At 39.1% G+C, this 144,179-nt stretch overlaps 1 protein-coding gene across 1 annotated transcript; it reads right to left on the reverse strand.

Moving 5' to 3' along the window:
* Positions 1 to 58,250: 58,250 nt before the first annotated feature.
* LOC118781567 (inhibitory synaptic factor 1-like) lies at positions 58,251 to 91,338 on the reverse strand. The gene is made up of 2 exons (XM_036534531.1): positions 90,885 to 91,338; positions 58,251 to 59,060 (listed from the first exon to the last, which is right to left on the reverse strand). The coding sequence occupies exons 1-2, from the start codon at positions 91,026 to 91,028 to the stop codon at positions 58,260 to 58,262; spliced, it is 945 nt and encodes a 314-aa protein (XP_036390424.1). The 5' UTR covers positions 91,029 to 91,338; the 3' UTR covers positions 58,251 to 58,259.
* Between the last annotated feature and the right edge of the window lie 52,841 nt (positions 91,339 to 144,179).

Consider the following 144,179-nt stretch of genomic DNA (forward strand, 5'->3'; position numbering starts at 1 on the left):
CCATCTAGCACATCTAGTGCAATTATTTTTGTTTACAGTGCAAAAAAAAAAATGGCCCCAGTCTGAATCAGAGTTATTGAAAACATAACTCATGTGTAATTTAGAGTTCATTGCCCTCGCTCCCAAATGCAGATGAATTATTCCTCATATGTCGAGATCGGGGAAAGGAGGGGGGAAGTTCATGAAAAATGGCACAGACAAATTACCACGGAGCCATCAAACCTCAGAGCCATTTTCTTCAAGCGTTGACTGAATCTCTTGTTTTTGGTTGCAATTTCATTCTTTTTTTGCTTTTAGAAAGCACAGATTTATTCTTTCATGCCTTGAGGTAAAAAAAAAGCCACTGTGGAGGAAGCCACTAAAAGGATATAAAAAGCAGAATGCAAAAGATGCTTAGATCTTTAATCTGAGTTATTTTCAGTTATTGCTGTTACTTCCTCTCCACCCTCTGTCTCATTGTTTATTCTTTTTTATGTACAGTATATGTGTTTTTAAATGTATTTGTTTTGAGTTAGAGAGATGAGTAATGGTGAGGTGAAATGTGCTGTATGTCCTTTCACAATATGTTCCAATACTTTCCACCTGTTCTCTCAGAACCATGATGTATTTCTGGATTCAGCCATTCAATACCTAGCATGGATTCTTTGTTGCAAAGTCAAAGGCTAAAATACAGGATGTGGTACTGCACTGCTTAATATTTTTTCAGAAAGAGTGCACTGTGCTTATAAGAACCACATCTTTCCAGGATGACTTATTTGACTCAGAAATGCCAGTAGCTGAGTTCTACATACATGAGATACAATGACCTTGAAGTGTAATTGTATTTTATACAATCCTTTATTGAATGGTGGTGTCATGTTATTTATATTTTATTTATTTGAATTCTTCCCTACAAATGGTACTGTCTGAGCTATGCCATAGCACTACCAATGTTCATCATGAAATAAAAATATGAAATTAAAACATAAATTCATAGTTTGATTCACATCAGTAATCTCCATGATCTTGAAGTGTGAACTGTGCTGTCTTGCCTGTTAGCATTTGCTTTCATGATGTCACGCCTCCTTAGCTCTTCTTAGAGAGTGTAGACCATAGAATGCCCAGTTTCTCAGGTTTATTTCATTCATGGGTCTTAAGAGAGACTTCAGAAGGCAGCTCTTTAAATAATTGTTAATCTTTTTTTCCACTATGGCTTATTCCTGCCATATTGATAGGCATCCAAGCACTTAGCAAAACTTTTTTTTTAACAAATTATTTTACATGCTAGGCACTTCAGTCATTATGACAAGATCAAAGAAAGAGCATATTCAAATTCAATCTTTTTTTGTTAACGATGCATCATTGCACTCTGTTGATAACCATATTACATGTTGTATGTGAGCCCAAACTAATTGTTATGATCATAATTCTTACAAGAACTACACTAGTGAAAGAATGATTTTGTTCAAATATTTTTGATCACTGTATGCGGTTGATTCGTATGTCAGCATTTCTTACAAGTGGAGTGCAATGTATTTTGGATTTGGAAAGTTTTGATTCCTCTTTCGAAATGACTTTTGTCTGGGTTAGGACTTCTAACTTCTGATATCAACTGCACTGAAAGTAACCAACAAACAAAGGCCTAATGCGTGTTGAGCATGAATGTCCATATGTAAAAAAGCTTTTTCCCTTTTTGCACAGAGGAAACAAACAATAAAATGGTTTCTTGCATGTGTCTGCCAATATACTTATCTGTATGGATCAGATTATGGTCTCCTGACAGTTATTTGTCATTTCCACCTTTCATTAAGCAAGATTTCATCCCTGTTCCCATCTCGTGGGCTAAATGTTAATCTTCCATCTTGATTATCACATTCGCAGTTCATAATATCATCCGAGCCGCAATGTATCAGGAAAAAATGTGTGATTCTGTCTGTGGACAGAATAATAATTTCACATCAGAAGCACCTAGAAACACATTGCCCTTTCATTAAAAACATAATAAATGTCAATATTATTAAAATTCATCATCTGCACTGAGGCTCATTACAATAACTGGGATCATTTTCAGATCAAGTTCATTAATTAATTTATTGATTGATTCATAATTCCATTCATTCATTCATTCATTCATTCATTCATTCTTTCTTTCTTTAATGTGTACATTAGTGTATTTCCTTATTTAAAATGTATAAACCTGCAACTAGTTATATTGACAGCTAACTGTGCTATTGCAGTCTCTTTCTTAGAAACAGGATGAATCAAATGATGAACGTATGAAGAATATTGAGTTATCAACAGTATACCGAGCATCTTGCTAAAGTTCAACATTTGTTGTAAAGAACAATATAAACTCCTTTGAGTTCAACTGTATGATTTACTTTGCATACCTACACTGCACATTTTACCATCTTCAAGTACTTTAAAAGCTGTCACATGGGTAATATTCATCATGCCGCTGCATGTTGCACGGTGAAGAATGTTTTTGCGGTTAAGACCATTGGGATCTTTTAAAAAACCTTTAAATTGTAGCTGCAAGCTCATGTCCCTCAATTACCTCTTTTGGGGTGGCAGTGCAGCATAGTGGTAAGGAGCAGGACCCAGAAGTGCCTCAGTAAATAATCCAGCTGTGTAAATGGGTAACATGTAAAAAAACTGTAACCTATGTAAGTCACTCTGGATAAGAATGCTTGCTAAATGCCAATGTCATAAAGAATGTTTTTGTGGTTAAGACAATTAGCATCTTTTAAAACACCTTTAAATTGTAGCTACAAGATCATGTCCCTCAAGTGCTTCTCAAACCAGCGGCAGTCCATTGTCTTTCAGCAATGAACTTGATTTAATTCCAGAGGATCAAAGAGGAGTGATAGCACACCAGTAAATATGACCACTGTGAATGTGAACTTATGGCCTGAGGGACTGACACTGACATGGCTTTAAATTGGCTGATACATGAAGAATGAAGAGTGGTGGGTCACAGATGAAGTGTTGTTACAGTTAGCTGCCCTTTTAAAAATGTTTCTGCGTCTTTCTGTCACCAACCTAAACAGAGGGCTGGCCCTTAAGGCCAGAAACCATCAATGCACCCCATGCAGTTTTAACACATGACAACAAAAGCTAAAATAAGCAAAAAGACGGAATGTCTTTTTCCCTGGCTTTGGGAACAGAGCCATCAAAGACAAAACATGTCTTTTCTTAAAGGGCAGATGATATGACAAATTGGCTTATAGCTCATTAGTGGTGATTGCTACATTTCATACCGTAAAAGGCGTGAACTATTAGTAAGGAATAATCCACAAGCTGTGTTGTTTTTAAAGAAATCATGACAGGATGATGTGATGTGGCCCTGAGGCAGAGCCAAGTGTTAACCACCCCAGAGTGTTTTAATTTAATGTGGCAGCATGTCTTGGAGTGGGTTATTAAACTTAAACAATAGCCACATGTCATTGCCATAAAGACATACACAGTGAGTTGTTTTTGTGTTACAGAAAAAAGCATAATGTTGATGGTTTTACATATCCTCAGGATTTGCTAGCCCCAATCTGAAACACCTCACTTTTCATATTTGCACTAATTAAAAAAAAAAAACTTCAAAATGCATAATCTTGCTAAATTTGAACAAGATAAAGAACATGTTAACTACTGTTCAATGTTAACTGTACAGTTCTAGGTACCTAGAAGTGGCACACATATTCACATCCATTCATAGGAATAGCTAACAAGCTAGTGATATTTAATAAGTCAGTCCAGGCAAATTAATTTACAGGGTTGTAGGAACCGATCATTAAACATTATAATGTTTTTTTTTTTTTTTTTTGAGACCCGTGGGTGCATAAACATGGTCCATTTTCCACATGCATGTAAAATGCTTGTTGCTGATTATATTATGTAGATGTAGAAGAGTGGAAAGGAAGAGTGCCACTTGGGATCTCAATGTTTCATAGATTGATCATTTCCCTGCTTCTGCATGGGACATTCTTTCAACATTGATCATTCCAGAGCATATACAAAGGAAAGTATACAACAATACATAAGTGCATGTAATGTCACCACAGGAACAACAGTGTCAGAAAGCATCAGTGTACAGTACAGTGTTAGTAAACACTCCACATCCACACTCAATTACATGTGTTACACCCTGTTAGATATTTTTTGAAAGCAGTTTAACCCAGTTTCAAGGGTTAATTATTCAAGGGAACAACTACCACCATTCACCACTGCAACCTTCTGGCTTAAATTCGTTCTTCCAGGTTGCAGCCAATTTAAAATGAAAAGAAGGGTGCTATGCCTATTTAAGCTTACTATGTTCACTGTGTACAACTGTAAACAACACATGCTCACACTCTCCGATTTACACACTCCCTCATTCTCATATAAACCAATCATTAATCATTAATGTCATTTAGCACATGGTCTTATCCAGAGTAAGTTAGCCGGTGCATGTAATAAAGTGCATCGGTCTCTCTTTCTCCCTGTCACTCACTCACATACACACACATAGTTATTGTAATGACTTTTTCAATGACTGCTGGACTTTCAAACCCTGTTTGTATTTGCTATGTATTTCTATTGAAATATATCACTCTAACAAATAAATCACAAGTGCAGTGAGTTTAATTTGACATGTAATGCATTAGTCTCTTCCCCTTCTGTCTCTTGGCTGAGGAGTAAAAACTCAACAGAAATTAAACTTTTTAAGTGGCAGTGAACCAGTGAAACCCTTCAGAGAACAGAATTTCTTTCCTGGCCAGTCCTGTTATGGGTCATGATTTCTAATGCATTAAGAAAAGCTGCTAAATGAGACCTGGCTTTGCACTGCAAACCTTTACATGATCTTATTCATCCCTTTCTGCACCATCTATTTGGAGTTCAGTGGGAAAATCTTTTTTTTTTTTTATTTTGCATTTAGATTAATTTTCAGCTCCTACTGCTGTCTTTAAATATTTGATAATCTTTTCAAACAGTTGTGTCAGGCTCTTCCACATATGCATATGGTGTTTTTTCTTGCATATGTTTAGTCTTCCTGGAAAAAAAAAAAATCAGTTTACAGCCAAATCTTGTGGCATTTCAATATTTCACTCATGGTATATAACAAGCATATCTGTTGAAAATGAAAGCTATTCATGTACAGAACAAGTGCTCTTTTCATGGATATCACTGGGGTTGCTTTGGGAATGGCGCTAGTGACACTGCCAGTTGAACTCCCGCCAGGAGGGTTACTGTGGTGTGATTGAAGTTGATCACATTGCTTATCGATCAATTTACCCTTAGATAACAACTTTGATCAAGGGTTTTGGGGCTTATTAGACCCTCATATGTGATATTGTTTATGACCCTATGATCAAACCAGCAATACTGCTGGTAAAGGGAAGGACACACAATGATTTGTATTAGGTATGTAAGCAATAAGTTAAATCTAATAATGCTATGTAAATATAATGCAAAATTAATAATATGGACAATTATTCATAAATCATAATATTGGTATATTATATATTATACAGTATATGTACTATTGATTATTAGTATAGCATAGCATTATGACATATCACATATTTATATTACCATATTTGTGTTTATAGTTCATCTATCCTTCAGGTTCACAGTACCTTTTTTTAGGTTTTACAACAATTATAAAATATAAATTGAGAAACAATGATTTGCCATATCCACATCATTGTGGTTGCAGGTGATTAAGTTCATGTTATTATTTCATGCACAATATGCTGTTTAAATAAACAGTTTAATTGTTTGATTGTTTTACATTTTCCTCACTTTCTTGTGATCTTGTGACTATTTCTTGGCAATGATGGTAAAGGTAACTGTGGCTGATGATTCCATTTATGGATACAGGTGTCATACAGGCACAGAGTCTAATGCATATGGAATTGTGTCCCATGTCTTTATATCCCCTTGGGCCTAAACCCTTTTTCCATGAGTGGTCGTCTGTATGGCTTATGGCAAGATAATGATAAGGAGTAACCACTCAAAAGGCTGGATTTGGAAGTTCTAATGGAAACCTGGAGAACGAAAGCATTGCTATTTGTTATACTAGTTTTATGTTTAACATGTTTTTCGTCACAGGATACAGCAAGCAAGTGCTGGCTGTGTTAATGAATAAACCCAAGTGAATTATAATGTATAATATAATTAATAATGAATTATGACAATGAAAGAAAAAGAAGCACAACATTATGAATACCATTTCATTTTTATTTTTTTTAAATTAATTACTATCAAGATGTTTGGGTTTTTGAAATTATAGAGTTTATTTAAAATTTATCCCTCTCACATCACCTCCTTCACCTCCATTGACACCACTTTTTTCTCATGGCAGCTGAATCAACCTGCAGTCATGCCACACTACAGTACAATTCTATAACTGCTGACTCTCAGAGTTGCAAATCAATTTTTCATGTATGATGTTCTCCTGCTATGAACTCTGTCCTTTTACAAAGCCGTGCGATCAATCGTGCTTGGTGATGTTTGTGCTCGTGAATCCATAAAATGTTGAAAAACTTAATTGAAAGAAGAGAAGAGTTAATGAAGCAAGCACAATGACTTCCATCATTTGGAGTTGGGGAAAAGGATGCAAAATAATTTTAAAATGGAGAGTGCAGATGAAGAGAGCGCTCACAAACACTGGGCTTGCCTTGAGTCCAATTTTCAAAATTACATGCTGTAACTGGATTACACATAATGAACAGGTCGTTCACCTACTTATTTAATCACTTACTGCAGTGCTTTTATTATGTATGTGGCCAATTCCATTAGCTCATTATTCTGTGCTTTTCTTGTGCTTTTAATGTAACTTACGAGGGATGCCATTAACTTGCTGTTTGTACATTTCCCCTCCTACCCCAAATCTGCTCTGATAGTGGGCCTTCAATTTCAGGGTGTAATAATTAAAATATAATAATTGGTCCCTTCGAGGCTTTCAAATGAAGTCTCATCATGTGCTATATTCTGTTTATTTAAAAAAAAAAAAACGATCATGGGGTGTGTGCAGAGGAGAGGTCTTTTGTGCAATGTTTTTCTTCAATGCCAAATGCCTGTGCCTACACTTGTATTAGTAGTTCTGTGTGGTGGCAAGATCAGCATTATGGACCTATATAAAAATAGCCCCAGTGGTGATGTGTCAAATGCAAGGGGTGGACTGTACCCTTTTTATTTTAGTAATCTTAGTAATTTTTAGTAATTTTGTGCAATGACATTTTACTGATTTGTCACTGTATTTAAAGTACATTTTTTATGATATGTGGTCTTAATGGAACAACATTATGACTTACAGCACCAAAACCTGAAATATTTCCTTTTGTTTTAAGTGTCCAGTTTTCTTATGACTGGTTGGTGTGTAGTATTACATTTACATGACATTTTTGTCATTTAGCAGACACTCTTGTTCAGTGCAACTTACATAGGTTACAGTTATTACATGTTAGCAAACATTTTATACCGCTGGATATTTATTGAGGCAACTGTGGGTTAAGTACCTTGTCCAAGGGTACAACAGCAGTGCCCCAGTGGGGCATCGAACCAGCAACCTTTCAGTTACAAGTCCTACCCCTTACCACTATGCCACATTGCTGCCCACTGATTAACCAGTCAGTTGGTAAACAATTTGAAATTTTAAAGTATATCATATAATCACATGAGAAAACTAAATGAGCATTACTTTTAAACCATTACTTGGAGAAGAAGAATAAATTTAGCAAAGTAGCACTGCACAGAGTACAGCATATGGTAAAATGACTTTTCTGTCACTACTTAATGTCCGAAACCATCTGTTGAGATCTTTGGAGATTCCAGGGAGAGGCTGCAAGAAGCAGTGCTTGAAGCCACATCTCCCAGCATGCCTGCTGTTCTCAAGGGACCCTCAATCATAAAATGAACCTTCTGAGAACCTCAGGGAAATCAGCACACATGAATGAATTCTTGAAAAAAAAAAAAAAAACTTTTTAAGCCTACGCAGAAAAATAACTGCTCCCAGCACGCACGATTTCAGCATAGAACGTGCTTTAAATGTACATTTTAGTCATCCTTTCCCCACATGTTTAGCAGTGGAATGTGGTAGGAGCTGATTTATTGTGGTATAGACATAGTGCCATAGTGCTGTCCAGCATGGCCACTGTCACTCTTAGTACACTCCACCTGCATTGATAGACACTGACAGATACTGCAGAATGAATGTCTTCATTTGGGTGTTCTTTTCAGTCACGGGATACTGGCTGTTTTCAGTGTAGCATCTCCCCATCCTGCTACATCTGATCCTGGGTCAGCTGAATGGCACAGCAATCCCCTCTGAGTCACCACAAGTGTCACTGCCCTAGCACACCCTCTGCAACCTGCATTCTGACAGCCAGTCAAACGTTGACAACCACAGGGGTCTCGAATGGTGTAGTTGGCAAGGTGTTTGCATTGAAAGCAGGCTAAGCCACTCAGCCAATATTTGAAAGCAGTCATGTCATTTTGAGATAATGACCAAGATCCACCAGCAGTGAAACAAATTTGCTTTGTCACACAGAAAATAAGGATGTATAGCCTGGCCAGAGTTTCCTTTGCCACCTTTCTCAGACACCTTTCTGTGATTTGTCAGGTGCCTGGGAGTTACTTGGATGATGTCAGTTGAGTAATGCCTGCTGTATCCTACATTGAACGCCCACTCCACTGTAGCGTGTTGTGTGACTTGTACTGTGAAAAATATCTGTTGGCTATGTGCAAAGTATATCAGGGGACTGCATTCGTCTCACCTCAGTTCAGAGATTGTTGCTTTGGGATAAACCTAATGTATGACTGTTGAGTCCAACACATAGTAGTATATATGGAGAACTTTTTTAAAAAAAAATTATGAATATTAGTGATGAGTGGAGGTCATGTGACCTTGAGCATCCTGGGCTATTAATGGATGAGCACATTCCTCATGGGAACCATGGTGAGAGAGGAAGCCAGTGCAGGTATTATTTCTCTACAGATGCCTAATTAAGCTTGCAATATAATAAATCTAGTCTTTTCAATAAAATCTTGTCAGCAACATAGCATTATACTCTACAGTGTCCTTGCCTTTGCAGTTTGATGGCACAGAACAATTAAAGTTATAACTATAACCCAAGAAGAAGACAAAACAATTTAGCATTTGTAAGGGATTATCTATCTTATGTGGCTAGAATTCTCAACAAAGTGCAGCACTAATCTGCAATAAAGCAAAGAAATGGTAGAATGAAAGGCAAATGGAGAATGATGTACAGTTTTGTATTGTATTTGTTTTTAAGAAATTCCATTTAGTATTCAGTACTCTGTTCAGGAAAATGTTTCCACTGTGTAACATACTTATACAACTATTTATATATGTATGTAACAAAATGTAACATACTAATTTATTTTTTTTTATCAGATTCTGTTGAATGTACATTGTTTAGAATGATGTGGTTTTCTCATGTGCATAATTATGTGAGAAGGTGTTGATTTTCAAAAAAGATATATAGACAATATACAGGTTGTTCATAAAGTCCCAATCTTATTTTTGTTATAAGCAGAATTTGAAAGTTGTAGTACAGTGGTATTTGCTACTGGATGTGTTTATGCCAATGCATGAGTCATTCAGTCCTTTCATGGATGAAAAAGGCCAAAGGCAGCAAGGAGTAACACTTCTCTTTGAGATAAACTTCACATCAAGGTGTTTTTCTAACATTGCAATTGTTTTGACAGTATTCACACCCATCTCTCTAGGGGACATGGCTGCAGGCCAACCTCATAGCTATACTGCATCTTGCCACTTGTTTGGAAATTGATGGGATGGGGCTCTGCACAAGTGAAAAACACACATGTGTAAATGACTGTTTTTGGGGACTAGTTCTGATGAAAAAAAAGCATTAGTGTCTGGCAAAGTTCCCTGCAAGAGAACTGGAAAAGTACAGAAAAATGAAGGGCTTGGACGTGGTTCCATCCAGGTGCAGTTCTATAAAATCCATTTTCAGTGAAAGCATGAGGGAAGAGTGGAGATGGCCATCATGAGCAATCTGAGGGAAAAAAGTGGATGAGATCAATGAACAGACATATTTATACTCATTTTGGGCTTTAGTGATTAAGGTTGTTTAAGAAATGGGCGATAAAGGATACTACCGCTAACCAGGGAAATGTGTCATAAGGTAAGTGTGTGGAGTGTAGTTACAGCGGGTTGTTTCTATAGTTGATGTGATTGCTGCTGAGGCCAGTGACCGAGCACCTGTGACAACCATCAAGGTCACAAACCTGGTATAAATATTATATCCTGCTAATGCTAGCCTTGATCTCCGTTGTGCTTTTGAAGTGGATTCAAGGTCACTTTTAGAAAGCTGATTCACTAAATAAATGATGTTTTAATATTTTCAAAATGCAAGACAGACAACAGTGACAGGAAAGTCAACATCCTTATTTGCCAAACCAGGTTAAGGGACAAAATCACTGATTAATTTTATAAGAGTTGGTAATGCAGAACAGAGTGTGCTGCCTTTAATTGCATTCCTGGTGACTGAGTGTACTAGAAGACCTAATGCTGGCAGGAAAGCATTAGGCCAAATAGGTTATGTTAATTAACAGGAATCTTTATTACGCAGGCACAAATGGCTCCCTGTTGTGTCACAAATGATAAATATTTAATAATTCTATACAATAACCATAGTAATTCAAGCCTGTTGCAGGTGTAGAAAAAATTGATCATCCTAACCACAGTATTCTGTGTAACCTCTTGGTATTACAAATCCTCCGAGCCATTTCTTCTCATTTGCTAATGTATGTTTACGTGTTTATTTGTATTCACTTTTCAGTGATTCGGTTATTCCTTGTTAAGTATATTGCTTACTGGTCTGTTTAAAATGAAAGGCATGCTATGTAATTTTTTTGGCCTGCAACACCCATTGATGGTTTCTGTCAAAACAAGATCACAACCTTGAAATTTTGAGTCGGTGCCTTTTGTAGGCAAGCCTATTGTATAGTAAACACATAGGTGGGTATGTTTCCCTGAAGCACTATTGACGTTCCCATTGTGGAAGTACCTAGATGAACTCAAGTGGACAGGGCTACACGAATGACAAAGAGGTGAAGTGCGCTGTTATGTAAACACATTTGTCAAGTTGCTCTCCTCCCCTCTCCTTGCCACACTGTGGGAAATCCCAGTTCAATTTCCACCCTGACTGCTTTAACCAACATGAACGCCAGAGGGAGTGGGGATCAATAACCACAATCCACCATCATTATCGAGACGTGTATCCCCTCGGCTCAGCGGCCATTAAATAAAAGGGCTGTGCTCTTCCTGCCCATTGTTTCAGAGGGAGCTCCCGGTCAAATTATTTGGGGTCTGATTTACTGTTATTTAATACCATTCCACCTTAATTAATGAAATGGTTCATGAGCATTGAGCTTGGCATCATAGACGTCCATCTCAGAACGGAAAGTAAGCTATCGGTTAATTTCATGAAATCACCCTTTTCAAGTACCACTTTGTAATAGTGTAGCAGTAGCAGTGGACCACCTCAACTATGTGCGGTTCACCTCACATGGAAAGGATGTTAGTGATTTGGTTGAATTTCTATCCTTCAAGTGTCTTTCACAAACCACATTGTCTTTACATGCCAAAATGATAAATCACAGGGCCGGGGTGCTTCCAAGAACAGAGGAAACAGAATAAATTTGCCATTGCATTGGTATCAATACTGATACTGATAGGAAGACTTTGCCTATGTAAGTCGTTCTGGGTACCTAGGTAAGTCACTCTGGGTAAGAGAATCTGCTTAAATTACGTAATATAATGTAAAGTTTATACTGATTTGCAGCTGTGAGTAACATGCATATAGGCATGCTTATATTCTGAAAGAAGCTGTGGGTATCACAAGTTCTGTATCATATGTGTTAAAATTATGTGCTAATGGGCTTGTGAAACACGAGCCAACCAAATGCATACAGACGTGCATATGCTCAAAGATGAAATGAATGATTGGTAAATGTATAGCATGAGACATGAAGTGATGCAATGGTGCAGGTGAGATTTTCAATTTCCTTGCAACAGACAATAATACAGTGACAGCATCGATATTTGTGGAGCACAGCATTACAATGTTATATTTACAGCAGCAGGAGGTCTCTAACATAGCAAGAACAACTTTAAAAACGACACCAGTTATGCTTCACTTTTTATTTTTGTTTAGCCTCGAAGTATTCAGATTCGCTGGTTTTTTCATTGTTCTGATCAACACAAGACCATCCGGTCGGACACTGTGGCGGCTGTGTCTATAAATGGTTATAACCCACAGTGTTTTGGAGATTCAGACAAAAGGTCTTTTATGATCTGAATATGATGACATAGGCTATACAGACAGGACTGATGAATTGTGATAGGTGTCACTAGGGGTAGTGGAGGATTTATGATGATGTAATGTGGCAGGAAAATTGCTGTTGAGAAAAAACAGAAGGGCAAAATGACCAAGGCTGACCGTTTGTTGGTGGTATGACGTTGTGTCTGAATGCTGTGTGTTCTGATGAGGTCATATTGTAATGTCATATATGTTTGTGAGGTAGAAGACCTTAGCGTCATTGTTGTTACTTCTGTAAGAAACCCTTCAAAGAGCCTGAATCTTGGTTTGCTCTCTCTCTCTCTCTCTCTCTCTCTCTCTTTATATTTACATTTCAGCCCCTTCTGTGTCTAAATCCATTACTCCTTGCATTAGTGCAATTTATATCATTAGCAAATACAATTTAGTTTTAATGAAGTGATGTTGGCGACAAACTTGTCGCAACAAGGGTACCCTGAAGTGACTCAAAACTTATTACAACAGAGCTGCTCATTATCTCTGAGCAGAGTTATTGCGATGAGGCACATGTGAAACCCTCATAATATCTATGCACAGACGTTAAAGTGAGATGGTTAATACATTGCATAATAACCAGATTAGCAATATGTCACACTAAGCCTTTAGCAAAAGGCAGGGGAATAGGGAAGATTCTTGGCTCCCTCGGATATTAGTTTGATATTAATAGAAACCATGAAGCCAGATTTATCTAGTTTTTTTAGAAAAGATTTTTAAAGAAAAAATGAGCCAAGGAGTCTTATGCCTTGCCTTTCATTTACTTCCATTCACAGAAAACTGAAAATGATAATTCTGTACTTTACTCCTATATGAACATATTGTGAACATAGATGTGAAAATCATACATCACTCATTTCATATATTGTAACAAAGTTAAACTGTGTTTACATTAACACAGATTGTGCTACACCTCATAGTGGTACTTGTTTTTTCTTTTTTCTTGTCAGTTGAGGGCCAAGTGGAGGATGTATTTATTGCACTATTGTGGAATGGGAAACTGGGCTGTCCTTGTCTGCATTCAAAGCAAAAATGAAAACCAGAAGGAAGAAAGATCTTTATACTGTGATACTTCTAAAGGCTTTACAAATATGAAGCAAAGGTAGAGAATTAAGATTAATTTTATTATTTCAATATTATATTGATATTAAAGATGCCCCCATGTGTCTTCCTCAAAGGGAACTGGTAAAAGTGGAGGTGACCATTTAACTAGTTGTTTTACATGTGTGTGTCTACTGGACAGAGACAGAGAACTGAACTCAAAGAGCATGGTGACTAACCATACTGATTTCCTCAAATAAAAACATTTTAGATGAAAATTATTATTGTCAAAACTAAACTCAGATGCTACTTACACATGATTTCATTGCTGCCAACTTACGTTGAAGTACCCAGATCTTGAGCGTTGGAGCAGGAATCAGTAAAGATTAAAACACCCATGGAAAGTGTATGCAAAATAATGCAAACGAGCAGTGGGCATAATCACTTTGTCCCCTGCGGTTTCCATGTTTCCTTGTTCCATACCTAGCTTACATGGGAACAACTATAAATGCATGTTATTTTCTCATGAATGGTTTGTTTGTTTGTTAACTTGCAAACACTTCCTTCTCATGCTGTGTTAACAGCAGGTTGATAGAGGGACAGTTAAGAGCAGCTGACCTCTTTCTAATCCCACTGGAATGGATTTACAGTATATGGAGTGCGCTATCTATTTCCACTCAGATGCATTAGTGGAAACTAACTATAAATGATCATTTTGAACAGGTCATAACCATCAGGCTAAGGGATAAATAACCTTAATAAACTTAAATGTGCCCACTGGTAACAGTATAAAGGCAGTACCTTGTCAGGCTTACTTTGTTAAATATTTTTGTGCCACTGACATTAGAACTTTTCTTCAGTATGTATATGTCACATCCATCTACATGCACCACCTAAAACTGACAATAAACTGATCTCCCTGTCAGAGTTCCTTTTTCTCAAAAGCCAGAGGAAGTCTTCTTCTATGGGGATATTTTGTGGAATGGTTGAATTCAGATAATGACAGAAACATAAGAAGAAGAGTCCAAGCAAACCATAAATGCAGAATTGAGAGGCGGCTGGTGACAACCCTTGGAAATCAATGACATCACAGGTTCCTGCACCAATGTGCCACAGAAAAACTGAGGATGACTTTAAGCTAGACCTCTTCAAGTTACCAAAAAAAATGAATTCTATTTCATGTTTCCAGGTCCAAATGAGACTCTTTCACATTTTAAATATTTCTCTTTGCACTTATTTGTACACCTGCAAGAGGAGGGCCAGACACCTATTTCTGCTAGTGCTGTATTTCATTAGGGGATGAAACCTACAGCCATAGATGAAAAACTGAAGTCCGACCATGACTTAATTTCCATATTGACAGATGTTTGCTAGACCATTTGTGTAGAATGTGCCTTTAGTCATGCTTGCAAAAAATGTTTTTAAAAATGAAGCTGTAGAAACTGTCCTCTGCTACCAAAAACTGGTCCCTGATTTAACAGATTCAGAATTCCAAACAGAATTCCATATTTCTGCTCACATTGTTGTGCAATGTCTTCATTATAATGGAATATGATTGCATGAATAGAATGGAATGGAACTGGAATTGATTACAAAGGAAAATGACTTCATAAAGATTTTTAAAAGATTCTGTTTAAAAAAAAAACTGCATTTCCTGGCACATCATACCAAGGATACATCACAACACATTTATCCAAAGATTTGTTTGCCTTTAAAAGTTCATATAAAACCCTACTTATATTTGTTCCCTTTGACTGCCTTTCCTTTGTGTAGCAAAGTAATCAGAACCTCTGGTTGCCCTAGCATATTTATAGAGGCAAACATTGTTCATTTATCTTACTAATTTACAAACCAGCAGGGGGGAGGTGTGAGTGAAAAATGAAATCTCTGTGAATGGATTAGTCAGGTCATCCATTCTTATGCAAAGTTCATCTCAGACATGTACTGCAATGCCCTCAGTTGTGTTTAACATCGCTTTAATGTGAGTTTGTCCCTTGAAAATTAAATCCTAGATATATTAATTAAATGATGCTGTTTATAAGTAGGCAACATGAAATGCAGTGATTAGAACCCCTGGCAAACAGAGTTGTGGATTTGAATCCCAGGTGTGATTCTGTCTGACCCTTGAGCAAGGTGCTTTACCTCTGTAACTCTAATTGAATGAATGGCTCACAAGATGTACACTCGTAGTCAATAAATACACGAAGCAATTTTACTAACAGCTATGTGACAGTACATCAACAGATGCAGTTAACCTTTCCAGAGCACGTATGCATTTCTGCTTTCAGCACCTTTCAGTGCAGGTAAATGTGTGGCAAATGGGTTTTGTTTTGCTGCTGAAACAAAAGTTCACTCCGTTCTGGCAGAAGCCCAGAAATTTACTGCACCTGATGTTTCCTCACCAATACACAGTCCCTCTCTCAGGGCGCTCCCTGGAAGCAGCATGCTGTGTTTCCTGGCGTGAAAGCAATTCCCTGCTGAGTCCTCTTTCTGCCTTTATTTGCTGCTGTCTCTCCCTCTCCCTCAGACAAAACAATTCAAAACCTGCTTCATCGCAGCGCGTCTCTGTGGTCACTTTGAGTCGTTGTGGACCTTGGGGCCACAACACGTCTGCTTTCAAAGAGGGTAAACATTAGAATGAAGAGGCATGTTTTCAATTGCATGCCTTTGGAGCCAGTTTTTTTCCATTTGCATTGTTCTTTCAAATCGAAAATTCATTCAGCCATCCATGATGTCATGAAGTCCTGTGCATTCTGGCTCTAAGCTGGGTCAGAAACACTCCCTCTACAGGTCTTGCTGAAATTTTCAAGTCCAAAGATACAAAGTGAAGAAGCTCAATGAGCCCTTGAAGTTTGGTGTTAGTTGCACAGGAAAAGTACAATTTGAAATAGTTTAATAGGGCACACAGATATAGATACATCTGAGTTCAACACCACATATTTTATTTGGTACAAGTAATTGCAAGTTCAAAGTCTGCTTGGCTGTGAACAGGGCATGACTTTTCTTGGCAGACTGCTACTTTCTATAATTTGTAAGATTAAGGGTTATAATTTGTCAGATCTCACAGAAATTCTGTTGTGACCAAGTCTTCATCATTATCTAAAGTATACCGAGAACTGGAAAAGTACTGCCATTACCGGCTGCTGTTATGATGTCCAGAGCAGAACATGCCTTCTCTACAATTTTATCATTACAATTTCTTACTTACATGCCCTGCACATTCCATTAACTTTAGGTATATAATGAGTTCAAAAAGGGCATGTTTTTGTAAATATCTATCTCAGATAACTACATTAATTTAGAAAAATAATGATTGTGTCTAATGTCAATTTCTTCAAACGTGGATGGTGAGTTAGATGGGTGCTTTGGAAACTGTTAGGTATCAGAAGTATTCTAGGTATAACTAAGCTGATATGTAAGACGTCATAATGTTTGTTTTATGGCCCTCTAAGTGCTTCTATTGGTAAAATGTAAGTACTATAGCTGTCCTCTGTCATAGGCGGTTAGTGAGTCTATCTGTGAATGAGGAAGACTTTTATTTCTGGGCTGTTTTTCCACTCACATTCAGTAAAGCACATTTGAAACATTTCTGGTGGCAGTGTGGTCATGATTGGGGAGATAAGCCTTTTACATAAGGGTTAGTAACACCAAGGTTATAAATTCAGTTCCCAGATGAGGCGTTACTGTTATACCCTTGAGCAAGATACTTCATCTAGCTTTATTCAATGGGTGTTTTTTTTTAACCAAAACAACAAGCAAAAACTAGACCCCCCCCCCCCCCCCCCCAAAAAAAAAAAAAAAAATCAAACAAACAAAAAAAAAACAAAACAAAAACAAACAAAAAACAAAGTCTTCTCCAAGTGGCTTAGCAAATGCTTGGCTAAATGGCTTATTTCTGTAGACCTACCATTTGAAGGTTACAGCTGATGAATATCACCTCCACTCAAAGTCCCTGATTCAATAGGGTGTACAGCCAAATTTTCCATTCAAAGTAATGACAATGACGTAGGATATAGTGTTATACTGTAATAGGAATAGAAGTGTCTTTGGCTGTAGTTACATTCATAGCAAAACTTGAGATCATAACAAGACATACGGGCTGCAGTTTCCTGATCTCTATAGACTATTTTTGTGAGTCTAAGGATGCTGGGATCAGTGGAGGAAAAGAATAATTCAACTGCAAATTCACAAACAAGCCTCCCAAATCAATTACCCTGGTTCTAGTTCTCACTTCAAAGGGGAAAATGATTTTGCTTTTGTGAAGGGATGGACTGCAAGATGGAAATTCAAACATAGTCTTATATATTTTTTGGATTTTCTTTTCTGTTTTTCCACATTACAGACTCCCATCTGTCTCTTTAGTGTATTACCTCAAAAGGAGGTGCTGCAAATTCTCCCTATGAAATCATCACACATATTAGTTTACAGATTGAGGTTTTTCAGCCACGTTAACGTTATTGAATTATCCACTAGATGATGATTCAGGCTGACACTCAAATCAGAAATTTCACTCCGCGCTCACTTGTGCTAATTAATTGAATAAACAAACAAAACAAACTGAGTGGAAATAAGAGCAAACATGCAGGAGAATAAGTACATTTCTTGTACTTCTCAACCATAAACAGAAATGCATAAGGTGCCCATAAATCAAGGTCAATGTTTATTTTGGCTATTCAGAGGTACTTGCAATGAAATGAAAACAAATGGAATAACTTAGAGGTAGTACTTCTCTTCAACAGGTGCACAAACCTGTTGGATGTGCTGAACGCATAAGCAGACAGATCTGCATTTGCAAAAGGCTGTTTTGTGGTGGAAACAGCAGCCAATGAACATTATTTTCTTGGCAGCAGGAGAGGGAAATTATATAGATGTTCCAGATTTTTCCCAAACTATCTGACATAACAATGTTATTTGCATATGTCAACGCAGAGTGAAATATGCGTTAGCTTCCTGACTCTGTTTAATAAAATTCAGAACATTTGTGTAATAATCCTTACATATTGGAATTTTTGTTGCACATTGTTTCAAAATGTTTTAAAGTGGTATTACAGATTGTGTGCAAATACTTCAAATATGCTGCCGATAATTAGGGGCAGTGAGCAAAATACTTGATGACTTGATGACATAAAATAATACTATACACTTTTTAATTTGCCAGGCAATTTTATCCAGAGTGACACACTTTGAATAGGTACATAAGAACATATAATAAGAGCAAAATATCAACAATAAATACAGAAAACATCAAACCACATTAGATAAAGAATTATTACTATATGTCACACTGTGCTACAATGCTGGTATCATACTGAAAATGCTGAAAATAGTAATGACTGCATGCCTGAATAAGAAAGTTTTCTTTTTTTCATGAATCAAAGGAAAAAAATCTGTCAGTTATATATGGTAATTTCAGCTGTCATATAAACTGACAGCATGAGACTGCATGCATATGTGTGCTTGCATATGGCAGTGCATATGTGATTGTATGTTTGCATGTGTGTGTGTCTGTGTAAGAAAAAAAATATTAGAATGCAAGGTATATTTACATACACATCACAGGTGGGCCATATGAAGTTGGTTTATTTTTTGTAGGGGGGTGGAGTACAACTTCATTTTAAGTAATGTCTGACCCTCCTCCTGCAGGTGTACAACAACCTGCATCATGTATAAAACAAGTGATTTCATCTGGGGTCCGAAGAATTTTGAATTTTGACATGTGAAGACATCACAAGAGGTACTGATGCATATTTGAATTCCTCATACATAAACAAACATTGAACAAGGTGCCAGCATGATTTGTCTTTCATAAACAACCAGATATGTAGGCTGAGTTCACTAGGAAATTTTTAAAAATTTCAGAAACCAACACTGTGGTCAGCTCACAATCAACCAATCAATCAATCAATCACTCAGTTAATTAACAGTATTGCTTTGGTATAGCACCTGTCACTATTGAATTGGTACAGGGTGCTCTACAGTCCAAATATTCCCAAAGGGAATAATGATAAAAAAGTGTCCATCTTAACGTAGAATAAATCCATGCCTGTTTTTTTTTTACAACATCCCTCACTTTGTGTCTGTGTCTAAAGTGTGCTCCACAAGAATGAGATTGAAAGAGTTAAGGTTAGATGGACAGCAGTGTTCAGTAGCATTGACAAAGTTGTTCCACCTTTCTCCACTTCATTTGTAAAGAATTAGAGTTTTCTTATCCATTTTGTTTCCAGCTTGTTAATGACCTGTTGTGGAAGACAGGTGCTAATTATCTGCGCTGAGGTTGTTCTGTCATTGTATTTTAGTGTCTTATGTAATGCATGCATATAATATCTCATATTAAAGAAACATGTAAACATGATAGAACAAAACGATGTTGAGAAATGAATACTGATAGCAATTGCTTTAGAATTCCCCTTTTAATTAGCAGTCAAATTTATATTGATGCCCCATCAAAATCAATGCGGTTTGGGCTAAATTATTTCTCAAGTGTTCATTTGATTGATATTAATGACCTTATCCAGCTTTGCTAATTAAAGGATTAATAAATATAAAATTTGTACAGAGAGAGAAAGCAGTTGAGTGTAAAATCAGTTTGACAATGTGCTAGCGTAATTAAGGAGAACAGCTCTGTACACTCCAAGGTTGTAGACATGTAGGGGTTCTAGTATAACTCTGCTCTTCTTTATTCATGGAGAGAGACAGGATGGTCACTCCCTAGTGTTCATCATCTGCTTTTATTTGTCAGTCATAGAACTACTAAATATATGCATTGATTTTAAATACTATAATCTATCTTGAGACACAGCTAAAAGCTGTTTAAGTACCAGAAAGATTTCACAATTGATTGCAAGAGGCCATAAATGCATTGTTATAATAATAAATGTGGAATTGTAGAAAAATAATCAATCGTTACAATCAATACGTTAAACAAAATTACAGGGGGTTTTCAGGGAATCAAGATAGTAATGTTAAATTGTAGCATCCATTATATAATGGGGCAAAAATACTCATGATACTGTGCTCAAAATTGTAAGCTGCATACATTGACAAGGCTATTTGCTTAATCAGTTTGGCTACAAGAACTGAAGCTTTAGAAAACTTAAGAAAGTCGTGTCATATGTTAAAGTTTCCCATGCGAAAAATTGTTATTTGATTTAAAATCTATGTTCTGCATAACAAGAAGTTATTTTTAATATAGCATAGATAATAGGTCAATGCTCATCAGAAACAGAGGTGATGTTCATTTGACTTTGAATGCATCTGACTTAAATTTATCATCAGGCTTTCATCTTTGAGTTTACTTCATGGTGCAGCTGGTACACTGAAATTTTGTTGCTTTTCTTTGCCAAAATGGGTGGGACTGCAGGCTCACAGTAGCTCCTCAGTGATATGACAGGGACGTTCAGTCCATCTGTGGGTCTTTGGAGGGAAGAAATCCCCATCTGTGCCCAATAAGTGATCATATAAATTCAGTTGTTGAACAAGAGAGTCTGGAGCTTGCTCGCTATCTTGTTCGTAAAAATGGTAGAAACACTGCATTTGCATAACCACATGCTTTTTATGTGAGAAGCTCTGGAACAGCCGTGGAACGTCTGCAGGTAACAGGAAACAATACCTTTCTGAAGCAAATGATTCTGTGTCGTACATTATGGTTGCCAAGCTGCAAGCACTTCACCAATCTTATTTTTACATAAAGGCACACTTCTTTTGCACTGAGGATTGTATAGGCTTCAGATTCACTGTGCAACATTATGAGTAAAAGGCCAATGAAGTGGACTTTTTTTCTGTGTAGCATGTCCATTTTATGGCATGCATCCTTCCAAATAATGAACCTCTGAACTGTTACATCTTCTCTTCAAAGGAATAAATCCACATTTATTGGCTGAAGCTGGATGCACTTTCAAGATTCCAGAATGCATTAACCAAACTAAGCGTAGAACACCGAGTAAGAAGAAATGTATCCAGTGTAATTTGATGTTAGCAGCTGGGGCCATCCAAACAAACTCATTCAAATGATATTTAATGCAAAAGGTAAAAACAGTGGATAAAGCATTGGAGGCAGAAGACTGGAATTTTGCAGGAGGCAATTTTATGATATGTAATGCTGAAAAACATAGTTTTGCAGGAGGTAGTTTTGAACAAGGGTAAAAGGAAGGATAAAAGTCCTAAGGCAGATAATATACCATCACCTTTTTAACCCCTCCTGTATGTGCCTCATGTCTGTCATCTGTCACAGTGTACCTGCCGAATCAAAGAGGAACATAATGGAAAAACTCACCCCTCCCCCACCATTGTACTGTGTGAATCTGAGGGAAGGGAGACTTCTATTTGACATTGACGTACCTTTGTGTTATCATATGCAAATGCACCAGGATGAGGAAAAGAGCTGTTTGATGTGCAAATGGTAATTTTAAGTTATTGGGAATGAGTGCACACCGCATGCTTTTGCTGTTAATTGCCTTCCCCATGGAGCAAAAAAACTTTATTCGGGCAGTAAGAAATACAAACGGAGAGATAACACATTTTAGATTCACGGGACTACTGAAGGACCCACAAAGTGCTTTAGACATCTCTAAAATTGCATTAGCATTGGCAGAAAAGCATTTTAAGACACATTTCAAATCTTACACAATATCCCCTTGCTGAGTTGAGGCATTGTAGGCTTCCAGTAAAAGTGTATCTCTGACCTTGACTAATGGGGCCCCTGATTTTCACAGAAGTGGTGAAGTAGTGTGAAGCTTTGGAATTTAGTTGACTGGAAATAAATAATAATTCATATTTTAGCCTTTTCATATGATATGATACTAATCTTGTAGGCATAATTTTGAGAAAATCTTCATTACATTACATTTTTCACATTACTGGCATTTAGCAGACACTCTTATCCAGAGCGACTTACAGCAATTACAGTTTTTTTTTTTTTTTTTTTTTTTACAATGTTATCCATTTATACAGCTGGATATTTATTTAGGTAATTGTAGGTTAAATAAGTTGCCCAAGGGTACAGCAGCAGTGCCCCCGTGCGAATTGAACCAGCAACCTTTTGGTTATGAATCCTGCTCCTTAACCACTATGCTACACTGCCGCCTGTCTTCATAGAGTAATACCAATGCCAGCCAGACTTTCACCTTCACAGGTTTTCGGGGAAGAATGCTACATGTGCTGCATATGCTGCATGCATACATGTTTGGTATGTAGCAAGCACCTTCTGAATTCTTCAGCTTGTTATGAGATGATAAGTGGCTAGTTACCATCATGGTGGTATCGCAAATGGACTGGAAAAGGTCATTTGATTGGTGTAATAACAGAAATAGAAAATAAAAAATATAATCAAACTACATTTGGATTTTGTAACCTGCAATGATTTATTAGGTTTATGTTTTTGAAAATAGTTCATACATAACATAATATTTCATGAGGTGCCATATAACACCCTTTATGTAAAGTATGTTGAAAATATCATTTATTCAAGTCACTGTAACCAAAATACAAATCACATGATGTGGCAAGTGGTTGTATTGTAGGGCACTAACCCGTGTAAAAGATCTGACTACACCACCCTGGGAATTTCACCCAAGGAAATATTTACCTAAAATCAGTCCCATTAACCCAGAAGGCACTCAGGTTCGTATACTAATAAGCGGGAGACGTGGTTCCATCCATTAATGATCTTTTATTAACAATAGCCAAAAAAGTTACACAATCAGTTACACAATCCACACATAGATCACAGAGGGACAGGGATAATACTGAGAGCTGAGGCTTACCGGTGGAGAGGCAGGCTAGCTAGGGGAAGGGAGGTATCCCAAGGAAGAGCCACCCCAAATCACACGTGCCCACACATCCACACACAATGGTGAAGGGTCAAACCAACGATGTACAGGTGAAGACGGCACACAGGAAAGGGGGATACCACCACCAGAAGAAACCAGCCCGCCCCCCACTTTAGGCTCTCAGCTTCTGCAAGACAGGGAAAGAATACATACAATTAGTGGGGCAACACACCTAAACAGATAAACTAAACGTAACAACCAGAGCACCTTAACTACAGTTGATCAAATGCTGAAACAATAAACACTGGTTATCAGCAGCTATAGGAAAAGGCCTCCTGCTAGTGGTGCAACACAAAATAAAAAAAAGGAAACCAAATAGACTTGCGTAGACCAAGGGCTGAAACAATGACACTGGCTATCAGCAGCTGTAGTAAAATGGCCTCTTGCCAGAAATGAAATCAAATACAAAAAAAAGAAGATAACAAAAAAAAAAAACAAAGGCAACACTACACAGAATAATATCAATTGCATGAGATGGTCAAACAAGCAATTTACAAGTTAGGAGATAATTAAAAGGAATAAACCCCACTCGCAATGCACCTTCACATGCATGCAACTACAACAGACTCACAGGGGTAGCAAGCAACTAACACCACGAAGGGGAGACAATTTTAAACAAACACAGTCCGAGACACAAGCAGCTAAAAGCGAAGCCAGCTGCAGAAGAAGCTAGCTGTAGGCAAAGCAGCAGCGTTCTTGCAGCGGGAGCCACAGTAGCACTCGTAGTTCCCCAGTCGAGTTACTAGACACTAACCCCAGCCTACGGTCCCTGTAATACATGATAAAAACATCAGGTTTAAAAACAAGGTTGATAACAAAGAGATTAAAACTAGCACCATAATACGCTATATACCGATCAGGCGGCGTCTATTTGCTCAGGGAAGGGGAGAGCCTATTGCGCTAACTTGGCTACCTGTGGTTACCTATAACAAAACACTTGTTTACTACATGCAACATAAGATTACATCGCAAGGGAAATAGGTGCACATACCAGTAATGATCTGCAAAAAGGTAGCTTCCAGAGGAGAAGATCCACAATAAAAGGATCTGCGACCAAGGCGGAAATCAGGTAAACAGGAAACGGGGCGTGCACTTGACGTCAAACGTGAACTTAAACAAGTTACCTTTCCTTATATAGAGTACCCACGTATAATGATTGGCTGGTAATTGCGGAGTGGTTAAGAAAGCTGAGCAGTGCACCTGAATAGACCGAACAGGAATACAACACATCCATCCTGCTACAATGACAGACACATGTACCAGTCTTTGAACTTCCTTTATGCCTTTGAAAGTCCAAAGCAACCACTTTAAGGGCATGCAAAGTGTGGTACATATATACTGGTGTGTACTTCAAAGTATGGTTTGAAACCAGGTACACAACAAAATCATTGCAGGTATTGAATTTCTATATGAACATCAAGAGACAATTTGCTAAGGCAATGTTATTGTCACTGTGGTAATCTAAGCCTAAATGCATGGAGGGCAGGAAGCCTCAGACTTCCTTGCTCATCTTTCCCAAAAGCTTGTGCCATGGACTATGACTGACTGACTTAAAGCCCCTCTGCCTGACCAACCAGGAAAATGCCTTAAAGGGACAAGTGAGACAAATGAATTCTCAGTTGCTTGCAGTGTTCAAGCTGAATGCTCTGGCCAGTCCTTGTTTGAACCTCTGCTGTTTTGGGGGTAGAGAATGAGCTTCAGCTAGCACTGCAGTGTGTACAAATGGGGATTGTTTTTGCCTTCAGCTGAGCAGGATCTGAAAGCCTCAGTGACAGAGAGCTGCTTTAAGTTTCCAACAGTGTCTCTGTTCAGTGTTAACTGAGGTGCATGGCACTAGATCTAACAACATCCTTCTTTGCCTGTGCTACCAAAGTGATGCATCATCTGGTTGTTTCAGTGCAAAACTGAATGTAACCTTTTATTGTTTACTGATTATATAGGATTAAATATTTATATTATTTAGTATTTAGATGACTAGGCAGGAAGGGGACATAAATATGAATCATTAGTTTCATTAAGTAACATAAATTTCAGAGCTCTGTTTTTCAGTTCTCAGTTTTCAACTTTTCACACCACAAATATACTGGAAATATGTAGCATTTGGCCAAATATTTCATTTTCAAGAGGTCATAGTCAAAGCAGTCAGACACAAATCCCCACTGACGAGGTAAGCATGTGACAGGACTGGGAATGCAGAATATAGATAAACATGTCAATGCAAGTATGTCTCTAATAACTCTAATACTGATGCCAATGACATTACAAACCATACAACAGCAAGCAGATAGGAACACTTTTGAATAGCAGAGGAAATGTTTACTGGATGTAAAAGGCAGGGATACTACACTCTCCTCTTGCCTATATGCTGTACTGCTTAACCAATTTGGAAAAAAGCAACCATACATGATAGGGGACTAGATAGGGATAGACATAATTTATGTACACTAACAAGATTATTGAACCCAACTGCAAATGTAACAAAAATGCATTCTCGATAAGGATTGAAATGATGGAACAAACTGAAATTTGGAAGTATTTTGATGTCGCACAAGTTCTGTCCTTGGTCAGGACACATTTAATTTCATTTCAGGGCCAAGGTGCTCGCTATTTCGGCTGTAAATCAAGACACTAAAGGATATGAGGTCATCAATTCATATTATCCATCCATATATTAGGTTAAGAAGCTCAGAATATCAGAATAGGTTTTCTAAATGCTACAACAGGTGCTGGATTTAAACTTTCATTCTGAATACAACACCACAAGGACACATTCTGTTGCTACCGATCAATGGCTTTGTCTATTACATGTTCTAATTTTATGCACCTTCACATAAGTTCAGCCCCAGGTGAAATTTATCATTCTTAAGTGTGTCTTGAATGCTCTGTAAATGACAGACACAGATAAACTCAACCTGGCACATGAGCTTTCTCAGTGTTGCTGACTACTGCCTATGTGGGATGCTATTGCTGGACACTGTCAGTAAAAGACAAACAGCTCCTGTGTGTGTGTGTGTGTGTGCGCACGTGCATGTGTATGCGTGCGTGTGTGTGTGTGTGTTGTGTGTGTGTGTGTGTGTGTGTGTGTGTGTGTGTGCCTGCACACGTGTGTGTTGGAGTGAGCTGATAGAATTACAGGTTCTGGTGGAGAAGGCGTTTGAGACGCAGAGCACGGCAGTCCACATGATTAATGGAGGGGTTGTGCAATGGGTTTTTAATGTGATTAATTGAGCTCAGGACCTCATCTGCAATGTTGTGATGAAAATGGAGAGGAGAAAGGGATGGAGCTGTGTAGGGGATGTGGGGCAAGACAGTCTAATGAAGCAGACAAATGAGCAATTGTGGATAGTTTATTGTGTATACGCCTGCATGTGGGTAGCAGCGCCTGTGACAAGTGGATGAGGAGGCAGAGCAAAGGAAATGATATGAACACTACAGGGCTCATGTAAGGGTTTGTTCAAAAAAATTAATAATAAAGTCCTTTTTGGCCTCTTTTCAAGCTTCTGTTATTCAAGTGTTGCCTCATTAGAATACCTGCTATTTTACTGCCACAGGACGTGATGCAGGTACTACAGCCAAGGGTTCATTTACACACTACATATGCATTCACCAGGCCCATTTTTTTTTTGCTTTTACAGATGTTACATTTACTTATCCATGAAGGTATTCCGTTTATGGAGAAAATTGCATTTTAACACTCATTACAAGTTTTTGTGAGACCTGCCTCCAGCCAACTCCCTGTTCCACGTTCTGAGTCGCCTGAGTTTTAACCACACCTGCAGCAAATTCAACTTATCACCACTGGGGGATTTAAGGACTGCAGTTTCAGGCACCTGTTTGTGAGGTACTGAGCTTGCTCTACCGGACGCTATCATTGGTGTTTTCTACTCGTTACTCTGCTCCTGTTTTTTTGACCTGTTTGCCTGTCTTTTTGACCTTGCTCTTTGTCTTGAGATTTGGATTGTTTGCACGGATTCCTGTTTTGCTCTCCATGCTGTTTTGACCCTGGCTTGTGTTTTTTGATCTTCCCAAGGATATGGATTTGAATTTGTTGGACTTCTTTGCTAAAGTACCAGAGCTCTGCACTTGGGTCTTCTGACCCTTTCATTACAGTTTTGATGATGGACACACTAGATCAAAGTGATGGATCCTTGTCTATATGGTGAGAAGCTGATGAGTCAACATTTATCAATACTTGGTAGTCCCTAAATCCTCCTAGACAACAGTGCTTACAGTACTTAAATTGAAACTATGCCAATGGTGAATCTAAGAAGGGTAAAGGTGTTGCCTTTTAACAACACATCAGATATATCTTACACACTTAAGAGTTTGGGTCTGGAAGCAAATTCCTGATGACAGCAACACCTTTTTTTTCCACATCATTTCAGTTATGACTTGATTTCTTTCTTGAGTTATTCCTTATTTCTACAATACAATCAGTTGGGGTTTCAGAATGCTTAATAACCCAGTGGTGTTTCAAATGGCTTTCAAGCACATTATATTCCCAAAACCCCTGTTTATTCCTTGTTGGACATACAGTCAGATGAGTTTGTAAGTTGTTCTGCAGAAAGCAGTCATTTGCTTCTGTGCTGTTGTGGGGAGAAAGGCCATGAAATTCCCACTGTGTGAAACAAATGACTGAATTTCTCTTGACCAAGGAATTTTAAAAATGTCAAAGTAAAAGCAGTTTATAGTTCCTGAATGTGTCTTAAATGGCTCAAGTTGAATGGGACTTAAATGGATATTTATTTGTGACTCATTTGAATTACAGAAAGACAAAGCTTGGGGAAAAAAGTAAAAGAAAGAAAAAAGACTCATCCTCTCCAAACTACATCCTAATCAAAAGTGAAACACAGGTAGACTGCAAGAAGACATGATTCATTATGCATCAATGTTGCATAACACAAACCCTAAGAGGATTTACAGTTCAACTGCACAGTAATAATTTTGTAATATTTACTTTACTTGATGTATTATTTGCTGTGTTTACAACACTTGACTTCTGTCAAATTGCAGTAGTTGAAGTAATTTGACAATTTTATGAACAATGAGCTAAAAGAAGTTACCTGGTTTATAGATGGCAATACAAGGATGGGATCAACGTGGCTTTCACACCCAATACATGTATTGAAGAACATATACTTGTTGAAGAACCACTAAAAGTGCAAAGGTTTCAAAGTTAACTCATGTGTATTATGATGAGAGCCATTTTTCTGGTTAGTGACTCTCCAGCCACTCCCTTTTTTAACACAAATGTGTTGTTCTGGATTAAGTGAATAAAATTGTAATCAGTACTTAACCCCAGCTGAAATTAATTCAGCTTCAGAGAGGGCTTTGGGTCACTTGTGGAAGTCAGTGACACACAGCATTTTCTAACTGCTGTGTTTGTGACAAGGGTCTGTCATCTCCACTAAACATCTTCTCTCATGCATAATGGTGGTGCCTCAGTAGCGGCAAAGTAAAACCACAGATGGATTATATTCACTCAGAGAATTTACTCATTCCTTTAAGGAAAAAAAAAATCTTCTGGGACTTTACTTCTTCCCTTTGTGTTTCGTTCATGTCACGAGGAATGTCTACAGATTTTGCTTGTTTCATATTTTTGGCAGCACAAATGCTTTCTTTTATCAAAGCGTTTCTTGATGTAAGAAGTGTGTTTTTTTTTTTTTTTGCAGGTTGACTTTTACAGGTCAAAGTATGGCTTAGTAAAGCTTTCATAGCTGATACTTTAGAAAACTCCTGTAAGAATGAGTGCTTTTGTTGGTAGAACACTTGCAGCAATGAAAGATGGATTAAAAAAAAAACCCAAGCTAACAGAGCAAAGGTCACTATTTGAAAGGCTAACCAGCCACAACTGTCTCACTTAAGTCTGCACTTTCAGCCTTTTCCTTACACAAAAGCCCAATAATTCAATGTGCGTGTTTGGATAATAACATCTGTCCATTATGGGTTTGGCTCCTCAGGGTTCAGTCTCCAAATTGTTTGGTTGGTGTACTTTCAGGCTTACGGCATCTATATTCATCATCACTGAAAAGGCATAGTAATAGTAAGACATAGGAAAAATGCACAATTTGTTAATCTGATCATCAGAAATTTTCAAATTAAAACAGTTGTTCAGTAATATTTTTGGAAACCTATGAAGATGTCAAATGTTAATGTGTGTTTTAAATGAAAACTGACATGTGTTTTCTCACAATAAATCATTATCAATTGATTATAACTATTATCACTATTGATTAGCAAATATAAACACCAGCGAGCAAGTTAATCCAGTTGCTTTTGTTTTGCAAAATCCAAAGTTGAATAAAGATATTTTCTGTGTCGGTGCTTGCTAGACTGCTTGAAATGGAAAATGAGGAAATAAACATATGCAGAGTTGCAGACATCAGATGACTGTCATCTGGCCAGAAATGTATTACACTCCATTAGCAGTAGACATGTATGATGAGGCGGGAGCACAACGCAACAGAAAATGTAATATGCATTAAAAATCATAATTGTTCTACCGTTTGCCCATTTGCCCGTGTTGTGTCTGCTGCAATCATGTTAACGGGTGTTACACCTGTATTGGACATAACTCGATACTGAAACGACCATAGAATAAATGACTGGGAATGTTAAAGGGGTCCTGTTCATGATGGACAGGAGTCTTTTTTTATGTGGAAGAGGGGAAAAAAAAAGATTAAGGGATGAAAAATGTGAAATTACTGCAGATAGAATTGGACCTTCTGCCTCTGATCTTGGCAGTCAGCAACGGAATTTGGTATTGAAAACAGAGGCACCCAGCCAGTTCGCTTAATATTCCTTGAGTGAACACCATAACATTCTCTACATTGTTACATGGTAAGTATAACCAAAAAACATCAAGTATATACATTTTTCTGTACATCATGTTTTGGTAATGTGTGTACATATTGTGTAAAAGTGAAGGGTACTATTTATAATGCATCCTGAATATAAATAAAATGCACTTTAGTCACATGGATGTAAAAAAATGCAGGGTTCAGCATATTTCCTATTTCAGCAGTTTTTGTTTATTTAACATTCTCATTTTATCTGAATCAGTGGTCTTGTAAATTGCATTATAAATTGACAACTGCCACAGTAAAGCAATTACTGATACCTTTCTTAAATGAGCACAAAGAGCAACCCTGAGCTTCCACATGAAAAAGGAAGCCCATGGTCTTTGTGCAAGTTACACATGCAGACAGTATAATTCACCTCTAATATATTACAGGTTATACCAGGTTTTGTTATTACTGGTGAGGTTTCACTTACTGTAATAGAATCCTTACTCTGTGTTAGACAACCTGATGTTCTTTTAACTTAATGCCTTTTAAGTTGTGAGTTAGTCACACCAGTTCTTGTGTTTTCAAAAGCAAGAACTGAGAAGTCACAGCTTTTCTTCAGGAATTGCCAAAATTAGCAGGTGCACTGAACTATATCGTGACCATATTATTATTTTTGATTGTTCAGACTTGAATGGACATACATTTGTAGGAATTATTCATGACCTCCAGCAGTCCTCAAAACAGTTCTGTGTTTCAAAAGTGTTAACAGCCTTTAGTAATAATGATTTCTGCTTTGGAACTCACAGGGCTCGATCTAAGTTGAGTAAAGTTTTGAGCAAGGCCAATTAAAGGTGTTCATGAGAACAGAATATTCTAAGCGAATCATGAACATAACTATATTGTCTAACAATATCTTGCTAAAAAGGTGAGAATGATTTTGTTTGCTATGAACCTTGAAGGTTATCACTGTAAAATTAATGTCCCTTTTTTGACTGTAACCATGTCAATCTGACTTAAGCAAAGAAGCAGCAGTTTCTGCCAGCCAATTCATTCTTTAATAAAGGAAACTTGTCAACACAGTGTGACAGATTAAATTGTTGTTTTTTCTGACATTGTGAAGCTCAACATCAACAGTACAGCCTTACAACAATGGCAAACAGAATTGATCTAATGTAAAGATTTACTCATGGCATCATCAGTCATCATTCCCGGAAATGGATCAGCGCTTGTTGGTAATCATATATGTCAACACAGTAATAGCTTGTTTATAACTTACAGTGGATGTGTCTATTGAATGAATATATACTCTAATTTGATCCAATTTTGAGTCAATGGAAATTCAGTTCTCAGCTGGTTTTAGTTTGTGTAAATTCATGGGTCTAAGATTCTTAGACTGGATGTTTCTGATGTATCTCTATTCTGCTCATGAATATTGCTGTTTTGTTGTCTTCTGTATAAAGTTGCACTCCCTCATGTGAAAAAATTGATAAGAGAACAAAGCTTCTAATCTGATTTTTACCAAGAAGTGTACAATTAGAATTTTTTGCAGAACATCTACACAACATTAACCATGTTAGTGTTTCATTGTAAGATGCACAGGGTTGTGTCAGAAAATTACTTTAAGGCATATTGATAAAGGATCAACATACTGTACTGTACCAGGTATTGCACATGATTAAGTTAAATGGAGGATGACAGGAACAGTGTATCCCAGCCTCTGCTCAGGCACCAGGAACAATATTTCCTCAGAAAATCATTGCTAGTATCATGTATTTGCACAACAGGCACCCTTGTTCAGGACATCGTAAACTGTACATGCATACAACTGGATATTTACTAAAACAGCTCAGGTTAGATAGCTTGCTCAGGAGCACAAGAGCAATTCAACACCTGCAACCTGGAATTTAAACCTGCAAATTCCATTCCCCAAACATTACAGCACGCAGCTGCCTAGTTGTTAGGGGGGCAAGTTTGTTTAAAAGGCTGGTTTGGTTTGCCTGGCCACATTTGGAATGAGTTTCTGGTATTACTATTGAGTAATTTAGGGAGGGTTCAAATACGCTATACAGCTGAATGATAAATGATGCCAGCTCGTATATGAATCTTTAATTATTTTTATGAATATTCTAAGGCATCTCTTATGTATCTCTCTGTCTTGTATTAAGTAAAACTAAACATATTATAAATGTTCAGTTGAGGCTACTGAATATTAAATGCAAATATTATTATCATATTAAATATATATATTAAAATTTCAAGTATTGTTTTGTCTCTTATGTTGGAGCTGGTAAATAATAATAATTATATATAAAAAAAAAAACCTTTCATGTCCTGTGATATATACTGTAACTCTGGGTTCTCTGAAAGGTTTGTGAGCAGAGTTACAAAACCAGAGTTTTTCTTTTGGCTCCTGAAAACAGATCTGAAACCTATTCATTAAAAGGTGTCACATTTCCCAGGTTAAATTTGTGTTCACCTGCAGTGCATGTTTCTGACAGTTCTTCCCTCCAGTACCTCCCTGAGCAGGAGGAGGAGAGGTGAACTGTGTGTCGCTAAGCTCATTTGTGTTAATTATCACCTGATTAAGAGGTGGTAACGCTCTGATATTGCTGGGACTGAGAACTGAGGAGGTGTGCTTGCTTTTTGAGGCCAAGTCAAAAGTCTAATACTTCTGTCATGTCTCCTCTGCCAATGCTGAGATGGGTTTTCAAGCCTGTCATTCAAAAAGGGGGCTGTTTTTTTTTCTCTGATTGCTCAGGTGAAGGCTGCATTTCACATGGCTCACAGCGCTAGTTTAAGGTAGCTTCTTCCTGGTAAAAAGAACCCAGCTGCTTAATTTTGTAGCCTGTGTTCTGTTGACAGCTGAACTGCAGATTGCAGATTCCTGACTTTGCCATTTGGTAAATCATTGCTTAATTATGCCACACGCAATTAACCCCTCCAATCAACTGTGTCCTCCTGTCTAGTGAAAGGGTGATGTCAGAATTTGATGGGGTATTAAGGGGTCGTTCATGTGTGAAGAGCTCAGAGTTAGGATCGTTTTCGGACCGGCTTTCGCACAGACAGTGCTCCAGTCCTCTGGCCAGATGGAGGGTAAAGACGAGGTTAACTGGAGCTCTTAGGAATCATGTCAATATCGATTTTCATCATGGTTTGCAGATGCACAGCAGAGCCTTAGCGCTGTCCACTCGGTTTGTCTCAATGCTGCTGAATTAAAATGGTAATGCACAGTGAGTGAAACAGAACTGAGAAAGAAAACCCCATTGTCTGCATTGTTTGAATACACATTTTGGAACTCAACATAAAAATGCTGAATATTATAACAGCTCTTGCAGCGTGGTTGATCTGTAAAGCATTGCTTACCCCTTTCCAACACATATTCCTGGAAAGGGTTGACTGTCTACGTATGGACAAACACTGTCAGCATTACACATTTGCTGATAACTGCAGGAAAGTTGCCCTCCTCATATTCATCCTCATATTCCTTTCTTTTATACCCCTCTTTCTCTATTCCATTCACATAAAACACTGCACCTCCATAATGGTTCCACCTGTTCCCTCCTAATAAGAAAGCAATAAAGCCGGATTGTAAAGTGTCTTATAAATCTTTTGGGCTGCTAATATAAAGATGCCTTCAGGCAGTTTGGGCAGTTGCTTTTGATTGTGTAACATTAGGCATTAGTGTCGCCTGTCTCTTTCTGAAAATGTGCCATAAATCTATTGAGGAAGAGGATGCTTTATAACTATGGAATCGTTTTGACTTATCTCTCCGACCCTTGCAGGTGAAATTAACCTTTCCGCAGATGCAGGAGGTTTCAGTATTTTTAAAAAAAAAAAAAACATCAGATTCATGCTTACAGTTGTATGTGCTTTCTAGAATGACCCATCTCTCTCTTTCTTTATCCTTCCCTCTGTCTTTGAAGTGGTTGTTATGGCAATCGTGAGGGACACAGTTGTTTAGTATAGGTCATGCTTGGTAGAAGCATTTCCATGACAACAGTTTGCCGAAGGTTCTGACTCGGAAGGCAGGAGAAATGTCTGAAATCGCAACACCATTTCTGCATGAGAAGGCAAGAGAGGGAGCATGAATGAGAGAGAGAGAGAGGCAGAGAGAGGCAGAGAGAGAGAGGGAGAGAGAGAGAGAGAGGCAGAGAGAGGCAGAGAGAGAGAGAGAGAGAGAGAGAGAGAGAGAGAGAGAGAGAGAGAGGCAGAGAGAGACAGAGAGAGGGGAAGAGGAAGAGGTAGGGCAGCGTCTGTCTTTAAGTTTCCTCAGCAGTGGCACAGAATGTCTGCTTTATATTCAGAAACGTCCAAGTCAGGTAATACCATTGTGTCATTTTTGAGTCTAGTCTTGGCAGCACATACCCTTTCTGCAGGCGTCTGGCTGTACAGTGGCATTCCTTTATGCTGATGCCATGTTGCATTTTTAAGTCTGGTGATGAACCAGTTGATGAGACTGCTATAAATCTGGCCCATTTCAGCTTTGCTCAGCATTAGAGCCAATGACAAAATGAGTGAAAACCAGCCTAATTTTCAGGTTGCCAATTCTGCGAATTACAGCGTAATTAATGACAGGTGTTTAAGGCCATTGTATATTATTTGTTGTATTTACAATGTAAATTAGCATTAGCATTTGTTGTCTGACAGAATTTCCCCAAAGCAGGTCTGCTGTGCTGGACCAAACTAGTTTACATGCGCCACTACCATCACAACTAAGTGGCACCTATTACCATCAAATTGGACAAAGCCTATGGGAATTAAGATGATATAAATGCCAGCATAGGGCCAGAAAGGTACATTGTGCATTTATTTTTACCTTATTCATGCCCCAACGTTGTCAACAACATGCAAGTTCAACCACTAGCATTCATGTCATTCATTAAAAAAAGAACAGGTGTATGTTTCATACAACAAGCTCCAATCAATATACAGTGAAGGGTCATTTTGGACGGAGATATTAACAATCCATGTTCTAATGCAATCAGCGTCCGTGTGAACCTGTGATAGAGGCAAATCTGCAAATGTAACGAGGATAATTTTCCGTATGCTTAAGTGAGCATGGGGTTTTTATGGTTAAGTGTGCATGGATACAGTGATGGAGCAAGCATGTGGCACTCAGATAAAAGCTGGTTTGTTTCTGTGCAACAAGAGAGCTGATCATACAGCTGCTTATCAGCCCACTTTCTATCCTTGTAATTCGGGGAATTACAAAAGTCTGTCGGTACCCCATTATTTTTTCAGCCTCTGCGCTAATTCATGCACTCATGACACAGAGCAGAGGACAGAAGGTTCCAGTCCAGGGGGGTTAGAGCCCCTGGGCGTTTTTGTACGCAATTGACCATTGACAACTAATTGGAACACTAGATTCATCAACCTAGCCTCCTTTCCAAATAATGACTTCAGTCAATCAATTAGGAGGTGAGAGAGAGAGGAAATCCAGCAAACACTGTGGTCCTATGTTTTCTGTTTTAGAACAGATATCTCAGTTTAGCATGTCAGTGTAGCCTCTCAGGGTATGTTTAATGTTCTAGTCTGTAGGTATTTTCTTTGTAAAACCTCACACATAATCATCCTAATACTTTACCAAGTAAAAAAAATACTTTAGCAAATATTCTAAAAACATTGAATTGATTTCCCTGTCTGAACAGCCAAGCAGTCATCTCTTGGAGATTTGTTCACGTTGCAACATTTTTCATTACTACATCCTCCAGTGAAAAGTGATAATTTATGAAGCAGTAATCTCCTTACATATTTATCTGATGCCACAGAAGGGGGATGATGTCAGAGCTGATATTGTAGGCCTGTGGCATTACGTAAGGCCAACACTGTCTCTTTGTAGTCTGCCTTAGCCTCGATAAACAAAAATGAGAGAACATTTCTCTCTTGAAATAGATAAAAGCCAGAACTATTACAAATATGTACCTCCACTGTTCATCTGCAAAATTTGGGAAAATATCACCGAGCAAAGAAAACATGCTAAATTGTTTTTACATGAAGATTCTTGGAGGCAAAAATTATGATGCCATCTGTACTTAGAGAACTAGGAGCAGAGCACACAGAATGACATTGGATGCAAGACCAAGTAGGAGGAAAATAATGTGATCATTGTTTTAAATTCCTTTGTTCTACATGCAAATGCAAGTGGAAAGTGGAAGTGGAGGATTTACTCTCAGACTGGTTGTCTTGATTCTGTGAATGCTCATCTGTATTGTTTTTATGAAAATTATTATTATTATTATTATTATTATTATTATTATTAGTAGTAGTAGTAGTATTAATACTACTACTACTACTACTACTACTACTAATAATAATAATAATAAGCAGGCCTAAAAAAGACACAACATTAATTAAACTATGAAATAGAGATCAAGCACAAAAATTTCCCTGGCATTTTTATGTGTGCTCCCTCAATGAAGCAGAAAATTTAATCCTCGTTACATTAAGAGCCTCGCTGCTGATACTGTTCAATGTCTCTACATTCTTAGTGAAACACTAGTGAAACGATGATGTGGTCCCGTTTATAGGCCTTACAAGAGGTTATGAGGGAAGGTGCAAGGAAAGAGAGTTGAAACCCTCATAAAGGATGAAAAATAAAACATTTCAAAACTCAGAATTGTATTTCATATTTGTTTGATAGCACATTGGATATGATGTGTGCATATCCTGTTGATATCTTTCAATGATAGGAATAAAATGCACTGACATGTTATAGCATTAGTAAAATTATAAGATATTTTGTGTAATAGACTTGCTGTATAAATTAGCAATGCTATGTACAGTACATGCTACAGATATCCAATAGTGAAAAGTGGTGGGGAAAATTAGCTTCATATTAGCACACATTAAAAAAACAACTGCAAATTACAATAGATTTATAGTTTTAGACCTGGGGCACCTTTGATTTGATTTTATATGTCCTCAGGGTAAAATTAAATCAAACCACAGAACATCTACTAAATACTAAAATGTGAACCTGGTGCTACAATCAGTGGTTGTTTTACATTTTAGCAGGTAAAAAGTTGAAAAAATATAATCTTTGATGAGGTTTTGTAGGTACTGCAGAAATTCAGCAAAGGAACTGTAAGTTACTCTTCATCAATTCACTATAAACAGCCCAAAATATCTGTAGCTGTAAATGTTTTGTTCTCTGCCAATGGCATCACCCTGACACATTGCTGCTGTCACATATGGCTGTCTCAGATTACCTCACAGAAATTCAGTTTGGTTGTGTCCAAAATCACACACCAGCACTATGTTGTACACTTAGGAAGTATGACTTGCCGTCTAGTACGTTCACACATGAAGAGGGGATGGTGTAGTTTGTTTGTTTATAAGAACCTGGATGCCATACCATAAGCACTGAAAAAGGAAGGGAGCATTGGATGCTCATTATCCAGGAAGTTTCATGTACCATTTTCATGTCTCCTACCCCAGAATTCATTGCAAAATAAAAGGGGCAGAGCTTATGGTGGAGTTCAAAATGGAAGCTCTGATGGACAATTTGAACAATTGTCCATACTCAGCATACAAGCAGCTAGATAAGAAACAATAGTTTGTATTTATCAAAAATCATATTTGTTATTAGTAACATAGATCCTTTGACCTACAGGCCAACAACTTACCATACCAACTGTAGTATTTATTATGAGAGCAAAATACCACACCTAATTAGCTATCCTCTACTGTAGCTATGCTCAGAATTAGTTCATTTAGAATTCTGACTGAGAACTGAGTTCACAACTGATGCTTTCTGTGTGCATGCATACTTATTGATGCATCCTAAAATATGCATATACAGTATGTACCATGCAGCAGTATTCAGTATGTGTGGCTTTTGGGACACAGCCTCTGTCTCTGCCCTAAACTCCCTGACCTCTGTATCAATCTGTCCTGAAATCTGGGCTCTTGTTCTCCACAGCCTTACTCTGACAGATGGATAAGGTTTGCCTATTGACAGGCTAAGAGTGTGTAGAGTGAAGTCTGTGGTGGATCCTAGTGCTTACGTAAGCCTGCTACGAATAAGGATGTCACTCTCGTGGTTTGCTTAATCCTTGAGTGATAGTCCTGGGCTGTTTGTTCAACGTTCAAGCGTTCAATGTGGCAAGTAGTCAGAAATTGCAGAGTATGGTTTGAAGGTTTGTGGCTTCGAGCCACACTTGGACCATAACTTTTACAAGTTCAGCCTCACAACTCAAAATCAAAAAAGCAAGTAGCCCTTTCTGAAATAGTGCAGTGATGCTTTGTAGTGTGAATGCCACAGCATGCATGTGGGTATTTCAGATTTTTAGCTGGAGGTTTCTTAGCTCCCCAACACACACCAGTTTGTCGCAGGGGTTTCAAGACTTCCTGTACAAAAGTAGACAGAAAAGGTTTTCTGGGTGTTTTTTTTCCATCCATCATGCCATGTCTCTCAAATTTGAGAGACACGGCATGATGTTTAATTATTCAACATGCTCTTGTGGCATTTTCTCTGAGTTTATATCCAGCTGGGAAATAAGATTGAAACACGGCTCTTTCATCATGCCTCTGCATTGAATCCAAAAGCAAATGTTGTTGAATTTTTTTTTTATTTGTTCTTATCTGAAGATAAACAGATGGACAAACAGGAAAACAGGGTCATTACAAAATCGTAAAAGAGACGGAGAAAGTGAGAAGTACGAGAGTGCAGTTGACAGATGAATGGAAGAGGGAAGCTCCCAGAGGTTGATGGCAGTGGAGTCCCCTGCCACGCAATGCTGGAGAGAGGGTGGTGATGTTGGGATTATTACATTTAAATTTGCATTTACATTTATTCACTTGGCAGATGCTTTTATCCAAAGTGACTCACAAGTGAGGCAGGGTACAACACAAACGAAAAGCCATATAAGGAGTCAACAGTTTCAGAAGCACTGCATTTTAGAAGCACTGCGTGACCAAGTTTCAACTGTTGGCCAAGGTACAAGGTACAAGGTAGAAATACGAGTGCATGAAACCATTAGATTTGATTTTTTAAACAAAAGTAAAACAAAGTTTAAAACATGAGAAATTGCTTTAGATGGTAGTGTTTCAGGTGATCAGGTGAGTGCTGTGTCTTCAGATGTTTCTTGAATGTAGTGATACTGTTTGCATGTTTGGAGTCTAATGGGACACAGGTTTATGATATTGTACTGTTCCATACACTTAAAACAGAACCACACGTGCTCCAATTTCACTCCTGTGGGTATAAGTTTTTTTATTGCTGTTGATATTTGAATTTCTGCCCTCATTTCGTTCTAAGTATGTGCATATAAGCACATCTTAAACATGTTTCTGAGCTAAACTGAAATTGGCACGGCAGCAGTATATGCTTCAACAGCAGCAGAGATGTGCCAATTATAAGACTTTGAGTGAAATTATTTTTTGTTTCCCCATAGGCAGTACATCAGAACGACTCTTCCATCTTTTGACCCCTCTGAAATTCACTTTTGAGTGCAAGTGATCAGGCTCAGTAACCCTCTCAAGATTCTCAATGATCAAATGTCTCTTTCAAGATAACAACCATGTCACTGATCTGCGTACAAAATAGTTGCAAACGTTTTATTAAAAAACCTTCAAAGTCTAAAGCAATCATTTGATGAGTTGTGGAAACAGTTCAGAAAGTCAAATGATGACAAAGCTCTAGCTCCTGACCTCTCTACTACAGATTCAGATAATATGGACAATTTTGCACATTGTGTCTCAAAATGTAATTCTCAGTTGAAAGCAATCATAGGAGGATGACCTTAGAGAATTCAAAATTGGTTTAGCTGGAATTTGAGGACTCAAAAAGTCAAATAGGGACCAAACCATCTCTGATTAAAGCCTGTACTGGCAAAAGAATTGAACAATATTGGATTAAGTTGTGTGGCAACGCATGTGACTTCAGTAGGTGTGGTCCTCTCCCACTCGCTTGGACACAGTCATGCAACATATGTGAATATGTAAGCAGTGCAGGAATTAATCAAAGACTAGATAACCCCTTTGATAGCTATTGCCGTACAGTAATAGGATTTGGGACGAGATTTGGTACCAGGTGAATGGCACACAGTTTTCAGATTGTTAGTGTTATGCTCTGGGTCTTTTGAATTCTCCTGTTCACCCTTCACTCATATTCTTATATTCTCATTGCCTACATGCTTGATAAATTCTTGATACATTCGGTAAGCTGTTTGATGATATATCACTTGCACCCTTTACCGTGTGCCTCGTGTGTTTCACAATCCTGAAGACTACTGAAGGACTTTTGTTCTGACAGCACGGTTTATAAATTCTGATATTTTAAATTTAGGCTTTGATTTAAACGAGAAGTGTCATTGCAGATTCATATAATTATCACCCAGTACCTGGCGAGAATATATATCTCATGTGCGTTGTTGCCAGACAGAAGGGGGGGTGGGGGGTGGTGGAAGTGATCTCATGTGAAAGTCTAAATTAAATTCTTGGTAACCAGTTTCCTCTGGTGTGACATGTTTTCAGCAGGAGTGCCAGCAGCAGTTAGTGTTTTTCTTTCCAGTTTCAGGCCATGGGTAGCCTGTGTGGGGGAGTGCAGAGGCAGGGTCTAATGGGTTCATTTTTCTCTGCTGTTATTGGAACAAGGCCAGAAATAGACATCACTGGTAATTTCATTACAGTTTCAAGGCATGTTTATTCATTTCACTTTATTTATTTAATTATTCATCACATTTATTTATTAAATTTATGTATTTACTTTCATTACAGTGTTATGCCTTATCACTTTCTATGAGAACATAAAAAAGTGCACTTCCTGATGCAGTGTGTACTTTGCACTTGTTCTAATTAGCATTATGCAGCAGGAGACTAATGCACATTTGACTTGACATTGCTTATATAATTTACCATCTCAGCTTTTAATAAAACCCACTTTTCACACCTCATTTCCACAGAGTAAGAGATGTGCTTGGCTGGCTGCTGATCTGTGGCTGCAGGGTCAATTAACAAATTAAGGAATCAATTAAGCAGCAGTTAAATCAGGGTCCTGAAAGAGATGACACTGGAACTGAATGACATGAATTGAAATTGGATGGTAAAGGAAACAGTAGGAAACAGTAGATTGTGAGATTAAAACAAAAACTGAATCCAACGACTCCATGCAATGGAAGTCAAAAAAGTCTGTCTATGGCCCTTGTTGGTTCCAGGTCTCATGTTTATACAACCTCTCCCCTATACATGATACTTTATGAGTCCTCTCTCCATCATATTCATTACAGTTTCTGATACCTGTACATTTTATCAATCATGTCAGCTGAAGGCAAGTTAATTCCATTAGACTGGCTAAAACCAAGTGCCCTGCAGGGAGTATGTGAATCTGCAGAATCATCAGAACCCTGGATTTTGATATTCAATGACTGTTTTAATATATAAATGCATAGTTTATATACTACAACTTGACCACAGGGATTTTCAGTCCTAATCTGCTATACATGTGTGCTTAAGGGAGACTTGTATTTTGTACTGATTAAACATCTGAACAAAAGGCTCATATTTCATATCATTAGACATAATCAATACTGTCTTTGCAGAAGGCCAGTATCTGAATAATGCTACAATACATTCATCAAGAATAAAGGATGACAATTAAGGGATTATGAGCTATTAAGTAATATCTCTGACATTTATTTCAAGAAATGTATTTGGAGCAGTTGTAAAAGCCCTAATTGGTGCCATATCTCTGTCATTTATTTTAGGAAATGTATTTGGTGGCAAGTGTAAAAGCAAAGGCAAAATTAAGTGTGAAGTGTCAGTTTTAAAGGCTACAAAGGCTGCAGCCAAAATGTTATCTTACATTTCAAACAGGCTGGATAAGGAACAAGGAGTCCCCAAGTGTCCTATCAGGTTTGACATTACTGAAGCATTGGTCTCATCTCTGTGTATGTGTATTGACTGATGCAGTGAGGAAATCAACATTTATGCTGTTGCCGTTATTTTAAGATTCACCTGATATTAAGAGCACATAAATGACACAACCCCAGGGACAGAAATTACACTCATAGGCCAGAGGTGAGTGGTTTTTCGGCATAGCCGACTATCAACTTGGAGTTGCTAGTGTATTAGCAACTATTTTATTAACAGCTAACTAGTCCATTATATTCTTACAAAGCTATTTTGGTTAGCTTTGTAAGAAAAGAAAAATGAACTCACATTTTCTTGACATGACATTGATTCTTGTGAAGATGGATTTCTTACAGTGATAGATTTGCACAGTCTGAAAACAGGGTGCTTGTGAGATGAAGTTTCACAGTAATCAGTATCATGAATGAATATTAGTCCATCCAGCAGGGATGGCCCGATGGAAGTTCAAAATAAGTACTCAAACCTGGTTTTGTATCATAGAAATGACGAACACTTCTTAAGCAATTACTCTTTAAATATCGTTTGTTGGATTGTACCAGAAAAACAGCAGTTATGCAATTAAAAATATTTCCATGTAGTATGAAATGTAGCAGTTGTTATATCTAAATGTAAGATGGCAACAGCAGTGTCATGGAGAAGTGGCCGCACACTCAGGGAGGACAGGGTTTATCAGTGTGCAGCTACTTTACAGGCATAAGTATGAGGATGTTTGTTTGCACAGATATAAGTGGCTATCGTATATTTCATCTGCTCATTTTCTTAATGGATGTTTTTTTATGTAATTGGAATTGTGGGTGAAAAACATAAAAGCAGTACAAATAATTTATTAGAATTACTTTTAAAATGCTTCTTTTGCTGTCGCACAGAATGAGAACGCAGCTAGGCTGATTGAAATTGCTATGTAGCTGCCCAGTTGGCCAGTGCCAAAAATCTCTAATTTGCATCTCTGGACCCATAGCATGACTACAGACAAAAGCTACACAAGAGTTTATTATGGAATACTGCTGTGGAAAAATGCTATATTACAAAATGAACAAACCTGCTTAGGTAACATTTTAGTATTGTCCAAGTGATGCTTAGGGATGCTTAGGGAGACAGCATAGCCACAAATTAAAAATCTGCAGTGGTTTTTTGGTCATGACAGAATGCAATTCTTCATTAAAAAGCAAACAACCAAAGAATAAAAACAAGTAAGTCTGAAAAAAAAGAGACTTAAAAGCTTTATAATCAGATTAGTATGGATCTTGTGGTGTTATTTTCTGAGCAGTGCTAATTTTTACATACAAATTTCCTTCAGTGCGGTAATGATGGTGGCAGGGGGGTGGAGGGAATGGCAGTGCTTAATAATATTTACTCATGAAATGGAAAGTGGAGGATGCTTCCTTGTCACATAGCCAATAGAACCCCAGAGCTTGTCAAAAATAATTTATGCCTTCTGCGTCCTACTAGACAGAATCCAGTAAATTAGCTGCCCTGCTACCCCACCCTCATTGGTAATTGGTCTCTTTGTTTCAAGGACAAATTTAGCACTTTGCGACTCTATTGTGAGATGCCTCCTTTTTGTAAATGAATTCCATCTGTGTGTGCGCCCCAAAAGAAGAAAACAGCAAGGCAGCGTTTAATCAATTATGAATGCTTCGGCACCTTCGTCTCAACATCAGAGCTCCTGGCTCACTGGGAATGCGCTGTACTTAAGCCATGCTGATTTACTGCTCGGCGCCCACTGTACAGATGCTGAACATCGCATTACGCATCAGAGCATCTGATGAATGGGTCAGCTCTGGAGCTATAGGAAGATGTGTTCATATGGTTTATATGTACATATGTTTGTGTCTGTTTGGATATATGAAGTATATATTTCTTCTTTTTTTTTTGTTGCTGGGGCTGACATCACATGGAAAAATATTAATGCCGCTGCTTTACAGTAGAAGACCCCTCACCCCCCCCCCCCTACCCCCTCTGGTCCAAAAGATAAATCCGCATCTGGTCAAACAGATAAGATGGAAAAAAAGCATAGACAGATACATAATAACACATTATTAAAAAATCACCCTTCAGTAACCTTCCAGAGATACTATCTCTTATAATTTCAAAAAAGTGATTACAATTCAATCTTACTTCATTGCACTTTGTCATTGAGTGAACTCTTTGCATGTTATCTTTTAAAATTTATCACACATTCATAAGTTCTGCGGCTAGCAAAATTAACAGAAAATGCTACATACAATATTGACAAAATTAAAAACAAAGCATGTTGGCAGTTCTTGTCAATATGAGCTTTATGATGAGAGTAATGTAACTAAGATGTAATGTAAGATGTGATGTAAGTAATATGTAATGTAAGTAAGTATTGTTACAAGGTAGAATACTATTGCAATTAACCTTGGTGATTGCTGATCTCACTGAGCAGTTTTTGTCAAGAAAAAAAGGTGCCACTTGCATTTAATTTTGGGTAAAAACATATTGGGAATAAAAGTAATTATCAAATCTAGGAGATATTCAACTTTTTTAGTTAATCAAATCATTTTTTTAGTTTATTGAAGGCATATGCAAGCTATAATGATAATTAAACCACGTTTAATTTCCCTCTCAATAATCATTTGACATTCATGTCTCACTGAGCCCTACAGCCCGGGTTAAAAACCATACTGGAACCAGCTGCCCAGGGTTTCCTCATCTTGCAGCTCACTGTCCCTCTGTGATTTATGGGACACATGCACATTTCTCAGATGGCTTCAGTGGGACAGCACCTTTCCTTAAATTGTTGCCCTTTTTATTATTGTGTACTCTGATATTTGGAGTGTTAAAAAAATACATTGGCTGGATGTGAGTATATCAGAGGATTGCGTTCATCTGACTTCAGTGCACATGTACAGTGGTTGTTGTGGTGGCGTCAATGTAATATACAGTAAGCAGTTCCAACCAGTATCACATAAACTGGAAGAAGTACAAAACCATTCATGTCTAATTACAGCATGAATCTCTTTTTAGTTTTCTGAAAATGTGTAAGTATTTGAAATTGAACCCCACTATAAAAGTCTAGCAAGACATAATTAGCAAACACAGAAACACTTAAGAAAATCTTGTACAGAACAGTGCAGTACTTCCAGCTAAACCCAATTCTCATTTTCTTCAAGATCACTACACTCTGTCTTTACATGTTCCTGTCTATGTTTATTACCATTAGTACAGTATGTTTTGTACAGAACATGACATACAAAAGTTTGAATGATTCAACCATGTGGGCTTTGCTATATCTGTTGTTTGTTGTTGGTATGTGTCTGCAAATGCATCCGATTTCATGCTCTTACCACAAGTCAAGTTGCTTCTCATTTCCCTCCATGTCCAATGTTTACTCTCTTTCTCTTCTCCTACAGCTCTGTCATTACTTTTTTCTCGTAGCGGCTCTAAGGTAAACAGCTAGTTAGAAGTGGCTGCTGGCCCATAGTGTACATAGTGTACATTACAATAGTGTACTTTGCTGAATTGCCATTTTTTATTGGCTCTTGGCAGTCTTTTTCATTACATCAGCATGTGAAATCCAACACTTCATACGAATGTGTCACAAAGTTTCAGAGTAGCATGCAGAAGACCTGCAGGAATCTAGGAAGGATTATTTCCCAGGACTAAATTGGGGCAAAATACATTAAATGTGTCCCATGAAACTCCATGTCTTTGACACATGTTCACCATTAAAACCAGCCCAGCTGTTCACAGCTGTTTTAAAGTAGACTCACATACATGGTATATTCAAACAGTACTAAAGAAGTACTAAAGACTTCAGTTTAGTTTATGTAAAAAAAAAAACAAACAAAAAAAAAGTCTGAATAGATGGTAAAACTTTGTATGATTATCATTTGAATCAGTTGAATCAGTTGCACACTATGCAACAAATGCAATGTATTCAGTTGTACACTATTTATAGTAAATTATTTATGCTCATGCATCTTCTGTCAACAATTAAAATGTGTTGATGAAAATGTATTATTCTTTCAATGTCTTTATTCATTTGGATGCAGCTGGTGGAAAAAAAAAACGTGAAATGACATTCCAAATCCCAACGCGTTCCCTTTAAATTATACATGCTTCTCAACTGCTAAAGGGATTTAGGAACGTGATAACAAAGATAAGAGGGACCAATTAAGAAATTTTGTTACGTTAATTAAAGGCAAGAGGATTAACAACTCAAAAACTTGTAGAGCAATAGACAGGCAGCCGTGCAGATAATGTCTCAAAGCCGTTAATAACTATTCGTTTTGCTTGTGCCGTGATCTAACAGATCATCTTGGGACAAAAGATTTTTAATTGAAAAACCACATAAACAATTCAGAATTTTAGGCCAGTATATACACATTGTCGTTATACTTTTCTGGGACATTAACCCTGATTCTTTTTTTTCCCCCTCCTCCCTCTTTCCTGTATACTATTGCTTTACAGTGAAAGTGATAATCATAAAATGCCATTGTCTGGTGGTATCATCTACATGTAAGGCCATTGACCTAAAAGTGTGCCGGAAAATTGCATGAGGTTTTGCCATAAATATGACTTACCGTCCAGAGCATTTCCATGCCTCATTCTGTGCGGGGGAAGGGGCAGGGAATTATAATGTTTATTGTCTTCCCAAGAGCTACTTATCCTACATGTGAGGTACATGATCTAGCCATGATGATTATGAATGTGGGAGCATGTAGTGTGTCACATCAGTGACAGCATGGGAGCTATAAATACTGTGGATAAATAACACTCACACCAACTGAGTGGTGTATAATGACTCTGAATATTCTGCATGTGAACACAATGGCCCCCATTGTGCGTGCTACTGGCAGCTACTGGTCTGTTATTTTGGGGTGAGGTTTAGATGTTTGCAGTGTGCAAGTGGTGGATTATACCATTCCTCACGTGCACGAGCAAGGGGGGGTAAGAATGATATTATTAGACCAGTGAAGTGACTCCACCTGAAGGTGCTATTGTATTCCAATGGCAAAGAATAGCCAGGATGAAATGGGACACATTCAGGCTTTTCTCTGGATAGATCTGCCTCTGGGATCAGTTATCCATATCACTTGAACATGTTTACCATCTGGGAAAAAAGGAATCCTTGTGAAAATGCCTCAAGCAACCAAAGCACGACAATGACAGAATGTAATTGGGTCAAACATAAGATGAACCCCCACATGTGTCACAATGTAATATTATTTATATTCCATTGTTATTCTCCTTTGATTTATACCAAATATGAGTCTTTTGCATCTGCAAATTGGTCTGAATCACTCCAGCAGGTAATCCATTTCAGCCACATGACTATTCCTGTAGATCACCACATGCATTTGCAATTGTGCTACTTTTTGCAATGACTATTCTGTGACTATAGGAGGTTCTGTTCATGGAGTGTTACTCACCAATGCACCCCCTGTAACCTCTTCTCAATGTTTCTGTATTTTGTATCCAACACGGATGATCTCTGTTGACAGTGTCACTTTCCTGTACTATGTGTATGATGGTTACTAATCAAGAGGTTCATTTATTATTATTATTATTATTATTATTATTATGCATTATTATCTGCAATGTCTGTGACTTATGCTCACCTGTGTTCTTTGGTGGACTCCTTATTAAATAAATTGGTTTTGTGCAAAATCAAGGGTGGACATCAACATATTTATGTTTATGCCGAATGTACCAAATGTACCAAGCTTTGATGTGGTACAAAGGCAGCAGTGCTTTGGAGAGGTGCAGTTAGGCAATGGATTATTTCAATTGTCATGCAGATTGCTTATCAAAGTCAGTGCCTGAGTCAAATGAAAATGTTAACTATTGAAATCTGAGACTGAATGTGCAGTGGACATGAAGCCACACTGAGCGAGCGGCTTAGTTCAGACTGCAGCTGGTATTATGATTAAATGAAATGAGCCACAGTCAGAGAAACATAGACTGTCCACTGAAAATGAGGAGTGGGATAATGCACTATAATCTGAGTGAGGATGACCTCAGCGTTTGAGGGGTTATCACTGGCACATCTGGGACTGAGGTTTTGCCTGTGATTGATATGTGGTAAATTGATTTTGCATTAATGCGAACGTGCAGGTCTCGCTGTCACCAGAAAAGACCTCATCTGATTTCAGTGTAGTATGTAGAGAATTATTGTGATCTTGTGATTGTGTGTATATACAGTATTTGTCTCTAAAGAGTATTCATGTGTTTATTTTTTAAACTGTCAATAATTGCTGGAAAACCATCAATTGCACCTTAAAATGTTGTTTACAAATCATTGTTTGTGACTGAAAACAGGCAGCTGTGATTGGCTGGTTGTTCTAATTTAGATTAAATTAGACACAATATACAGCGAGGTCTATGGATGTTTGATTCCGGCAGCTCTGAAGCTGCAGTGTAGTGTTGAAATATAGGCCTGTCTTGCCTTGGCTTCCACTGGCTATAAATTTTAGTTTGTATGCCAGTACTGTGAACCCTGTTTTTAACCTTTACTTCTTAGTTTAAATAACTTATTTGATTCTTTAGATATTAGATGCTTTGAAAACTTTTGTTAGGAACATTGCACGGAACATTGGCCAGCTTCACCACAATTAATTAATACAACGATGTGCCCACTCATGACAGGCAGTTTGGTTTTAAAACGTATATACAATTATAAATAATAGGCTTGCTGACAATACCTGAGTACTCCAAAACCACTAATTGAGTATTAAGCTAAAAATGAATTTTTAGGAGTTTCACTCAGGAGAACGTTTGTGCTGAGTGGTAATCAGAATAACTACCAAAATTACTAAATAAATTCTCTCACTTACGTTTATGTGAAATGACATTCTGAAGTCATGCTCTTTATATGATGTGCAAAACCTAGAATGTGAAATATGGGCGTAACCTCACATGCAAGTCTTTGTTTTCAGACTGTCATCACTTGCTAGAATTGCTCTGTGCTCTGTGTGTTTCTTGCATTCCTCAACTCTGAGACACTGCTGAAACCAATACCTCTTTGATGGTTTCACCAAAAAAGTGATTTTTAGGGTTCCCGAGTACCTCAGTTAGCAAGGTGCTTGTCTTGTGTGCAGAGCCTGAACCCAACATCAAAATCAAAACTGGCTATGTCATCTGCAAACAATCACCAGGAGTTCACACTGGGAAACAAATTGGCATTCTTTCACTGCTTAAAGGAATGAGTAGGTGCCTGTGGGTTGTTTGAATAATGTCAGTGGAGTAGGACCTATCCTTCAACAAGTGTCCACTTCACCGTAATGCATTGTGGGACTTGTAGTGTAAAAAAATAGCTGCCCCGGCTTGTGGATGCATGAGACCATTGCATTCATTTCACCATTCGCTTCTGTACAAGCGCTTCTGTTTGTTGTGGTGAGATAAGATTAAGTAGTATAATTTGAGATTATCAAAGTTGCTAAAAAAGATTGTGCCATTTAATCTCAATCAGGTTGAAAATAGGACCAGGTGATAAAATGTGGGTTGTAGAAAATATTTGAGAAAAAGTGCAAGGTGCAGAAATTTCTTTGATGGCATCTGAAACCAGGTTATTCCGTCTGCAGCCATTCATACGTTTTCAGGTTTGCACTTGGAATCATGGATCTGGGTAATAACCCTACTCATGATGCATTGTGACAGTTCCAACGCTGAATTTTTTGCTGTGGTGCCACAAAGGTTGCAAGGTAATGCAAGTTTGTCGCAGCTTTCATCTCTGGAGTGATTGATTATTTATTTGTGTTGGTGACTTTAGGGATTTTGACTAAATCTGTAATGAATGCAGCCCCTGCCTGGTTCAGTCAATACCTTCTCAATAAATCCTTGTCATTGTAAATTTCCACTACATGTTTCTATTCCTGATTCTCCCCAAAGCACCCTCTCATGATCAGCAGCATCAGTATTTACATGTAGAGAACTCCCATCATGTTAGGAGACCTCGTGAGCACTCCAAACTTTTCCTTGTCTTAGTGTCTCAAGCGCTAATAAACCTTTTTTGAATCACTTTGAACCACATTAGTTCACATGAAAGAACTCGTGATTAATCGGAGTATTTTCATCACTTAAGCGTTATTCTCATGGCTGAGAAGTTTTATGAACACAGGCCATAGTTCTGCCAGTGAATGGGGAAGGAGGCAATGCTGATGAAACAGGGTGCAAGGCATTCAAGCCAAATCAAATGAGAGATGCAACAATTTGGCGGATTTAATCCATGTCATCGAATGCACTTCAGATTCCCCTGTTTTTTTTGATAGAGCCTTGAAATTAAAGTTGAGATGAGTCAGACGATTCGATACGAAGTAATTAATACTTTGTTAAGGCCAAAAAAAGAGGTGTGAATAAATAATTGGCAAAGTAAGAAAGGAGGAAAAAAGACAGTTTGGTGTGTAGTTATTGATGGTGGTGTGAGCGGCAGCTCAGAACATAGGATGCATAGCAAATTTTAATTTCACAGATGGATTTTTCAATTGGCAGCACAGAAGTGAGATGCAGCTTAACAGATTTTATTTATAGCCTCAGTTCTATTAGACTAAACTGATGTTCACACCATAGTCTATTTTTTCCTTTGTATCATAACAGCCCTTGTATCTATTAAAAACTATACCACCTGCTTGGAATTTGGCACTCTCCCAAATCATTGGTGTAAATCAACTGGCTATGGTTGTTTACAGCACAGTAAGGGTTTTCAAAATCCCATTTACACCTGGACAGTGGGTGGCCCTTTCTAATAAATAGTGTTAATTTAGCAGTGATTTGGAAAAAAAACTGCAAAGAAAGAAGAGGCTCATATTGGTGTACTCATTACTGGCTGGCACCAAAAATATGGTAAAATTTATACATTATAAATTTATAATTATGTTATGTTTCTGTGTGAGGCATTTAAGTCGATTCTCAAGAGACAATGTAAAAACATTTCAGAGAACAGTGTGCACCAAAATTTAATCAAATACCTGAAATTCTCATGTAAACTAGAAAATTGTGACTGCTTCAAGTCTAAAGACCAAGCAAAGTTTCATTTACTGATTTGAAATGTACATTTGTTATGTGACACAGTGAAGCCTTGATCAATCTCACTGTAGTATCCTTTGTACTCAGCTTCCACATGCATGGTCAGTTTGGTGTATTCTTTGCATAAAACACAAACATTTATAATATAGCAATCTCAGCTGCATTTTGTAGGCCTAGCACTTGACAATTCTGTTACATAGATATGTCATGTTAAGGACCGTAGATGATGTAGCTTGAATGTATAGATTTAGACTTAGAGCCAGTTTCATACCCCTACCACAGGTATAACAGGTTTACAACACCTGTTGCTAATTGCATGGTAAAAGAGAAGAAGAGGTGCACAGAATTTTTCACTGCACACAAATCTCACTGTAGAGGAGTGGTACCACATTAACTCACTTCAACCCCTTCAATCTGGAAAGTCTACAATGAGTCAGGACCTCATCTGTCACTTCCTGGGGGCTTTGGTTTTCTGCTGAGTCAAGGAAGACTTTTAGCCAAACAACAACTGCAACAAACAACCTGGTTCTCTCAATGGATTATTTAATTTATTATCCAATCATCCGTCAAGTTAATGTTACAGTGTAGTATGGTTGTTGGAAATGGAAAATAAAGTATTTTGTTTTAGTCTGTAGTCTGCAGGCATCGATTTCCCCACCTCTGCACAACTGTTTAGTAATTTTTGAAATGGAGCCGTTTTCCTTTCAAAGAAAGACGCTATGCTACTGTATCTTTCAGATTCAGCTCCTTCAATCAAATAACTCAACCAACCTACAAAAAAACTGCCTTCCAAAACCAACTCAAGTGGGCCCATCAGTTTGATCAGATCACAGGCTTTATTTCTTTCTCCAGCTTGCTGTCATGATCGGTGTAGTTTGATGCTGGAGAGATATTTCAAAATGAAGACTATGGGCCATGAGACAGTTTATAAGTAACCTTGAGGCCTGTGAAGAACCTTTTCAGTGGAATTAAGGATGAACAACTATGTATGAGGAACAAACATAGATGCAATTGAAGTTTCCCTCTCAAATGTGTCCTGACCTGGGCACATCCATAAAATTTATGAAAAATGATCAGGCTGTGACTAATTGCCCATTTAGTGTCTTAGAAGGTTGTTAAACAGACCATTACCTTTAAACACCTAAAGTAAGGAATGGGATTAATTAAGCAGAAATGTACCCCTCTATGCTGCCAAGTACCTTCCTCCTACTCCGTAAAAACAGTGTCTGATGGTGTTTCAGACCCTGGGGGAATCACCCGTAATGATGTTCAAATGGACTTCCAGTCTGTGTTCAACGGTCCTAAAAAAGGAATGAACAAAAGGGTCTAATGAATAAATAAATGTGGATTTCACATGTTGTACTTACGGAGTATTGCATTGTTACAGTGATGTGACTTTGTAAAACCATAGCAAATCTTCCCTCTGTAGAAGGCTACTGGAGGAAAACATGAGGTCCACTCGCTTTATCAAAGTATAGAGGTGCTGTAGCTCTTTGATGTTATTCATGGAGTCATATGTGTATGCTTCTTTACTCCTACTCTTTTCACTGTATACAATTCATACTGACTAAAATTAAAGGAGGACTCTTATGGATACAGTTATATGGTGCAATCCCTTGCATTTCTCAACTACATGAAATGTGGTTGTATGTTTCAATAAAAAGAGTTCAGCAATGTTATTGGCATTAACCCTGTTAACAATTTAGCTAGCTTGATGTTTATAATGTATTTTTGATCTGTTCATTCTGTCCATTATAAATGATGCATCATTCCATACTAACTAATATTAGTTGCTTTTCCTGTTCTTGTCCATGATATCTAAATTATATATGTATGCAGGAAAATGCCTTTAGTTATCCAATTCATGTAGAACATAGTACAAATCTGTCTATATCTACTCTTAGTAGCCATATATTGTTTTTTTCTGCAATCTGAATCTACTATCATACAGCAAATGACATATTGTTGTTGGTTTTTGTTCATATTCATTTATTCCACTGAATTATTTTGCTGGAAAATCGTAGATGAGTGTAATAAAACCAGCCCACTTGTGTTTTGTGGAAATAATTTGCACATTTATGCATTGATTTCAACAGTTGGTATTATTGTGGTTGAGAAAAAGCAGCTTATAAGCAGGCATGCATACAGTATATCTTAAAGTTTTCAGAAATTGAGAAAGAATGTGTCCTTTCAAACTTGTTTATTCACTCTTATGAAACCTTTATTAAGATAGTTGTTAATCCTGCAAAACCATAACCTTAGGCATGAGAATGATAATGTTATCATTTCTGCTTTCTCTTGGGAGATGCTGAAGCAGGCCTGGACATTGACGCGGAGCACAGAGGAGTTTATGGCTTCAGTGTGAAGTACTCTTTGTGGAGCTGAGCAAGATTTAATCCAGAGGGACTGTACATAAATAATTAATTTTGTGGAAAGTAATAGGTTGTGGAATAACACTGTCTGCTGGGCAAATGAATCAATAATAATAATCACAGTGATAAGACATTTCAAAGATTGCAATGATAAACAGTGTTTCAGCACGAAGCGTCTTTTGCGTGTGATTGACACTGCTGGTATTGTTCCCTTTGTTTTACATCCGCTGCAGTGGCCCCTGTAGCCTACCTCAGCAGGAGGTAAATCTGTGTTCCTGACATCTGACATCAATCAGACAGCTGTGGGATTTGCACCTGACTCACTCTTAACCCCACGGTGCAACAGTCAACGGGGGGTAACAGCTAAAGAAAACACACACAGAAGACCAGGGAGGCATTTAGCAGATGTAGTATACAAAAAAATAACACCATAAATAGCGTTTTATAGGTGCATTAAGTTCGGTTTCTGCACTTTAGAACCAGCAAGGGGTGGTGTCAATTCAAACTTACATTTTGAGCCAAACGCACCTATGGGCTTTGAGTTAAAACCAGTTTGACATACAAAATGTTTGTCCCTTCTCTTAAAGTGCTTTAACTGTTGGCAGTCATACACCAGTACTTCAGTCATTTTATTATTATTATTTTGAGATATTTTTCCAAACAACACGCTTCGAGTAAAATTGATTTTTATTCATTTTTAATGCCCTGTTGCAGCATTTCAAAATTTTATTAGCACTGCACAGATTGCTAATGGATGCATCATTAGCCTAATTACTGGGCATTATGTAGCTGTATTTAGATATATTTCATAGTTTTAATAGTGATCTGGCAATGATTTGCTCTGTCATGTGCAAATGGAGTAATTTGTTTTTGTTATGACGTGTAGATCCATAGTGCTTTTCAATGATGTCTATCTAAACCACACAAACGTGGAAATTCAGCATCTAATTATAAAATGCTGCTACGTTATATGAGAGGGAGGGAGAGGGAGCAGAACCAGACATTTTACTAATTGCACACATCTGAAAACAGTCACCGCTCTGATGCATTTTAAGGTACTCCACAGTGCAGTATAACACTTAGCAGTCCTGTAAGGCTGTGGACCTGTTTTGCTTTAAAGGTTTAATAAACATGCTTAATGTTACACAAATAATTAGATGCATTAAATACCAATGTTGCTAAATTGAAATTAATGATAGGAAACTCTCTGTTGACTTTAACAATAAATTGTTGGGCAGCTATGAAATGGGTGATGATTATATAAATACTATCATTAAGTACATACAGTTCCCTGAACCCCAAGGGGACCAGTACATATATTTTCACCACTCTCTTTGTGTTCTTTAACCAAATTGACTTGTCAGGAATGCAGTGGGCTCCTTGTCTGTGCCTATAAATACCATAACGCTAACAAGCTATTGGCTTCAATTCTGACTAGGCAGGAATAGAGATTTGAGAGGTCACCTTGTCAATGGTGGTATCCAAATTGCCTTCTCAGAGTCTGAACAGGTACCTTTTGTACCTTTTACATTATCATCAATAATGTGATATGATGTTGATACTTCCCCATCTTCATTAACAAGTTTATTACAGGAATTCATTAGATACGATTTGCCCTCTCATGCTGATATGCCACCCCCCATAGGTTATGGTCTTTATTCTGTGTGACCGTTCAGTCTAATTTGTGGCTATTTTATACATGTTCATTAATCACTCCTGAAAATTCAGAGTGATGAAAACTCAAAGTGATGCTGGACAGGGCCTTCGCTGCTGATTCTACTTTGGCACTTAGCTATCCATATCTTTTTTTACTCTTGTCCCTGGGAACTCACTGTGGGTCTCTTGCGAATCTCTTTAACAGAACTCTATCAAGTGATGGGATCAAGTGTAGTAATTCAGGGTACAGTTTGGAACACCAAACTATACCAGAGGGTTGCATGACTGAAGTCCTGTTGAGTCATAAGAAAATATGTTTAATAATGACAACAGGCCGCTCGGCCCAGCTATGCTCATTGTTCTGTCTGTAATCTACAGTGTATCTAGGACTACATTAAACTTGGTCTTGAACACTCTCACAGTCTCTGCTTCCACAGTGAATCATGGACAGCTATTCCATATACGTCCATAAACTCTGCAATTTAAGAAAAAAAAAAAAAACAAACAGAAAAGCTTATTATTAATCCTATGAAATTTACATTCAACTAATTTCCACCTATGTCCTATTTCTGCTGAGAGAAATAATTTTAATCTTGTCTCTGTTGTCCAATGTGTTAATCCCTTTTAAAAATGTAAAAACCTCAATAAAATCTCCCCTTTTGCTGACACTTACAATACTGAGTCATTGTTCATATGTTCAAAACCTGGAGCCAGTCTTGCTGGCCTATATTCATAAATGACTCTATGCATACATTGGCCCAGTGCATCTGTGTCCCTCTGGTTCAAGTGTAACCCATCACATTTGTAAAGGTCCCACCAGTTCCAAACGTAAGTCAAGTGCCCCATAAACCCGAACCCCTATTTTTCCCATAAACCAGTTTTATTGTCAAATCTCCATGTAATATCCTGCTTCCTTTGGCTAGCATATGGCACTAAGGTGAAATCTAGAGAAACAGAAGAGTTCTGGGGAAGAGATGCCACTTTTGTAACGTTGAGCAGGATTTACCTGTCATGGTAGTGTTTAAGATACACAATAAACTGTAAGCACTGTATAAATAATTAATAATCTGTCAAGGTGTCGTCGTCGTTCCCCCCCCCCCCCCCCCCCCCACACCACCACCACCACAACAACATTGTATCTTCATTTTGATAACTATGCATTGTTAATGAATCAGGAAAGCACCAAGTGCATGCATCAAATGACTGCACATTGACAGACTGCAAAATCTTTATCCGCCTTTGGTCGATTTTGCAGATCCAATAACTGCTTCCATACATGCGCACTATAGAGGCACAGTGAATGAGGTCACGAATGCGTGTATGTGAATAGTTAGAGGAGGGAGAGAGGAGGAATAAACATAGTTTGTTCAGGTCACAGCAGGAGATAAATGGCACAGAGACAAAACAAATCAACATTCCGTGGCCTGGTCTGTTAGCCAATCCATAGCAATCAGCATGACCGTATTGAACTCTCTGCTTCACAAACCCTTTCCAATCTGCAAAGAAAACACCTCTGCCCACCTCTTAATTTTTTTCTTTTCAGCACAAGAAAAAAAAAGTTGAGATACCTCTGTATGTAAAATCAGGTTATTTTTTTTTTGTCTGTGTTTTGCAAAAAAAAAGCTATGCTGATTGATTGCGGGGGAATTTCTCTGCAGGCAATTGTCACATTTATGTGCTGAGCCATAACATGGAGATGGGTGGGAGAAGTCAGAGGCAAATGTACAACTAGTTAATCAAATGACACCCAACAGAAAAAGGAAATGGGGGAGCAATACAGAGTTTCATTCCATTCTAAGCCATCTGTTTATACAGGCATTTGTATAACATTAGTGAGTGTGTGAATTCCTTATTTTATCTCCTGCATAGAAAATACTGCCTGTTTCTGCCTGATTCTGCCTGTTTTGAGTAGTTGATTGGTAATGAAGGGATACTGTTTCCATTTTAATAACATATGCACCTCTAATACCAGCAGTTTAATCCAGTTTATTACAGGTGTCACTTCCATTTGCTCAAAACACATCCTAAAGCCAAAGTGATATACATTAGACAGATGAGAGGTCGTGTGTGCATGTGTATCGGCAGAATCACAATCTAACTAAAGTCATTACCACATCTGATAAGGCAGACAAAATCATTCATAGGTTTGGATATTAATTATACAATTCAGATTGTTAGCTATATCATTTAAAGCACGAAGGTGATTATATACAATAAAGTATTGACTGAGATACATGAGATTTGGGAATGTCAAATACATGGCATCACATGTAATAATAAATACAAATACGGCAGCGGGTAAGATAATGGAACCTGAAATGTGCAACAGTCAAGAGGATGACAGGTGTGAGGTATTGAAAAGCTCTCAGCTGCTTAACTCATGAAGCAGGGGAGAGCTTTGTACACATGAAAAAAACCAAGAGGATGTTGAACACAGAATAAGGAAAAGATGATGAATACAGGGTGCTGGGAGGATTTGCATAGCTGGATGCAAAAGGGTGGTGATTCCATCCAGGTTGGGGGGGGGGGGGGGGGGGGGGGGGGGTGTTGGTTTTGAACCCAGGATAATGAAGGATGTTGTGTAGAGAAACCTAGAAAGAACTGTACACGCTGCATGCCTGCACCCTCCCCCCCCTTTGGTGTGGGCATCTGGGGGATGAGTCAGCCAGAGGGCCTCAGAGTGATTTTGTGGAAAATCGGCACGGACGGAGGATTAATTAAGAGCAATCTGTCTCGAGGTGGCCATTCTCTCTGTGAGTTTGCCCTTCACTTGCTACTCTATTTCCATTAAAGTTCTGCTTCCTTCCAGCTCCCTCCCCCTCTCTCTTTGTCCCTTTTTTCTTTCCTTGTATAAATAAGGGCCTGATGAGGATAGGTGTTAATAATCTCGAGGAGTGCAGACAGCATACCCAAACATATGTATTGATCAGTTGGCATCTTTCCTGTGCAAAATACTCTCTTCTAGGCTGAAACCCAGACTTGGCAAGAAGGGACAGATGACTTTCGCCATATTCAATGTAATTCAATTTGTCACCCCAGATAACCTCGCGCCCTCACTGAGAATAGGAGTCAGAATGTCACAATACAGAGGAACCAAATCGAAAATGTTACTTTTTTATGTTATACTGCACATGAATGAGCCATTTGGATATCCTCCACTCACTGGCTTTATTACTCTCTTAAGGAATTGTCTGTGTTTGTAGCAGAACACTAATTTTTTATTATTTTTTTATTATCCCTGAGCCTCAGAATGACGTGATAAAATCACGCAATTTCCCATATATCATTTATTTATTTATTTAGTAAGTAATGTAGTTTTGTATTAATCTATTATCTATGTAATTAATAGTAAGTAGTACACAGTCATTGTTTTATTTGTTTTGTCTGATATTTTTTTTCTCAGTGCTGGTCCTTAGATTTCTGTTTGGCTGGGATGTAGGGCAGTACAGTTTGGGTGCTCTTGTCAGAGACAGTCTGTGTACTGCTGTTCCGTAGCAGTTTTTTCCGGCAGCTTGGTTTGAGGAGGCCTTTTTTTGGTGCCATGGGGGTCGCCACTGCTGTTTGCACCACCCCGGACCGTACAAGTGAGGGGAGAGAGGAGTCCATACAGTTGTGGAGGGAGTGTTCAGTGGGCGAGAGTGTGGGCGTTGGCGATGTGGCAAGGGGGCTGGGCTCGCTGTCTGTCTCTGGTGTTGTGTTGGCACCCTCCTCTTCCCCCTCCCCCTCGTCCTCATCATCATCACAGCACAGTGCGTGGTACAGGACCTTGTCGCTGAATCGGACCCGCTCCCTGGTGCCGGAGGTCCGCGAGGTCTTGTGGCTGTACGTGGAGCTGGTGGCTTCTTCGCTGGATGAGTCCGGGGTGATGATCAGGGGACCGTTTGGGATGGGTAGGCCCCCGTTCATTTGAGAGTAAGGCGTTGCTGCCATCACTGCTGTCACAGGCTCCTTCCCTTTCTCAGTGTCCTCTGGCTGCTTTGCGGGCTTTCTCTTGGGGATGGCACCCAGGTTAGTGGGCTCCAGGAAAGTGCAGAACTCCCAGCTGTCGGAGAGCACATCCGGGTTGAAGAGGTCCAGCCTAAAGGTGTCACCCAGCCCCCTCTCACTGCTGGACGTGCTGCTCACCGTGGCCACTGTCCAGTCATCTGGCTCCAGGTCAAAGTCAAAGTCCGCTGTCAGCTTATCAATCTGACCAACAACCTGGGCACAGCATGAAACAAAAAAGGAAGAAGACCATGAAGAAGAGAGTGGAGGAATCAATGCATTTCTATCCTCGTCACACCAGAATAAACTGTAATCGACTGGCCCTCTCAGATACATTCACCAGTACTTTCATCTCTGCTTATGGCCATCAGTATTCTGTGACAATTTCCACTGAATATCAGCTGCTAATATGTTGAAAATTTCTGCGGTGTGTACCTTTGTTAGTAGTTATACAGTTATAATAGTTAAGCTGCCATATGTGCAATGGTAGATGAATTGTTAGCTTCACCCTAACGTTTATGGTATGTGATCATTTTCTGTTTATCAAACTCATGTGGTATTTTGACTGTTCTCTTTGCTGCTGTTTGTGAAATAAATAAATAAATAAATGTCAGGGAAAATTTTAAACTGCACTTGATCCAAGCTAATTCTTCCAGTACATTAACAGTAAAAAGAACAATTACAAGTCCCATAGACTCAAGACAATGACTAATAAAGAAGACCTATTACCAGCAGATGTGCTGACTGATTATGCAGGTGCTTTTTGGAGCAAACACCAATGCTGTATGTCAAATTACTTGATAATATCATGCAAAACCTTAGGGATGTCATGAAATATAAACCCATTTATTTCAAGTACTGTTTGGTGTTTTTCAAACTTTGCACCACTCATTGAAGACCTAGGTATAAATTAGTGCCTGCCCGAACACCCTGAAGAGACATTGTGATAAATCTCAAATAAGTCTGCGCGGTTTGCCAGTATAGCTTTGGATACTAAGAGGAGTGAAGATTTGTGATTTGAATAGAGCTGATACTAAAACAAACATTCCAAAATGGGATTTATCATGATCAGCCCATACAATACAATGTCTGTGGGTCTGAATTGCAGTACTTCAACTGTTCACATCCATATTTCAACCGCGCGGTTTAGTATAGGTTGTCTCATGCAAAATTTGCAGTTTGTGTGCTTGTAACTGATTACTTGGGCTCATGCCTGCCACGTGGCAAAGTCTCTCTGATCTGTGAGATCAGAAGGTGCAAAATTAGACTCTGTGCTCATGCACGTAACCAGCTATGAGGTCACCGAGGTCCGGACCTCGGCAATTTTTTTAGAGCTAAAAATAAAATTTGAAGCTAAATACAACTGGATTAAAAAATCAGTGGTTGGGAACTTCTCCTCCAAGACGAGTGCATGCTTAATTCGGTTTAGAATTGTTATTTAGTGTCCGCTGTGTGTGAGAGTTGTGAGAGAGGGCGCGAACGCATCATCAGCACTTCCACTGACAGCAGCAATTGGAATTTGTGCACGTTGGCAGCAGCAGGTGGCATATGTGTGTGAACTGGCAATTCACACACAAGTTTCTTGTAAATAGCAACAGGTCTCTTTCTATGTATGTAATGTTTATATGTTTAATTTTGAGAAAACCTAAACACCCCCCCCGACAACAACATTGACAAAGCCTAAACAGTAAGCCCCCCCCCCCCCCCCCCCCCCGCCGCTGTGTCTGTGCTCATTCCTAGATAAATAGGGAGAAATGAATGGAAAAAAGACAGATTGCTAAAACTTTTCGAGTCTATCTTGATCAGTGATGCATAGACTAATGCTTTGTAGAGGTGCTGCTGGGACATAAAATCAAGAGGCATAGTATGGGATGTAGCAACAACAGTAAATTGCTCAACCTGGGAAAAGAGGCTGATTTAAACATTGTGTTTGTATGACAATAATCAGTACAATTCTACCAGTCACTTGCAACAGAGAAATGCTGAAATATTGTGTTAGGATTTTACATGCTATTTCATAGCTTCTTATAAAAAAAAAAATAATAATATATGACTATTAACATTCAAATCTTTAACATGGCTAGTCTAGTAAATGCATTGCATTTAAGTGGGAATTCTGAAGTGACATCCGAGCCTCTTCACAATGTACACTGGGGTCCAAAATTATTGGGACAATTTTTTTTTTCTGAAAACTCACAATATTTTTGCTGCATATTCCATCAGACATCGGGAAAGTCATATTTATATCAATGTCAATTTCAGCTTCATCTTCTGTGACCATGTTTCAACCTTGTTAGGTTTATATAGGCTTCAGTATGAGTGTTCAATTAGGGGGCAGGGCAACGTTCAATCAGAAGTGAAGAATTGAAGTGATGGTCACTTTTGTTCACTTGTCTGCACTCATTAAGTATGTAGGTACCTTTTAAAATTAAGTTAACGTCATGGAATTGTCAGTTTGTTTGGCAGAATTAATGTCATACATATTATTAAAATGTTGGAAATAAGGGTAGTCATCAGGCAATCGTGTGCCAACCACATAAAGAGATGTTTTGAAAATGTTAATAGTCGCCAAAACATGTATCTGTTTTCGCCACACCATAAATTAGGTTTGAGTGATAAAACTAATAGCTACATGAACAGATCCATACTTAACCACAAAATGCCCAGGTGTCCCAATAATTTTGGACCCTAGTGTATGTGTTCTCCAATATCCTGGAAAAAACACACTTATTCACCTACCTCCAAATACATATGCAGCTGAATTGTACCATTTTAAGACAATAAACTTTGCCTGGTGAACTTATACTATGTAGCGATATTTTTCTGGCTTGAGAGGGACATTTTTTTCTCGGTCATCAACGTTTTCCAATTTGTTTTCAATAACAGATCTCAGAAGGACAGAATCTCAGAAGTCTTCCAAGGTCATATTTAAATAAATAAATACATAAATAAAAAGAAAATTGAAAATAAAAAAAAACAAAATTTTGAAGAGGCCATTAGTGAGGGACAGAGACCACAATGAAGACATGCAATTGCTTTTTAATTGCCTCTCCCTCAACAATCAGAAAAATACACAAGATGAGTGTATAAATCTGCAATGTAATATTGTACTGATCCACACCTGCTTGAGTTCTAACCTCTCCTCTGACCTCTGCATTGACTACATCGGCAGCAAGTGGTGGGCAAAGTTTGGCTACTTTTCTGAGCCTGGTGACATCACTCCATTTATTTGACATGGATCATAGCTGTAACTGTAAGCAATTAAGATTTTGATTCCTTTCCATGTGCACCAAATATTGCTTTTTTAGGGTTGTCTGGCCATGATTCAATCACACCACCAATAACAGTGTCACTAATTTGTTTATTGAACCGAACTGATTAAGTACTTCCGTTTTCTAACAGTATTGCAATAACATTGCTAATATTGCTCAATATAATAATTGCTCAATAAGCAATAATGTTTAATGCTTACGTTTTCCTCTAAAGGTTAAAGTACAAAGTGCAAGACCTCAGGGTCTGCTTCTGTGTGTTCACCAAGAGATTGTGATGCTTCAGATCATGCAATTTCCCTAAATAATCTGCCCTTGCCAGCATCTCAGCAGTCATCCGCCATCACTCACAGTCCAGTCTTCAGTATGTGACATAGCAGGGACAGTATGACCACTGCCAACAAATTCTTCCACAACCAGTCAACATCTCTCCTCCTGGACAAAAAGCATTTCTAGACACAGTTTCAGGTGAGGTAACAATTTGCTGCTAAAGACCATGAGCCCAGGGCCATTGTTCAAGTCATTTTCTGAGCTTTTCAAATTGAGCCTAGCATGTATATCTAATGAGAGTGTTCCGCAAAAAAGTCAATAAACACTTAAAAATGAATCCCCTGAAAAGTGTTTTTCTCAGGGTATGTACCAAGCAAATATCATTCCAGCAGCCTTCAAGATACTGATTTATAAAATAATGGTAGCTGGTTTGGTATGCACAACTAGAGCATTTCCTTGGCTTCTGTTTTTTCACAGAATCTCTCTAATGTAATGTAAATTTTGTCAAATATAAAAATAAGCAGACAAAAACAAACAAAACAATAATCAATGAATCTAGTCTCTGGTTATGGAGTACAGTCCCCTCAGATGTAATCACGCAAAGATGGTCATTAACTGACCATCATTAAGACAATATATCTGACTATTGCAGGTTCTTTCTGCACTGGGTCTTTGCTGACATGTGCTTGTGTGGACTGGGTAATTGGGGCACTGGAAGTCTCACTGCACAATTTGTGAGTGTACAGTAAAAGGAACTGAAAAAAGTGGCTGCATGCGTAGCTCAAAGGGCTAATCGATACTCTATTAACGTCATCTGAGAAATGGTATTCGTGATGACACTGTGCCATTCCCAATATCCTTTCAGCCGTTTCCTCCCCTATTCAACACACCTCCGAGCATATGCTCGTGCACATTTGTTATTTTTATTACTATTATAACTTCTAATACTATTATTATGTATGGTCCTTTTAAAATTTTTACTTTTGTTTATACAGCCTGATATATACCAGTTCAGCTTGGACAGTACTTGCTCAAGGTTACAATGGAAGTGCTCCACCAGGGAAATGAGCTTGGTTTCAAGACTCCAGGGTTATCCACTATGGCACCTGATTACTTTGATGAGCTGTATTTCTTTATCAAATATCTGGGCTCCCAGGCACAGAGGGCTGGAAGCACAGGAAATTCGTATTTGCTGTCAAGAGGCACTAAGTGGCTAAAAGCCTTCGTCAGCATACTCACTTCTGTTGTGAGTGCCTTCAATTGAAGAACCCATTGACATCGGGACAGGAAATCAACCGTTTAAACCCTGCTTTATTACAAAAACTCTCACTGCAAATTGCCTGAACTGGATGTTTTATGACACTACAGACAACATTGGAATCTTGCCATGTACACACCGGGATGGTGCTAATTGGTTTAAGCCACAATATTTAGCCCCAAAGTCTAAGGTCATAATTTATCGACACCTCTGATCTGAAAATTAAAAAAAAAAAAAACTTCAGAGCAGATGTGCAGATGACCAGTTGAGCAGATGTGACCACAGATCCACAGACTCTGAAAAGTGTTTCTTCCTAAAATGCAATACCTGCTGTGGTGAATGCGACTGAACGCAAACAGCCTGGCCATTGGGCGCAGCTACAGCAGACAGTTCGAGAACAAATCATGTATGCTGTTCTGTATTCAGTTACACAAGTAACAGCAGCTGTTGTGTCCTGCTTTGTGCAGAGATTAATCCGCACAAAATGGTCAGTGCTTACTATTATATATCATATATACAGAAGTAGAAAACATGAATATATTACTTCTGTATGCATCTATTAGTGAGCCTGTATTAGAATACAGTAATTATGTGATCATCATTGATGTCTCCATAATTCATCATGATTATAGAAATACCCATGATAAATTATCATATCTTAACATCAAAGTCATCAAGATCTTCTGCAATAAATGATGAGGAACTTTTAATAATGTATGTCATTATTGTCATAACACTGGATATTAAGGGTTGTCATCATATTCTTTGTTGAATGAAAGGCAGCAGAGGAGTAATCAAGAGGTCTCAAGCTTTATATAATCAATGTCGACATGTCAAAAGCTAGCTCGACATATCTACTAATATATCTGACTGCAGTCTACACGTTAATTAGCTGGCTAGCTAGATTTCTAAGTAACGCTTTTGCCTACCAAGCTAACTTGCTTCTCTAGAAGTGAGCCAGAGAGGCAAGTAAAGCTAGGCTGAACATCTGGCAAGCTGCTGCTTAAGTAGCTCACCAACAGCGAGTTCTTCAGAAGTGAACTTAAAATCACATATATTACATATTGAAAACAGCCTGTAATATGCAAATAGTTCCATAATGGAATTATGAAGAAACCGTTTCTCTGTCATTTTAAATGCCCTCCTTCCTTTGACAAGAGTTTTTCTGCAGATTTGTAAACATCCTAAGACAAAGAACAGGGGAATCAAACTCACTGTTCATTGCTGTAATGAATTCCTTTTGATTTGTTATTCAATACAGCCTGTTAATCTTGCATACTGACCCATGATGTGACATTCCTACAACATGTCACAATATGGGTGTATTATTATTATTATTATTATTATTATTACTATTTTTATTTCTGTGTTCAAGTATGTGAACTACTGTTTTAATGTTGTATATTTAAATGATGCTCTTCATCTTTTAAAATGTATTTACTACCACACAGTTCCGATACATTCAGTAAGGCAGGATTTGAATGTATTGGAATGGAATTCTGAAGGAATTCTATTCAGCAACATATCATTTTTGAAAACCAGAACAGAGCGCACCTTAGTTTTAGTTTGTTTACAAAGAAAGAAAGGAACAAAGACACAGCAACGAAAGGGAAAACCATCAGGCTTGTATGAAAAAGAATGGGGACTCGGTATGACATATAAAGGTGACTGTGTTATTCCTTGATCTAGGGCAGTGTGACAGTTGATGAATAATTATTGGCCTTGATGAATATTTGTGTGTATGAGGCACAGCCTGTACGAATTTACTGTTATTATCCTCTCATAGAAGGGGGAACGTGAGTGCTCTGTAGGCTGTAGGCTGTATTTAATACACTTTCATCTCCAAACTGAGTTCAGTCTCATTGAAAATGTGTCTGTTTATCTCTGTAGAGCACTCACCAACAATGCGATAATGAGTCTGATTCTGTAGGTATTATGGACAGTTGCATCATCATGGGCAGCATCACCTAAAGGTTACAGTTAAAACAGAATCTATTTACCTGGGAATTAGTACGCCATGTTGGACTGAACAAAGTACACTCTACTGACAGGTCTTAATCAAAGATTTGTCAAGACATGACATGAGACAATGCACCCATATCATGATATGATATTTTTTATGAAACAAATTTACAATATGAAATTATCACAAAATTATATTCCCCAAAAATGTCCTATCTGATCTGATAGGAAACCAAAAAAAGTTTGATCAAGTTCATTTCTTAATTCATCTATCAGATTAAATGAGTAGTGACAGTACAAATTAAATCTAGCTCAAAATTAAGTATTTGGTAAAAAAATTACAGATTTGGATTGATGTTGTTCTATTCTATCAGAGCTGCCTGTCATGCTGCTGAGTTTCTAAAGTAACAGTAGTGTCACATGGTGGTGCTATCAGTAAGAAGGAGTGCCAGTACCCACAAAAATGCAAACAGCACTCAAGACGAGTAATGGACAGAAAGAGTAAGGCAAGTGAAAATTCCACTGACATGATTTTCTGGAAGTAGAAGATTACATTCTAACCAGTTTAAATATATGTTACAAGGTCTTTTACTTAGTGATTATATATATATATATATATATATATATATATATATATATATAATGTTATGTTGTACATAATTATACTTATACATAGGCATACATATGTTGTACATAATTATAATTATAATTGTACATATTATATTTTTAACTGTGTAAACATGAGGACACACTGAATCTCAATTGCACACCTAATTTGCTCTACAATTAAAACAATAGAAACAAATAGCTTTGTAATTCATATTTTACCTTTGAGTTAATTATAAACAGGTAGGAATATCATAAGTAGAAAGTTACCATAACATCATAAACAAGAAGCTGAGACACTGCAAAGTCTCAGGCAATTGGAGAATCAACCAAACAAGGTTTGTCTGTGCCACATTGTCATTACACTCAAGCCTTTAATTGCGGTTCTCAGTAGTATCTATGCCAGAGGCATAGTTGCTCACAAGAATCTGAAATAGACGATGCTGCTATGTAACAGGATTCACACTAATTCTGCCTCACTGGATTAGGGGCCACGGGGACCGTGTGTAAGTGGGTCATGCTGCGTGCGTTTTTGGAAATAGGTTCACACTCCAGAATAAAATTTGGACTGACCCTTATTAATGACTTTGCAGCAGTGGGGTTTCAGTGGATTCTGTGGTAATGTTTGGGCGTAGAGCCACTGACGTGAAGATGTGTCAGCCCAGGGCTGAGAGCAGAGGGAGGTTTGTAGTGTGAGTGTATCTTAGCTGCATTAGACAGCATTAAATCCTCTACCTTCATCTCAGACATGCCATTCACACAAAATAGACTTCAGTTGCCTTGGAATCAATTCAATGGCAGTGGATTTGAAAACACTTTGAATTTTGAGTATGTGTTTCATACTCAATAGTTGCTGTAGTTGTAAAAAAAAAAAATACATGTTGATATATGGAGAATTGCATTGACAGGAATTACATCTACTATGTTCCTGCAGTAACACCCTGCTTTCCATTGTGTATTGTTTCATCAACGCCAAATGCTGAGAAAATGTAATTATTAAAAAGGCTTTGATCAATAATACAACTGTGAGATGCAATAATGTGTTCTGACCAAATAGACATTTTGAAGCAAAATAATGATCAACCTACTGATAACTGAATTGAACAGGCAAACTGGGATACATTACATTATTGCAATTTAGCAGACACTCTTATCCAGAGCAATTTACATACAGTAGCATGCAATTTTATCCATTTATACAGTTGGATATTCACTGAGGCAGTTGTGGATACCTTAAGTACCTTGCCCAAGTACTTAAGCACCTTGCCCAGGGCACAAAAGAAGCACCCTAGCACGGAATTGAACCAGCAACCTTTTGGTTATGAGCCCTGCTCCTTGCTACTACACCACACTGCTGTCCCATCTACACATCTGCATACATATGTACATATGTACATACCTAATGCTTCTGTTTTTCAATTACTTTACCAATGAAGGGTTCTGTGACCAGCTACTTAATTTTCATCATGAGGTACAGCACTGACACAATGTTTAGTATTTGATTTTTTGAGAAATTCCATTTTGTGTAATTCATAAAATGTTCCATCGAAATGTCATATTTGAATAAAATGTAGTTACCCGCACTGGTGTAACAGAAATAATTACTGCTCATCACATTTTCCAACTGGCATGCAGAGAGGCCAGCATGTTTTCATTCAAAAACTCTTTGTTGCCATGGCAAAGTAATCAGAGAAGATCTGTGCAATGTTAAGAGAAGGTGTTTTGGGGGTTGAAATTGGTGATAAGTAAGGTGCCACTAATTTAGGTGATTTGAAACACAAACAAATGTGGTTTTGAAGCAACCTTCTCAAAGTATTCGAAACTGAAAGCACTGGAAAGCGGGGTACTCAGGGTGTTTACAAAGCAATGTAAAATCTTGCCTTCTAAGAGAAGGCAGTGTCTCTAACATATTGATCAGTATTGTAAGGTGTTATTGGGCTGCTGGATATAACATAAATGTTTCATTATTACTTTGCAACTTTAAAATTCTTAGGCTTTAACACCTGTGTTACCCTCTCTACATACCCTTTTATGAACTTCATTGGAAAGAGAATTACAAATATAAAGATGAATAGCAGCAGAAGATTAATACTTAGACACAAGGACACATTGAAAGTGCTCAAACACACAGTTCAGGATTTTATAAAAGACTCCTGAATTTCCTAGCATAGGAAGAAGACGTCTGTAGCCTGTCCTCCATAAGAGATATTTTTAGTTGTTTTCAATAATACCTTATGCAAAACCCTCTGTCTCACTAATTAACAGGAAAAAGCGAGTGTACAGACTACTTAAACAAGCATGTCATAAAATGGAACGCAAACGGAGCTTAAAAAAAAAACAATATTATTTTTATCATTGAAGGTCTTTTAAATTGTTAACATGCTCTTACACCAGCCCAATCTTATTTTAGTAATCCATAAAAGGGTAATAAATACAATCTTAGATTCCTGTTAATACATTTCTAAATTATCCAACATTTGATATATTGATATCTTGAATTTTTCCCCTCTGTTTTGCAAAAAAAAAATAGACTAAGAGATTCTAATTTCACTGTCTAAATCATCACCCGTGTGCCATCTTGTTTCAGGACATACCTCCTAACGCAAAGTCCGGCCCACAAGGTTCAGTCCTAGGGCCGTTGCTCTTGTCACTGTACATGTTGTCGGTTTATAAACATTGATAAACATTTGAAATACATTTTATTTTCTATGCTGGCAACACACAGCTATATGTGTTAGCAAAGCTTGCTGATGATCTTGCAGACTTGAAGCAAGTTATAAATGTTGGATGATATCAAGCTTCTCACTTCTAATTATAGACAAAACAGAAATGGTAGACCTGGACTTTTGCAGATCTTTCTTTTGAAGCATTTCAAGGCTGGAATTTCTCCAACTCCAGATATTTGTCAAGCCGAGGCCTTTTCTCTCAGAAAACAAAATAGTTCACACTTTGTATCAGTAAAATTGTATTGATTTCAAATTACTGCTCCTAACTTAGAAGATTTTAGGGCTTGTGCCTGCCGACTTGCAAGATCTGTTAATTTCCTACAAACCCCCTAAAATGCATCATTCACAGGAGGCTGGAAAAACTAACTCCAGAGGTAGTGCTGGTTTGATCACACATAGCTCCCATACATTGCTCACCAAATTTAGTCTTGGAATCGGACAATTTCAATTTTTAAATCTTTTTATAAATTCTATACAGTCAGTCATATGGTCATAGTGGGAGCTGAGGAGAAGGGTGGTTTGTGGTTAGTGAGGATTTCTGGTGCTCAGAACTGTCATTGCTGTCACCTCATTTATGATAAGGCTGCCCTGTATTTTGTAGGTTCCTGTTCAGGACAGGTGGGACAGGTTTGATTTGTCATCATGGTCATTGGTCCTAACTTCATTTCCCACCTCATTTTCAGATGCTGCACTAATAATTTCTTTGCCATTTTTTTAACCCATACTGTCTGTCTGCCCCTCATGCTGTCCAAGAATCATGTGATCCTGCAGCCCCCCTCCCTCTCCTGATAAAATGCCTGTCCTGATCACTGTTGGTTGAAAGGTCCCCTTCATAGCCTTTCTGAGCCCACAATACTCTCCCTGAGCTGCCAAACTACCTCTAGACTTGACTGATGGACTTTTCATGCCATTCCACTGCTAACATTCTAGGTTTCACTTGGCCACCTTTTCCCAGGTCAGGGAGTAATATTTTTCCCCAATTAGCCTTAGGGTTTCTGTGGGTCTTTTTTTTGTTTGTTTTATCTAATTCTGTATTTGGTGCTTTTTTGCAATTTCATTGTAAAAATAACAATGAATAAAACAACTAATACTTGATTTCTCGATATACGTCATTTCAGTAACAATTCCTGTTAAGCACACAGTTAGCTGGGTAACAACATTATAACTACAGAGTAACTAATGTGTAATTAAATTGTATGCAAAACCTTTCTGTCACCTCATGTAGGCTTCCTCTGCTATTCTTGGTGACCCACAAAGAAACTGTCTCACAGAGATGCAATGTTGGTCACAGTATGTCATCCTCGCTGGATGTCTTCGCCACAACTAACAGAGCAACAGGACAGAGTAGTGCCATTTTAGAAAGCAGTAGCATAACGTCACTGAGGTTATGAGGAGGCTCATAATGTCTCATGATGAGTAATGATATGCAAAAAGAATGCAGAAAGTCTGTATTCTCCTGTGAGGTACCATCTGGGAGCTGTAACAGTGAGTTCACCAGATATTTTTTAAATCCATATGCTATCCAAAGGCCTAATTTAATTTCACCGTGTACTTTGTTCTTAACTTTGACAATTTAATCAGGAGTTTTTACAGCATAATCACTTGATGGTTATTTAATCTAATGAAAAGTTTTGTGCAAGTTAGGATACTAACTTGCACAAAATAGGATACTTCAGTGACACCCACCAGGCCAGTTCATAGTTTGTGATTTTCATTGTCTTATTGAATACAGAATTGGACAACTCCAATTTTTGTTATGTACAGCCTGAGCATGGTCAGGTGTCCCAGGGTTATGACCATGAGTGAGTCTATTGTGCCAAATGTTTCCTCCAAATAGCTAGTACTATGGTTTGCAAGTATTGCTTTATGGCATCATCTGTTACTCCTGCCCAACTTGGATATTTACAGTGCTGTCATTTTGCACATGATTTATGAGAAATGAATGTGCTCTGATAATACACTGAGAACGACAGAGTGGAGAAAGGGTCTTATTTCAGTGGATTACAGTTTCAATTTGTTAATCTCCATTTCATAGCTGAATTAATAAAAGGCTTCAAAAGCTTCAATCCCTCAGTTGTATAGCAACAGAAAATCACAACCCAAAAGAAGCATCAACACTCTGAAAAGAAAAACTCTTTACAAAACCTTGTACATACATCTAAAAATTGCACATTGTGAAATATATTTTTGACTGTCTATTAAAAAATTGTATATTATTTCTGAAATAACACGACAGTTGTGAACTGAGCTAGTCTGTGCCAGACTTTATGAAAGATTGTGTGCCTTGACCCATGCAAATCAATGACATTGGTGTAGTCCTGCATGTGCCTGTTCATTTATAATAGCAATTACTCCAGATAACAGACAGCTCCATAATGTGCAGTATGATGCCTGCTGGGTTGCAAAACACAACATATTTCTGGGCCTCCCACACTGTATTCATGCTTCTGTTATTACTGGAACAGAAACAATATATTATGAAGTTGCCCCTTAGCCAACAGAAAATCTGGATATTATTGAAGAGGACAGTTACCCAGGGGAGATAATCAATCGACAGTACTGAGCACTCCTCTCTTTCTCTCCATTTGCTGCACCATAGGGAATAGTAAAATGAAAATTATAGTTATTTGTGAATACTGATGAGTGAGGGTCACGCATACCATGTCCTCATTCCCTTACTTATTATTATTTTTTGTAACTATCTTTTGGTTCCTGTGTGTGTAATTCCAGCCTCACGAAACACCTGCACTCTCTTCAGCATGGATATAAATAGAGCACTCAATGCACCAAATACAGCATGTAGGTGCTTTCATTTATAAGAGAACTTAACCTCCCTTAAAGTTTTGCAGTGAATGTTGATATCCATTGATGTTCCCACCAGGCCTTGCAGTCAGGCCAGTCTTGTAAAGACAACAAAGCTTGACACAAACATTGCCCTTTGGAAACTGTTCATTTTATCCATTATTTGACTTTGCTTTTCTTAAAAGCCACATTCCTATACTATAGCATTCAGCATCAGTGGTGGGCATGAATCATATCCAGCATCTTATAGCCTTTTAGAACCTTTCTTGCTAAGTTCAGTTTGTGAGTGCTCATATTGATCCCACTCTGAGTGACAAATACCTCTTACCTCCAAAACACATACCCACATATCCTGATTGTCAATTACTTTTCAGACACACAGAGCAAAGTAATGTCTGACAAAGGACTGTAACACAGTAACAAAAGCTAATAATAATACAGCATGGATGCTGACCTCTGGTTCATGAAGGAAAATACACTCAATTTTGATTTACAGTGGGCTTTGTTTTTCCCGCATTCACACATTCTCACTCCCTACACCTGGATTTATAATAAAGGGAATAGGGGGCTGTGGGAGTGTAAGGAATATGCTTTTAACTCTCTGTGATAAAGCCTAGAGTATTGACCGTGCTTGAAGGGCAGTGAGTAGGAGTTACATAGAATCAGTCAAGCCCCTGTAGTTTAGCATGCCACCAGGGGGTGCTCACCACATAATTTATTTTTTTCTGCACTATTTATTTGCTTAGAAGATCCCCTTATTTAGAATGACTAACACACACAGTTTACACGTCAGCCATTTATACAGCTGGGTTTTTTCCAAAAAAAAAACTTGCTCAGGCATGGAACTGCAGTGTATCACAAAGCATAAACCCTGGAACATTTACATGACAAACCCAGCCGCATTAACCCCATATGTCATGATCCGTGTGAGTCAGCAACAATTTCTTTGGTTAATCACAGAGCCCAGACAACCAGCACCACACTGGCGCGGTGTATGTAGATTCTTCCCCGTAGCATTGATCTTGGATCAGTATTCATCCTTTTCACAAACTGGCAGTGGTAAGAGTCAGGCGTGGGTTAGCAGAACTGGAATTGGCGGCTAGGGGCAGAAATGTAGCCGGAGAATCCAGCACTGGGCTGACAACACTGTCTAATCAACCTCCTGTGGAAGGAAGGGCTAGCTGTGCGTGAATACAAGGTTGGCACACGCATACTGTACGCACAGTGTGGACAATGCATTTCCAAAAAAAAGTCTGTGTTGCTGAGACTGCCTAGATCTTGATGTGAGTGATGACCATTCAGATGGCTGCTTGGGCTTTACTTGTTATTATTTTATGCCAAAAATCATTCATTTTTCCATAAGTTTGCTTCTTCTCATTCGTTGCCGATGTCTACAAAATAAACTTTTACTGACCCCAGGTTTGCCAATTCGCAGATCTCCAATTTGCTTAACTGGTTGTGCAATGGCAACATTCAGACGAGGCCTAGATTTTTTAAAGAAAAGAGGTTATTATGTTCCTCAAATAACATGATTAGACCTCCTGTCCGCAAAAAGCCTTTCTTGTTGTTCTCTCCACTTAGGGTGCCACACTTCTGCAAGAAAAAGGCAATCATCGGCGATGATGTCACCACAGGAATCTGCGTGTGCGGGAGGCGGAACAATGTGGATGCAGCCGATCTGCTTAGCGTGCCTTCCCTCTCTTTAAATAGCCACAGATATTATCAGCAGGCAGTGGCACAGTTCTGACAGCCTCCGCCTCTGTGCGTTCTCCCACTAACTGGCATATTTTTTATTTATTTCATTGCCCTGTCCCTCCCCTCTGGTACTTGCTCTGCGGAACCCTGGCCCCCGAGCTGTTGTCAGTTCCATTTCGCTGCCACATCTTAAAAACACAGACGATTTATGAGCTTTCACTGTCAAGCATTCTCTACACTTTCCTTTTGGATATCCCTCCATCTTCTGTCTTTTTCCATTGCCCCTTGTCATTGTTTTTTTTTTCATGGCACACTACGTCTCCTTCATGGCGACGTTTTCATTACTCCCATTACAGTGTCTGGGGCTTAGCGTCAGGATTCGTTCTAAAGGTTGGAGAGAAATTTATCCTCATGCCCATGTCTGCGCATGCATGTGAGCATGTGTGCGGGCATACATGCACACTTTCTTGCACATGTAGGACCACTGCCCTATATACTATTTCGATCCTAAGTGAGGAGCTAAAACAGATGGAATGAACCAATGAGTGACAATTGATCAGATATGACACTGTAAGTTCTCATTGAGTAAACCATAATATTCAGTACTATTCAGATCCCTGTGGGTACAAATCACTTCCACATAAAATACACTGAGCCCAAAATTACCTGCAGCAGCATTAATACGGGCCTTAAATGCATAATGTAATACTTTTCAATAATATTCCATTAGTGTCCTCATGTTTCCTCACCTAAAAAAAAGATGCAAAATTTCAAATCATAATGTAACAAAGAAAGTATATTATTATTAATATAGTGTCCCCATTGTATTCATGCAGTCATCTGCTGTGCATGTACCGTGGAATTGTGTGGAAACAGAGCTGGAAAGCATGAGCGAAAGTAATTAAAATGATAAAATCGGGATGTGCTCAGGTGATGAAATGACAGCGGTGTCAGCAGTGTGTGTGTGTGTGTGTGTGTGTGTCTGTCTGTGTGTGTGTGTGGCTCATGTACAGCTCTGACCTCAGTCCTCCCGCCGACATTTCTTTTATGAGCCATCAGGTGTGATGAGCCCTAGGACAAAACAGATCACCACTGCTGTGCCAGTTTCGCATGCAAAGCACTCGCTCATGCTCTCTGTTTGGAGACCATGATTAATCCTCACCACTGGCTCCAGTCTCCCTCAGATTTGTCAGTGCACATGCTGTCCATCTGTACATGTATATTCATGTAAACTTTTAATTCACTGTGGCTTCACTGTGACAAAAATCAATGCAACACATCAATCTTAAATATTGAGATGTTTTCAGTGTTTGCAATTAAGACCATGACAGGGGAAATCCATTTCCATTAAGCATCGTTTTGACCCTCCATTCTGCATGCATGATTAATTTGGTACAAGCTCCAAACATAAATCCCGCATGATTACTTCATGTGCAGGAGAAGAAGAGTAAGCATTTTCATCCTCTTCCAAAGGGCAGGAAATGAGGATGTTTTTTTTTTTGTTTTAATATTCTGCAGTTGATGCATTCTGCATCTTTGCCTGAATCCAGAGAGAAAGCAGATAATCATATTAGTAAATAAATAAATAGATGACATGGGTATAATGGGTGAGTTTTCCATTCAGAAGGCAACCCATTTCCAATTTGCATAGCTGCTTTCACTTAAAATGATGATGCTATAATGAGATCTTTTTTATTCAGTGAGTGGCTGAAAGAGGATTCCCCCCCTCCCTGCTCCATCAACACTCTGGCGCTTCACCCATCTGTACAGAGACTCTTTGCTCATGATCAAAATGTTAATGTAATCTAAGCACAATTAAAAACGCTCTGCGCTCCCTTGGATAAAGGCCAGATGTTATTGGGATAAAGAGGTTTGCCAGACATCTGTAAAGTGACCCCCTGGCAGCCTGCTGCATGGGGTTGCAGATTGCACATGGACATGGGGTTTGCATCCTGCCTGGTGTGCGCTTGTCACCCAGTATGACAAATCACCCAAAGTCTCTCTCTCTCTCTCTCTTCCTTGCAAAGGGGGGAAAAATGTTGAGCATAAATATGAGCTCAGTTACTTGTCATTGTCCGTGACCCCAGTGGCCAAAGCATGTCTATTAAATGGATTTTTGGTGGGGAATTCAAGGACTCTGAGACTCCGAGAGACGTGTTACAGTGTGTTTTGCTTTCATCAGAACTTCTGTAGGGTCTGTGAAATGATTGAAATCCCTTATTGCACTTTGATAAATGAGCGATGAATGATTCACAGATTATATATAATATATCTAATATATATGTAGTGGAGGTAGATAGTGGGGCAGCAGTGTGGTTTGGTGGTTAAGAAATTGGTCTTTTAACCAGAGATTAGTAGTAACGCTGTAAATCTCAGCAAAATTGGATGGCTGATGAGTAAAATTTGTGAGCTAGATAAGTCACCCTGGAATAGGGCATCTCACAAGCACATAAATAATGTAAAATGATGGACATATAATTTACCCATTGCTGATTCAACTGGAGCGTGTCCCTGCCTCAGTGCTCCTGGTGTGGATGTATTCTCAATCTCTTACAGTAGCAAATGCTTTCACAGTGAGTCTGGCCGGGGGACTGAACTTTCAGTCACTGTAACCTGAGAGGACAGCTGTGCCACACTTGTGCAAAAAAAAAAAAAAAAAAAAATGCTGATCAGAATCATTGAAGCCAAGTGGGTGAACTGTCAAAACACCTGAAGACAGAGCACAGGAAAGACGCAGCACATTTTCAGGTGTGTAACTTCTTTGGTAAAAAAAAACTGCTTTTGTTGCCCGCTTCAAGTAGAATGATGTTTTATTATTCTGTGACATGTTTGGACGTATTCATTAACTCCGGTGCATAATGGAGCATAACCACAGGCTTGCTACAATAATACAATGGAATAAAATAAATCTGAAATATTACTTTCAGCAACTTATTCATCATGAATAATGCTATAGATCCACCAAGCATTGAAGCTATAATTTGTATTGTATTTTACAGTAACAGAGTGCTCACTGTGTACTTTGTACCATTAACATGCTATTTTCTAGCCTTGATATATCATTTGAAGTGGAAAAGATAACTCAGTTGAAGAAGAAACAAATTTACATTACATTTGCGGAGGACCAAGAATACCATAACACAGCATTTTTCCAGGGATTATGACTTGCTCAGCGCTCACTCTGGCTTTGGAACAGTCACATTAGTATTCCATGGCCATTGGAACAGATGGTCCTAAATATAGCAAATAAAAACATCACACCACCAGCGTGACCTCCTGCTAACTCACCATTTCAGTGGTTGAAAGGGGTTGTTCCTGGCATAGGATATGGTGGTCTGGCTACAGACTGTCTGCTGAGAATGCCTGTTCAGGTTTTGGCCCCCATCAGTAATCATAGCAAATGCAGAAACTAGGCCTTATTAAGGCTAGGTTGGTGAGGATTCATTGTTTATCAGCATTTATTTTCAGGGTGATGCAAAACATACTAATAAGAAGTAACTTTAATGAATACGGAAAATAAACGAGAGAACATAACACACATACCAGTCATTCCCATAACCAGCTATGAGATCACCGAGGTCCGGACCTTGGTAATTTTTTTTTGAGCTAAAAATAAAATGTGAAGCTAAATTCAACTGAATAAAAAAAATCAGTGGTTAGGAACTTCTCCTCCAAGACGAGTGCATGCTTAATTCAGTTTAGAATTGTTATTTAGTGTCTGCTGTGTGTGAGAGTTGTGAGAGAGGGCGCGAGCGCAGCCCCTTGCATCATCAGCACCTCCACTGATAGCAGCAATTGGAATTTATGCAGGTTGGCAGCAAGCAGGTGGCTTATGTGTGAACTGGCAGCATACAAAGCAATGATTGTTATCCCATTATCTGCAAGAAAAGGTTAAAACAGTAACCTGGTACAGCATCTGGAGTAAAGGCAATTGTATGAAACTTGTTAAATATATGCGTTATCTGGCCATGATGAAGGCTGTTTCTTTCATATTAGTAGGCTAGCCCCTCCCACATACGGCCATGATACCAGTCACACTTGCACTACAGCAATTACCTCACACGTTCAGACATTGTAACACATTATAATTAGTTAAAGTGATACACAAATGAATGAAGCTATAGGTAGCAAAATAACTTTTCACAAAATAGATCATCCACACAGCTCCACATAGCCAAATACTTTCTGAGCCCTGACTCTTTATATATCCATTCAGTTCAGGATTTTAATTACAAGAAAAAATATATCAATTTTTGCATACATCAGTTTTCTACTATACCTCCTTAAAGGGTTCTTTAAAGTTTTGTGATCAATTTATCAGCAATTATACCTCCAACTGTATTAATTATATTGTGCGTTTCATTTTCTTCAACCCTTGTAGGGACACCCATTTATAGAGTCTGGCATGAAACTTTGGCTGTAGAAAAGTTTCAATGTATTGTTTTACTGCCTATGCCTTCATTTAACTCAACAGCTATAACACCTGAAATCCTGACAAAGACAGATAAGAAACATGCTGCTAATGTTTAGAATTTTTCCAGGCTTGGTTACATACTGTCTTATCTTATCTTCCTTTCCTACCTTCTTGATTTATTGATGTTTTAGAAAGTGCCGTTTTAGACTTTAGCAATTTTAAACCATTTTAAACTTCAGCTACAAACTAATCCAAGGCAAAACATATAACAATTTTCCACAAGTCTGACAAATCACAACTTTGTGGATTACAGAAGTGTTTCGCAAAAATTGTTTTGAGCCAGCCTTGAACGATGACGTCCACTGTGTTGCTTTGTGGCATTGGTAACTGTGACTTTTGTTTGCATTTGTAGAAGAAAATATAAAGTAAAAGAGACATTATGACAAACAAATGAAGCAAACATGGCTCCTAGCTGAAAGATGTGACACGAAACACCAGAGACGAAAAGGTGCGGTGGCTCTGATTTGTAAATTCCAGATCGTTCAGATCGCTCAGTCCATGCACCAATTGAGGAGGTTTTTCAAATGCACTGAGGAGGCTGTGGCAGATGTCTTTGAATATTAGAATCTGTTCAGAAGACATTAGCCGGAGGATTATCAAACCCAGTCCTGTGGGAACATGGAAATGTTGTTCCTTAGATTTTAAAAATAGAAATTGACAGATGAAGACAGAATAAACCGCATGTAATAAAGACAGGGGAACTTTTTCTCCACACTCTCTCTTAGGACTGTAAATATGGCGGATGAGACAAATTAGGAAAATGTTCAAATTGACAGGTTTCTAACTGTTTGTGAATACAAAAGTAAATGAAGGATCATTTCAGAATCAAACTAAATGAAGGATTGAGTACTGAGCAATAAAAAAGAGTGATATAGTTGTGATATATATTCACTCCCATTTTTATAATCTACAAAGAGGTTTTACTGATAGTTTCAACTTCCTGAGTATCTTCAACTTAAATTTAAGCATCTATGTCTGATTCACTATACAGTTTAAAGGCCAGAAGTATTACCAACACATTATGTTTCATTAGCCTTGAACTAAGCTGTTTAAAAGTAAATGAACTGCTCTGACAATCTCCATACACACTGCAAGAAATAGCGGAGATCTTTAAGCCTAATTTACTTTTGGAAAGGTACTGTATAATGTGTTCAACAAAAATAATTCCTTCTTAATGTCAACAGTACTTTCAGGAATCTGGGTTTTACCTCATTTGATTTTTTGTTTCTGCTTGGTTTTTCATTATATATGTGTTCAAAAAACAAAACAAAACAAAACAAAAAAAAAAACAGTGTTTGATGTATTTGGCCTTACGACTCCAAAAGTGAACAGACATGCTCAGCACCAATAATGCAGTCAGTGGAAAATAAAAAAAATAAAATCTAAAAGTAAATAAAATCCACTTGAAAACTGGCTGCTATCTCTACATGCCACACATTTATACCACATGCTTAAATGCTGACTGTGGTAAACTCTCTCACTTTTAGCAATGTGCTTGATCATCACTTTATGGATCATAATGGGCAGTTCAAAGTTGATTCACTTGGTTATGCTCTCTTTTCTCTTCACAATGATCTACAAAGCAGCTTCCAAAAGGCTAAGATCTGGATTTTGTTCATTGGCTAGCTTTGGTATTCCTCCTGGAGTCAAAGATCAATAATGCATCTTTTGCCTCTCTTTGACTCAAAGATAAAAAGAACATCTTTGTGAATCGAAAAAATAGGGCATATTGATTCCATCTACCTGTTTTTTTCTTTGCAAAAGGTGATAGTTCTGTATTTATTATGAAAGATGCTGTCATTAGTCCTGATGCAAACAATAAAGGGGAGAACTGGATACCACTAATAGCAGAGTATGTGGTTTTATATGTAAGGAAATAATACCCATGTATTTTGAAACAGTGAATAACAGTAAGTCAGATTTGCAGAATAACTACAAAGCAAGTTGACTAAATCACCCTGAAGCAAAAAGTCTACCATTAGTAGGACATTTAACTAGTGACTGGAGGGTTGTTAAAAGATTTCTGTCCTCTTGATCGGAGAATAAAGGGCCAATGAAACTAGCAGCTCAACCTGGCTTTGCAGCAAAGCCATGAATACGTATTTTGAAATAAGAAGCCACATTATCTCCATAAATCAGCTTCAGCCAAAAGAAAAAAAAAAAAAAACTGACCAAGACTGATTCTGTGAAGGCTGAATTCCAACAACAGTTCACTTAGCAACTCCCATATAGCATCACATTATTTATGAAATTTCCATACACACCCCATATTTCAGCTTACCTCTCAAACACAGAAGTGGATAGTCCCTACAGAACAGTAGGCTCTGAGGGATAGTTCTGTAGATGCTCATGCCTGCATTTCAAGCTCCATTTTCTCTTTTTCTCTGCATCATTTATCAAACCCCACCATGTCCTATTTCTCCCATGTCATATTCTCATTGCAAGAAAAAGTAATACTCTCCAACAGGTGTCTGGCACTTTGTAAGACTCTTCACAGTGTGATTTCTTGAGCACCATAGCTGTGGAACACATCAAAGCATAATGGCCTGTTTTTTTTTTTTTTCTTCTCACATGCAGTGTTTTGCTTTTGAACAGTGAGAGAGACACTTTGAGAGGTGCTCCATGTATTAAGGGCACAACGTGTCCTGTTTCCCTGTCATCAAAGTGTTTTAGAACTCCCCCATCCCATCCCATCCCACCTCATCCCACCCCACCCCATCCCAGCAAGCTGTGCCTTTGACACAAAAATGATGAACAATTTTTTCCCTCCTTTTTTTTTTTAAAAAAAAAAAAAAAAAAGTCTTTTGTGATCTGATCTTTATTCTGTATCCAGTGTTTGCTGACTATCTCTTCTGGATTACCCAGAGCGCAGCAAAAGCAGTTTATAAGTAGGAGGACACACCACGCTCTCCTCTTCAGCATGAGCATGATAAGCAAGGAGATGAGGCTGTAATTTACATAGCAATTGGGGAAAGATAATATTGGCGCTTACATCAAGGCTTGTTAAGAGACACTTTAATTAATGTGGGGAATGTGAGTACATTGTGAGTACATAATTCTTGAGGAGAAAAATCAGCCCTGCGTGCCTCTGTGCCAGGACCTCTTCTGCAAGTTCATGCGCTGTACGCTGTTCACTGAGCTCATTTCACAATTAATGCCAGGATTAACAATCACACAATCATACGAGAGTATTTAATATTTGTATGTTTTATCATTTTAAAGTATAACTCGTGACACTAAGTCTTTAGATCGCATATGACATCCGACTCACCCAGAAGAAAATAAAATGTATCGAATTATACTGAAACATATGTTGTTTAGGCCAAGACTGTATTTCAGATACATTAAAACATATTAATGCAAAGGATAAATATATTGCAATATACCAAAACAACAATAATTTACAAATATTCAATACATTAATTGAGCAAAAAATATATTATCTATAATATATTCTAAATGTAATACTTTCTGTATGGGTCTGCACAACTCAGGTTTTTAAAAGCACTCTTTTTTCACTTAGCCTCACATTTTAACATACTGAACCATCTAAAATATCCAGGTATCCTTGCTTCGGACTACTGCAAAGATGAAATTATTGACGCTTCCTTCTATAATACATAGATCGATGAAACACAACCTCTATTAAAATGCTGTGATTGATGTTTTCCCCATTTATGCCTTGGCATTCGATGGTTTTATGACACGTATTGTAACCTGAGACCTGTCTTCCTACCAAGGTGAACTGCAGTCAGATCCTCTAGCCTTAAATAAACACATTAAAAGGACAGTGTGAATGAGAAGTGTTTTTACTCAGGAAGAAGCTGAAGCAGAGCTCTGACATTCAGTTCACACCATACGCCCTGATGATCATTTCCAAAAAAAAAAAAAATAGTCTGCTTTGCTTAATAATCAGAACATATTTTTCATCAACATGCAACAGAATGGTGTTAATGATTCACAATGCAATGTAATTCGTAATTCATTTAAGGTAAACACAGCACAGCAATGACGCTGTCTTGCTTTGAGAGAGAAGTATTAAGTGAACACAGCACAAATTTTAAAAATGCTAATGTCCTCAGCATCACTCCGTTTCACATCCTTCATTCCTGACTCAGCTCCTGCAGACTCCTCCAGTTCACATCCTGACAGGGGAAGGCAGGGATGGCAGACGTTTAAAAACCAGGCCGCTTTTTTCAATGCCGCCTATCTACTCCTGACTCAAACAGATAGAAATGTGGGCTGAGCTAGTGACCTTCCAGGTTACGCAAGAAGAAGGAGAATGTACTCCCCTCCGCGTCCCGCGAGGTGTCTCTGAGAGGAAAGCGCTGCCTGCAGCCCCCAAGATAAGCGCTCGTGAATCTCCCTCTTTCTCTCTACTTCTGTCTCTCTCCCTCTCTCTCTCTCTCTCTCTCTCTCTCTCTCTCGCACACACGCATGCATGCACACGCACAGAAACACAAGGATGAGTTTCAGGTACAGCAGACGCATGCGCGGCCATTGTGCAGACACCGTACGCGCTGTACCCTGTGTCCTCCTAGCGCTGTTTGTCCCATGTCCACACACCTCCCGTCCCACCCCCGAACAGACAAACTCCCAGCAGATGACTTCCAATCACGCCGCCCTTCTGTGGCCAGAGAATGGGCAGGTCCCAGAGGTGCGACTCAACCTGTGACCTTGGCTGTGACTGCGGAGGTCATTGCCTCGGCATTTTGCCCCCATCCTATATTTAATCCATGTCAATTGCAGCCCTCAGCCAAACAAGGACAGGCATTAAACACTCTGCCAATTAGTCATGGATTGCCTTTTGGCAGCGGCAAGACCACACAGCATAAATGATTCACATTAAATTTTGGCTTCACAGTGACGCGATTCATGTCAGTGAGAGGGGACTGAGGTATGTCAGGGTGATGACTGACATGTGTCACACATACCCTCAAACCAAAACCTCATGCATACATGTCTCATATGTACTGTTTTAGCTATTAACATCACTTACTGTTCATTCTGGATCATTGATTAATAGCTAGTCTATCCACTCTTATATGGACTGCCAGCAGATCATCTATATATATGCACATACTAATTAACAAGAAAGTGTTTATTTTCCCTTTGGTTGCATCCACTCCTCCTAATCTAACGCTCCCCAGTCGCACTGCAGTCCGCTTGAGTATCCTGTTCCTTGTGTGCCTCGGAGTGATATTAATGAAAGTGACTTTACTGTACATCTCGTCTTGGCAACCTCTCCTCATCAGCTATCTATTTAATTTCCAGTGAATTATCCTTGTGCTAAACAATGAGTCACCACCCGCTCTGAGGACAGAGGAGCCGGCATCTCCCTGTAATGATTTTTACGCATATCAGGACAAAATTAAGATTTAAAACAAGCATTCGAATGAGAAGGAGTGGGATTTTTTTTTTTTTTTTTTTTTGTGTGGCAGGGAGAAACAATCCTCCATCCCGTGTGATGCAACTGAACCACACCTTGTGCATACAGTATGGTAAAAACCCCCGACAGCACACAACTCAAACGTGTGGGTCATCGAGCTGATGGAATGAACTTGTGCAGATGGAGATATCCTGTAACCATGCGTTCAGGGGCATACGTGTAACATGTGCAGATAGATGTCATGTCCGTGCATGCTGCAGTAAGGACGAGTGGTGCTGAAGGTGACACGAACAAAAGAGGGTGAACCCGTGGAGCTCACGTCCATTTCATCCAATGAAGTGACCTGAAATGTAAAACAGACCAATCACAGAAAAAAAAAATGTGTCTATGTAATTTTTTTAACCAGCTTTTTTTTTTTACCTGCATGAGTGAGAATAATTAAGATGTCACTACACCTGAATTCCTGACATCTGTATACATAGGAGTGGTAGTGACGGCGGCAGTAGTGGAGACAGCCTGTGTGGAGCCAAGTGGCGAGGTGTGACTGTCCTTGCAAACCCTTCTTGTGTTAGCTGCTGCAAGGTGACATCAGCTCTGATAGTGGTGGTCACCTCCATCTCTCTGAGTGAAAGGCTGAAGTCCAGCCAAGTTTCTAGGTCACCACAGAGGCACTATCCACATTAATGTCACAAGGTGCACAAGCTTCAAGTGTTCTGGTATACAAATGGCTCTCCAGCAAGGAGTAATTTATGGCATTTAAACACAAATTGCACCCCCGACTTTGCTAATTAGACGGATTAGTAACAAATCCCTCTAATCCAAGAGTTTCCTGATGTGCTGAAGGTCTTGTTTTTTTAAGCCTTTGTTCTTGTAACTAGTTTTGTTGCCTCCCTGAAATGTTAGCACTCAGAGAATCAATAAAGCATCTATGCATGAAAGCCACATGTATGTAATGAAATGGTTTTCAGTCATCATTAGTTAAAAACTATTCATTTGTTCTTGAAAGGGTTTGAAGGATACAGAGGTTGACAGTCTGGTGCTTACACCGTGAATATTACACTGCCCATCAGTTTGTCAGGGCAATTACATCGTTGGATTGTTGCAAACTGGGTCGCCTTATAATAACTTAATGATTCATAAGAATCAAATTTAGAAATAGCTCAGTAACACTCATATGATTTGCAGCATCGTAAAGGTAATAAAAGATAGCAATGCAGTATATGGTGATATGCAAATGGTGGTGACCCTTCAGCGCACCGTGTTCAACCATTCGTTTGAGCCGCTTGTCATACCTCAAACAATGCATATGAGCTGTTGCTCATTTGACTATTAAAGTGATGTCAATTTGCCCTCAACATTTAATGTTGAACACTGCTAACAGCCTCCCCACTTGTCAGACTTCTGGGTGGGGTGAGCTCGGCAGCCGATGGCTTTTTAGGTCATGAACAGCCTGCTGCTGTTCACTGCACAAAGATGCTCCTAAGCAAAAACAAACTGAACTACACCCACGAGCATAATTGCCACAATTGATCTCAGCTACTGTACCAAGTCTATTCACGCGCCTGTCTAGAGACAAGAAACCATTATCTCCTCCCCCCACCCCCACCCTCCTCCATACAGTTGCTTAATCCTTCTCTAGAGGAGGGAGAAAGACTATATCTTTACACAGATGATTACAAACTGAGGCCTCATTTCTTCCCTCGTGATGACGAAGGGCAGGGGGCAGGCTATATTCTGTTATTGGGAAAGATGTACAGTACATACGTAGTATAAATGTGACCTTTTCACACAGGCCATGCAGTGAATCACAGCTCATGAGTACTGAGACAGATCAAATTTTCCAAGACTGGTAAAAACAGTAAAGACATGGGAGACAGTGAGGAACTTTGAACAGAGCCCAGGCTTTGGTAGGAACAATCAGAGAGAAAGGCTTGTATATTTTATTACTCTGCTTGGAGCCAAAAAAGGTGAGCCCTCATTTATAATGATTGGGTGCTGTGTTCAGGGTGCAGAGAGCAGGGTGAGTTTGAAAGGCCTGCTAATCCAATGGGTTTTACAGGAATGATGTGGTCGTCGATACTACACCGGGTATCACATCGTCCTAATGAAGCTGTTACTTTATGGCCTTGCATCGAAGAGCCTCAGGGGGATTGGTATGACTGTTGCAGCTTCGCCTCCAAGTGCTTCTCAGGGTAAAAGATAGAGAGGGAAAAAAGGGAGGATGCCTCTACCTGTTTGTTTGCCTGTTCGCTTTGCCGGTTGAGCTGCTGAGGACAGGTCGCTCTGAAAATAAATGGGCTTCATTCCCACTGGGCACCTGTCACTCAGACATCAGCAAATCCACTCGCAGAAGTTACCGTGAGGTCACACATTCCTTCACACACACACACATATGTTGATCAGCATGGTCTCATTATGGCCTGCTGCAGATAGACAGAAAAGTTTATGTATGTAATTCATGTTCATAAGTGACATGCAACTGTAAAATGAAAGTGTATGTAAGGTGGATTCTCCTTGAGGTGTGCCACCAAGCGTGACAGTAGAAGAATAGAGTGTTACACAGTAAAAAAGAGGATCAGATTAATCAAAAAGAACCAATCGCTGATGCCATCTTAGCAATTAAAAAACTGAAGCCTTCAAATCAGGTGCTGAAGATTCAATGGATTATCTGATTTCTTTCTTTGGACGCTGGGGTCACTTTTGGCCTGCACAACATGTGATAACCACCTGAGGAGTTTGTAACTTTGTTAGATACTCTCCTACCTCTTCCACTTTCTTTTGTAGCAGTCAGAGAATATCCACTGGAGAGCACTAGGCTGAACCAAAACGTGCAAGGAATGTGTTGCTGAAATTGTTGCCTGAGGGTTGGATGTCTAAGAGAAAGGGATCCTGCTCACTTCACAGCTTCTAAATGATAGAGATTCAGGGTACAATCATGAGATGCAGCAAGCATAACAAACTAGTGCAGCACAGGACTTCACCATCTTCCCTTTGATTTAAGTCCTTTCTATGCAAGCTCCCTCTAGTGGTAAATTTGTTGGAACCCCCGGGGCAAGGGTAAATGTGCATTCTCAGAATCCACCCTCAAAATGGAAAGTCTTGTCGACACATTTTTACCAGTGATATTTCCTTACGATGAATTACAGTGCATTACAGCGCATGCCAAGCACCGTTACCAAGCACCACCGATGCAGGTTGTATGTTAGATATTCATTTATATGTTGAAGCATTTCAAATAACCTTTGTCAAAGGGACACTGCCTGCCCTCCTGTCCTAAAGTCATAAATGTATAATCATACACTGCACCCTTCCAGTATGGCCTGAACACATCTCTCTGTTGTCAGGTCACTCCACAAGTGAGATGCACCCAGGCCATGAGAAAGTGAACGGTAGTTTATGATTACATTCAATATTCCTCCTTCAAAGACGGGAAGACATATGGGGCTGCTGGAGTGCGGTCTGTGGCATCCCTTGAAAGCCCTTGGTTTGGAGTTATGGACAGCTCCCTCTGAACCGGCACATGAATCCACAGCCGAGAGTGTGCGAGCATCTGAGGCAGTTAATCTGCTGCTCGCCTGGCGTGAGCAACAACACAACCTTATCGCTGCACATTGTCTCACCACCTACAGAAATGCTGGACAGCCTGCACAATATGTGCTGGATCTGGAAATTGCAGAGAAATAAATAAATAGCCCTACGAGAGGAAGCAGGCCTTTGATTATGGTTTTAAGCCTCCCCCGTGGCGTTCTCTGTGTCAATACCACATCCCTCTGTAGCAGGGCCACGTGTGAACGCTCCCCTACCGAGTATTTGTGTTTCAGTCCAGGCCTGATCATAATAGGAGTATCAGAAGCCTGGTAGCACGCTGCATTGTGTGATCTTGGCGCAGATTTCTGTTATGTTCTTGTATTGAAATCGTAATAGATGCCAGAGCATATGTTGCTAATTCTAGCTCGTCTCGGAACATCTCCAATGAACTTGTACTCAATTTTTTTTTCCTGTAAAGCGATATGGATACTTTTAGATCCTCCAAGTGTGTGTTTTTTTTGTTTATTTTTACAAACCCTAAAGCTATCTGAAATAATCCACTGAGAGGTCTTAGAGCCCTTATAGTGGGATAATTCAGCTATTGAACACACTTACAGATTCACGATCATATGGTACTCTTATTTCCAGAATAATGAGGTTTCAGATGATTTCCAATTTCTAGTGGATCTGCAAAATCTGAAAATCAACATGTAAGTATTTTCCGTTTAACCTATATAGAGTTTGATTCCCAATACAGTAGCTTAGGGGCTTCTGAATGCTCAACAATCTTCGCAGTTCAGCAGAGTGAACCCTATGAGGAGAGCTATCTAGCTGATACAATCTTGTTCTGCCTCTTAAACTGAAAGTGGACACGTCTAGCTTTGTGCTGGCACAGTAAAATGAACATGATGTGCTGTATCACGCACCCATCCCTGAAAAAGACTGGTTCTTTTCTGTCACACAAATGATTCTGCAGGCTAATGACTCCCTGCCAGAAAGCTAGGTGGTCATGGCCTCCGCCTTGCGCTACTCTCAATGTAAAGTGTAACTACTTTTACTCACTCTGACAATACATTCTTCACCCTGTCTTCTTACATTCTCCACAATGAATACATAATTTTATCCAGCTCTCGCTCCATCGGATGACTATTAAAAATTCATACGTGTTAGAATTTTAAATGCTAAATTTAAGGATGGCTACTTTGTGTGTGCACAATGTGCAGGACACTGCTCCTCTCCATGGAAATCTTTGCCCCCCCCCCATCGTGGAAGAGCTATGCAATACACACTGCTAAATTCCAGATCTCTTAGAGTGCATGAAATGCTCAAGAAAATCTGCAAGAGTATGATGATGATAAGGGTTATGCTTTCTGGTGGTACTGTACATTCTCTATGATATTATGGTTATTAAATATCACATGCATGTTGTCATTTGCCTCATATAAAGTAACTCAGTAAGTGAGTGAATTGTAGTTATGAATGAGTGAATGAATGGATGTATGACTGGATGATGATGATGATGATGATGATGATGATGATGATGATGTTATTATATCCTGCGGTTTAAACAGTGTGAAGAAATGGCATGGATACAAGTCTTGGAATTACATGGAGCAGAATATTGTGCTTTGACTTTGTTGTGCCCTGACTCTCTTGAGCCTTAGAATTCCTGTTTGTATCTGTTTGCTCATAACTGACAGCTGAGATATAGACATATTTGCCGGCGTTTATTTTGTTTTATGTAACTAAAATGACATAGTTCCAGGATCCTTCCCTCCTCTGCTCCCATCCCTCCTATGAGAGTGCAGAGCAACAGAAAGTAAAAGAGCCGGGCTTCAGATTATCGTCTGCCTGTTCTCACTGTCGCCACTGTGCTCCCATTCACACGGCAGTTTGCGCTATCTGCGGCGAACTGGATGCCTGAAGTGCACTGTTAGGACGCAGCTCTCCGCGAAGAAAAGCTGTGCGGCGTGGAGGGAGGTGACCTGACGGATTGGGATGTCAGCTACTCCAGGGCTGTGGTTGAGCTCGCCTAAGCGCTCAGAGCCCTGAGTTGAGCCCCGCTCCCAGTGGTCTCAAGAGATAATCCCTCTGCATATCTGCCACCCCACAGTAATAATCCCTCACCGGTAAAGAAATCAGAAACATTCTACAATGATGTCATTCAGCCTTGACCGACCCCAATCTCTCCACATTTCATATACCGTGTCCTGTTTATGGTGCATTACTCACACAACTTATGGCGCACTGTACACAAATGTGTCTTCTGTGTTTCTCTTGAATAGTCTGTAGTGACAAAGATGGAAGAGATTGCCACAGCACTACTACTATCACAAATACCGTGTTTGAGAATGAAAGCAAAACTGTCACAGTATCTGCAGCAGCGGTGGCGAAATGTATTACGGCACAAGCTGGCATGTCACATTAATTGAGCATCCTGTTATCATCAGTCACAGTGGAACGCAATAGTTTTGCTTTTACAGCACATTTAAGGTGTAACCTTGCTCCTCACCCAGTGTGGGTAAATAAAGAAGTATGAGGCAAACAGGGAGAGTCAGAGAGGGGTTTGGTAGCAGCAATGGGATAAATTATAGACATCCTCCCCATCCCATCCCCTCCCCCGGTCAGCCTGTCCCTCCACATCTCTGTGTCAGTCCAGGGTGCTTGTCAAAGAGTATCAGCCCTGACTGCCTGTGACTCCCTGGAGATGAAACATGCAGGGGCTCACAGTGTTCAGATGAGAGTTTAATTATATCATCTTTTTAGGTTTAGTGAGGTAGGGTTAGAGGGAGCAAAGGGGAAGAGATTAACCTACCAAGACTGAAGGTAGTTTGCTTTTGCCAACCAACACACACACACACACACATACACCGACAGATGTGTACACAGGCACACACACACACACACACACACACACACACATACATGCTCGCACACACACACATGCACATGCATACATGCACACATGGACACACACATGCGGGCACACACACACACACACACACACACACACACACACACACACACACACACACACACATACACACACACACACACACACATGCACACACACACACACACACACAAACACATACACACACTTGTGGCTAATAGACTGTTGCAGTAATTCCACCAAAGCCAATTGCTAAAGGCAAACTTTCATGTAATGTTGAAACCGGAACCATGAGGCTGAAACACACATGCCTTCCCCCAAGATCACACAAGCACACCACGGGCATGTCAGTGTACGTCAAAATAGCATTACATTACGTTATTATCATTTAGCACACGCTCTTATCCAGAGCAACTTCTAATGCAACATATAGCAGTCTAAAAACTACCTCCTGATACAACACAACTGCATCCTTCCCCCACCACTGTCTCTCAATCAAAGACTCACAGATGGATGAAAGAGGAGATCCTAATTCCCAGCCTTACGGTTGACCCTTGCACCATGAGCTTCTGTCACTCAGCTGGGACGATATTGTACCTGCTCTGCAGGTGTTGCTCGGCTGCCTTCCAGAACAATACAAGCAAGGACAATAATAACACCACTCTTATGTCTTTGGCTGAAATCGCTTTGTCTTGTTACCATGGCAGTGTTGAACATACAGTACAAATCCAACTGATAACAAGCTGGTTACATAACCCACAGCAGTGCCAAGTCCTGATTCTTTCCTCAAGCAAAGCAAACCTGTGTGTTTTAAATTGAATTGGCTTTCCCTATCTCTCTGGTGGCACAGTATTTCAACACAGGTCTACTCCATCTGCATGTCTTAAAGGGCACTGTGAATGGCTTTGAAAGGCAAGTTGCAGAGCTGTCCTACTCTCTGAACACTAAGAAAATTGCACAAAATTCCAAACAGCTCCCTCCCTTTACCTCACCAAAGTTAGAGGTCAGCGATCTACTCCATCCACATCTCCAACCCATAAGTGCCACTGCACCATGGAAGTCTCAGGTACACTGCCTAATAGTTCAGCCCTCCCAGAACAACCTCTCTACTTTCCAAGCCTCATAAACTTCATCATAAAGAGCATAAAAGGTAACTCCTGTGCCTCACCTCCCTGAGCTCCTTGGCCACATCCTTGAGCTCCTTGAGAATGCCTTCCAGCTGGTTGATCACCATCTTCATTTGGCTGCGTATTTGTTCTCTCTGGCAGGGGGTCTCAGAGGTGTCCCGGGCCGGAGCTGTGCGTAGGGACATCCTTCACAGAGCGATGTGGGGCCAAGGGGTGGCACGCTGTGGTTGGGGGGGAGCCGATTCGGGGTCCATGTCTCTGGCCACGAGGAGCCGCGGTACTACTGATCCCAACAGGAGCCCCGGGGACACAGGGAGATCTCAACATCTTAAAATCACCTGGGCAGCTAAAAGAGCTTGTCTTGCCTGTTTCTTTCTTGTGAGTCCTAAAGATCCATGGCTTTCTTTTAAAGGTAAGATCAAGCAGTACAAGAAGAAGCTATAAACTCAGAAAAGAAAACAAAAAGCAAGTGTGGTAAAAAAAAATCAAAGACGCTAATTGTGATAAGAGGAAGAGTCCAGTCATCACTGTGCGTGCTTGTATGGAGAATTATAAGACAAGTACTTCAGTCTACTCTAAAGTTCTTATTTTCTGTATTCACTTGCCCCTGGCAATCAATTTCAGATTATTCTCTGCTTCTCAGCTTCATAAACAGGAGCAAAGAATTCATGTCAGTCTCCCCTTTAGCTCTGAACTATCCACAAATGACAAAAAAAAACTGAGCAGTTCTCAGCTGTTACACTGGTTTTGTTCTACATTATTGCTGCCCAGCAAGGATCACCTTTTCCTTCTACACATACCAGCCCCAGTGTGGGATACATTTCACAGCAGTTAGAAAACAGAAAGAGCACAAGATATATAAAGACAATCGTGCTCCCAGTGCCCCACACAGTGTATCCTTTTCCTCAGATCTTATTAAAAATAGAGTATATCCAAAAGAATCACATCAAAAGGTTTCTCTATATGTAATCATTTCTTCTGGGACATCTGAAATGTGTCTCTCCTGTCGGCTCAGTGAAGAGGACATTGCAAGGAGGAGTATGAGGGATCAACAGTCTTTGCCTTTCTGATTTTATGGCAAAGAAAAATAAAACACCAGTTTTTGAAGAGAGGTAGACACTGAGGTTTGTTATCAATTTTTGCTGCAACAAAGAAGACCAAAAATTTTAGGAAAATGGCAAAGGAGGAGTGAAGGGACCCAAAACTCACAATGAGATAGACTCGATCATCCTCACCGTGTGTGCTGTGCTCCGTCCTCATGCTTATTCAAAGCTCGCAATCCATCTCCGCTATTTATGTCCAAGGGGGCTGAGCCAAAACCAGGAAAGTAGGACCAAAAAAAGATCAATTAATAAAGTCCCTCAGCTGTTGCTAAGGGAATCCAGCCAGGCAGGTTTCTTTTTTTTTTGCGGATTTATTTGCTGTTTTACTTTTTTTTTGTTAATGCATCTTTCCCTTAGGACGTATTTAGGGGGCTTTCACAGAGCGAAAAGCCGATGACAGCCTGGTCGGAGGAGGTAAATCCAATGCGCATTTCCCAGAGAGAGACAGGGCTCAGAGGGGAGAACGGGGGGAAGTGATGAATCCAGGCAGAATCCGGGGCAATAATGTCACGGCGAATCCTGCGTGACACATGGGGAGAACTGCCGCTGCTGTCTTCCTCCTTCCAGGGTTTCTGTGTGTGGAGAGAGGCAGAGAGAGGGAGAGGGGGACAGAGAGACGGAGTGCGTGTGACAGAGGGAGAGAGCGATAAGGAGAGAGAGAGAGAGAGGGGGAAAGAAAGAGACAGAGGGAGAGAGTGAAGCTGCAGTTCTTGGACTTAAAGGTTTACTTCCCTTGAAAATGCATTCCTTCCCCCGGTAACGCTTCCCTCCCCTCCCCTCTGCTCCACACACCTTTGCCTCAGATCAGCTGCTGTGTGCAGGACTTGTGTCCCCCAGCTCCTTAGTGTTGACTCAAAGACCGCACGGATGGCAGCAGCCAGGCGGTACACATCCTGCCGGTTCGCTTGCTCGTCACAATCTCTGTGTTCTTCAAACGTGCAAAAAAAAAAAAAAACACACATGCTCTCTCTCTCACACGCACGCACACACATACACTCCTATCTTGCACTGTATTTTGCTCTTTCTCTCTTGCTGCCTGTTCACATATGAAACTGCTTTGGCGAGATACTGAGAGAGAATTCATTCAGTGCTGCAGCTCAGTGACAATGAGGGCATGTACAGGATGGAGGATATGGATGCAGAGGGGTGTTGTGGGGTAATGGGGGAGAACACGACGGTGGCTGGTCAACACACTTGAAAACGGCAAGAGAAAGAGAAGGAAATAACAGAAATCAGACTGGAGCTGTATCCTCCTCCCACAGCTGCTTCTCACTCAGTCCTGTGATCGCGGTACAGGAATGCTGCCACCCCCCACCCCCCCCCTTCCCTCCTCATCAGAGCAGCCGGTCTCTGAAGAAGCAGAGTGTGTGGAGAAAAAAGAGGGAAGGTAAAAAGATGTGCCAATCGTGGGGGCAGAGGAGCGTGGTGATGCACTCCTGCTGGCTCGACTCACTCGTCCCCCTGTCCTCTCCTCTGCTCCTACACACCCTGGAGTGTCCTCTCAGAGTGCCGGATGGAGGGAGGATTCTGGCGGAGTTATGGGGGCTCCAGTCTCCAGTGATCACTGCTGGGCTGCACTGTGGAGGAGGGGCCTGGATTTTTAAAGGCACAGCGCCCGAGTAACAGTCTTCTCTCCAGTAGAGCAAATCCATACAGCATGATCTAAAAAATCTAAAATGTAAGCAATGTACCTTCACTAGAACTATAGATAAACATAATATTTTTAGTCTGTCACTATTGATACATTAATGCAAGGCCTACAGTAAATCATAGCTAGTTTTGAGGACCAGTCTGTGATCCCAGTTGCCAAGGCTGCTATAATGTACTCTGCCTACAAAGATAATTGGAAAAATACTGCAGTATAAAATATTCCCTTTTGTGGATATTCTTTGATAAATAAAACATAATGTGCAGAGCATTTCTCCTAAAAAAGAGAGAAAATAGTCTAACAGGATTTGCACAAAGTGCTATATAAACAGTTGATTTGGGGACTCATTTTGTTTGTGGGTTGGGCATTGAGAATGTTCCATATCTGTCTGCCATCTGCAGTGTTCTTGGTGTCATCAGGGTGACAAAGCTGTGCCTCACATTTTTTTTTCCAGAGTGTCAGAACTGTCTTTTGCTCACTGAGTGAGTGCTTGATGGCTTGATCGATGGCTTCATTGTGTAGGCTTGTCTGACTCACCTGATGTAAACTCTGACGGCTGTGTGTGTGTGTGTGTGTGTGTGTGTGTGCGTGTGCTTATGTTTATGTATGCGCATGTGTATGTGTGTGTGTGTGTGTGTGTCTGTGTCTGTGTCTGTGTGCATGTGCATGCTACATATATGTGTTGAAGTAACATCTGACGACTTTGGTCATATATGTTTCTGCCAAGGTTTGAGGTCTGGTTTGAGATCTTTATCTTCGTGGTATGGTGATGTGGAGCTCTGGATGCAGTTCTGTAGACTTGAAGATTGGTTCAGATCATACTGGGATGCTGAAGTTGTTGCCTTGGAATGCACTTCTGGTAAGTAACGGCTCATTTCTACAACTGCCCTTGACTGTGTCTTTGTGTCACTATTTGCATACAGAAGCATACCTGAGAACAGCTGGATTGTTTTTTCCCCCCCGCTAAATACCTACTTTAATGTAAGGTCATCCAGTCTAGTGGTTTTTATGATGCACTTGGAAAGAGTCCAAAGATGCTAAGTGTACTTCATACTATTTTCCTGCGATTAATTGTGTTTGATGGTTATGGATAAGCTTTGTAGAAAACTTTTTTTTTTTTCTGCATGTGCACACATATTATGAGAATAAATCGCCTTGATAGTATGGACACACAACATCATCTGTGCTGTGGTACATTTGCATAACAGTGTTTTCCTGCCTTTGAGTAATTACACAGTGTTGCCTGAACTACTGAAAATCAAGGATATTTTTTATTACTTTCCTATTATAGCTTGCATTTCGCTGGCCATAGCCACAATAACCTGGCTCTAGCTATGCTTAGGATTTATTTTTCTAATAAACCTGCCTAAGATGAACACAAAAGATCAATACAGGTAGTCTATTGATTCTCTTCACTGCTGTCGGTCATGTGAAAATGATTCTGCAAAATGAATGCAGTTGTTCAGAATTCTGATTGATTGGTGTTTGGAAACACCTAGGGCCTGAAGTCTGCCAATAATCCTTTGAACGTTTGTTTTGTGCAGAAATTACACAGATATTTGGAAAATATCACAGCACACTGCTTCAAAAAATAGGGAAGAAAATATCTGTATGTCCAATCTTATGATGTGACCTTGAACTGATCATTCCATTAATCATATTTGCCTGTTTCATCCTGTTCAAGAAGCTAACAGGTAGTAATTCAATTTTTTTTTCCACAGGGAGGTGCTGTGGTGTGATCAGGACAAAAAAGTTCTAGGGCTGATATTCCAGTCTAATATGTAGCCAAAGAGTGACTTTACACATACATGTACAAACCCCCCATTAAAAATGGAAAGTAATATTTATATAGATTCACAAATATCTTCCACTCAAACTTAGGTTCTTTAAAAGTCTCTCTAACTTACTTACTCACAGAAGCTAGAATGCAGAACGGAGGCTGGCACAGTCTCACTATGTTGTCCATCCAGAGCTTTCTATATTTGAACTCTGGCTGCTTCATTCACTAGATGCCAGCTTCTTCTTCAGCAGACGAAGGAAAGACCATGTACTGAGGGGCTGGGTCCATTGGTAGACCAAGGAAAAGGAGTGGAATCACAAAAAAACGTGCAAAAACCTTTCATTTCTCAGAATCCCTCCTGGAGATGTTTTTTAAAGACTGTGAGATAAGACCACCATGGATTGGATGTCAACCATCACCAGGTTTCACACCTCAGAAAGTGAGCTGTTGACTCTAGCCTTATGACCATTTGTTTGAGCAGGAAGAATTTATTATTAATTTATTACTGGTGCAGAGAGGGAAATGGTGATGCTCAGGCAAAAACATGACAAACCTCACCTTTGCTACAGTAAATTATTAGATTAATTAATTAATAATTATTAGTAGATTACGAAAAAGTGTGAAAGGAAATGTCTGGTTCATTGTTTATGGTACACGTTGAAAATTCAGGATTTTTCTGGTTTAAAGCATTGCGACCTCACTATCTTTCTGTTTAGTGTTCCTAATGGTTAATTAGTCTGCTTATTTCATTCTTTGATATGATCTGCATTTTTATTCTTTGCTATGTGAAAGGCATGCTACCTTGAGGAAAAGCGTCTCTCCAAGATATCGAGGGTAGGATAGGGCATATTTTTGTGTTTGGCAGATTCATAAATGACCCACTCGAAGGTTACCTCAACCGTCCTGACCCCATGAAGAGCACATGGCCTAAACTCCAAGGTTCCATCTCTGTGAGTGCAGCCTCATATAATTATATCCAGTTCTGCGCCTCCCCTGACCCTTTGATATTTTGCTGGCTGTGTGTTCCTGAGTGTGTGATTGCCTCTTCTGTTCCATCTCTCCCGTTTTTGTGAACGAGCTGAGTGGTAGGCACACTGGGAGTAGGAAACGCTATGTGATGGATCATGGCTGAATCTCCATCCGGGGTTAGCACCCTCCAGGCATGATACCTTTATTTTAAGGCCAGTTAAAAATGGAATTACACTGTTGCTGCTCCCTTAAGTTGGGCTGTCTGATAGCCTCTCCGGAAAGAAGTGGGAATGTGTTTCGCTGGATATTGATTTACACAGTATATATGCAAGGAAACCATTCGTAATGATGGTTTTGGCTGTGTCTTTTTTCATCCTTAGTCAATCTGTATGACTGTGATCCATGCCTCCGATACCCATTTGCCTGTTGTCATCTTTTGCTTTTACCTCATCTTCACCCCCCCCCCCCCCCTGCTCTTACCTGTTCCCTATCTCCCTCATCTCTCCTTCCTTTCACCTCATCCCTCCATGCTCTCCACATAATTTTTTTTTTCTTTGTCTCTCTCCTTCCCTCACTCTCTTTGCAAAATAAAGACCCCCATCCACCCAAACACCCGTACAATTGCCCCCCAACCCCCCACCAAACACACTAAAACACCTCTTTATTGCCTACCATTCCCTCAGTTGCTAAAGTATATTTGTGACTGTTTGCCAACAGCTATAAACAAGTGTAATAGAATTGCAGAGAGGTTAGGCAGGATGGCCGACTGTGCATTTCTGATCACGCCTGCCTTCTCACCAGAGTACTAACGAGCTAGGCCACTTCATTGTGCATTCAAAGTGAGTCCTGTCAATGTAGGTCATCTCTACACAAGCCAGACACTTCTTCCTCTCCCCTCTTTCACTTCTTCTCTCTTTCTGGGCATTCATTACCCTGATGGCTTTTTCATTCGCTTTGGTGTCATGTCTGAAAAGCCACACCTGCATCCGGCCTTCTTGAGACAGCTTTCATCAGTACAAATGAATCCATGTTGTATGTATGTGAATCTCTGTGGAAACCAAGTATTGTCTGAGACAATATTGCAAGTCTCAAATTATCATTTAATGTGTACGTCATACAAGAACTTGAAATTGTTTTTAAGAAAAGCGGTAGAAAGAAAGCATGTGCCACATCCATGCCATGTAAAGGCTTGAATAGTGTTATGCTCATGCTCACTGGTCTGGGAGTGGTTTGACAGTGGTGCTCATTTAACTTGAATGGATACACTTATGTTCTATTGTGCTGGAAGTTGCTCTGGATAACAGCATCCACTAAGTGCTTGTAATGTAAATGTAATGTAATGTAATGTAACTACCCACCACTGCACAAATGTGAGTCTGTGGTTCTCTAAGCTACTTCACATTCCCTTCGAGAGTTGTTGTGGGTCTGACATTTTTCTGAAGACCGCATGAAACGAGAACATTTATGAATCTCTGATTTGTTCTTTGATTGTGTGCCTTGATCTCTCATCTCAGTAGTATCTCCCCTTGACCAAACTAGAATCTGCCCTCACCACTCTTGACTGAACTTGGCCCAGAGCACCTTGATAGACGTCAGCATGCATGCACCTCCTCAGCAGGTTGGAATTTTCAGCACACAATGTACTGAGTGAACATCATATTCTATCTGTTACTGTCTCATCCCAGAACCCTTTAATCTCCGTCTGACTGTGGGGTGTCATCCTCCGCCTGTGCAAATGAGAATAGTATGTTTTAATCCCAAATATTTATTAAACCTTAGAAGACTGGTGTTTTTTAAAAAAAAAAACCTGGATCGTTCAACTGCTGTGTGTTCTTCTACGAGAATCTCTTGAAATTGTGCAAGCAATGTTCTTGGAGCTGGAGTTCAGTGTTTATCCAGATGATGCACATGATGTTCTAGAACAGGAGGGACCCACTGGTCAGCAAATCCTCTCTGCAGGGATGGTCAGACCCAACTGACGCACACTCTGCGGGGCTGCACAGGGCTGCACAGGACAGCATCTGTGAAGCGGGTCTCTGTGGGTTGTGTACCCATCACTTTGACGGAGAGGTCTTCTCCCTGCCTCTGTCATTGACTCATCAGGGCCTCTCAGCGTCTGTCATCTCCACCAATGCATCCAGTTTTCCCTGAGTCAGCCAGTTTTGCCTATCTCTTGAAGAAACAAAAGGGAAAGAAATCACTTCAACAATAATGTAGCTTATGCCAGGGAACCAACAGCCTTGAAAGAGAGATCCCTGTTTTTGTTCAGAGTAGTTTAACAGGTTCTAATTAGGGATCTTAAAGCAAGACGAGACATTTTGTAATTCCTGTACTGCAGGAGAGCTACATACCTGTAGAATCACAGATGATTGTCTTCCAAGCTGTTATCTATAGTATATTTTTCCATGGGAAACTAGAAAATGGAGTTTTCATAGTCTGCAAATTTACAAACATATTGTTTGGTATATAAAAACTGTTATGCAAATGCAGCGGGTTTTTATACTGGAATAACAACGGATGGATAATCTGAAATGCATGAATGTATTTGTTGTATGCGCATGGAAAACTGGGGCTGGCATGAATTAGTTGTGTGTGCATGTGCATGTAAGCTTGCCTGCATTTATGCATATGTGTGTGTGTGTGTATGTCTGTGTGTGTGTGTGTGTGTGTGTGTGTGTGTGTTTGTGTGTCTGTGTGTGTGTGAAGAGAGATAAAGGAAGGGAGCTGGAGGGAGAAGGAAAAAGAGAGAGCGAGGGAGAGAGAGTAGAGGCATTTTCATTACATATGACGGCTGAAGGCTGCCTATGATGACTAGTAAACGCGTCAAGGCCGCAGTTGTCAGGAATATCAATCAGGGGAGAGAATAGAGCCATCCGCAACACTGCTGGCCCAGGATCCCAGCGTTGTCAACACATCTTTAACAGGGACTGGACAGGAAGAGGCTGTCAGTCAGAGGCAGACCAGACCGAGAGACATTCCTCTCCCCTCACCACTCCCACTGTGCCCTCTCCCAGCTCTCTCAATGATGCAGGTGTGATTAGAAGTGATAGAGTCTCTGCTCTGCTCTAGCAACCGAGCCGCAAGCTGCAGTTCTAGGATGGGAAGCTACATTCACTGGAGGCCACAAGGGGGCTCTAGCTTTCATTTCATTGCATCCTTTTCCGCAGTTAACCCTCCTGTTATGTTGTGGATCAAACTGATGTTTACTTAAAAAACTAAATCTGAAAAATATTTTAAGACACTTTATCATAAGCCCTTTTCTGCTGGCCTTGATTAGTGTGATGAACATATAAAAGGAAACTTATGCATTTGCATCCCCCCAACACACACACACACACACACACAAACACATGTGCGATTTGTTGCAAAACCTAACTAGCCCCTCCCTGTCTCACATGTAAAGCAAGAGAAAGCGCAAATATTATGCATATAGTATGAAGGGAGTCTTGCATTTCCCACAGGAAATCTGCATCCACACTCAGTGGGCAAACCCTGGGGGACCTTCCAGCATTACACTCTGTAGCATCATTTGCTCAACACAGTATCAGAGGTTGAACAAAACAGAAATATGAGAGGTCAGATGACAGCACAGGAAGCTCTAGAATAAGTCCTTGATCAGAGCAATTAAATATATGGGGAAGTGTCTGAATTTGCAAACGATCTTGAAATAAATTCTAATCACATGAGTTGTCAGATGAAGAGGAAATTGAAATTTTCCAGCAACTCCAAGTGAGACATTACATTACATTATTGTCACTTGGCAGATGCTCTAATCCAGAGCAATTTACACGGTGGACCTAATAAAGGGGCACAAATAGGACACCACTAACCACACACAAACAAGAGTCAGTGCTAAACAGTCTGTCAGTGCTGTCAGTCAGTGCTGAGATCACAGCTGTGTGCCTAGATTGATACATGCCACACATGCAAGTAATCCCCCCTATACCCAATTACATAAAACTGAAATCTACTTCTACATTTCACATAATACAGACAAAGGTCATGCTGGGGTATGGGGGCTGAGGTGTAGCCTGAAGACTTGACAGTGGTGAGTGTTTCAGCTGTTCTAACCAAAACAGGAGCCTCCTTCCACCATGTAGAGGGCAAGACAGCCAGTGTACATGACCGGGATGCAAGGTTACGAGATGGAGGAATAGCCAAGCGTCCTGAAGGAGCTAAGCACAGTGGTCTGGCTGGTGTGCAGGGCCAGGCAATCCACTGAAGATAAGAGGGAGCCTCAGGATCAAGAAGATCAGGAAGGGTGAGACACTGGAGAATTTGAAGCCATTGCAGACCAGCTGAGCAGCAGCATTCTGTACATGCTGCAGTGGTCTGATTGCGAATGCAGGGAGGGACTCAAGGAGGCAGTTGCAGTAGTCTAGGCGGGAGAGAACCAGGGCTTCTACCAGGAGTTGGGCTGAGTAGACTGTGAGCAGTGGGTGAATTCCTCTGAAGATGTAAAGGTAGAATCTGAACATCCAATTGACTGTTGCTGTGTAGTCCCTGTATGTCACTGTCAATACAAGCTTTGTAGCTGGTCTTTCCCGACTCAGTTGAGACACACATGTAGAGACATGAAAGGCCAAAGCCGTCAGCTGTTTCTTCAAAGCATACATATATGCAGCATGCACATGCACACAAAGACACACAGGCACAGACACACGCACACATGCACACACACACACACACACACACACACACACACACACACACACACACACACACACACACACATTTTTGTTCAATTTTCTTGATTCTATCTTGCATAAAAATGTTAAGAAATAAAGTTTTGTTTCAATACAAATGCTCCTTTACGTTTGTTTTAACCTAGAAGGAAACTCTGAGCCAAAATAGAAGAGGTGTATTAACCAACACGATGCCAAATCAAAAAAAAAAGAAGCCATTTTTGTCTTTAGGAGCCATCTATGCCAGGGCTACTCCACTCTAGCCCTGGAGAGCCGCATTGAATAGATTTGCAGTGATTATTCACCAACTAAAACCTTGCTTACACAAAGACGAGATAATACAGTTGTGGGTACACTTTGTTCTTATTTTTCAGTTCCAACACAAATAATCCAGTTACATACAGCAGCCAAAACCACAGTAGAGCCATACAGAGTGAGTGTTGAGTGTGTTTATTTGTTAAATTACTGTAGGTTTGCTAATGTTAACTAACTGTGTTATTAGTATGTGTATATATATATATATATGTGTGTGTGTATGTGTTTTGCATGTTTGTTACAATTTCAACAATGGATTAGTGTGCACTCAGCGGATTCCTGTTGTCATGTCTACCAGCAGCTTACTTAGTTTTGCTGGCTTCCAATCTCATCAATATTTCAATATTTGTTCAGAAATGGAGAATAACCATATTCTGGATTAAGCAAATTCAGTCTGTATGGGATAGAATGGATAGTGACAGCTTATGGCTGAAATACACTATGATTGTTATAGTTAAGCCCTCAGGTGAGTGGTGTTTGCTAGCAACAACCATTCTGGAAGACCATAAAAGTGAACTCATGTCATAAACAAAATGCATGCAACAATCAAAATAAGTGTGTTTTCATGCTTATAAAAGCCATCCCAGTGAGTGTGCATGACAGCCTATCTTTGTGAGAATGGGCTAGCGAAGTAAAATTGTTTCAATTTTTCAAACCATCACCTTAATAATTTGTGACTTTGAATTACTAATTTGTGTTTTTAATTTGCAGGTATGAATTAATTGAAGAAAGGGTATTTATTTCTAGTTTGACTGTGCTTTTTTGACTTAAAAGGAGTCTGGAAGTAAAATCAGTAAAACCACATTTCTAGACAAATGAAATGTGTTCACAGGAATTTTATAGCAAATTGCATTTGACATAGTTGACCTTGGACTTAGAGTCTGGGATAGGGAATACACCTGGCCTTAAAGATGGGGTTGTTGACTGCTTTGACGTTGTCATTGACATAGAAAAAAGAAAATTGCAGGGAAAGAGACGGGAAGGGAGAGATTTTGAAAACGGCTAACATGACAGGGTGAAGGTATATGGCATTTTATACATGCAGAGAAATATGGTTTAGCACCTTGAGTTAAGTGAGTAAGGGGTCATCTTAAAATTCTCCTCGAGAATATTTGTTTATATCTGCAGTAAATGAGTAAACCTCAGTTTAAACATGACCCAGAGTCACATTATGGTGAGCTGCAGTCCAAAGCTGACAGATGTATTGGTTTTAAGGAATGGCAGAACTTTACTTTTCTCTCCCTGTGTGCCAAAAAACCCAAAGAAGGCAAAACAAAGAAAAATACTGCACCACATTTATAATGAGGCACCATGCAGGCGTATGCTGTGAAAACATCACTTGTTAGTTATATAAAAAATTTATTGGTGAAAACATCCTTGTTTATGTTGTAGGGTGTTGCTTTTTAGAACTATGGGGTATGCATAATTAATGGCGTGGATCACAACTAAGTGATATGAAGAGCAAGCCTCTTATTTGCCTAGTTGCCTAAGAAAAGAATGGAGAGCAGCAAAACTGAGACAAGAAAGAAGGCATGAAAACCGCATCATCCAAGAGAGATGGAGAAGAAGAAAAAATGGGTGATTAATAATTGATGTACACTTTGAAAATAAGTGTATTTCTGCAAGGAAAATTGCAGATCAATTTAATAGTTGCATAATGTAGTGTTTTCACTCAGGATAAGTGAATTTTTAAAAGCAGGCACAATTGTAAAAGCCAAGGTAATTTGTGTTTGCTGGTTATAATGCATTTCAGAGCAAATATATGTGCAGTTTCTAAACACATAAAAAGAAAGTGGTTTCAAAGGAATTACAGAGGAAATTACATATGAATTTAAATTGGGCGGGGGTGGGGGTGGGGGCAGGGGTTACCAAGATGTGAAGGTGGTGCGTCATTCAGTTTTTTTTTTTTCCAAAATTCAGGTTTTTACGTCAGTAACTATTCAGAGGTGAAGAACAGGGCAAAATAACATAAGATATTAGCAGGAGAGTTTGCCATCCATTTGAGTGAAATAACAGCTTGAAAACAGTTGGGTTTTTGGAATACTATAGTATATCATAGTATATTACCGATGTGAAGAATGTGTAAGAATGATTTGAGATAACACAAATAAGACTTGTTTGTCACCATTATGTCAAAGACAATCAGCAAGGCCCAGGTCAAAAGTCACTTTTTGAATACTCTGTTCAACTAAACTATTGCAGGAAAAAGTAAGCCATCACTTCATCTGTATGCCCTTCAATCTGTCTGGTGAAGAATGTAAAGGTGCTGGAAATTTAAGGACGCTCAATATCAGACCAATTGGGGTGATGGCGCATGTGTTATATTGTAATGAGAGCGCAGGACTTCCTCTCGTTTCGATTTGTTTAACTAGCATATCCTTAGGGACCCAGCAAGAGACTGACTGAATGCTCAGCTTTCCACTCCCGTGTTTTGGATTTCTTGACAAATGAAAACTGAGCTGTGAAACCAGATCGGTGCATTTTGCAAACATGGAGCCTCCTCAGGCAATTATGCACCCCCCCCTCACCGCTCCAACCCCCCCCAGATGTGTAGGGATTGTGTCATCTGTGTGCGTCACGCCAAGCGATCGTTGCTTGGGACACACATTTTTCCCGCAGTGCCTGTGGGGACAGCAGTCCAGAGCACGAGGTATAAATAAAGCATCGGTATGTTAACTAGGAGCTTCCCTCTGTAGGGTAAGCACAGAGCAGGGTAAATTAAAGAGCTACAATGGAGCATCTGTAACAATGTGAGAGAATGTTAATGCTCCACAGGGCCCGTTCTGTGCCGTACCGCTGGCACCAGCACATTTTCTTGTGTTGACATAAAGGACATCAATATCATTTGCCTTCTGCCGGGCTGTCCACGTCAGCTCAGCCACATAAGGCGTGTTCTTTTTTTATATTGCATTGACTTTTGATCGAAGCTTTACTGGGGAAAATATTTCACTGGGCGGACGGGGAGGGGTGTGGGGTGTGGTGACTGCAGGATCAGTTCAGCTACAAACGCCGCTATAATCTATAACCATAATCCATAATGCCTGAAGCAACATGTAATTTGTCTATGCAAATTGTAGAAGAATGCATTGGTTTCTTGGAATTAAAAATGGCATGTCACAGTATTTGCACAGGCTCTACCGAGATCAATATTAATCCTATATCCCTAATAACCTATGGCTTTCCATTGACCTCATTAGTGCCCTGTTATCCATGGGGTCAGCTGTACCTTAGATTAGGTAGCTGCGTCGATGTCAGTTAAAGCCTATAAAGTCATTAGCCTTGTTCTCCTTTGCTCTAGACCCACCCACACCCGCTTTAACAGAACAGTGTCCAGCCAAACTGTGTCAGGGTGGTCCTCTTCCCCTTGGCGTAACCTGGGATATCTCATTCCATAGGGTGAAATCGGCCGTCATCTATCACATGTCCAGTCCCAGTTTCATTACCTGAGACATTAGGCCGGTGCTCACTGCAAGTTCTTCTTTTTCGTTTGGCTCACTTGAAAGCCAAGGCAGAGCAGACAGCATTGTTGAGAATACCGGTAAGGTAGGCAAAGGTGTTTCTGGTGCCCTGGTCTGGCAGTGTATGCACGGTCTCTCAAGCTCGGCTGCAGCTGGCTGGATGAGGTCTGGTATGGCTGGGATCTCTCCACTGCTGAAAAGCAGGATGCTGTTTGGTGTTATACTCAGCTTGCTAGTGAGTCTGTGGAGCGAGAGTTCATGTTCATGTGAGCCCAAGCAAAAAGTCACGTGAGACAGACTCACAGAGGGAAAGGTTCTTACCTCGTTTTACCTCCACCGGTCAACTTGCTTATATTCTAGTCAGCTTCTTCTTCATTGGTAACCTATAGCTCAACACTTCTGTAACTCTTACATTATATAACCCCATCCCTACTCCACTCCTAAATATTTCACCCTTAGCACAAGCACATCGATAAATGATTAAAAGCAAAGTTTTCCTGAAACTAGCCACATGTGACAGCTGCCAAAAGACAGCTATGGGTAACAGTAGGTAACACAATATTGAGGCAGTTTAAGTTTTGTTTGATGTAAGGACATGCCAAGGTGCATGGAAGTTTACTATGGGCTGGTTTAAAGCATGAGGTAGGACATTTCTTTAGACTGAAGAAATTGTGAAAAGATCATCCCACTCAATTCAGTCAAGTGCCACTCAATCCAGTCTACTCATGTTCAACGTGTCAGGGGTGCATATACCCAAAAAAAAATAATAACCTGCACCAACAATTTATAGTGTAACAAAGCAGAAGGCCACACACCATGGCAGATAAAATGTATTAAAAACCAGGTGGAGATTCTCTAAGCCTGGTCTTCATGGAGCAGTTCCTCTGTGAAGGAGAGGAGTTATTAGAGGAGTGGGTCTGACTGGTGGCAGGGTTGGCCATGCGGAAGGATGAGTAACTCATGTTGATTCAAACAAAATAAAGGCAGCAAAACTGTATGTGCAAAGTGAATGACGAAAAAAACACATTTGTCCATTTCCAAGGAGTTGACCTACAACTGTCACATTTACTCCATTATATCTTCTTCATTCCCCCACACTTAAAACAAAATATTTCAGCCCAGGATATCTCCTTATCTTTTGTGATAAAACACAAGGCTCTGGGAACAGCTTCATAGATTAATACAAAGGAGAAAAAGCAAAACAAATATTTCCCTTGCAGTCCAGTATTGTATCCATGTTAATCCACAGCATTTTTATTTGTTGCAACATGATGCAAATGGCATTTATTTGCTGTAATGCAGCTGACTGATTTCAGGGTGATCTAACAATAACTCAGTCCATTCACAGCAAATCCGCAGGTGGAGAAGTATGTAGAAGTACATCCTTCCAGTTCTCTTTCTACAGATTTGCAGGCATAGCAGTTGGGCTGAATTAGACATATTTTAGCATTAATGGACATGTAAAGTAACCAGAACTGGGTACACTGATGCATTTGCATCACTACTTAAAATTATGTTTTTGCAGTACATCACTTGGCAATTAAAAAAAGGCAGGTAGCAGGTAACCCATTCAAACCTTTTCAAATGGTACTTTCCAATGGTACTAATATTAAATATCATACATTGACATGAGATAATCTATCTTGCCATATTTAAAAACTAAAATGTAGTGAACAACCTTTTGCAGTAGTTGTAGTTATGTTTATGCAGCTAGCCTATCTTTTAACATGATGGGAACAGAACTGATCTCCCTGGGATTAAATGAATTACTAAAATGTATACAGTATGACATTAATAACATTATGACAGAAATCTTGGAAGACTTTGACTGTGATGTAGAAGGGTTTAAGGCTGTTCACCAGAGCAATAAACACAGTGTTCTCTGATTTCAACTCTCCAAACTGCCACAGAATTAATATACCATAGTTGGTGTACGTACTGAAAGAAAGAAAAAAAAAATCAATGTATATCTGATTCATTTGATTGAATGTTGTTTACAAGCTTGCTTATGTTAGCTACATCTCTTATTTGTACTACTGCCAATACTAAATAAATTAATGACATTAAATGTGTAGAGAGAATCTACAAATCATGAATTATTGCAGACGCTACCTCTAACTTTTTCCCGGAAAATTTTACCTGCAATTTTTGAGCATATTATGGGAAATCCCTTGGATTTTCTTTACTTTTGCACATTCGTGAGACTGTGAGACTATTTTTCTTGGATGCTGAAAGGTCTGTAAATTACTTGGATGTCAGATGATAAAAGCGATGTGTTAACCACATTAACACCCGGGTGTGTAAAAATTCAATGCTGGTGTGGACAGTCACTGAGGTTACTCTGGGGGACTCTGGAAAACTATTCCAGTGTGAGTGGTTCTGAAGTCAACACTCTACAATGTTTGAAAAGCATGTCAGGAATAACAGTTCCTCTTTTGCATTAAAATCCAATGCCAAAATTAACTACAGTAAGGAAAGGAATTGCAGTAATGGAAAGTGCAACTCTCCACCTAGCCCCTAGAGTATAAATAAAATCCTGCATGTACACTCCATATATTTGGGATTACAAAGTGTAAATTAGAGGCAAGATGAAAGATGATCAAGATCAAGAAATGGCAAAAGCATTGTATGTGTACAGCTGTTCACAATAACTTCACAATGACATACACTCTCCTCATTAGGCATCTGAGAGAACTGGAACATTTAATGAGACAGTCAACCGCTTCATTTCCAGAGGCTGTATCAAAAATCATCTCAATTGCAATAGGTTTTCTTTCTTTTTTTTCGTCATCTCCTTCACCATTATATCATACCCTACTATGAAGTCAGCTTTGCTTATCATTAACCAATTCTCCAGCACCTCATTGTGTTTGACAGACAGAAAACCCAGACGGGGGGAGTTGAGTTCATTGTCTCTGATGGGGCTGTTTTATTTCATTTAAAGAGCAATATTGAGGCAGGCTTTTCCTGGCTGTTTAAATAAGCAGCTCTAATGCACCTCTGGGTTTTAGAATAGGCATTAACCGTCACACTCAGCATGCACCACATTTTGGCTGCGCCTCAGCTCTCCTGAACCCTGACTACTTTCGTTTAGTCGGACACATCGATGCCAACAGCAGCGCTTGTTTGTTACGAGTCTCCTCTGCTCCCTCCCGCTTCATACGAGAGGTTCCCTTAACGTGTCCTTAATGAAACGCCAAGGCCTGCTCCGTTAAAAATAAAACCTGCTTGTGCCCTCCCAAATAAAAACAACAGTTTCTCGCAATTGATTTGAATGTGTCTGCCACATGCAGTTATGGCTGGCAGCTCTTGAGGCCTTGCTGTGCTCTGCGGAGCAGGAATCGGCGAGAAGGAGCATGTGCGGCCCTGTGTTCAGCCTGGCCGGTTCCTCGCTGACTTCAATCTGATTCTCTGTGTGGGGAATTTAATTTGCATCACACGCCTCAGCGCTCAGCTCTTCCCCTTTTCAAAGCATTTTCAGGACCCGCGGCCGAGACTTTCATGTGGGTCTGAAATGCGAAGCTTTCCCTTGGGGGGGTTGCGTGTGAATGTAGGTGGTGCACTCGAAGCCGGGCTGTTTTGTGAATCTTAAAATAATTGATTAAATACTGGTCCATTCAGGAGTTGCACATATGGTGCTACAGTGGCCCAATAAGGCTCGCAGAGAGGCAGAGAGGCAGGAAGTATGCACTTGAGCACATCTTATTCATAATTACTCAGACTCGGCTGTGCTGCTTCCTTTTCCCATGTTCCCCTCTCCCTGTACACATCCTTGCAGAGATAGGAATGACAGGAATATGACTTTGGCGAACTATACCAATGTTGGCCTTACTTAATTGGACTCGTCATCTCAAGCTGTCAAACTGTCATCCCTTGGTGACATACCTGACCATTCTCTTCACCCCATACTGCCATGTCTATACCACTGCTGGACCACGCATAGAGGAGATAATGATAGTCCTGCAGTGAGAGTGCCTACTTGTTCCTGTCCAGGGTGTGAAAAAATTGTATATATGTGTATATATTGCACTCAATACCCATTCATATTCTTGTAAGTTATTTCATTCAGTTTTGCATCCATCAATTCTCATTGTGTGGTATTTAAAATTATTTAATGTAAACAGATTGCTTTTTTGCTGTATTTTTTGCAAATATAATTTTGAATTGGCTACCAAAAATTTCAGACACTGAACTAGTTTGTCAGATACAGCAATACAGCAAAACAGCTGTTTTCTTCACAACTAACCTTAGCTAGCTAGCCAGCTAATACGATTTATATTCCATATCTCATATTTACCTCTACTACTACTTGTACAAACCTTCATAAAACATAAGCACAATGTCTTCCTTCTGAGTCCACACAGTACCTTTTTTCTCTCCATCTGTCAACAGCTGAATACAAAGTAATTCTAGTTACTCTTAACTAGTTAGTGCTTTCAAAAATGAATTATTATGAATGAGTTCCAGCTTCTTCAGAGAAATGTAATCAAAATCTATGTGCTGAATGGCTGTTGCATGACAGCTGTTGCATAAAGTTGAATTTACTGTCAACATTGTTAAACTTGCAGTTGCAGCTGAGTTGCCAGTTAGTTGCAGGGGATGTTACACAATCAAGGTACAATGTTGTTGCAAGCAATCAAAGTTGAGGAATCAATGTCAGCCTTAGGTCATGTTTGGCTTTGGTGGAAGTGTTTGCACATGCTCTTGGGCTACCAGTCACTGCAGTTGGTAGGTCTGAAAGATTTTGAAAAATTTACCCGCAGGTGTTGAGTGTTTTCCCTATCCTACTCATGTCCCAAGATTGCAATATCCTGGTCAGTTTGTGAAGCTAAGCTCACGATGCATGAGAAGACACCATTATTAATGGATACTTTCATATAGGCAGATGTTTACTTTCAAAGCTGTTTATGTTTAAAAATCATGTCCAATGTCATTTCAAATGTAGGTAAGGCAAAAATTAAGTCACAAACATTTGAAATATCTGTAAAAACCAATGTTAAATATTATCTTGCAAACCAGTCACTAGCCAGATTGAACAGGGGAGGTATAGGATGCTGTTAAAGAACAGTGTCATTTCTGTCTGTTCAGTCATTACATTACATTATTGTAATTTAGCAGACACTCTTATCCAGAGAAACTTACATACGTTACAATTTGTACATGCTATCCATTTACACAGTTGGATATTTACTGAGGCAATTCTAGGTTAAATTCTAATGTTAAACAGCAGTGCCCCAGTGGGAAAGTGAACCACCAGTGTTTGATTACAAGCCCTGCTCCTTACCACTATGCTACACAGCTGCCTCAGTCATGTGAGCAGTGGTACGTAGCAAGCGGATGGGGCACTTACCCAATCACTGTTCCATTGTAAGGGTCTGAGCGTATGCACTGGCTGGACCTGACCTATAATTTATTTGATCAAGGAAATAAAAAAAAAGAATAAAGGGGAAAAATCATTAATTGCTGACCCATCACAATTACAAGGACACAGGACAAGAAAAGAAGTCCACTAATCCCAAGGAACAAAGGACTTGACATTCCATAATAATTCACGAGAAGCCTTTCCTCACCTGGCAAGAATGGCCCTTCAAGATAATTACTCATTGTCCACAATCTCAGTCTACTTTGATTGCACAGTTTTATGATTCACTGTGAATTTGATGGAGACAAAGGTATCAGAAAATGATTACTACCTGGAAAGCTTTAGAGATTAAATGTGTTAACTAATTAAAGTTTTCCATTTAGAAAACTGGAGTGAGAGAGATGAGCTGAACCTACAAGCTATCTGTGCACCTGAGAAGGAGGCATTTCCAGTTCAGTTCTGTACTGTAGCCTCAGTTTGCCCTTGTTTGACTCCCGTGAGATCATCACCCAGATTTAAAATACCTTTACTGAACTGGCAAGCCATTCCTCTTTCCTTCTCTACTCACATGAAAAATCTGTCCACATATTGTAAATGGACACACCCTTGTATTTTACTCTTACTTGTATTTCATTACATTGCATTATTGTCATTTAGCAGATGCTGCTATCTAGAGCAACATACATAGGTTACATTTTTTACATATCAGCCATTTATACAGCTGGATAATTACTAATGCACTTTTGGGTTAAGCACCTTGCCTGTGCCCAAGGGTACAGCAGTCGTGCCCCAGCAGGGAATCAAACCAGCAACCTTTTGGTTATGAGCCCTGGTCCTTACCACTATGCTACACTGTCACCCCACCCCACCCCACCCCCTCTCAATACCTGTCCATTTCATTAAGACTGTGCTGAATAAATTGTAACTGACTGTGCCAACAAAGCTGGTTTGCAATAATACAAAAAATCTAACCTCATCCTGCAGAGGTCAGGCATGATAAAAAAACTGACAAAGGGGTGTGCTCGCAGAGTATAAAACTTAAATCTTCTCCACACCTCTTCCCTGCATGAGGTGGCTGCAGGGTCAGATTTATTCTGCTCTTTGCTCTACTTCTTTTCCTCCACAGGTAGAGTGAGGTGACAGGTGAGGTGACATCATTGTGCCCAATCCTTCCCAAAACACTAGATTTATTGAAATGAACATTTCACTGAAATTCAGCTTTTTGGATCCTTGGGCAGTCATAGCAAAGTTTAAACCAATTAGAAGCACACTTCAGTAATCAATTAAAAGTAAGAAGAGTTGTTCTGCTAGAGGGGGCTGTGAAATTAATTTCTTTCGTGCTGTATCAAAAAAGGAGATCCCGGGGCAATGACACCTGAATGTTATTATTAGGACACACATCTTAAAAAGTAGAATACCAAAGGCTACTGGCACAGCTTTACAATTCTGCACAATTGCAATATACTGTCAGATGTGTTGGACCCCTAAAGAATCCACCTGTAATTGTTTTGCAATGCCTTTTAGGTGTAACACTTCTTAGCTGACTCTTCATGAAGAAGAAAATCAATAAAAATGGTAAAGCTTGCTCCAAGTAGTCAATGCATTGTATGGCACTCAGTAATGAAGGCCTAAAATCTTTCACTTCAATCTCAGAAAACGCCACACGTGTGAGGATGAATTATATGTAATGGCTAACACTGCGTAAAGTGCCCCCTGTTAAAATGCATAATTTTGAAAGTGTGTTACAAAAACGGGTTCTGTTGTTTCCTCTGCCTGTCTTTGGAGAGCTGGCCGAGAGCCTAGTACCCACTTTACCAAATAATTTTGTTACAAATTTCACTGTCATTTAACCTGGGGAGATCACACACTGCTGGATGTTTTTAGTGGGACATTTCAACTCCCCTAGATGACGGGGCCCCATGTCCTTCATGGTCGTGAGCGCACACGCGTCTCATAGATTTAGGCTTGCTTTAATGCATTGCCATTTAAGGCCTAATATGATTAGTATTTGTTTTGGTTTCAAATGGGCCTGGCAGATGCAGGTGTAGAAAATTTATTTGTGGAAAGGGAGCAGGTGGTGGTGAACGTTGCTGTATGCACTTGCGCCTGTGCATGGGTCTGAATGTGGGCAGGCGTAACAGGGTATGTGGATTTGCACATATGTGGGTAGCTTAAAAAGCTTAAAAAGCTTAAAATTTGCACATATGCGTGCAGCTCTGCATATGCTCATGCACACGCATGCCAACTGCACCTGCTACCATGCCACCTTCTTGGCCCAGTGTCAAACTTAAATGCCACTCTATCACTGCAGATGTTAAGTACAAAATGCAGGGGGATGGTATCATTAAAGACGCATCTCAATGCACTTGCACACCCCGATACCATCTGTGTTTGGTAACACTCAAGGATTGTTTCTCTGTGGGACTGGAAAGTCACAGTGCCCATTCTACATAATGAGTCTGACATGGTGCTGTCGTCATTAGATCTTATTCTCTCATCATTGCAGCCTTAGATGTGCAACCTAATCATAACAGACAGACAGTGAGAGGACCGTGCTAATTAAATCCAACCAGGAGACAACAATGGTATCTGGAGCTCAGAATCAAATCCCTTTTCACTAAGGTGAAGGATAAATAGGTGTGAATTTAATTCATTTTATAAAATGGTGAGTGATTCCAAAGATAGCTTATTACACTACCTGTGGGTCATTGAGGAACAAAGAGGAGTCTGGGATGTGTGAACAGGGCAAACTGTAACTGCCAGATGATTGGTTATTTAGCAACAAACTCTTGCTGAAGGTAGAAAGGGGCCAAGATGGTAACTGTAGCACCATGGTCTTGAATTGAATTTGAGATGAGCAGAGAATGAGCCAGAGAATGAAGACAAGGACTGGAGGCAAGATACAGGCATATTTTTGGAGGTCCAAGAGCAGCCTAGCAACAGACTTTTAAATTAATTGAAGTGGTCTACTGGCACATGCAGTGAGGTCAGCCAACCAGGAATTGCATTCAGGGCTGGCTTTATGTATTGTTGTTTGTACAGACAGCTGTGTCATTGTATTTATTTAGTCATCATTATTATCTCAATGATGATGATAATTCTTCTTACTGAAATTTTGTGTGTGTGTTTGTGTGCATGTGTGTGAAACTGCCTTAAAAAAAAAAGCTTTTTGGTGGTCTGCATGTACACAGAACTTCATGGGCTAACTTGACCATGAAATGACCCTGGAGCGGAAGGCAATACATACATGCGAGACAGACCACTGTGGAGAAACAGGTAAATACTGATGCATCACAAACAGGTCCAAACTGTCAAGCACACAGGGGAGAAAGCAGATAAAAGAGGAGGAAAAGCCATTGCGACATAATCATATTTCATAAATATATATATTTTTTAACATTTGACTTATTTCATCTGATACATCATATGACTAATGCTGACTACATGATAGACCTTGCCTGCTTTGTAGCTAGCTAGCTTAGATAAGTTAGCCAGCTAAGAGAAGTACATTATAGCAGGGAATGTGTCAAAACTGTCCAGGAAAAGCTGAAAATACAAAAATACAAATACGACATACAAATTTTGAGGAGCATAACCATTTGAAAATTTAATCAAGCTAAATAGGCAGCAAGCTAGCTGTTTAAATATTCACTTCAAGGTGCTCTTATTAATAATCATTTTTGTGCAATTGTTTACTTAACTTACCAGTAGCACTAAAAAGAAGCATTTTTGCATAATGTAGTCAGTGCGTGTCTGCTGTTATGGTAGGGAGGGTGGACACTCTAGCAAAATTTTTTCTGAGGGCTCCAAAAAATACTAGGACCAGCACTGGTTGCAGTAGTCCAATCATAATGTAAATGTAATTAATTTAACAATATTTTCTTTTATTAGAAACAATATTAATCAAAGACAAAGATTTGTAGGCTTGACAGTGTGGAAAAGAATCTTTTAATGGGACATTGGTACTCATCGAGGACCAAGGCTATAAAATACATAAGTGCATGAGCAGTACATCCATTTGAAAGCCCGTCAGCAAAATGATCCTCTCTTACCACAATGTATCCATGGTTTTGATCTATTTGGATGCTTTAGATGATTGATATTCAAAACTATACATAATTACATAGATTTGAAATGTAATGTATTTTTGATCATATGTTTGTTCTTTTTTCTGTAGACCCTTAAAGTTTCCTCGGAGATCATTAATTGCTGTTCATCTGAGAGCATTTCGAATTTCGAATGCATTTTGAAAGCAAAAAGGTCAAAAGGAAAATAAGCTCATTTCTTCAATTGCATACATCAGCTATAGTATAGATCAAAACATTGTATTAAGAGGAAGCCATCATCTCAGAAGTCTTTCCTTGTGGATTCCTTCAGAGATCCCTCAAAAAGAAATGTATTTCAAAGGAATGGATCTGTGTGAAACATAGCCCGTCAGCGGCATCATCAGCCACTACTCTACCACATCACCAATATTGACTGATTTGATTGTTCACAGGGCTTGCTAAGGTGTATAAGAACATGGGTGATTTATTTTTTGATTGATCCTTTAGAGATGAGCCTCTACATTCAGCAGTACATTTGATTTTTAGCCCTAGAGAGAGAGAGATGGTTTTATTCTCATACCTATTGCCATACAGTGAATCAATACACCTTCCATTGTGGAAAAAAATGAATACATTTAACTAATGGGAACATTCAAGGTAAGTGTGTAAAATATACACAAATCTGCAACACTGCCAGATATATAATGGGTGGAAATACCCTCTCAAAAAGCATGTGATGTATTTTTGGATTCTGTGTTCTAGTGAGTGATGTATCATATTGTACTTGGTTTCCGTTGCCTAGTCAGGTTGTGCAAGTTAACTTGTGGCAGGGATTGAATGGTGTTATGCTCAAACTCACTGGTCCGGGAGTGTTAGCCTGGTCTGACACTGTTGCCCGTGTAACTGTAAAGCATACATTTATGTTCTATTGTGCTGGAAGTTGCTCTGGATAAGAGCATCTGCTAAATACATGTAATGTAATATCATGTAATGTGCCAAACCAGAGGACTATGTCATATTTCCTTTGAGGTTGCCAAATGCATAGCAAATACAAGCACCTCTGCAAAGAGTGGCAGAAATGCGATTGTGATTTACAGAGCACATTGACACAGCAAAGCTGAAATACAGAGACTATAGTCAGGATACCGTAAAACTGACCAGATTTGTCAAATCAGTCTCCTCTCATGGCCATGCAATTGAACTGTGCTAGAATAAACACAAAGAATCTTGGGTGAATGCTGCAGATGAAGAAACTGACAGGCTAATTTTGTTAAATGAGTGTAAGTGACTGGACTTTTTCCCCGAGATTCATGTATTAATAGTTACACATTTTTGAGCAATTTTTACTAAACTTGATCATAAAATTATCACTTGACAACAACCCTGCTTCACTTTCTAAGCACTTTCCAGAATTGAAAATTGTGGTCTGTGGTCAGTCAGTTTTTATGCAATCAAAAGCCATAGGGAAGAAGTTTGTGAATTTCCCTTTTAAATGAACCTTTTTAAAGTAATGGTCTCCCAACTCATAATCAGGAGAAATGAGGAGTTAAGTGGCATCTTCATTAGTTGACTTAGCACAATCAATCAACATGCGGGTGGCAGTTGAGCTCTGGCAATGGTGATTACAGCTCTAGTGCAGTTAAGATTTGTTTAATATGTGTTATTTCATGATTAAGGCACATGTAAATTATTTTTTTGGTGTATAATATGCTATTTTTCTAACTGCCACTGTTATTTAGAGTCATGGAGGGCATGCCTTTATCTGTCATAGCATTTATGTCTCTGGTAACATTTCTGATAACAAAATGATCTTATGTAACGCATCTACTTCATTAACCAGGGTATACCTGTATACACCTGTAATATGTTTAATAAATGTAAGAATGTAGGTGTTGGCAACCCTAGAACAGAGAGTGAGGCATGGGGCAGAGAGTGCTGTCAGAAGAGAATCTGTAAACCTGTGAGTGATGCCCATGAATGGAGAGGTTCTCCTGTATTGCGTTGTTGTGAATTCCTGTGCACAACTAACCTCTGAGCCTGAGTCCTAAACAAACTAGGGTCATGCCGAACATCAAAGGATATGGATGTGCTTCTGTTCTTAGACAAAAATAGCAATGGCTAAAGCTTGGCTTTGAAGTTACCAATGGAACTTATTTGTCTGTCTAATGTTTACCCTTATTTATTTATTTATTTATGTATTTATGTATGTATGTATTTATTTATTTATTTATTTTATCACATGAACATGCAGTAAGCCTGAAATCGCTGTAGGTTCATATTGTGCTTTCATGGAATTCATCTAATTTTACAAAAATCAAAGTGCATAAGCCTGTTGGAATAATTAGACTTTTTTTAAAAAAAGTTTATCACTTGCAATGGAATGAATTTGCATAAACATGAAGTGATTATCCTCTGGTTGCATATGCATGAAACCTCACCATTAGTCAGCACTCAAGCAGAGAAGGTGGTATGTTCCTCATCTATCTGAGCTACATGTAATGTGTGGTAATACAAAACGGTGGCTGAAAAATGTGCTCAGTGGTGGGTTTATCACTCTGCATAAACCTTGTAAATAGGGGCCTTAATCTGTTAAATCTTCATATTCGTGTAGCCGTGTACTCCCATTAATCCACAGGTATGCTCACTTCTCTGCGAAGACTAGAACAGAATTTTGTTTGAGTTGTGATTATTCAAGCCCTTGTTCATGATAATTGGATATATTTTTATGAAACTGTCTTGCAAATGTTTTGCCATGTTAAAATGGGAATTTGTGGTGAGGACAATTACATGCTAACATATGAAAAATATCTTCACAACTTTATATATCTACAACACAAAGATATTATAATATGCAACATGTATTTTATAAGATATACTTTTTTGTCTTTGAGTGGCTCTTAAAAAATGATGTTGGGAAGTGCCAAACCAGAGAGGGCACCCAAAATGAGTCAGAGTTTATAAGATATGCCCAGAGAGGTGGCATTACCTGTCCACAGGAGGACACTACAGTATCAATGCTGGAAAGAGCATAAGCCAATTTAAACTGTAAATTAACAATTACCTTCAAATGCTGCCAGGACCTACTAGCCCTCCTGAGTCTGCTAAAACTCATCCTGGTCCTGGAAAGCCCCCATGTGATGCTACAGTAGATCAGCATTTTTTAAAGACCAGAAGCAGGTGTTCATCATGACTGATGACTGAAGCTTACACTACTTATTTTGGGGTCTTAAGGTTACTGTGGTGCAATTTCTTGCCTCTAATGCACTTACGAACATCAGAGATTGAGAATATCACCACCACCAAAATGCTTTGTGTCTTAATTATAAAATTATCAGCATCATCTGTCTTACATTTTGTGAAACAATACTTGTATTATATGTTTTGCGGCTTGTCACCATATTAAAATAAATTGAATTATTTCATGTAGTGGTAGTAACATGATCATTTGGTTATATTTCAACATAAACATGCAATTTTTGCTAGAGTCCAGATCTGTGGTGACACCAAATGCGAGATTGCTAAGGAAACCTGATTTCAGGTGTAGCACTGAAAAACATCAGCGTTTCCAACCCAAATTTAAGTGAATGTGTGGACATGGTTCTGAGACAGTGTGTTTCATATTGTCAATATCATTTGATTTGAGCTGATTTTAAAGAGGACGTTGTGAAGAGGCCTTTCAAGGCTATCCAGACCCCCCCCCTAGTGTTCTTATTAATGATGAGTTGCTTTGATACAAAAGGATTGACTTGTCAGCAGTGACCCTTACATCGTAGTCACCAGCAGGGTCCTATACACACCTATCTGTCTTCAGTGTCCGCTATTAAAGGAGACATTAATCCAAGGTGAGGGAGACAGAAGTGTGGGATGCCCTGATAATTTATGGGTCAAGTAAAAGCACACACAGATCCGTGTGGCAGGGGTGGGTGACAGCTTGATGTGCAAATCCCTTTAAATGTGGCTTGCTTATCCTCCTACTCATTTATCTTGCTTTCTTTTTTTGTGCAGCTGTTGTTTTAAAATAGTATTGGAAAAGAACCCTGTCTGCAGGCTTCAAAAAAGTATGGAAAGAAGCTGTACTGCTATGCTGGGATTAGTGTAAGGGTTATCTTACTGCCTGCCTCAAATATGATGGCACTACATCCTCAGTCAGTAAAATTTAGCTGTCTTGTATGGGATCCCTTGTTGAGTCATTGGGATTTTTTTCTGATTCTTGAGGATTCTTGATTTTTTCCCTCCATAGTAATATGATAATTTATTATGGATATTATGGATAAAATCACCTACTGTACTGCAACCTCTTGGACCTAGGAAATATGACTGAAACAAAACCTAAAAAACTCTGTCCATTTTAGGGTTGCATAAGCAGGCACATTGGACTGTGTTAGTAGTGTGAATAACTCTTATTATTAAGTAATTATATCAAATTATAAATTCAAATTATTATTTATTATCTTTAGAAGTAGAAGTTTTTAATGTCAATAAGCATTTGACCAACAGAAGGTGTTTATGTATTAACCCTCCTCTTGTGTTCCAGTCAAATTTGACCAATTTACAATTTTTATGTCTGAAAATTTTAGTTTATTTAATCTGATTAGAATAAAGCTCCATGACATTGTCCAGACAGGCCATCTAAAAACACAAAATAAATCAAAATCATTTTCATTTAAGTTTGGGGTTTTTATTTAACTTTTGTACATCTGTGGTGTTCCCGGTCAAAAATGATCGGCCATTGGAAATTAATGGGTGAGGCTACTAATAGGACAAAAAGCAAGAAATTGAGAGTTCAGGAGCATGTTCATCCATCAGATGGACACACTGCCACTCTCTGATCCCATATGTGCATGTGCACGTGCACACACACACACACACACCCACACACACACACACACCCTTCCTGGGTTTCCCTGGCAACTCCGGAACCTTTCCCTAATAGAATCTTTCCTCCACAGGAACCACAACTGTTCCTATTCTACAGAACCTTTCCCACAGCTCAGGTATATAAAGCTTCTTTAGGGCCTTGCTCACCATTCACTTTGTGGGACCACAATGACCAAACAATATACTGTATGTCAGGCTCTTGACCACATCTTTGATCCTGACACTGGTGAGGAGGGGAAAGTCCAGGATGAAAGTGCATCAGAAGAAGATGTGTCAGAAGGTGAAGACAACAATGACTATGATCCAGCCCAATGCGACAACTGATGACGAGCAATCAATTCACAATAATGGTTCTGCTGATGTTGCTAATACATTCTGGTTGAAGAATGGGAATTTGTCCTGGTCTTCATTCCCACCTGAGAGGAAAGGAAGACTGTGCACTGAAAATGTCATCAGGATGACCTCGGGGCCAACAAGATATGCCATATATCGGGCTGATGGTGTAAAATTCTGCTTTGAACTGTTCCTGACAGAGCCCATCAAAACCATAATGATGAGCATGACCAGCCTGAAGGGGAGACACATGTACAAAGACAATTGGAAGGAAGTAGACCTGACAGATGTGGCATGGCAAAGTGATAATGTGTAAATAGGCTTAGGCCTTATGTCCTTTCTTTACTAATAAAATCACAATGGTCAGATTTTCCCGGGAACACCACAGACAATAGTTTGTGCCTCTTTGTAAAAAAAAAAATGAAAGGGTTTCAAAACAAACTTCCTGGTTAAACATTAAAACAAAATAGTCTGTGATAAACAGTCCTCTGTTATTTACTAAAATGCTACTTTTACTCAAATATGCGTTGTACAAATCTCAGGTCAATGAGGCCTACTGGCCAAAAGTTCCAAATAGAAATACAAAATCTGCCATATTTACTAAAAATAAAGTTGACAAAAAGATCTAATGCAACATCTTATGATAAAATAAGCATAATAAGAGATTTATAAACAGTTATAAGAGGTAACATGAAATGATCACATCACAAGGGTTAAGGACTTTACCAAATCCATGGTACTGAAAGTTATGTCAGACAGACTACATAATTCAAAGTGTTCTCAGATTTATGACTGATCTAGGATTCATGTTATCTTCTATGATTAATCTTTCAAAAATAATAAAAATGAGCACTTAAAAGGATTAGACGACATAATTACATCCACATATGTTGAATCCATGCTTGTTGGTTCCTGCTAATATGAAGGTATTAAAATGTAATTCACAGCCACCAAGGTCAGCCCACCATTGTCTGACTCAATCATGGAATGGGCAGGGCACAGTTATGGTCTGGCATTAGAAGCCTTTTTTTCTGTTAATAGTAACGCTGCTTTTCGATAAGTAGTAATTTTTATAGTCGTATAGTTCTTGGATGTTGAGCCTAGCCATATTGTGCTTAAGTGTGCATAATTTTTTGACATGGATCACATGTCCATTACATCACAATATTTATATGCTCAGCAGACATCCAGGGAAATGCTTAGCAGAGCTTACCTTTTTTAATTGAACAAATTTCCATTTAAACAGGTGGATATTTATGAAGGCAATTTATATTAACAACCAGTTCCACGGCACTGATTCCCTTCTGACTAAGCACTTTCCGAATGAGCAGCCCACTTTGCCAAAGGACCTCTTCCTCAACTGTGTTATGACTCATTGCTCATCAGTAAAGAACACATCATTTCATATCTAAGCTCTGTACAGAGGGGTCAGACATTTATGTTGCTGCCCTTTAATTTTGTCAGTAAGTACCAGTGCACATGTTTAACACCCATGTATGTTTTACACTTGTGCACTTTTTACTTTGATTTAAAAACACACTTAAAGGTTGTTCCATCTCCCTAGAGTCTTGTCTTCTATTATGTTCCCCAGCTGTGATTCCCTCCTTTTTTCCACCGCTAATCTGCATTTATGCTCGTCAGCTCTTCCATGGGAGAGCAGGCATTGAATCCCCCCTCTCTCCCACCACTGGTCCACACATCCTCCTTATGTCCCAGTGATAACTCCCTCCTGGATCAAGGGCTTAGGGAACAAATTGCTGCACATTTACTTTGAGCTTAATGTGGTGCAATAAAAGAATAAGAATTTCCAGTTGCAAAGGAAATATATCATGAGGCATAAAACTCAAAGTAACAAGCATACAATATTCCACAAGGTGTTTTAGCACATACAGGTATCTGTGTTGGTGTGTATGTGAGTACATTTGCATGAACCATAGTAATTCATTCAGTCCCATGTAACATGACACCCACAAAAAAAAATCAAGGAAGTACAGCTGAAAGGTTGTTCATACAGTCCATTTTAGACTTTTATATTTGTTGGTTACTTCATAATGTATGATGATTCAGACTGGCCTTAAAATAATATAAAATTAGGGAATTGCGTTGAAAAAATGTTTTTAATATCCCTTAACGTTATGCCCTTCTGGATACCCTCCATCAGCCTAGCCTGAGAAGTAAGCATCAAGGGTGGTTTAATGACATCGAAATGGGATATTTGTTATAAGTGCTTCTACAGACAGTTCTGAGAAATACAGGGACATACCAATCAAAATCAACTGTTTACAAATCTACATAATGCTTCAAAATATACAGCTTTGGCAGAATTCTGACATTTCCTCTTCCCTAAATACCAAGTCCTGCACATGTAAGTCATAAAGCTAGTAGTGTGTCAAAGCTTTAACAAGTTTGCTTGTAGCAGGCAAAAGCAACTGAATAATTTATCACCAGATCTCATCTGGGACATGTAAGTTACGCTTTATAAGTGGGGAGAGCAAAACAGAGCAAAATCAGGCTTTCAGAAAACACCAACACTGGACACAAGGACTGAAATAGGGTAAATGGAGATTTTTCCAAAATATGTGTATACCGTGGTCTTTGGGCCAACCCGGGAGAAATGTTTGTTCTATTGTAGCACTGTTGTTTTTTTATGTTTTATCTTCCTGAAAGTCGCTTTTTTTCTGTTTTTACAGGAGGTGGTCCCGGGAGCCAAAGGGGCAGCAGCCACTCAGGGAAGCCTCAGCCTGGTTTGTTTGAAGCCGCAGTCCTGTATCTCAGTCTGCGCCTTTGATATATTCATGCTCGGGTATCTAAAGCTTTGGGGATGAGACCAGGAGCAACCTGGGCTGACCTGTTCCGCTCACCTGGGTGCCGGCCTCCCCGCACAGCTGGTGTTTACTCCGCACCAGTGCCAGGGAAAAACACATGCCACGGAATCTTAATGCATTCCACAAACACAATGCAGCCTCACAGCACTGCTCACTGGGCCTGGAGAAATATCAGCCTGCCTTTCCATGTTGAGCGGAAAGATGCTGACGTGCACCTGTGGTATTCTATTACATGCCTTACCTTACAAGCAGAAAGATGTGGCTCACTCACTGACAATCCTAACCATGTTGCCGTCCATACGTTGCCATGCTGCATGGGACATATTCATCTGGAAATACAAGTAATGTTTTAGGAACAGAATTAATTTTACAATCATGCGATACATAGTCAAACCTACTGGCAAGTGACCACTCTGGGTAGCATTGTCTTGGAGGGTATTTATTACAATGCTTACAATGGGGCCCTTGGTAATGCAACATTTCAGTACATGTGTATGCATGATATGCAATGCATCCTTACAGGGGGAAAAGAGAATTCTTCTCATGGAAAAAAAAAACAGTGAGACTGAGAGACGAACATAAGAGAATGTGAAAATCTGATATGTTGGCCAGCATTCCCTGCTTACACCAGGCAGGTAGCATTGTGTCCGTAATAACTGAATGTTCCACATGTGTGAATGACTTTCTCTCACTTGGTGCACTTTAATCAGTCTTTGCTTGTGGGTTATGAGGAAGGTTTGTTGGGACAGTCTTCTGTATGAGAAGGGCACTGAACAGCCAAACTTAAAACAGAATTCACAGACAATGCAGTATGGCCCAAAAACTGTTTACCAGCCCATATGAAGAGGGATGAATAGGATGGAGCCAGTGTGCAATATGCTTTGGGGTGGAGAGTTTCAAATAAAACTCCGCGGCCTTCAAGTCATTCAACTGTGCTAACAATGAAAATACTGAGAATTTGGCTACAGTTGTTTTAATTTCACAAGAGTAGGAAATCAGTCTCAAAATACGTGCTTTTTGACACAGACTAGCATGGTTAATTTTCCAATTTTCCAAGTATGTCCACTGTACCCGGGGTGATTTTTGAAAACAATTCTTTGCTCTTTGTGCTCAATAATTCATTTCACACAATAGAGATTATTCCTCAGGCGTTGATTGTAACTTATAACTTCACTGCATTTTCTTCAGTGTCTAATGTGATGATAATGCGATGAGTAACTTCATTGTTTCATACCACAAAACTCAATTAAATTTCCAAGCACTATGGATGGATGAGAAGGAAGATTGTCTTTCAGTCAGTTTCCTTCCCCAGGGAGGGTGAAACTATTGTGAATAGCTGTTGAGACATAATGTGGAAAAAAAACACTTCTAAACAGCTCTGTGCAGCTCTCTCCTGGTTCATAATGGCATGTGGTGTCCACAGGCAAAACTATCTGTGCTGCTGTATCCTTTAAGGTTGCTTTAGTCATTATACTATTGCTTTTCCAATGTAGTGACAGTGGATTTTTTGGAGCAGTAGAGTTGCTGGTCACCCTCTGTCACAGACTGAAGACCCATCTCCTCAGACTGAACCTCTGCACCGCTTCCGAAGCATGACCTTAATGTGTGATTTATATGTGGAAGTTTTTTTCCAGGTTGTGTGGTAGCTTTCTGGTTATAATGATGTAGTGCATTAATATACTGCATTGCACCTATGTGCTGAGCCAGGCACACACTTGTGATCTCAGTACTATGTGTTGCACTGACACATGGTCATATGTTGTCAGTAGTGTCCCTTGCTTGCCACTTTATTTTATACACTTTGAATCTTGTAAGTCATTCTGGATAGTTGCTCTGACATCACTTTAGCAGCCTTTACAGCTAGAAGCAGCTCTTTGCATTTACTTTAGACCTGTTATTCCCATAAAACCATGAGAACTAAATGAGACAGATTATACTTTTCAGAGAGCTACATCTATTTTATTTCACTGAAAAACTGAGCTTTTGTTTTCACTTCACCCGTGTGCTGCATACAACACCTACTGTAGGCGTTTGGCGTTTAAAACCTAATCTCTGAAAAGGAGGAATAGGTCAAAGTGATAATAAATCTTCCCCACTGTTAAATACTATACCTACACTACTAACTGTATACTGTTTGTATGTATGCATGATTTTTTTTTTGTATCACTGGGTATTGTGTGCATGTGAGTGTGTTATTTTTTTGTTTTTGCGTGCGTGCATGCGTGCGTGCGTGCATGCGTGTGTGAGTGTGTTCACAGAAAATTTTGTCCACATACCTTGAATTTCATGATTGCCTTCACAAATTTATTATTGCCTCAAGTCTTCTTTTGAATTTATTGTAAATTACCAAAGGGAATGACTCTTATGAAGCTGATCGTGCTTGAATTAAATGTGGCTTGCATTTAACTATGTTGACATTGAATTCCAAATCAGTATATTAGGACGGCTTAAATTTATTTAGGTTTTGTGTGACTAAGTTTTTATGACTGTGCCCTTTTGTCCTCAGAATAATTTTCAAAGTAATGGATCTGTTGGATACCGGTATTGGGTACCTGTCAGTGCTTGAGGGCCACATCTCATGCTTGTGAAGTAAGGATCTATATAGTTACACAGTGGACACACTTGGCTTTAATTAACTCTTGGTGTGACCCACTACACTCTCTTTTCCTTTATTTAATTAGCAATCGGTTGATTTTATTGTAGTTATTGTTTTTCCTCATAGCTGCTGTGGAGCTATTTGACCTCTCAATTCATAAAATGGAAGGATAAATAATTAGCTAGCTAGAATACTTCACACCTAGAAATAATTTGATCTAAAATCAAGTAGGGATTTAATTACTGAAGTGTCTGCAGTTGTTGTGTTTTGACTTAACGCTCGACCTCAGGCATGATGAAACAAAGCCCCAGGCTTCACTCCATCGTATCTGTGGAGATGAGGCCATCTTTGTCCTCATTGAAATGAACCTCCCCAAGTATCCCTACACAGGTCCAATTTGTTCTTCTTAGTGTGACATGGAAAGAAATCCAGTACACACACACACACACACACACACACACACTGCATTGGAAAGCGTGTCATTTATTGATATGCTTATTGCTTTTTGCGGATGCTTTCTTTTGTTGGGTCTCTGGGGGGTATCTGAGCTGTGCAATATGTAGAATAAGATGGGGGGAAGAGAATTTTTTCGAGTAATTAGCTCATGGATTGTGGGGAAACCTGCCTGGGGCATGCAGAGAGTCAGCACAATCCTGATTCTACTACTGCAAACTGACTGCTGTTCCTCCCTATTTGCAATATAAAAACATACCTTGCCTTGATTTCTAGCTAAAATATTGATTTTGGCTTTAAAATAACGTTTGGAAATCATGAGTATGAATTTGAAATTAAAAGTAATTATCACGCGGTTTAATTCGGTATTTCACATAACTGCTTACAGCGAATAACCTGAAGTATGCAAGTTATTGATTTGGGTTTAGTTTTCACATCATAAATTCTATTTCTGTCAGTTTCTGTCAATGTTTTCTTTTTTTCATTAAACAAATGGTATGGAGTGTGGTGATGACATACGCCAAACTTTGTGTGCACACATGCATGCACGCACACACACACACACACACACACACAGAGAGAGAGAGAGAGAGAGAGAGAGAGAGAGAGAGAGAGAGAGACATAGGACAGAAACACATAGGAGAGAAACACAGGAATATCCTTGTATGCTTGAAAATGGGATTTTTAGCTGTAGGTTTAAAGCCACATCATTTCAGCTAAAGTACTTCAACAGCATTTTTTCTTGTTGCTTATTTCTTTTTTTCCCCTACATCCCGCAATCATCAGAGATATACTCAGAGCTTGTCAGTCCTCTGCACCAGTGGTTGTGAAAGTGCAATTTACACATGCAGTACTTGTGAAGTAAGGATGAGGAGAACATTAGTGAAAATATTTGCACTTGATGTTTGCTAGATTTAGATAAAGTGTAACATGTAATTTGCTGTTAAATCTCTGACTTGTTGATGTTATATGTTTTCCTCATCTGCCCAACGTCCCACATTATGTACAATTCAAACAGCATTTGTACCTTCTGAAATGTGCATAAGTAATATCAATAATACACTCAACTTGCTTGTAAATGTTTCAGGTTTGAGAATTTTTATATCACAGATCAAATTGAGTCAAAAAAGCATTTACAAAAGACTCACTGTACATGCACGCACACATACATGTGCACACAAATGCACGCGCGTACACACACACACACACACACACACACACACAGAAAAATAGAGGGAAAAACAAATCATGTTACAAATATATGTAAAAAAAATATGAGGAAAACTGACAACCATTAAATAAATGAGGAGTACACGGACAGGTGTCTATCTTTTTATTGAAACTGGTCTCAAAACAAAAAAAAAAAAAACAGAAAAATATTTTCTCATGGAGGAATAGCCTCGTATGCTTGAAAATGGGATTTTTAAAAATGCACACTTATCCTTAAATATCCTTAATCATCATATCCTCAATCAGTTTCACTTAGCTAAAATACAGTTGAACAGACCTTTTAATGTTTAATGTAATTAATACAACTTGTCATAAAGATGGCCCTGTACAAAGAACATATTCACATTGCATTGTATTATGGCTTCCTTGTTTCTCCTACGTTATCATTTTTTCTTTTAGCTAATATGTGAAAGATGTTAAAAAAAAAAAAAAACTCTGACTCTTTTCAAAAGGGCAATTGTGATGAACTCCTGAAAATAGGTGTGAAAAGACATAATATATTACATATGTAATGTTATATGCCATTACACAGCATGTCTGTAACAGTCAGTCAAAATATAAAAATTCCATTATGTGTGATTTGATTTTTGGTGCCCTGTCTCCAAGAATCAATTGGTGCCACTGCAATAATATCAGTAACCTGTCAGCAGTGGGCAGAATGGGAGAGAGAGGCAACACTGACTTTGCCAGGGGAGATACCACTTGATGGAGGCAAGGATGAGGCCTGATTATTTCGTCAGACAGACACATGCCAGGGCCAGTGAGCGATGCCACGATGCTATACCCACACATTTCTGGAGTTTTATCAACTCAGCAATGTGATTAATAAATAATAAGGTGTCATTGGTGTGGAGTGCATCGGCATCAGCCCACCAGGTCAGCCCCTGATCTACTGAAATTGTGTGGCTCAATCTCTGTTTCTTCCCATCAGGTCTCACTGTACTCAGTCATTCCCTTTTGTGTGTACGACCTCTCTGCCCCCCAGCTTTCCTGGTGCTACACCTCCAACTGAATAGTCAGATGTGTTCTACCCAATACCCTTTAGTTTTTTTTTATTTTAAAAAGATAGATTTATTTTGAAGAGGCAGTTCTGTTCATTCTTTGCTAATATTTATAGAAGGGTGCTCCAGTTTAGGTTTAGACAAACTACTCTATTTTTGTGAAGTGTATGCTGCTCTGAAGCCACAATTATCAACCCTGTTTCAGGGGCTATAGGAAGTCAGATGTAGGAAGCACTCAATGGGACAATTGGAGTCATTCTCATTCTCTTAACAGTATTTGACCTTACATTACCCAAAATAATCTAATTGCCTCCATTTTGCTGCAGTACTAGAGAGAATGAAGTGATTGTAGCTCATTTTATGCATTGCAGATAGATGAAACTGCTTGCAGTGCCTGTCACACTCAGTTCTCCATTAATCCTATATTATGTAGATGCTACTGAAATCATTCAAGATGGTTTTATTGGTTTTTCAACATTATTTGATTTCATGCCTTGCATTAGCTATTTGTTTTCATTGGCAGCAGGTAGTTTGCAGTGAGAAAACAGCATCCGACCCAGGAGAGACACAATGCACAGCAGCATGAGACATTACTCCATATCCAGAGCAGGACCTAGGGAACCCCAGAAAGCTGCTCTGCCCTCAAAAGATAAATACATTTAATAGTTGTCAAATTTTCAGACTGTCATCAAGATGTATACAATAATTTGCATTCAAAAGGAGAGTTGTTACTGTCCTCCTTCATCCTTGACGTTGAAGGGAGATTTTCCTTGCCACTATCACACCCGTCTACCTTGCATGGACATTAAGCATTTCATGACACATGGGATAATGCTGATACAAATTAATTACAGTGGGTTTCCATCATAAGTAGTTAACTTATATTGTATTTTCTAACTAACTGAATGTACAATTAAGAAATATGTTCCCCCAAAAAGTGACCAAGACTGACCATTGTGGAGCTAATTAATTTGTTCCAACATTCTGTTTTGGGGACTCCCATCTCCACAGCCTCTTCAGCGTTACAGCCCACCACTGATACCGATGCTAGAAGCATGTATAGGCCTACCCCTCTTTCAAATAACCCAGTTATAAAAAAAAAAAAACCTCTGCCTATACAAACTCACAAACTCCTCTTGGATGCAACAAAACTGCAATACCTTTAACATGCTGTAAACCCATAAACAGCTCGCAATGGCTTTCATTTTCTGGATTCATCAGGCCTGCGCAGACCCATCAAACAGCTCAGCGTTTTTCATGTATAATAGACGGCGGGAATCAAAGCACCTTCCCTCTCGAACTGTGCACGAGTCGTCCAATGCCTTTACTTGCTCCCACTTCACTGTCTGCGTCCCTTTCATCTGGCCCATCTCAGAAAGGGTGAGTGCATTCTCTTTCTTCTGCTCCTCGGCCGCTTTGTTTGATCTCCGTAATTCTGCTAATGAGGCCAGGGCCCTGACAGGCATCTGGCATGCAGACCAAAGGGAATGGTGGAGCAATCTGCCCCCAGATCTTAGCTAGCAACATGGAGGCCCCCCTATCTGAGTCAGCAACTAACACAATCAACACAGGCCAGCAGTCACAAGATCATGGGGGGTAGTCAGGTAATGTTGTTCAAGTAAAAGACAAAAATACACAAACCGACTAGGGCAACTAGACATAGGTTCACCTGAGCATCTCAGGGCAGATTTTTTTGTTTATACCAATTTATTTGGGGAAGATACTCTGTAATTGTTTAAAAGTGCCAGCAGTGGTAGTTATTTATTCTGAAGCTGAAGCTTCAGAATAAACACTGAAGCTGTCCAGATTCTGAAGCTGCGTGATACAAGTTGCCCAGACTATGTTTAAAGCCTGGGAATTGATCTGAAATATGTTTTAAAATATTGAAAATGTATGAGTGTGAAAGAGAGTGAGTAATAGAGAGACAGACAGGGATGGAAACATACATTTTTGGTGAAGGTTTGGTTTTGCTTTGCCTTTCTCAAACTCTAAAGATGTATGTTGTATTTTGTATGATGTATGCAAACTATTATTATACTAGTATTACTGAATGTTTTCATTGTAAAATGTCTTAAAACATCAGAGTGACCATGTTTGAATAGCCATGGAAATATTTACTTACCTCCAGTTTTCAACATGGTTTTATCATCGTGGTTAAGAATGTCAAATGAAGCAACCACACTGCTCATCTTGTATAATATAGTATTGTCCTATTTTAACACACAGATGTGCTGTTTTCACTTAGCTCTCAAGAGGTTCTGAGTCAGCAATGTTTCAGTCAGACACAAGTCCTTCCTTTAATCTTTGATTTCCCAGAGATCAGTGTGTCTACCATCCCCATTTCAGCAGCTGAGAGGTATACACAGAGACACGAGGAGCTGGCACTTGTCCTGCCATTTTAACCACTTGATTAAGTGGAAGTCAGAAGTAGAGACTGCACTTATCACGTTAGCTTTGAAGGAGCATGCTCTCTGCCCCTTGATTCCAAAGCTTGATTTCTACTCTTCCTGTTGTTGTAACAACCTTTTTTTTTTTTACATTTGTAAAGCTAATGCCTGCCTGTGCCACTTAACTAAGTTGTAGTGCCAAAGCCATAAAGGGTTTGACAGAGGGAAAGCAGAGCCTGGAGTATTGTTCAGATATGATCACAAAATGACACAAAAACTATTGACAATGACACAAAATAAGCATTGCATTAGCAAGCAAACGAAAGCTGGAGTTTGCTTGGATTGCCACAGAGAGGTTCTCTGTACCCTGCCCATGCCTCTGTAGGAAGCATTGCTTTGGAGGTGGGCACAGACAACTGTGGACAAATGCACCGCCACAGGCAGGCCAGCCCCGCAGAGATCCCCTGAGGAGCTGCCAATGGGCAAACTGTGGAGAGAGAGAGGGTGGACTAGGGAGGCAGCATATGGTACAGACACGGGTGGCATGGAACAGGCAAGGAGTCTTTGACAAAAAGTCTTATCAAAAGTTGAAAGACGCGTGCAAAGCAGGTCTTCAAAAAGTGTGACTGTTGAAAGATTCCAGCATTCAGTCTTCCATTGAATTTCAAGGAAAAAAAAGCTGTCTGCAGTTTACATATATGTCCACTCCCTACCTTACTTTGGACCATACTGGTTAAATCTCACGCCAAAAAATGAGAACAATCTTAAGAAATCTTAATATTGTCTGGAACAGTCATTAAATGTTCTGATTTATGTTAAAACTCTCTTTTCTGATCATTATGACAATCTACCTCCACTAGCCTCTGAGCTCATGAATAGCATTATGTATGTTCAACTAGTGCAAAATTTCAAAAAAGCAGATAAAGATTGATTTATAGCATTAATGAGCCAATACAAAAATATATCCATTCCGAGCAGTTATTTTTCAATCTGACATTATTGTCATTTAACTCTGTCTCTTGGTATTAGATGACCAATGTGGTCATTAATAGCAATTCAAGACAATGACCTAGTTCTTGAGAAATAATTAGTCAGCTGTTTCTAAATCACATAAGAAGGACAAAAAATCAGCCAAAGTGATGTGTAACTGTCTATGTAGCCGCAGCATTGGAAGGTCTCCATAGCACACAGTGAGCTCTGTTGCGTAACATCTACATTAATGGAAACAAGCTGACCCCAGACAACAGGGTTGTGGAGGACATAACATTTTATGTATGCAGTGGATCTATAAATGAAACCCTGCCACTTCGGGATTTTTTGTTTTTTTTTTGCATTAGTTTACCATTTCATATTCTATGTGCATGACAAAAAAAAAATGCAAATTCGGCATTTTCTCTGGTATGCACAGGAATGTCAATTATGTTTTTCACAGACTGACATGAAAATATAGGAGACACTTTAAATTCAAAAACAAGACGGCGCACAACATTGTTGGCTTGAACTTCTTGGCTTGAGGCCCCAGCAGAAAAAAAAAACCCATGCTAGGATAAAAATTTCAGATTCAGTAGCGAATACTACTCTTCCAAGAGCGTTCACTTGTCCAGTTTTCATTTATTTATCTGCCCACATTCATAAGCAGTGCACATAGCCCCTCAACTATGAAGAAGCGTGATAAACACTGATTTGCGTCTGAGGAGACACTGCACGGAGGCTCCCGGTCTGAATCTCAAAGAAAGCTAGACAACAGCAAATGAGAGGAGAACGATACCTAAAGTAGCACTAATGAGTCCTGCAGGCTTTCATTTAGAGAGGTGTGAAACTGCTGAGACGAGAAAGCTAAGGTGGGCCCGGGAGAGCTCATTTCAGAGAAAACGGCACTGCTGTGGCCAGCTCAGCAGCCACACAGGAATCACAATTAGACATAATAAGGGTTATAACGGTGTGGAAACGAGGCCATTCGTCTGTCTATATTGTTGAACTTTTTTTTTCTTTTGAATACGGTCACATCTTACTTCATTGGATTACAGCACCATATGCGCTGAGCTGTGTGGCTCATTTCTGTTCTCCAGTGCAGAAGGACTTAAGAAATTGAAGATCAAACTATTTAATGCTCTTTCACTTGAGAGAGGGGGCCATCATTGAGTTGTCATTAAGAGCTGCATCATAAGCATATTGATGTTCCCTAAATATATGTATGCAGTAGAACTACCAAAAGTTCCATGAAATATTTTGATGGTACACTATGATAAATATGTTTTCTTGGCCAAATACGTGATTTCAAATGTAACATCAGCCAAACCTTTAGAGAAATACAGCTCTAGTTTGTGGTGAAACTCCCAATTGATATGATAATGAAGTACAATGCAGTTCACAGAGTGAAATAGTAATGGTAATTATTGTATTATACTATTGCATCCTAAAGAAATTCATAAGGGGAGAGTATGGTGTCAAGGCCTCACCACATTCTTTTGTTGCCTCCCACAGTACCTAATTGTCTTTCTTCTATTGTCTTGTTAGCTTTCAGTATTTCAGCTAAAATACTTCAACAGTACTTTTTCTTGTTGCTTATTTCATTTTTTCCCCTACATCCCGTGATCATCAGAGATATACTCAGACTTCGTCAGTCCTCTGCACCAGTGGTTGTGAAAGTGCAATTTACCCATGCAGTACTTGTGAAGTAAGGGTGAGGAGAACATTAGTGAAAATATTTGCACATGATGCTTGCTCATTAGATAAAGTGCAACATGTAATTTATTGTTAAATCTCTGACTTGTTGATGTTAGATGTTTTCCTCATCTGCCCAACCTCCCACAGTATATACAATTCAAACAGCAAGATTTCTACCTTCTAAACATATGCATAAGTAATATCAATAATACACTTACACTGCTTGTAAATATTTCAGGTTTGAGAATTTCTATATCACAGATCAGATTGAGTCAAAAAAAAAAAGCATTTACAAAAGACTCACTGTATTCATATTGTTGTTTCAGCAAATCTGAATGCCTGTGTGCATATTCTGTGGCAATGAAAGCTGAGAGAACGAGCACAAAACGTATTTTCAATGCATCCGACCTGAATACTCACAGGGAACCCTCTGTTCCATCTGTTACTTACCTGCATGTTGTTATGCCTGTGCTTATGCATGTGCGTTTTCATTTAAGTTATCCAGCGCGATGCTGTGATGTTATGTTACAACCCTGCACACCCAGAGTAAAATGATGGGGAGTGTATACTAAGTTTGTTCCAGTGCCGTTCCAGATATCCACATATCATTTTATTTATCATCAAAGTTTGAATTGATTTTAAATGTTGTATTACAACAAATGTTGTTAACAACAGTTTGGGTTTGAGAAAAGCCAACCATTACAATATGGTGTTCCACAGTCACTACTTTAGTTTTATTTTCCTACTGACTAATTGGGGGGGGGGGGGGGGGGGTCTGAAACTTGCAAGCTGCCACAAAAATTATGGAGTACAGTCCTTCATGTCTAGAATTTATTTGCCAATCCACCTCTGAAGGAGAGTGCTAGAATTCAAAACCTTCTGATTTTCTCCGCTTTCACATTAGCTCCAGTTTTCACATTCTGAGTGCAAACAGAAGGCTATTTGAATTCTGATAGCATATATGAAAACACTGATCCATATGACTGAGAACAACCATACTTCAATCACCCCATTTTTTTGGTGGGGATGATCACAAAGAGTATGGTGGTAAAGAGACATATTCCATACCTATTCCTTTAAAGATGACATTTGTCTTATCCAATTATGCTACTGGGTCTTCCAGCACAACATTGGGTATTTTGGCTGTTAGTTCTATTTTTTGTGTGGTCACATTATCTGTGACCACATATAGCTGCATATGCCAGAGGTCTATAGTGGCATTTATATCCCCTGTAAGGGGGGCTATTCAATTTGCATTCAGGTAAACCAATGCCAGCTATACCATCATACATGCACATGCTAACCTGTCTCGATTAGCCCATGACTACTAAGTCCTCACCACTACATTCCCGCTCTCTGAAAGAAACCTCATCATGCACTTTCATGCACACCTGCAACAGAACACAATCTTCATATTTTTCTTTTCTTTTAAAAAAAATCTGCCCTTCCACTTGTCACACTTATCTGGTTGTCTTGAGGTTGTTTCTTCTTCTATCCTTGTTTTCATTGCTTAGCATTATTTCATTGTTTCTGTTCACATATTTCTAAATGTTTTCAGGCTCTTCATAAAGAAAAAATCCTACATACAAATACAAATAGCCATATTCATTTGAGGGAACTGTAGATGTGCTTTTTATGCTTAATTTGGTTTTTAATTAGAAAAAAACTATAATAACTATGAATAGGTTCTGCGAAAATTGCAAGAGGGAAAATGCCGTAAGTATAAGGTGTGTGATTATGCTCTAAGTTTATCTTCAGCTCTACAGTATCATCATTATAAATCCATTTGTCTTTTGATTGACAGTCACATATTTCAGAACCCTGCATATTAAACGTAATTGCCCGTATTTTTCAAATACCTTTCCTACCATATATGTCATTATCAAATTGATAACATGACAATCATTTCATTATCGTAATCTTTGTGTTTAGTTTTACTCATTTTAGAAATTAAATATGGATGGGGCTGTTGCCAGGCTCTGACGGTGAAGGCACTAGTTACAAGTGTTCACACCCAGCTGCATAAATAATGATGACCTGGAGCCCACAGTGGTGGAACAAAGTGGTCTTGTTAGATTGGGGTAGGGGTGGGTTTTTCAGAAAGGATTCCCTCATCGCACCCAGTGACTCATGAGGATAGTTTTGGGGAGTTGTGCCTACCCTCCAATCTCTTTTCTTCCCAGTACACATCAGTTCCTGGTGTGTGAAAGACAATTACAGCTGATGTGCGTGTGTGTGATACGCATGTATATGGGAGAACCGCATTGGCTATACCTTGAGCGAATGCAGATGTTGTCACAGGAAGACAAGCCTAATATACGATTTGCATTACAAATAGTTGCATGGAAAAGTTTTAGCAAAACTATACACAAAAAAGATAATGAAACGTGGTGCTATTTGCACACAAACACAACACAAACTGAACGGCACTGTGCCATCTTGGTTCCACAATGCCTCCAACTTGCTGTATGACCACTTCCTTTACTGCAAGGCCTCAGGACCGTTATGAGCTATGCAAGTATATACGTGGACCCCGTGACTCCTGCTGTGATGACCTTGTTCAGTATGGTGCCAGCGTTGCTCTAAGAAAAGGAGATAAGAAGTCTTTTATTGCGCTTTGTAGTCATTCAGCAGCCTGTAGTTTAGAAGGAATGCCGATCCCAGTGTTCCTCTGTCTCTCTGCACTTCCTGTGTACAAGAAGTAGCCCCAGCCCTCCTTGGAAAGAAAGATGGAACGATGAGGCTTTAGGAAGTGGTCCAGCAGCGCTGAAGGTACAAATTTATCTGTTTCCATCTTGGGTATAAATTTCCAAGACTGAAATGCATAGACAAAGGCTTTTATTGAGCTCCAACAATAGTTCATTTTGATGTCGACTGGGTGTGGTGATGAGGTTGTGTGTGATTTTAGCCTCAGAGTAAAGCAAACTGACCACTGTGTCTGTTTCTTTTTTCGCAATATTGGTCTTAGTTACCCACATCTGGTTAGAGAAAGTGTGATGGTTTTTTTGGAAGAACATCTGTACAGTAGGTCTATTTGTCAAGGAATAGCCTTAAAAAGAGTTGGTAACTAAGCAGTGTAATTGAATAAGTAATTGAGTGATGCTACAATGCTTCAGAAAAAAGTTTGCCTGGTAAAACATGATACCTAATGTTCTTCAAAATGAGTTTGACCTGCATGGTTTCCAGTAAGAACAAAACTTACCAAGCTCTTTCATGGTTCATTTGGTAGATATTAGCAGTATAGAAATTACTTTAATTTCTAGATGCTGTCACATTTCAGTATATTACTTTAAGAAATGGAAAAGGAAAATGCTTATGGAGATAATAAACAGAATTTAATGTCACACAATATGGATAGTACATAATTATAGTGGCAAATGGATTTAAAACCCTGCAATAGTCATAGATAACAAATGGTAACTGCTAAGCTTAAGATGAGGTCATGTAAGGAGATTCCAAATTTAATGAACATGAAATGAACAACATCCTGAGATGTGGATAGATCCTTGGAAGAAGGTAACTGGACAGAATTGGTTCACAGAGAGCATCTACACTAGATGAAAACAAAATGCAATTGTATCCATCTGAAACCTTGACCATAATGACCACAGCCCTCCTGATGAAGTCCCAAATTCATTTAATAATCAGCACAATTGATTAAGAATCGTATGTCCTCTTTTCTGCTATATGTCGCTGTGCCTGTCAAAATTTTAGGGTGCTGTCATATTTTAGTATTGTGGCTGTTGAATGGAACACTATTAGATATACAGTGACTTGCAAAAGTCAGACCCTTGACCAGTACTTACATCTTCCTTACTTACAAATGATACATTGAAATTTTGTTCTGTGTGATATTTTATTTAAAAACACTGAAACTCAAAATTAATTATTATAGGGTGACATTGGTTTTGTGTTAGAAAATTAAAAAAAAAAAATAAAAATGGCACTGTCTTTTCCAGCATGATGTTGGGTACAGTGTCAAACTCGAATTGAAAGGACACAACAAAATACAAAACCTTAAAATCTTCTCAGTACAGTTAGAAACAACACACATACACGCAAAACACTGAAGCAGCAATAGCAGACAACAAAACAAACAGTCTTGAGCTACTTGTTAGGCCAACCATAACTACACAACATACAATCAATCTGTAATGTTATGAAAACTAGGAGAGGTTAATCCCTCTGGCAGAACATTCTATGTGAGCTCCCATTTGTCAGAAAACAGCTATCACTGCCTTGAAAAAAAAATGATACTGTAATGCATGATGTTACATGCATTTCCTTTACAGACACAGTAACATTAAATTCCCTTTACAGACACAGTAACTGGCTAGATAATTGTCTTTTGTGTGAGAGTGTATGAAAACAAACAAACAATCCCTAAACTAGGCACAAGGCAGATTTCCCCATCCACCGAAGCAAAGGTGAGCTCACCGAGTCTCAGGACCTCCCTTTGAGCCATCTCCGCCTTTTAGGCTTCAACAGACTCAGGCCTCAGCTGTGCGCATCCTTTGACATTTAGTTTAGTTTATTTTTATTTAAAACAATGGCACAGAGGTGACAATCCAACTCCCTTTGTGGTGTCCATTGAGGAAGAAAGGGAAAACAAAAAAAGGTAAACCACAACATCCTAGCCTGAACAGTTCAGGCTAGAAACAGAAAGGTCACAAAACCAATCCACTTTTGGCAATCCAAAGAAGTGGTCACAAGACAGAGGTCTATGAGCCCCATTGAAAACCAAACAGCATAGACCCAAACAAAATGCTGTTTCCTGGTCTCACAGCATACAAAATGAGCAATTTCTACACTCCAGGATAAACTGCATCTGCCACCGACATTTCTGTTCAGTTCAATTCAACCACCATTTTTCTGTGTCTCTTTCTGTCAGCAATGCAACTTCATATGCTTACCTAACAGGGAGGCTGCCTCCAACTATGTGAATACATTGGTTGCACGTGTTGAATGTGTCTGTGACCCAATCCTAACCTTCTGTACAATATCCCTGTACTTTTAAACAAGACAGCTGGACTTACAGTACAGGAGTTGACACATTCTTTAACACCTGTCTCTTGGAAGAGACATGTTTGCATATCTATGTGTATTCTGTAGTCTAAAGTGGTCTGAAAGACACCACATGACAAGCATGTCTCAAAGTAAGGAATTTGTTTGTGACCACATATCTTTCCAACTGCTAAAATTCAAGCATCAGAAGCTGAACTCTTCTTTATATGGGATACCAGCTGCAAATGGATTATTTACTTAGACTTCAGCATAGACTTCATAATAGCTTGAACTATTTGGGTTCTTCCCCACTTTAAATGACCAGCTTTGATTCATTGCATTCTCTTGGCAGCACTTACACTGGTGAGAATTTGTGAATCAGGTCACAGATTGGGATCAGCATGGTACATATTTTTGACTGACCTAAATTTGCCTGAAATGTGTCTTTATTAATTCAGAACCTTGGGGATGGAGAATGTCCTATGGGATGAATGTTTACTTACGTCAAAATCATGTGACTGCCTCACAGCCCAATTAAAAAGGGTGTTTGCCTCTACGATCAGCCAGACATGGATCTTTAGGGACCCCTCAGAATTACCTCTAAATATTTTAGTGATTCTCATTTTTAGTATTTACTGGTGAGTGTGCAGGTTCATGGTAATATTATGCACTGCACAATCTCAGTTAACTTACGCATGCAGAATGTCACCAGTGTCCATGTTAAGAGTGAACACAGTATTGGCTGAAGTAAATGCTTTCACAATTTCAACATTGCTGTGACAGTCCTATTAATAAAACCCAATGCAGCACACACAGTTAATGTGACACCATTTGGCTGAAAGTAACCTGGCAGCGTCCCAGAGATGACTCAAGGTTGAGACACAGCTGTGGGAGCAGAAGTAAATTTCCAGTCATCAGATCAATATTTAAACTCTAAGATGCATCTGTTATAATGTGACATATTATGTGATGAAAATCTAAGAAGATAAGAGATGTTGTGCATTGAAATGAAAGCATTATGCAAAATCTCAGATGCAGATGCTGCAAAGCACTGAGTGTGAAGGCACTGAGCGTGATCAATCTGGGCTGGATCTTCAACATCGCCGCCTCTCAGAGAACAAGGCGAGGAGATCGCAATCGGTCTTGATCAAATAACTCACAGCTGCTCTAAAACCTGACTGATATTTTATTACTCCTTGCTCCAAAAAGAGATGTACCAATGAATGACAAATGAATACCAATAAAGTCATGTGCTTTTTTCTTTGTTTTGAAAATGGATAAAATGGATTTTGTAAAGGCAAAATATACCCCTGAAGAGGTAAAAATAAGCACACGTAAGCACTTTACATTAAAAGGACTATTTATTGCATTGGTACATTTTCAGAGCTGTACAATGGCTTTTGAAGCCTAGCCCTGAATCGGCTAGACAGCACAATAGCCCTGCTGAGCATGAAAGGATGCTATCTCAGGTCATTGCGTCATGTAAGAATTACAATGCATATCTTGGGAACAGTGTTCATGTTCAGCTCTCCATGTTCTTTTTCATTTTTATTGCAGGTCTTTGCCTCATTGACTCTTTCTGTGTGTGTGTGTGTACACACACTCACACTCACACACACACACAAACACACACACAAACAAACAATTGCAACAAAAGACAGTCTGAATATATTGAATACATTGAAGTGTTAAATTATAAATAATACAACTTTTAAACCTGTGTCTTGCCACTCATTCAGCTTGGTTATGCACCTCAAAATTTGGCCAACTATCTACATAGATCCATGAGCATTAAGAGTATTTTCATCTTTTCCTGGCCACCTTAACCATTATAAGGCAATAATCATAACTGATCCAGGATCAGTGGCAAGGGACACACTCTCGTAATCGCCTAGGCCCCATGTAACATTGTTTTTTGTTTCTTATTGCTCACTCAACTAGTCACCACAGTAGTTTGGCAAGTTTCTGTGTTTTATTTTGTTTTTTGTCCCACCCTGGTCAGGATATCATTGGTTGTTATAAGTCTGATTTACATTCATTCAGGCCTTACAACTGTAAAAGAACAACAATAAAATAATACAACAGAAACTAACAGAAGGGAGCCAGTCTCAATTTTTTCACTAGGGGTAAAGAAAATCTGACACTTAAAGTACATTTTAAGAGAGTTCTGTGGCTGGTATGTCAAGAGTATTTGTCAAATTCTATTTTTTACAGTGCTCAACACTGAATTTTTCCCAGCACTTCTTTAATTCAGTCCAGAAAAATTAGGAAGGTCCTCATGCCCCTCAAAAAGTGCCTTACAGTATTCATGCTCCATTGCCAAACAAAGAAAATGCCCCAACCATGATAACAGTAAATTACAGTACTGCTTAGTCAAATACTTTTGTTCATGTGTTAAATTAAATTAAGCGTCGAACACTGCTATTAATCTTCTCTGATGGCTATGTATATAATGTATAAATTAACCAGCTTTTTAATTTCACATTATATTGTTTTATGATTAATTTTTATCGGCCTTAGATTAACGGCAGCCCATGAAGCAGAAATTTGAGGCGTCAGCAGCTTTAGGAAAAAGAGGACTTTTTAAAATAGAACTTGGTGTTTAAGAAGTGTGCAGAACTTTACAGCTTTTTTTAAAAAAGGTTCAATGACGTCCAAGGCCCCATGGCAGAGTCTGTCAGATAAGAAGTTAGAAGGCACATATTATAAAATGACTTTTAAGAAAATGAAAAATGAAAAAAAAAAAACAATCTTGCATTCACAGTATAGGCAATAGTAAAAAAAAACAGGTAATATTTAGTAAAAAAAGGATTCCAGAGATGGAATCCTCAGCATAGAATAAAAATGCATTCTACCAACATATACAAATCAAGGGCTGTTTGGTGGCTCTACAAGAATATTCATACACTTGTTGTAGAGCCAGGTTCAAGTTATAAATGCTATCCAGTTATTTGGGGATCCAATTTTGAAATTTTCATGAAACTGAAAAATAAGTTAAATATTAAACATAATTTAAATTAAAATATTAATTAATTGTTTTTTTTTTAGTTATGACATAGTTATGACATAAGCATATCAATATTGGACTTATTTTATTATTCATTTGTGGGTTTGCACAATCTGTTTTAGTTGTCTCCTTCCAAACTGCATATCTAGCCACTCAGTCACTTTAGCACAATCTTTGCAGAGTTTATGTACAGTTGTTTGTAGTTTTATATTTTATACTTTTATAGTTTTATATTCTACTATAGTTTTATATTTTACTTAGTCTTATTGTATATTTCCCTATGTTTAAGTTATGTGTGCACTGTATAGAGAAGCTTTAAATCTCATTGTACTTTGTATAATGACAATAAAGGCTTTCTATTCTATTCTATTCTATTCTATTCTAAAAAACCTTATCTCAACATAAAACAAAATTTTTATATTGACTGTGAATGATGACCAACATCTGCTGCTCATTCAGAATGTGGTATGCCAAATTTTACCCTTTTTTATTTACTTTTACTTTACTTTTGTTTACTTTACCCTCTTTTATTTAGGCGTGATGCATGAGCTTATTTGTTTACCAGAATTCCTAAGATAACTCCGAGGAGTTTGTAGGATGGAGGAAGAGAGCAGAGAGGACCAGAAAGGGAGTGTAGAACAAGTCTATGGCTTTGCTTTTGTTCTTGTTTGTCTGGATCAATACTGCTCTGAATCTGCTCTGAATTATATATGGGAGTTTTAAACTACCCAAATGGCTCAAACGTATGTCCAAGCTCACATTATATAAAGGTCGGTGAATGAGTGCAGTGATCCAAAAAAACAAGCCCTACATGTCAACACAACTCTACAGGCTTGCATTACCAGCCACTTGTTGGTGAAGAAGTGGGAGTGAATCAATACCGTAGCTGCTCACATTAATGAATATGAATATTTTCCTTGCAGCATGATGCTGTAGCTCAGACAAAAAAAGGATCCTTCACAGGAAGGCAAGCAGAACTCACAGCACATTTTTCTATACAAGTAGCTCTCATCGACTTTCCGCAGTACACAGACTTGTAGGCTCTTTTTATGTGCGCTGATGAACAGCTATTCCATGCCAGGTGTGACTATTATGTTCAACTGTTACAAACAGCAAAAATGCTCCTGGCAATCAAAAAAAAATGTCCATTGCATATTTAATAATCCAAAAGTTGTGGTGATAAATACAGACAAAACACTTCTCTTTTGACTCAAATCTCTCGCCCCACTGGCTCCCTGTAGCTGCCCGCATCATGTTCAAGGCCTTGATGCTTGCATACAGGGCGACCAACACAACTGCACCTAAGTACCTGAACTCACTGCTGCAACCCTATGTTCCCTCCCGAAGGCTACACCCTGCTACCGAACGGCGCCTGATGGTCCCGTCGCATCGCAGTGCAAAATCACTATCCAGAACTTTCTCCGCCGTTGTCCCCTGATGGTGAAATGAACTTCCACACTTCATACGTTCTGCCAAGTCACTCTCTGTCTTCAAGAAACACCTGAAGACACAACTTTTCTGCTCTCACCTGAAACACTACACCTCTCAAAACAGTTTCCTACTAAACTGTAAAATAAATTTAAAAACAAGTAATCTAATGGTTTAACGCACTCGTTAGCTTTACCTGTTAGTTTTACCTTGCCTGGCAAACCATTGAAACATGCAGTGCTTCTAATATTGTTGACTTCGTATTGTTTTTTGCTTGTGTTGTACTGCACCTCACTTGTAAGTCGCTTTGGATAAAAGCATCTGCCAAATGAATACATGTAAATGTCAAATTGTCCTTTTTAGTTAAACCTAAAGGAGACTTAAGCATTTTATTTTTTAAGCACTTAAAGTGTTTATACCAAATACAGTCAAGCAAGTGTCTTGTACAGCAAACTGTACAAGAAAAAGCGTATATGTGTGTGCATGCGCGTGTGTGTGTGTTTTGTATGTTTGTACGTCTGAACTGAATCAGGAATGACCAGTTCAAAAGCAGACTTTATATCTGTGATGCAAGTCACTGCCCTTCTAGTGGGCCCTGGCACCACCTTTATTATGTTTGGTAGCTGACAGTATTGCCTTATGCATATTGGGTTATCTATTTTGCATTTTTTACATGAATGTCTCTCTTGGAGTTGTTAGGAGACAATACAAATTTCCTCTTCATCTGATTATTCATCATCAAGATCAGAATTTATGTCAAGATTGCCTTCACATTCAGACACTTCCTCCTCTTCGCTGTCCTGTTCAAGGACTCCCAGAGATTTCTGTGCTGTCATCTGTCTGCTCATATTTCTGTTTTTCTCAGCCTCTGATAGTGTAGTAAGGAAATGAAGCTGCAGTGTGCAATATTGGTAGGTCCCTCATGCAGGGGGTTACAAGCACATCAAATATATAAGTTTCCATGTGTCCAGTTGCGTGTTCATTATATTAATTAAGGCCAGGTTGAAAAGATTACATTTTTTTCAGTATTTTTACCATTTTACTTGACCCACAACGAAGCAGATTTTTTGGCTCAAATGTTCAATAACTAACTCTCATATTAACTGTGATCTGTGTAGACAGACAACGATTCCAATTCAAAGATCATTTTTTTAACAATGACCAAATTATGAAGCATTCAGAAAAACACTTGGGAAGGTCTGTTCTTAACAAGGTCTTTATAAAGCCTTGATCACCTATGTAAAAGTCTATATTTTTGTGTCAACTAGTAACTTAGTATTTATTCATTTATCATTTCCTCCTGACTCAACATGCAGGTAAACCAGCTGTAGGACCAGTGTGTAAGACTGTGGTGTTCAGCATAAGGTTCTGTAATGAATTACATGGGAATGCAGATCTGTGTGTACTGTAGAGGGAAAAACTGTCCACCGGCAGCAAAAGAATGGGCAAGGATGAGCTGCCTGGCTATTAATCAGCCCTGCTCTGTGATTACTTATTTCTTGTCGAGGAATACATGATGACCCTTCAGCTGTGATTGGATAGTGCTTTAATATTAGTGTGTTTGTGGGGAAGGGGTTGTGGCAGCTCGTACAATTGGAATGATCTGTGCCCTCCTGTGACACCTGGTGCTGGCTTAATAACATAGGACATCCTGAGAATTAGATGACCTCCTGTTTTTGTATAGGAGGAAAAGCCACTATTGGTGTGGCAACAGTATCTGTACCAATTAATCAAGAGGCATGTCCCTGCTCAAATAAGGCTGCAAAGAAAGCCCTATTACATACACTAAAACCCTCACAAAGGGTTCCAAAAAGCTCTGTTTAAGGCCTCCTTGGTTAATATGAACTGCAGCATTTCATTCACATATAGTAATGCAAATGAAACTATAAAAATGTACCAGTGAAATATGGTAGGAGGTTTATCTATGCACATACAACTTGAAAATTTTCTGTCCAAAGTTTGTTTGTAGTAATTGTACTGGGATCATTTGAAATCAGCACATTCATTGCATACTTCATGGATCATATTAGGATTCTGTACCAACATCTTATAATGATGGTCCTCTCAATACTGAACTGCAAACATTTAGAACTTTTAAACTTTTAAATGATAGGGAATTATGTGCAATATAAACAATGAACTGACTACATTTCATTATTTC

Source organism: Megalops cyprinoides, chromosome 8 (assembly GCF_013368585.1).
Source record: "Megalops cyprinoides isolate fMegCyp1 chromosome 8, fMegCyp1.pri, whole genome shotgun sequence".
In the NCBI taxonomy this organism is placed as follows: domain Eukaryota; kingdom Metazoa; phylum Chordata; class Actinopteri; order Elopiformes; family Megalopidae; genus Megalops; species Megalops cyprinoides.

Bases quoted from the DNA above. Each gene is read 5' to 3' on its own strand.
- LOC118781567 (XM_036534531.1), bottom strand. From the start codon at position 91,028: ATGTCCCTACGCACAGCTCCGGCCCGGGACACCTCTGAGACCCCCTGC. The intron at 59,061-90,884 runs GTGAGGCACAGG...TGCTGTGCCCAG, and splicing joins TGGCCAAGGAGCTCAGGGAG to GTTGTTGGTCAGATTGATAA.